Below are 144,179 nucleotides of genomic sequence, written 5' to 3' on the forward strand. Positions count from 1 at the left end.
ACATTAGAAAACCACCCAATTCTTTGGCCAAGCGACTTGCAGGCTGAGCAAGTTAAAAGCTCATGGAAATGTCTGACACAGGCTGAGGCCAAAACAAGGCAAGCGACAGGAGCACACGGCCACGAAGCGGAAGGAAGGGAGAGGCAGAGGTGAGGTGTGAGGGATTTCCCCCTTGCAGTCATGGAACTTCTTAATTTGGCTTACCTTCTCATGGGAACTGCAGTGTTGGTAGCTTGGAGAAATATCATTATGGTTCCTGTAAGGAAAAAAAGAAATGTTATCCTATAGCTGATAATATGTACTGATAACCAGCTGACCATCTCGGAACAATTTTCCAGCAATCTGAAAAATACAAAAAAGGCCTGGATGCATCTCTGATCTAAGCACTTCTATAACATTGACTATATCGCTTTGCAGCAAGTTGATATTCCTGATGTTAAAATAACTCTAGCCACTTGTGGTAAATTGTTGAGCTGATCATCACCAAATAAAGATTCAAGTATTACTAGCTACAGTCTCTAACATACAACAAATTACACCTGTTAAAATAATTTAAGATGACGATTCATATATTGGAAACAGCAGAATATCACTAGAACCTAAATTTCATGCCAAGTAAAGTTACAACAACAAGAAAATTTCTGTTAATCTATGGTTCTACATGAACATCTGTGTCCAGGATGGCCAGAAACTATGAAAGGGATTTGTCAAGACACAAACATTTGAGTCTTTCTCTTCCTTCCCTAGATTATTATTCAGAATAAAATAATTCCATGGGGATTCGAGACCTGGAATAACATTTACCTTTAGAAAGGGAGAGTGACTGCTTATATCCCATTCCTGGTTTCAGCCTTGCTTCCTGAAAACTAGACTGGGCAAATAGCTCATGTTAACAAACCTTAGCACTGTGACAAGGAGCCAGAGTTTACGCAACAAGACTGCCTATACAGAGGCTGGCAAAAGCCAGTTCACCTTTCAGGGAATTAAGGCATTGTTAGTGGAGCGGCGGAAGCATCCAACTTTGAAGAAAAGTGAAAGTATAAACCAATATCGTTGTTATCCCTCTTCTAACCATTCTGCACAACTCATCAGGCCAGCTCCACAGTCGCTGCGCCCTAGGTTAATACAGGCAAGGCAATTGCCCAAAACTGTCATTTTGTAAAATGCTAATGATTGAAATAACAATCCTGCAGGTTCAGGTACACAACTATGGCCATGGAAGGGCTGACAAGCAGACAAGCGGCACATTACAAGGACATGCTTCACGGCAAAACCTTAATTCTGTGAACTTTGTGCCATAAATAGGAAAGATTGCCTCTAAGAAGCATCTGCTTTTACAATTAAGTGCCACCACTGCTAAAGCCAATGGGCAAAATTGGATTGACACAGCGCAGTACAAAACCTGCTACAAGCAACTGAGTGAATAAATACGTATACACACCCCTATGGTTGTTACCGTTGTGAAACATCAGCCTAATTTCTCACCACAGAAATGACAAAACCCGCATTTAGTCTTTCAGTGCTAACTGAATCAACACCATCACAGACTGTGCAACCAGTACTTTAAGCTACGTACCAAAAGGGAGTTAAATTCAGAGTAAACACAGAACAATATATTCGCAGACCTGCACTTTGTTCAGTCATGCCAATCAGCGTGTCTGAACATCCAGACGTTCCTGACAAATTGCTCACAGGTAATCCCCAATTGCCATCCACAGTATTTGAAAGACCATTTGACACAGAAAATGATGTCAAGAAACCAATTTTACAGGTAAAACCCATAGAAATGAATTAAAATCTAGGCATAAATCAACTACCTTGAGTCACTAACTACCCTGATTTGACAACTCTCTGAAATATTTGAACTTGCCAACTCTTCTTTACGAAATAGTTGGAATTTTAGAAATTCAGCCGTAATCTGATCACCTCAGTCTCTGAAAACATAAGAGCCATCAGAAGGAAACAGCTCTCAGTTCAACTTGACAAATATTAGCCAGATTTAATGAAAACAATCAGATAAGATTGCTTTCAGATGTAATGTCTAGTTCCACGCTTGCATTCAGGAACACAGAAAAAGCATAAAAATAATCGTACTGAAAAAAAATTACTAGATTTATGCACAAACTAAGGCTTAGACAACATGCCTAAAGCTTGTCGTCCCAGCATACATCTATGAGGGAAAGAACGTGCACCTCAACTTTACTTGCAACCTGGAAAAAAAAATAAATCGAAAATTTGAAGACAACAGTCACATTTAAGAAGTCTTCCTGAGCCTTTCATATTTTCCAGTGTGAGGAAAAACGGTGCAGCAGGCATGGCGGCGCCGAAGAAAGCGACTTGGCTGCGTGCTCGGTGTCGGAGCTGAAGGAGCGCTGCCTACACTTGTCTGCTGGCTATTTTTGTGCCTGCGTGTGTAGTTCTGCTGGACTAGAGGCTGTAAAATCTGAGAGGTCTTGGATTGCCTTAGTTTTTCTTCACGGTCCGGTGTATTTTCATCTTTGCCATACCCACTGCTAGTCCCAGCCCGGAGTTTGCAGATGCGGAGCCAGCTGCTGTCAAGGAGCCCGGCCTTGAGAAAGTGAGAATTTCTCTCTTGGTTAGGGGAACGTGCAAGAACTCTATGAAACACATTTATATTCAAATCCCATCTTTCTGACTCAATAGCAGGATCTACTCAACTCAATCGAATTGTTTTGCGTTAGTTGGAGACCACAGCCCAGCTGCTTTTGAACAGTCTTGGCTTGTTCAGCTCGTCTATGCTTCTTCACAAAGTCTTTATCTCTTTTAAAGCTTCAGCTATTAACGGATTTAGTTGTTCATTTTGAGGCGGAAATTTTCAAAAGATTCTTAGAGGTTATACTTTTGTTACCAGAAACCAGCAAGACACTTCATATTTCGTTACCCTCAAATCTAAATAATTTCCCTATAGTAAATGCCACGGTGACCATTAACTAGTATTTCTCAAGTAAAAACTAAACAATGGTATTTTATAGTAGTGCAGTGCCATGAATGCAATGTATGAAACATGTCCATTCACCCTCCAAGTTCTTACAGCACACAGCAGTAAAGAAAACAGTAATTTGTGATGTATCATTCCATTTCAGATTTAATTAATTTCCTTATTTACTGACCTATCTTCACCTGAACTCCAGTGCTAAGAGTAAATCGGTCAGATTCTACTGTACGATATGTGAAAGGTAATATTAAAAAAATCCCTTGCTAAAAATAAACTCATTATGCTAGCAGTAAAAGATCAAAAGCGGCTATGTAATTAAAAATTATTAAATTGAGAGTACGTACAAAACAAACTCCGCATTGTGCTTTTAATTAAAAATATTACCCTGTAAATTAAAACTGAAGGCTTAAAAATAGTAATCAAGGTCAAGAGAATTATTGGGTAAAAGGATCTTTGTATAACTTTGAAATTTCTGAGTAATTTTATGATTAAACACAGGAAATTCTATTGGAAAGAAATGAAAAAGGCGCAAAGGGGACCTAGACCATAAAGTGCTAAGCAGATGCGTTATATTTGAAAAAGAATAAGAATGCTCCATTTCAAATTCAGAGCTCTCACCAACGAACTGCCACGAGGCAGGCTAACGGCTGTCCCCAAGAGATTACTCTCAACAGGGGGGGAAAGGTAGGGAAGACCTTAGCAACAACGTCGGCAATTTAACTTGTGACTCTGTCCCCCTGCAGAAAGCTGCCTCCTCACAACAGCAGAAGAGGAGGAAGAAAAACAAGAAAACAAACAAACCCAAACAATTTTCTCCTTGCCCTGCTTTTTTTCTTTTATTTAAAGTCAACAGCAAATTCTTTTTGTTTGCTAAATCCTGTGTTGGAGCTCAGTACAAGTTGTTTAGAGGGGTTTAGAAGCAAGGTATGTGACATTGTCACTGTCAGAACAGTTCCAGCGAGATTGAGACTCTAGGAAATCAGAGGATTTATTTCCCATGGACACTCCAGAAGAGTAGAACTTGTGGTTTCAATTGTTTGAGTATCAAAACTGAAATTAGGAAGCTTTGCCTAGCTGAGGAGGTGGCTGCCTGGGCGAGAGCTCTGAAAGCCACTTGGACAGGGGGAACCGACAAACCGCGCGCATTACTAAACACAGCACGGCTTTAAGGCAAGTTGTCCCCACAGATTTGATACCGCTTTTGGAGCGGGGAGGAGAGGGAGCGAGTTCTCAGTGGATGGCTTTCCTGTTGCGGCTGTGAACACTACACCCTGCTACCGAGATCAGCTCGTCCCGCAAAGACACGACAAAGGAGGCATTAAGTACCTGGTGGATGGATTTCTCCGGGTTCTCCTTATGTGATCGTCCGTAGGGCTTGGGCACGTGGTGATGTTGAGACAGGCAAGTTTTGCAGCTCTGCTTCTTGCCGAGTTGATTTTAGTAGCCGGTGCCTGTATTCTTTCACCTCTACCAGCAGATAAAACCTGATTGTGCGGGAAGACACTGGGCTGACTGCATTAAAAATTAACCGTTAGCGTAACTGTAACTTCAAAAACATATTGATGTAGAAATTAAATACGGAAACACCAAATGGATCGCATCAGACCGTTTTAATAGCATTTCAGTGAAGACTCGTTTGTAAAGCAGAAGAAATAAATCCATGCTCAGGAACGTTGTCTGAAACTGATAGTTGGATTTCTTTCCCTACTGATTACAAACCGGCAGCTGACATTTCTTGTCCTTTTCGTATTCTTGTTAGAACTGTTCTCGTTACCTGGGACTGGCTGGCCAACAGAGGGTGTGTGGAACAGATTGGGACTCTCACAAAACTATGGCTAAAAAACCCCCCACAATTCTCAGCACGGAAACAGTATAGAAAGCAGAATCATCATCTCTATGATTTTCCAAGCCATGCTAAAAACATTTCAACTCAAATACAATACGTAATAACGTCTTTAATAAAGAGACTGCTTTATAAGAGGGCAAACACTTCTCTGAAGGTTTTAACCTTCTGCATGCCAAGAGTCAGCATTAGTCCGAGATCAGAAATCCACTTGTAAATTGGCAACTTCCTTACTTGGCTGTCAATTCTTCCCGGAAACTCTCATCACACGTAGTGGAGAGCAGGTGACACGTTATTTATGCTCAATAATTTTACATGTGCACCATTTTCAGCCTTAACTTTTGAAAAACAGAGATAAATAACACTCAGTTTTCATGTACCCTTTATTTGCTTTCAGTGTAACATTCCATGCTAATTGCAGATGTAATATTCATGAGCGTAAATATAAGAATTAACAACTCTGGGTTGGTTTTCTCCTCTTTTGTTTTTACATGTGAATATTTTGGCTTACAAAATTAACAGCATACAGTAAATAATCCTCCCATACTTTGTACAAACTACATGATTTTGATATACAAGGATTCTGTTTTTATTACAGTGACAATATACAACCATGTCTATTTACAATGCAAAAAGTATATAAACCACATTTTAAACATTCTGCTACTGGCAGCCACTATTGTTTAGGAGGTAGCTTTAATTAACAAAATGAAGCCACATTTCCCATCATGTGTTCTATCAAATAATTTACAATACAAAGATAAAAATTCATTGTATGAACAGTATATACAGTTTAATTCTCAAAACAGCAATCTAGCTTTAAATCGTAATGAGAATGTCTCCAGAGTAACTGGGATGGCAGTGGATTTGCTCTTGATTTAGCCTACACAATTACTTAACCATGCATTCATAACTTTTTATCGATCAGATTTCAAACTAAATATAGATAAATGGATCACTGATTGTACTTAAATCATTTGGGTCTCAGGACTCGAATAGTTTAAAAATAATGCACTGATTGACATGAAAATCAGTGACTCTGCACAGTGTACTTTCAGTAAAATAATTGGCAAAAATGCTTTTCTTTCCTTGCAAAACCGCTTTCAGTTTTCCCTCCATCTGCTAAAATCTCAGTCTATTCGTAGGTATCATTGGGGTGCTGTAACACTCTACAGGCTGCAGAGTATTAGCCAGTCTTTCTGCAAAGGCACGAGCTGCATACACACACCGACAGCGCTGCTAACCCCCCGCCGATGCATCGATGTTCCTGCCAACAGTGTGACCCGACCGCCTAATACTGAAGAACGTCGCTGTGGTTCACCTGAAGTAATACGTCACCACTGGAAAAACTGGTGTTCGACCCTATTATTCCCGACAGCTGTTACTATGCTTATTTCATAGTCTACAGATACAGATTACAAGTGCTTTATTGTAACAAAACCTTTTTTTTTTTTTTTAAAAAATTGAACGTTGGCTTGAAATACAAAACAAACATGGTATTTCCTATATTGCTGTCACAGTCACATATGGGAGAATCAATCCCTTTTTTGGCCCTGCAGTAAAATTCATCCTGAGATTCAATGCTGAATACACTATACAAAGCTAGCAAGAGAGTTTTTTGCTTAATTATAGAAAAGTCACATTTAAAAATAATTTCTTTAATATTAAACAGCTGTCCTTTATATTGTGCTTTGGCAGAAAAAAAAAAAAAAAGAAAAAAATCAACAGAACTTACCTTGCCAACAGCAGAAGCAAAGTACAACTGGAGTACAATGTGGAAACACACCGTTAGCATGTAAAAAACTGTATAAAAAGAAACCACTATTGCGTGGAAAGAGTAAAAATATTGGGTAACGAATTTGGTTTACCAATTATTTACAGCCAGGGCAATTGATTTATTTCTTTAATTGTTTTTAAATGTATGGCTCAAGACGTTACTGCCCACTTCCCTTCTTTACAAATGACACTAAACGATGATTACAAAAGTGCTTCCTGCTCGAAAGGTCAACACAGGCAACAGTCTACGAAGCGTTATACCTCCTTATTAGAAGAGCTGAGGGCAACGAGCCCTTTCAGTCTTTAATTCTCGGTATGTTGTAGGCGTAACGAACCAAAGGGAATCCTCGGCTTTGGTAGAAACACGCACGGCCGCAGGCCTGCACTTGGTCTGAGCTGTCCGAGACGAAGGAGTCGTCCTCGTCCGCGTAGTCGGAGTGGGCTGACTGGGTGCCGCAGTCCGACCAGTAGCCATCCGGCCTTTGGCAAGGCACCACTGCCAGCGCGGGGCAGCTGTGGGACTTTATTAAATGTTTACAGGGCACGGGCTTGGATAGGAGGAGCGATTCGCAACATTCACAGACGGCGATGTTACCCTGCAAATGGGTGTACACGCCACAGTCGTAGTAGAAATCCTGCGTCACGCAGCCCCCTTGAGCGTTGACGGCAATCGCTACCGCTCCGTTCTTCCTGGTCAGATGGTGCCTGAGCAACTTCCAGTCTTCCTTGAACTTCGGGTTGAAGAATACGTATAGAACCGGATTCAGGCAAGCGGGTAACGGGAAAAATATCAAAGTAACAGACTTCATGATTTCAGGGCTGATAGAAATCGCAGTGATCAACGGTGCAAATGAGAAAAACGCAACAGGGCAGAAAAAGATGCAGTTCGTGAAGATTAGCCAAGCGACATGCTTAATCATGCTGGACTGCGAGTTTTCGGAGAGGTCCTCTTTTTCCAAGTTGCAATACAGTTTAGTGTAGATAATAGCCATTAGCAAAAACGCTAACGAATTCAGGAGCACTAAAGTTACTGTGAAGCCTAACGAAGGTGTTTCTCCAGTGGGGAAGGGCAAGCAAAGGGGCGATGCCGAGTACTCCGCTTTATAAAAAAGTGGTAAGCATCCCGCTACCACAGCACACAGGAAAGCAAAAACTGCCGCAATTTGAAATTGTTTTTGGCGATTGCTTTTCCCCTTTTTAATGATCTCCTTCGCAGAGAAGCTCCGTTCAACAGCTGCCAACATCAGGAAAAAAATGGCGCTTTCTGACGAAAAGACTGCAAGAAACCCAGCAACTCTGCAACCACTGCCAGTCTCCCACCATATGCCAAATTCAGCAAATCTTCCCCAAGAGACAGCATCCAAGAAAGTTAAAATACCAGTATAGACTCCCATAAATAAGTTAGAGACAGAAATGAGGCCTATAAACAGTTTGGAAGATGGCAATGGAGTACAGGATGCAAATATTGTTAACATGACAAGCAGGTTGAAGAACAAAGCAACCAAAAAAATAAACCAGACGGTAAGTCGAATCATCCAGCTTCCCAATAAATATTCACAAGGCTTAAAAGCACCTAGAAGAGAAAAAACAAAACAGAAGGACAACCAATTTAGGAAAAAAATCGCGCCTTAATAAGCAAGATTTTCAAAAGGAATTACAAGAGCTCTCCTCATTAGTTCATGAATAGAGCACACAGCTGAACTGCTAAATAGGTCAGCTGAAAGTAAACTATTCTGGTGAAGCTATTTACTAATTAATTATGCCTGAAATAATAATTACTGTGATGAATGGTCACTTGAGAATACTTTGTATAAACAAGCTAGCTAAACAAACTTAATTACCTTTTAGCTACTCAAAATAGCTTTTAGTAGTGCCACCTAAATACTTTTTATTTGCTTTAGATTCCATACTGCAATTAAAAAGTTGGTAAAAAAACAAAACAAAAGCCAATGTTCACAACCAACTCAGAAGGGGGAAGGATTTTTTAGAAGTAACGTGTTCTCTCAAAAAATGTTTCACAAACGTGCCTTCCGGAGTAACTTTTGGTCACAAGGAAACATCTGTAAAACAGCCGACAAATTCAATTTATCAGCTTTAATAGGGACAGGAATTCACTACAGTCCTCTCCCCCACCCTCGTCACTGAAAGGCACTGTAAGCTTGGAAAGTCATATAGGGAAAATGAATCTTTTCTTCTTCTTTTGTCACTTAAAAAAAGCTTTAATAATAAAAAATGTCCAACAAGCAAAACAATATGAGGCAAGACAAGGAAAAAAGGTCACTACTTCTGCTTACCTTTCTAATCCTTCTAATTGCTATTTATTCCGTGGGGAAATCCTACTGATTTTAAGTAACAATTAGAAGAGTTTAACCTCTCCTACATCCCCATTAGGCGCTGCTAATTGTCCGACGCACAATAGCTGGGGATCTCTCCCTGCAGTCGGACGCTCGGGGAGCTGAGGGCAGGGCAGAGCAGAAAGATGCCAAATGGTGCTGCCACCTCGGGCTGGAGCTTCTGAGCCGGATTCAGCCCCGGAGTCCTGGCTCTGGGCGGCTCCTGTCCTCCCTTTAGGCAGGTGAAAGGAAAGTACCGCCCATCCCTAACGCCGGCTGGAACAGCAACTGCGCAGAGCGATTAAATGTCAGTGCAAAAATCTCCCAAGGCCTAAAGCAACTTCCCGAAGTTACCAAACTGACAAGTCAAAAAAAAAGAATCTTTTTGTTTAATGACCAAGCTTCATTTCTGGGCAAGAAATAATAGTGCTAACTGGATTATCAGACCAGTAAAATCAGCAGTAAAAGTCCTTTTTTTTAAGCAGGTATTCCTGAGTAAGACATCCTTGCTGGAATAATTATTTTTATGGTACATTCACATGACAGAGCAATACTAATTAGAAATTACAAATTCTAATTAGAAATAGAAACAATTTCCTACTTAAGAAATTTAAAAACATCAATGCTGTGCTTCCAAAATCAATTTGAAGTCTGTTTTCTAGTAGCTGTAGAGTGAAGCATCTTTAGAAAAACAAAACGCATCACACTGTCCTTCTTCCAAGGTCTAACCATCCTTAGAGTTAAAGGTTACCCTCCTCTCTCGCTAATATTCCCAGCCCAGCAGGGGAAATCCAGGCTCAGAAGGGTGAGTTTTGCAGCTTTCCGTGCTATGCTGCTTGAGTGCCACTGTTCAGCGACCCATTCCTGCCATTAGGCAAAGCGGAAAGTGGATCTACGAGATGAGCAATGATTCAGAACTTACACGGTGGGTGGAGTGTCCTACTTATGACCAGACGACAGCATGGCACAGAAAACAAGTTGGTTTTCACCAGTCCCTCCCATACTAACAAGGCAAATGGTGAACTTGTAAAACAAGCTCCTCACTCCTTTTAGAGCTACAGCATCTCTGGCATGGGCAAAAAGAGAGAACTAAAGGCTTTAAAGATTTAACCCATGTAACACGCCATCTGAATTCTCATTTTGTGAACAGGAGATCAAAAGCAAATAAGCAGCACCGGTCAAACTAATTCGCAGATCACGTACAGTTACATTAATAAAATATTTGACTTTCTGACCACAATTTTTTTTGGCTGTGATCAAGAAATCCTTGTGCCATTCTACATACTAAAGCTGGAGCTAGCCCAAAAGATGAAGACCAAACAAACTGTCATAATGGATGTAAAATATCAGCTTAGGAGAAGAGAATGAAAGAAGACTTGGAAAACCCCTGTTCATCCAGAAGTAACTTCACTGGAAGCATACTGTTCCCCCATCTATGTGGTCCTGTTTGCATAAACAGGAGGGTACAAGATTTATAGAAGGAATCCTCTGGAGAACCCGTGTGAAGGCAAGGAAGTAGGAGGGCACAACAGCAAGCGCTTTAGGAGTTGAGTGAAACTGTGTGTGGAAATTCGCAGTACGAGGCAGATAAAGAGAGGGGCAGCAATGAATGAGAATGCTTGTTTGCAAGATCAAAGACTTTCAACACTCCTGGACTGTTCAAGCCTGAATTGGAGTAGTTCTGGAATGCCAATAAGACTATTCGTTGCACAAATATCTACAGCAGTTTAAGATGCTACTGCCTGCTCCAGCTACTTGTAACAGCCCTCTGCTGTCAATTAATGCGGCCATAGCAGGGCTGGGGAACAGACCACGTGAGTGTTCCTCCTCCTCTCTTCTGCAAAGACGTCAGGCTTAGTTAAAACCATCGGTGACAGCGGTTGGAGTTAAGCTTTTAAAGCACAGGCTGATTTCTCACCAAAACAGATGAGCATTCATACAGTCTGCTCCACAGACATCTCTCTGGCAAGAGTAATGCAGAATTAGGGGACAGTGCATTAAACACAGCAAGCTCCAAATTAAAGTATTACAGCCTTGTATGTTCTGCTTACACTTCCTTCTCCAATATAGCGCCGTGTGTCTACGGCTGAGGCAAATCTTTGTGATTGCTCATCCAAACCAACATTGACATCAAATGAAGCTTCACCCAAGCATTCTAGAATTTAATCTTCTGTGTACAGAATGACTACGAGGAATGAAACGTGTAATTCTGCAGACAGCTATTTGCATAACACCATGCCTGAAGTTCACAATGTGGCTAAAGCATATTGTAAGATTTACCTGTTGCTGGTGTACAGTGAATAATAGTCTGTCCCAGTTCCTCATTTTCCTCATTTCTTAGAGCATCTGCATCAGCTGTTTCCAAGTAAAAATGAAAAACAGGTTAGTTGTAGGAAGAAAAAAAAAGGGAAATGCAGTGAAGCTGCCTAGGATGGAAGCAGTCCTTTGAAAGATTAAAGACCTAAGACTCCACCAACATTCAAGCCTTTAACAAGTGGAGCTGTTCTGATTTGCCACGTGAGGTCGAACGCTCAGTGCAGTCTGAGTTACTACTGCCTGCCCCAGCTACTCACAATGCTTTATAGCAAAGCAGCAACATCTTTCCTCACCGGGGAAAGTTCTGTGGGCCTTGAAGTAGACAGCGGAAGGACAAGCCCTTTCTCAACAGGAAGGTCAAAATACTGAGAGCCATAAAACTTTCGTTCTGGCAGAAAATGACAGAAACAATACTGGCAGTTTAGAATTTATAACAAGAAAAATTTGATTCGTTTTTTTCCCCCTTAAACAGGCAAATGTTACACATATAGAAAGAACACTGCACTGCCTACTAGGAAGCAGCCACTAAGCACTTTCACAGAGGGCTTTTGTATCCCTATAAAGATTTACATTCTTCAAATTTCCTTATTCAAAGACAACATATGCTGTTTATTTGGTCTGGCCTAGCCCAAAATAACACTGCCGGTTTAGTACAATGGAACACTTACCCTTCTCACGATCCATCAAGGCACCTTGATCTTGGTGACTGGAATCTTCAGCGTTAGAGTTTAAATAAGAATCACATCCCCAAAATGCACAGCACTGGTACGCGTATGGCACAGAGAGTGACCTGAAATACAGGCAGAACAACACTGTTACTCGTTTTAACCTGAGTGAAGATTACCATCTATTAAAAATATCTAAGTGGCACACTTCAGTGCTGAAAACTGAAGCCTCTTTTTGCCACAGTTGCTAATAAAAAACTATTTCCAATTGCATCAGCTGTAACCATTTCTGATGAACTTTTGCACTGAGATAAAGGACAGGTGATGCATCCAAGTGTCGTCTGCTGCAAGGAGTATGACGAAAATTCTGTGGTGTTTAGCTCTCTTTACTACTCACTCTAGTCCATATACAAAACAAATTCGGATCAGTGTTTGTGGCATTGCTGTACAAATTCAACTGAAAACTAATTAAGCAAGTTAATTAACGAGCAACTGTTTTCTAAGACAGCTAATTCCCAGATGACCACAATCTTAAAAATGTATCTTTCTTTCTCATTCTTCGTTTTGTGGCCCTGAAATAAGATATTTTTTTTTTTTTGCTATTGTCTTTTTGTACGTTTGACAGAAGTGATGCATACTATTAACCCTGGTAGGGAAGTACAACTGCATAAAGTTTTAAAAAGTCCACATAAACAACGAGATAAGAGCAGACCAGAAACTAATTTTTATGACTCAAGGCTACTGTATCAGCTCTCTGAAGTATTGTTCCTGAATTCTGCTCTTGTAAACATTTAAGAGGAACATCAGTCTAAAGGATCCCACGATGCATTAGGTCTCAAACACAGATCAAAACCTAAAAACCAATCTGCTGTTTCTCCAGGACTGCTGAGGCCTGACATGGCCTTTGCCGGCCTTAGACAAATTAACAGTATCTTCATCTCCATTTTTTCCACGGGACAGTATGGGAAACTATTTCTAACTGCTTCTGGAGGACTGAAATATTAATGTGCAGATAGATCTTTGAAAATGCAAAGCAGTTAATCACTGTCTGATCCACCTCCCACTGAAATCAGCACCAGGTTTCCATTTGAATGATTACTGTTACTCTCATCGTTTGCCTCCAAGAATAAACGGCATATGTATAAAGCGTGGCCATTATGGAATCAGACACCTGCGTGTCTGCTCCCGTTTTCCACGCTCTGAAAGACAGATGTGCTCAGTTCAATAACAAATGGAATCCACCCAAACCACTGCTCCAAAGTCAGATAATATCTGCCTGAAAAGCGGCAGAGGAAAAACACAAAAGGTTCCAAGAAAATCATCTGCAAATGGCTTCTATAGCAGAAGAGTCAGATGGCCTTTCACACATGCCAAGGTTAAGGCCCTACAGGACTCAGCAGATCGTTTGCCATTAGTATTATCTAAACTGTTTTTATTTATTGTCATGTTGCTTGTTACTGTCAAAATAAGCAAGGCCCTCTGTAGTGTTATTTACCAACGTACCGGAGCTTTGCAAAGTTCTTTGCTGCCAAAGCTTCTTTCAGCTCAGAATTGCCTGCAAGTTTAAGCTGGTTCAGTCCACTCAATCCTTCAGTGGGAACTGAAGTGAGTTCGTTGAAACTTAAGTCTCTGAAATGTGAATATTAAGAGAGTGTTACAACAAAGGAAGTTTGAAGATCCTACAGCACACACCTCGTTGGAGCAGGAAGGCTTTTTAAGTCTCACACTAAGGCTGTGGTCTAGCAAACGCCTGTCAGGGCAGCCGGCACTTTCAAGAAGCATGCCCTGCCATCCCTTCAGCCAGTGAAAGGTTTCGTGATCCACACAGATGAAACATACAATGGGCACACACCAGTTTTAAGCGAGAAACATTTACTCGCTCAGCAGTTTGATGGTAGAGAGAGGAGGCTGCTGCACAGAACAGCCTACTTACAGGTTAACAATAGCTCCAACAGTGGTGAAAGCTTCCTTGTGGATCTGACGAATCCGATTTCTACTGAGGTCACTGTAATGAATGCCAAATGAGATTATTTTAGCAGTTTCATCAAAACTTTGTAACAGCCACTGTACTGAGAAAAAAAACCTAAGGTGACAAATAAATTATGCCTTTGTCAGAAAAGCTGAAGAACCCTCCCATTTCCCCTCTCTCCCCAGTCAGCCACGTGCTGCAGCAGCCAAATCCCTTGGTAAGGCAGCTGTATCCTGCTTCACCTCATCCCCAAAATAGAAGCCACCTCCCATTCCTGCCCCCTCTCCCTTCCTTGCTGGCGCTCGCAGCTCAGCCTGCACTCCCAAGGCAGAGGCCGGCTCTGACACCGCCCATTCCCGGGCTGAAGGTGCCAGGACGATCCCCTCGGTGACAACCCCACTTGTGGCAGGGCACAGATGGGGGAAGACAACAAAAGAACAAGCAGAAGGGCATCTGCTTGGCTGGATGTCAAAATACGGATCCAGCTCCTGTTGGACCACCATGACTTATATCGTGACACCTGTCAATTTGTGGATTTTTTTTTTTTTTTTCCCCTGATCATTTCAATGTTCCTATACAATCTTCATATAGCTAGAGATGTAAGGGGAGGGGACAATTTTGGTTACTGGTCTGCTCCTCCTGAGGAAAACAGATAGGATATCTCCGATAAATACTATACAATGGAATAATATAGTAATATCTTTAGAGGCTAGAAAAGCAAAACGGAGAATAGAAAGAAGAGAACTGTCTGCTTCTAGTGTCTCTTGTACATGGTTTGCTTCACCTTAGGATCCATCACACCTGGCCTTTTGCCATCAATCAGATTTGTAACACCAAACCCTGATATCAGATTACATGGGAATCAAAACCATCGTTTTACTCAGTATGAAGCTATGTGCACTTACAGGATACGAAGGGAGGACAGTCCTTGAAAGGTATCCTCTGCGATTTCATGGATTTGATTATGCTGTAAGGAACTGCAAAGTAAAGAAGTAGAAACAGAACTTCATTGGCTAACTGGGCTGACTTCAAACCAAGAGATAGCTCGGTGCCTGCTAATACACAGATTCAGCCTTACCAACGGCAAGACTTCTCGTTTCCCCTTGCAGGCAAACTGTTTAAGTATTTCGCATTAGCCATATTAATACAACCATGAGGCTCTTTCATGGCACCTCTGCTCAATCCCAATTCACAACTCATTTAATTTAGAAGAGACTGTTAAGTGTGGACTGAATTATTTCCAAGCTACAAGTAACAGTTTGTGAACTTTGAAGAGTCACACTGAGGTTTAAAACAAATCTATTTCATTCTGCAGGGAATCTTTGGGCATATTCTAACTCTGGGTGCACTTTCATTTCTCAAAATACAGATTTATGAAATGAAAATATTGGGAAACACTTTAAGAGATAATGGGCAAATAAATTATACTTCCAGTTCACTAGCTCCTTTTACAATGAACTGTGTGTACAGCAAGCCCAAAAATGCCAAGAGTTTAACAGCAAAGGCCTGTGAGAAGTCTATTAGCCCCACTCTCATTAAGCGGAAAGAAGCTTGAGCGCAGTAGAGGTAGGAGGAGAAGTAGGAACATACGCACGCAGAAAAAATGTGCAAAGTCTGGAAATTACCTTTAAGAAGATTTAAAGCAACAAAGTAAGGAAAAGCGAAGATGGGTTTTGAATGTGTCTTACAGGGACTAGAGGAAAAAACATTTTACACAAGCATAGGCTGACGGTTGGAGGGAACTGAAGAAGAGTGGAAGAGATAAAAGGGAGGAAGGAAAACACCTAAGTCCTCACTCCATTTATGTGTATAGCAATACGACTATGAAATGCAGGATTAAGGTGTCCTTCATTCTTTTTTTGTGCCATAGGAACAATTAAACCTTAGCTAACTGAGGAAAACACAAGTGGTGGAATTCTCCGTCCAGCGCACTCCTCACATGAGACGGTCATGTTATCTCTCTCTGTCCTTAATCTTAGAAACTTATGATCAAACATGAAGCAAAAAACTTTCTAGAGACTCGGACTCAGCATACTAAGGAGGTAATAAAGATGAACAACATGTATTTCTACTTACATTTCTTCCAAGGAGTAGCAGCCCTTAAAACTTGGGAGGTCCTTTATATTGTTATAGGACAAGTCCCTTCAAAACAAAAAACAGGAGAAAGGTGCTTAGTTCAACTCTTTTCTACTTGAAACATCTCATCACTTGTAATCATTAAATGGATTGGCAGAAAAATCTCGTTAGTAACATTCTGTGGAAAAACTAAGGGCAGTTTAGAGAAAATCAGGAAGGGAATCACAAGCGTGATCTCTCCACTGCCATCCTAACTAGCCCCACTATGCACTTTCATTATAATATATATACACACACCCAAAGACGTAGAAAGACATAACTGCTATGTCAAGCTTGCAACAGTCGGCAAATAGCAGAAATAAGACTGTCTATATAACTCTGTAAAGTGTTGATTTATTGCCTTGCATCCACTCTATTTGTGTAACCCTTTTAAAGGCTACATTTTTCTCTCCCCCTTTTTGCCTCTGAATTCAGTGAACTATTTTTTTTTAATTACTTTCCTGAAATATTCAACCAGTGATGTAAAGCAAGCAAGCATTAAAAAAAAACACCTTCATCCCAAAACTCTTTATTTGACAAATTTTAACAACTGAAACTAGTGTTCCGTAATTGAAAAGTAATGGATAAGGCGGCCATGCCTTTGTAGTGGCTTCAACAGCTCATGATTTGATTCTATATTCTATTTCTATGTATATTCTATATTCTATTTCACTGCTTTCAGCTCTGCATCTGGATATACGCATACCTCAAAACCATACCATGACCATTGCATGACAGATGGCACGCAATGCAGGAATTTGGTGCAAATTTTGATTTAGTGTGCTGGTACCTCCCTAAAAGCTAGAAAAGTTCAGAATTTTCTGTGAAACTATGCTGTAAAACGGGGACTAGAAACCTCAAATTTCTGTTCAAAAGAAACTGCCATTTCAAAATAAATCCTACCTCATCATTCTTTTTTCCCCAGTTTTTCTTCTATAAAACAGAACATATTTCTCTCTTCCACTTTCCAGCACTTTTTGCTTTTGTTTCAAATTTTCCTGCATGCATCCTTTGTAAACATGGCTTTGCCTCTTCCTTCCCAGTGGTTTCATTTACCAGTTTGGGGGTTTTTTTGCATTTATTTTAACACATGTTTAACGCTCTTTCTGTCAAGCCTTTGTATTACTATCCTCTTCCTCATGCTCATCTCCATTTCTCTTGGTTCCTGATGCTCTCTCCTGTGTTCTTGAACGCAAAAAGTCAAAGCACTATAACTAAACTCTTCCTTAACCTCTGAATGTAGGTGACTATTGTTGTGTTAAGCATGAACGGTGGCAGCGCGAATTTGCAGATGCAAAGACTGTTCTGCAGCACCACCTTCCATAGCTTTATAACATGAGAGAAATACAGCGCTGCCCTAGAAAGGGGACCGACCCTCTTTCAGGAATAAAAGGCATCACATCAATTCTGCCATGAGTCCTGATTTGAAAAATCAAGAAACCAGAATGAGATTTCCAACTCTGATAGAACTATGAGGATGAGCAATTCTAAGCAATACTTCAGCTTCAAATTAGGTTTAAATTTCTTTTAAAACCTTTTGACGCAGATAAAAATAGGAGCACAACGTGTATACTTACAAAGTTCGTAGCACCTTTTGCTCTTGGCATAAATTAACAGGAATACTGTTTATCTTGGTCCCTGTTAGAGTTCTGTGAAAAAAAACAGCATATATAAACGTTTGCATTGTTGATGATAGATGGCATAACAAGCATATTTAAGAGCGGAATAAGGATGACTTCTCAGCTATCAGGGTTCTACATTCACCCACCAACATTTTGTTTTGGTTTGGCTTTTTGAAAGAGGCCAACTTTTCCGGTTTTTAGTTCTGTGAGATGGGGCTTAGTATCAACGGCCTTTACGTAGGCTGTTGCCAGCTTACCCTATTAAAAAAAATAATTAATAGCAGACTTCCAGTACCTAAAGGGGGCCTACAGGAGAGAGGGGGACACTTTATCAGAGAGTGGAGCGATAGGACGAGGGGTAATGGTTTTAAACTGAAAGAGGGGAGATTTAGATTAGATATTAGGAAGAAATTCTTTCCTGTGAGGGTGGTGAGCCCCTGGCCCAGGTTGCCCAGAGAAGCTGTGGCTGCCCCATCCCTGGAGGTGTTCAAGGCCAGGCTGGATGGGGCTTGGAGCAGCCTGGTCTGGTGGGAGGTGTCCCTGCCCAGGGCAGGGGGTTGGAACTGGATGATCTTTAAGGTCCCTTCCAACCCAAACCATTCTATGATTCTATCACAGTAAGGAAAGCTATATAGTTACATTTATTGACAGGAAGAGAACATATAACCAGTTGCTCCCCAGATACTAATCATATTTCAATCACTTCACAAGAGGCAAATCCAAGAAATTATTGGAAATTATTTCTGTAGAAGATACTTACAAACTCTCCAGATTAACGGTTCCTGTCAAATTAGGAAACCACTGCACCATGCTGGCACCCCGAATGACCCTAAAAAAATCCCCACAAAAATTAGCTGTAAACTACTATGCAAACAAATTGTGACATTCAATCCTGCTGTCAGGTAGATATTTTCACTAAGGAGACATTCTAGCATTCTTGTTGCTTTTGTTTAAATTTTACACAGAAATAGTGTGTAAAAGATAAGTCTTTCCACCGCTTCTTGTAGTAGTAATCTGCTTAATAAATTACTCCAACATTAGCAAACAACTGGAATTCATCAAGATGGAAAGAGATGTACGAAAAGGGCATAAACTCAAAGGTAGTTTGTAGTTCAAAGTTTGAAGTCTCACTCCATTTTGCTTACTCGTCACCCCCAGAACTGCTATCTTTCGAGCGCATGCATGCACTAACCTGCAAAACATTCTCACAATGTACATCCCTGTTCAAAAACCACCCAGGACATATTGCAGTTTGTTTAAGTAAGAACCTGAGCATTTGGCCTGAGGTTATGTGTCTTATGCAAGGTAATGAAGATTTGGAAAAAAAAAAAAAAGAAAAAAAAAGTTGTACAGCATATTTACTAGAGCTTCTTAAGAAACTGGATATTCCCAACAATAACAATGTTTATTAGAGCTTATTGCAAAAAAGTTATAAGGCAGTCAGAAAAATTAGTTATTTTGAGTTCTTAGTCACAACGTTTCATATCCATTTATTGTACTACACCGTTGAGAAGATACTTACAGGGAATGCAGGTCTGACAGATTCTGAAATGCTGAGTTCCCCACAAAAGACAAAGGATTATCATACAAATGTCTGGGAAATGAAAAACACGTTTCAATCGTTGCTCTTACACTCACTGTCTGCAAAGACTAAAAATAGATGCATGAAAATCACTTACATCGTTCTTAGAAGGGGGTTTCCTGCAAACGCACCATCAGGAATTATGGAAATGTAGTTACTGTGAAATCCCCTAAAGATATTAGCAAAGAAGAAAACCAACATTTAAAAATATACTGCCAGGAGATTCAACCAATAGTCGTTTTCTTTACACCTACTCAATTCCCAATCCTGCCAAAATTAGGATTGTAGTTAAATAGGAATAAATCTAACTGTAGGAATAACTTTGAAGGTATGATTTCTGTCTACTACACATCAGCTGAACTGAAAATATTTAATTAGAAAGCTATTCTGTCCAAAACACGATCCTGTGCTTTCTCTCTTCTTCCTCCTCTCTTAAGGAGGGGACAGGGAAAACACGTGTGATCAGTGAACGCTTAATTCTGCTACTGGAGGCCAAAACCAGCTCATGATTAAGATCTATGCTAATGGTTCTCCTGAATAAATTGCTTGCTTATATAACTCCAAAATCATTTTCAAGAGGTTCCCTCTCTAGCTGATAATTATTTTTTCCTTTAATTATAGCTTCACTTAGCATAACTTAATCTGATTTAGGTTGCTGCATAATGAGACAAGCATTCTTAAATACAAGAATTTCTTTTCTCTTTTTATTTATGGAAAGGAGAAAGAAAACTGGTAAAAAGGGAGAATAAGTAATACTCACAACTCCTTTAGACTTGGGAGTGCTTTTATGGCTTCAGGGAACTCTACCATGTTATTATAATTTAAATCCCTGGAAGAAACAAAGCAGGAAAATTATAAAATTCTTAACAGTGGTCATGAATTGTCCAAATAGATTTTAAGACAATTCAATGAAAGTAACAAGTTCTCAGAACATCTTTTACTACACCATAGCTTAACTTTAACTTAGATTTAGTCTTCTGATGTTTTACATGCTTTATAACTGGCTAATAACTTCAGTAAGATATTTAATATTATCCAGAGGATTACTCATATTAAATCAAATGACACTTCCTTACAGTGAAGCTCAGTATTTTTCAACACTTCACAGATTTTTCTTCAACACAATTTATGTGGAAAATGGCAAATGTAACCCAAGCAGCTGGAAGCCATTCCTGGCCAAGGAGGCACTCTGGAGGTTGAGAAGTACTGCGGGGCCAGAATCCAGCCACTTCGGACACCCAGGTTTGGGGGGAGCATGAATTGTCAGCGGGGATGACAGACATGGGGTGAGGAGAAGGTGATGCTTCCCTGTTCCTGTCTGAAGGAACATAAGGCTCTTTCAGATAAACTAGTCCATCACCTTAATATTTGCCACTGCTTGAAGGGAACTTAGGTGAATCTCTTGTACGAGAGGCTGGGAACCAGAAGCCGGGCTGGTTTCCACCAGCCGGCAGAGGATGGGTTCATGACCTGCAGGGACGTGTGAGTGACAGTCTCCTTGGCAGGCAGCGGTGCCCATCCAGAAATGGAGGAGCAATGGAGAAACAGCCCGCTGGGGCCCGCTGAGAAACCTCCTACCGTCACACAACAGTTTTGGCAGTATATCTTAAACATGTTTAATCCTACAGTAAATCCGAGAAACCAATATTTGTCCCTTATCACCCACAGGGCCACTCAAACACTTCAGATATATCCACCTGACTGAGTGGAGTGCTATGCAAAGACACACCAGCTAGATCAGGGCTAGGAACATTAGAGCCACATCTTCCACTGTGACATTTCACCCAGGCTAATATTTACCTGCTTCTCAACACAGTTAATTAGTTTTGGTGGAGCACTGCACTGATACTAGCCTTCAGTTCCAAAACCTGAGCTGGACGGTGGTACGTGTTGCGCGGTGCACACATGCCTTATTTGCAATATCTTCACCGTACCAGTAAAGTAACCCTCATTAAACTGGGAATGAGACAAACACTGAACAATATATTACTTTAAGCCACATACTTACAAGGTTTCGAGGTTGTCTAATCCATCAAAACAGTGTTTTCCTATAGTTTTTATTTTATTATTATGAAGATGTCTAAAAAGCAAAAATACAACAAGTATGAAAACAAGTGATAGATTTCACATAAATTAACAAATTAGCAGATATTTCTATGAAATCAAGACAGTTAAATGGTTTCGAAAAAACACTGCATGATGGCGGATTATGCAGAAGAATGTCTTTCACTTCCAGACAGAAATATTTCATCCTCATAAGGCAACAGAATAGATTGCCCACAGTCAAGACAACCCATTTTAAACTACTCACTATCCACAAGTGCGAAAAAAATATGATTTAAACATACAAATGAAACTCATTTTTCACATTCATCCTTGGAGATATTTAAGACTACACAGAAACAGGTCTGTGGCAGATAATATTTTCTTCTTTTAATATCTCTGAAAGCTTTCCCTGGCAACCGTTGGTTTGAAATACTCATTATTAAAATGAGATGTCAGGAAAACATACATCAATCTCACCACCCATGGCCCATTTGATTTTCTGTTTAGGAGAAAGTCTTTAGCAAACCTTCAGAGGGTTGTCTAGTATACACACTATCACCTCGTGTTGGCTGTATAGGCTGTTACTAGACAACTGAGCTGAAAAGTAGCAAAATACCATTTTCAGTGCCATCCTGGACTAATCAAAACTGTAACCGAGGAGAGAATCAGAGCGACCTACGAAATACAGTTACAAATACTCACAGAACAACAAGACTTGAGAGGTTTGTAAATGCGTAGTCGGGAATGTGCGTTATTTTGTTGAGCGCCAGCGTTAACGCCTGCAGAGAGGGGAGGTTGCTGAGCGGATAGATGGGAACTTCTGTCAAACTGTTGTCATCCAACCAAAGGTGACGCAACTGCACCAGACCCTCAAAACTGTCTTCTGGTATGGCAGTAATATGGTTAGCATCTAAACGCCTGCATTGAAACAGAAATAATTCACATAGGAAACTCAGAAACAACAGATAAGTAAAAACATCAATCATCAGTAATCAAGTCCTATTACTCCTGATTATTTTTTTTAAGCTTAAATATACTTTACTGAAATAATACTGGAAAGGCTGAAGGTTTACTGAGTGATACATAAACACCCTTTCAAGGCAAATGAAGAGCTCAGAAAAGAAAGTTTCATAAAAAACCTTCTTCTCACACATTTTTAATAAAACATTTTAACAAATTCATATGCTTATAATCAGCTTACCAAAGTAAACTGGGAGCTATAGGTATCTCCCCCCGCACACAACCCCCAGCTGCTAATGCTGGAACGAGTCTTTAAAATGGTAGCATGATAGCGTATCAAAGTTTGCAGAGGCATTTGCTCATTTGAACTGATTATCCCTATAGCTACGTTATCAATAGCATCGTATACTGCTACATGCTTTGTTTTGTAGTACTGCTATATGCCTTAAGTGACTACTTTAGAAAACAAGACTATCAAAAGGAGCTGATAAACAGTGTCAGAGTTATGAATTATCCCGACAAATAAAACATTTTATCAACTAAACCAGGAATTTCTTTCACTCTTGCACCTATCCTTTCTAACGTACTCCACAACAAAATACAAAATAGCACATCAGCACGGTTGACTACTGTACGTTACTGGATTCGCCATCACACTTTTTCCCCAAATGAACTCCGATTGCAAACATTAGCAGGAGTAACACACGCGGTTACTCCTGTAGACTTAACTATCTTTCATACAGAAAGTCAAACCATGTGCGACAATTAGTTCTGCTACAGTTAGCGGCTCACCTATGCTATGGGGTTTCACTGCTTCTTCAAGTTTCAAAGCATCAAAAAAAAAAAAAAAGAACCCCACACCTGGAAACCTAGAAGGCTAAAATGCACATCCTTAGCGCCGGCTCCAGATGTGAAGCCCTCATGACGGGAGGCGCAGGTGTTACTGTCAGAGTCTCACCCAGAATCCTGATCCATGACAACTGACAAACCCGATACTGCAACTCCTTGTCTGACGGCTTTGGCAGCGACAGCAGAAACTTGTGCAGAACGGCATGTGCTTTTTCCTCATGCAGTATGCTCCGAACCAATTTGGTTTTTTTTAACCTCCTACCCTAGCAGTGCTGTTACTTGGGTAGCATCACGAGCAACCAGGGCAGGCAAAAGGCACAGACGGGGACTGGTTCAGGTCTGTCGATTCTACGCCACGTAACCAGATGTGTCGGGGACAAAAGCAGAAAACCACCCAAGCTTAACCTTGGATTTACAGATGGAAGCCCCAGGAATAGACAGTGGGCAAGGGATGAACGAGAAAGCAGCAGAACATTAATAAAATGCTGTTCTTCATATGGGGATGAGAGGAAAGTTCAGCAGTGATAGCCCAGGAGATGAAAACAAGGGACTGTAACCAATCGGAGGCAACGTAGGGCTGAGAGCAACAGGCAATGTTTGACTGTCCTCTGCCCTAAAGGCTGTCTTCTCTAGGTCAACACACCTGAACCGTGGTGACTTCGCTGCAAACGTGGAAGAAAACACCTTGCATAACTGTTTCAAAGTGACTGGTGTACCAGCCAGGGTACGTACGCTGCTAACTGGGGGGACGAAACACTTATACGCTCCTCCATTAGCATCCATGTTCATTACGGTACAAATCGGCGCAGGTTTTGAGTTCTATTAAGCATTTACTGCGTTTCTAAAGCCATGATCAGACACGCTGTTGAAAGTCTAGCTGGGTTAGTTTAAGACCATTGCCTCCAGCCATCCACCCTGTCCCTCTCTGGGCTGGCAGAGTGGACCAAGCAACTGCACTATGTTTGTCCCCAGGCACAGTCACGACAGCTTAAATTGTAGTGAAAGTGCTTCTGGACCCCAGCACTTAAAGGACGTGCTGAATTCAGAGGGGGAAGAGAAGCTTGATGGAGAATTAATGGACTTAATCTATTTCTGTGAGAGAGAGTTTTGTTGTGATATACATGGTTTAAATACTTCAAACTATTAGGGAAAACAGTCAGCAGCTGAATTTTCGTGTAATAAAGTCAAGAAATGCATCAAATTAAGTTACAAATACACCGATATAAGTGTGAACTTACGGAACTGTCTGCAGTCAAAGGCGCTCTCTGAAGTTGAGTGAGGTGCCATTAGCTCTAAAGCTGTACATCAAAGAGCTAATTCCTATGGTTCGTACACTGGCACCCCCTTAGCATTTGCCCCATGGTCTGACAGGTGTGTACACTACTCTGAATGCTTTTAGACTGCACTGAGACTGGAACATTTCAGAGAAATTAAATGCCTGATGATAATAAAGAAAAAAAAAATATATAAGGGGGGAGGTAAGGAAAAAAGCCTGCGGCTCTGCTTCAGAAAAAAAAAAACCAACCAACTCCCAAACTTGAAATTACCTGTCTTTCTTCTCTCTCCTAAATTCACACACCTCCCTGAAGATCAAAAGAATTATTTTCCAGTGGAATAAACATATCCGAGTCCTCGCTGCAACTAATTTCTCCCTGTCCCCCCCTTTTTTAAGGGCAGCAGCATACTCAAGAGGCAGCCCTTAGTCCTTGCGACTACTTGTCGACGCCGATGTTCGTACTTTCGCTGTGCTCCTCGCTAAATTCCATTTACTCTATCAGGCTTTGGAAAACAAAACCACACAATGAAGCCCCAAGCCCTGCTCCTCTTCTCCCACCGTCAAAGCAGAAGATGACCAGGGGAAGGATGGACGCGCACAACGGGGGAGTTGAGCTCTCAGCCAGGGAGAACAAAGAAGGTCATGGAGGAGATGATGGACCCTTCATCCCCAGCTTGCTTTGCCAAGCCAAGACCTCTGTCCCCCAGCACAGGTGGATCGAGTACCCAAGTACCTGCGTCTTAAACTGATGGCTTTCCACAGCCATCCCAGTCTGTCACATTAATCTTCTCCTGCCCACAGCAGTAAAACTGAGGGGGGAAAGACCACCACCACCGGCCGCTGTCACTGAGCAGGGAGGTTTGGGAGGTGAGAGAGGGCGCTTCTCTGGCTCCCTGTCACTTCTGCACAAATATTTGGCATCGTCCTAACAAATGCAATGTCTGAATAGAGCTAAAAGCAACTAGCAATGCCAGTGTCAAGCAGAAAGACAGGACAACACCCTGTGCTTATTTGTGTGTGTCTCCATTTACATAGTGACTTCCAGCTCTGAGGACCACTGTGCTAGCCCAAGGTCTTCCCAGAGGCCAATGGATCCAGCAATAAAATAGCTGAGAACGAATGGTTTGCCTGGAGTTTTCATTGAGCTGCACTTATATTTTTAAAGGGAAAACATATGATTTACAAATGTTGCACATTGAAGTACAGCATCAAAAGAACCAAAGTGGGTATCATGATTATACAAAAAATTTTATTGGTGCTGGATTTCCGTTATTGCTTGTCACACCCCAAGACGTATTTTTAACTCATTCAGCTATTTCTGTCTCGTCCACATTTTTTGTGTTCCTTCACACCTCTTAGTGTAACCCTGATGTGCCACAGTTATTTTTTTCTTTTATTTCTCTGCCAGTCAAAGCTTATCCACATCATGTTCAGCGCACACAACACAGCTGAAATGCTTCTATTTAATGTAAAATGCACGTAATGGAGTACTTTGTGAAACAACTGAAAAGCCAACCTAAAATACTTGACAACTTCCACAAAATACTACAACTAAGGACCACACCTTTTCTTTAAGATGGGATAAGGCAGTATGCACTAGCTCCAATAACTAGCAGTGTACAAGTACTATTCTTCGCTTGGACTGAACTTTTACAAAGACAGTCCTTTTCCACTAAAGTGTTAAAGATAAGACTATATTCTTTAAATTACAGCTTGCAGCACGTACCTAAATTCCTTAATCTTTCAGAAGCTACTCCAATTCCAGCTTCCCTATAGGCATTGGCTTGTGAGAGACCTTTATGGTTTAGCCTATAAATTCAGAGTTCACTTGCGGAGCTGTCATCTTCACTTTTATTACCTGTCAGGTTCCCTCCTCACACAAACTCCAACACCACGAGGAGAAAGAGCAGGAGGATGATAGAAACCTACATATTCAGCAGCTCTTATATCAGTATTTGACGTATTTTTAAAACAAGTAAAGAACACAGCAACTTAAAGGTCTTCAAACAATTAACTCAGCTTTAAGGAAACTGTAAAACTAATATGAACTCCTACCTCAACTCAAATGAATAAAAGATCCAAAGTCTAACACACACATATAGATGAATTTTTAATATTTATATAGTAATACAAACACACACAAAATTACCATTCTGTCTCCAGTGTATTTCAAATTTTCATAAAGCTTTTCGCTACAAATCTCAGGCCAGACCTGCCAGGAGTAGGCTGATGTACAGAGAGCAGGCACCTGGGAGGTGGCACCTGGTGGAGCACGGCATCCAGCTTTTTTAATACATTAAGGGGGGGGTGACACACTGCACCCTGCACCACACCAAACTGCAGCAGAAACTGCTGTGCCAGACACTGGCACAAAAGCAGGTGCTTGCCAATGAGGAGGACGCTGCAGACCGGTGCTGGGCACAGCGTCTATTTACAGGGTTAAAAAGGCTAAAAGGAAAGGATGCTCATGGCCCGTTTGGGCTGGCAGCAGCACCGCTTAGGGCAGGTGCCCTACAGCCCGCATCCCTCTTGGATAGCACGGGGAGACCTCCAGGACCAAGCTCGCACATCTCCTCTGACTGACCAGTCCCTCCGGTGCCACTTCTCTGGTCGATTCTTTTCCCATCCTCCAAAAGATGCCAGGTGCCGGGCAGTACGGATTCCTCCCCGCCGGGATGGGGGAAGGCAAGGCAGAGCATCCCTCAGCTGCACAGGAAGGGTCACGCCGCAGCCAGGCTGCGAAACCAGGAGCTTTGCGTGATCCCAGCTGGTCCGGAGGGAGCAGGAATGCAATGGGGAGAGCTGGGCAAAAAGCTCAGTAGAGGGAGAAAAAAAATCCTGTGTTTTGCTCTCGTCCTGTAGCCTCTCCAGGAACGTTATGGTCAACTCTTGCTCTCCTGGGACAAACCACCAATCGGATGCCAGCAGCCATCACTGTAGATGCTGCCTCCTCACCTTGCGGATGCAAGATGCACCTCAAAACCATCATCTTCGTAATAATATTCATTATGAATGTACTAATGCCACATGTTTTGTTAACACTATTTGCCTGGGAAGAAGAGACCTTCGCAGATTTGTCTGCAGTTACCATCCCAGCCTCGCTAGCTCTCTATCTGTGGCCGCTCTCTGCCTTCCAGGCTTCAGCAACTGGGAAATTTTAGCAGCCTTATACTAATAGCAGGAATTTAACATTGATGTTAACAAAAGGAAAATGACTCCCAACTCTTGTGTTAAACCACTTCTGCTCAATGGCAATCGTTAGGAGAACTTTGCTCTTTAAAGTGCTCCTTCAAAAACCACAAAGAAATCACTCAAATAACACGGGAGCAGATTTTTAGGTTTTGAAGTTGAGCACTGATAAGCGTGGTACCTCGGAAATTCTGCTACAATGCACCCACCATGTTAACAGAGGTACTTCAAAATACTCAGCACGTTTGCTCACTGTATCAAGCAGCGGCTCTCTGTGCCTTATGTGTCGAGAACATCAATACAAGGATTTGCTTTATTCATGGACAAATTTACAGCAGCCCTCAGAAACTAATGATACATGCCAAAGCTATTTCAGCCACCAGTATATCTGTTTCCTCTATTTAGATGCTTAGGATGGTACCAGTCAGAGCTCATACCAAGTTTGCTGCAAATTACCCATAGAGGATTCAGCTGATCTTTACCCACGTGCTGTGTAACTTCCACCATCCCAGTTAAGATTCTGATCATTCAGTTTCTAAAGAATTTCCTGATTTTTATTTAAACAGTAACAATTCCTTCAGCAAGCCCAGACAGTTTAAAAAAAAAAAAAAAAAGAAAAAGAAAAGAAAAAAGGCTACAAAAGCCCCAGATATTCCTGAAGCTCACAACAAGAAATACTCTTATCTCACTTTCAAGGAAACCAGAACAGCTTCTAAAGGTGAACACGGCATAGAAAAATGAGACTCCTGTCATTCAGCAAGCATGTAAAGTTCACAAAGCAGTATATTTAAACTGCTGCATATTTAAAGATTTTTCAGCACAATCAAACATGCTCAGGAGAGCTCTTATACATTCTTCACCCTAAAAAAATGCAAGGGAGAAAAGCATATTCAGCATATTTAAGCTTGTATTGTTTTTCAGGTTAAAAAGAAAATGTGTGCAAATTTCTTCCTTTGCCATTCTGGTGCGGATAGTTTAATCCTAGAGCTTAACACAGACTCACTTGAGGCCTGATCCCCTTTAACCCTTTAATAACAGCAAAGCAGAGAACTAAAAAACCTCTGAAGACAACCCATTAAAAGTTGATTAGTTGAAAAAGCACCTGCCACTGTTAAAGGTGCATACTACACTTAATACCATATACTACATAAGAGACCATATAATGCTTCTTAACTTCATCTAGTCATTGCTGTTAATGAACATCTCCTACAGCCTCCCAGACAAGATTATCCTTAGATACCCATCCTTTAAAACTCGATAATCCAGAATCACAAAGTCATCAACAGAAGCCATAAAGCACTCTTTAAGAAAAAAGCAGCAGAATTAGAACAGAACTGTGTATTTTTAGATACAAGACAGTGTTTGCATTGTCCTCTCCAAATTCGTGGATCTTTCCCTCTGAAACCTTTCAACGTGCTTATGGTTTATGTTACTAAAATTGTCACCAACGTAAACCACGGTGAAAAGCTGTGCGGTTTCATTACGGTACCAGCAGAATGTTTCTAGATTTGATTTGGGTTTTGGTTTTTTATAGATACAGATGTAACTTGATCTGTATAAGGAATCCTTCCTAAAATAAAAAGAATGTTACAAACACTAGGCTACAGCAAGTATGTGCTACAGCACATTTAAAATGTGTCCTGACTGAAATACGCCTCCCTCCTCTGTCCCCATCTCTCTACTGTATATTTTTACCCTGCAAAACAAGATCCTGCTCATTTTTCCCAATCCCACACTAGGACCCCAGTCTTTCCTGGCTGGGCCAAGCCAATTCCTTCTCCCAGAAAACACAATCCCATTCCAGTTCAGCACGTTCATGCCTCCTGCCTCATCCTGCCTCAAGCCCGCTCCAGCCTTCCGAGATAGGAGAGCAGACGGCAGAACTGGTTGTGATCCCGCAGCGGCAGCTGGGAGCAGACCGGGCTACGGAGCCAGAACTGCTGCTGGGTACCGCAGAGAATCACTGCTGACCACATGCACGAAGGCACCCACCCTGCAGCTCAGGCGAACACCCACACGCGGAGAGAGGCAGGAGTTATCACCGTTGAGCACCACACTGGCATGGTCCCAGGACCCACAGTTTGGGAATCTGGCATAACAGTGTAGCTCCAGCGCTTTGAACTACTGCTGCAGAAGGCTCTAATATTCCCTGCATGTGTGCACATGTGCAGGGACAATACCTCGGCGATGCCTGAACTACGATTATGATAAATTGTCTCTGATACATCAGTAGCTATTGACAGGCTTTCAGAAATGACTCCTGGATTTGATGGCGAACACCCACCACAATTTTTTGAGTTTAAAATAAGTGGAACACAGATCTCCTTTCTAAAGCATCTCAAAGTCTTTGTTTAAATAACATAGTTCCAGTATTCGTCACACACTGAGCAACCCTAAAGTTTGAATTTAGAAATTAGAATTAGAAATCAGAGCAACCCTAGAAATTAGAATGGTTTGGGTTAGAAGAGACCTTAAAGATCATCCAGTTCCAACCCCCTGCCATGGCCAGGGACACCTCCCACCAGACCAGGCTGCTCCAAGCCCCATCCAGCCTGGCCTTGGACACCTCCAGGGATGGGGCAGCCACAGCTTCTCTGGGCAACCTGTTCCAGTGCCTCACCACTCTCACAGGAAAGAATTTCTTCCTAATATCTAATCTAAATCTCCCCTCTTTCAGTTTAAAACCATTACCCCTCGTCCTATCGCTCCACTCCCTGATAAAGAGTCCCTCCCCGGGGACTAAAGTTGCTGTAGTTGCTGTAGTTTACAGAACCATTTTACAAATCTCTGCATTCTGGGTCAAAGCTCAGAATAAGCAGTGTTACCAAAATCAGTCATCGCAGTTAAATATGCTAAAGCACTAAAGAAATGACCCTCTGAAGTGGTTTCCCTGGTCCTTTCAGGCTCTGCGCACACTGCGGGAGCAGCGCGTCGCTGAGCCTCCTCTGGCTCTCCGTACCACCCTTGGATCGCCCATAAACCTCACCTACACCACTTCCAGATCTGAAGTACAACGTACGCCACTTCACTGCCTTGTGACAACAAAAATACACTGCTGATGCTTTGCAGTAATTGAAATGCATCAAGACTATTGTTTACATTTGTGAAGCTCCTTATTTCTCAGGCTTTTCTGCTATCAAAAGCCAGGGGCACAAGCCAGGCAACTAGTGCCTTCTGTCTCGTAGCGCTGTCCCACGGCCCCACATATCACAGCATCTTGCAATGCGAGAATACATCCTGCCAGATAAACTTCTTTGGGGTGCTAGACAGCGAGTTTCCACTCAGTAAAACTCCTTTATTTTGCTAAATTTCACCTCCATAAATAAGGACTCTATTCTAACTCTTTCGGAGGCCAGAGCTGGGAAAATATCCAATGTAAATAGAAAATAAAGAGCTGTCGTTTAGTATCTGAACCAGGCTGGCTGCTCGCCAGCTATAATATAAACATTAGAGATCATGAAGCTCCTGTAACCATCTTCTTTATTTCCACCCAGGTATGTTTACTGGGCTTGTTAATACATACAGTGTGGCAACCGCCTTCCTACGCAGCTAGAAATTGGAGCACATTAAGAGAGAAACTGGAGAGTTCTACAGGAGCTGGAAACCAAATGATTATCAATATACTATAAAGTTTTATGAGCAAGTAATTTGTGTCTTCACCAAGAAAAAATCCCCCTAAAGCCTACTTCAGAGCAAACTGGGAAACTGCCAGAAGAGAGTCAGTTAAGTGATGTTTAAACTTGCAGGTTTTGGATGGAGAGTATGTATTAAAAAGGCAGAAGCAGGTTTTCTAACATATATTCTGCAAAGAGTTATTTGTTTTAGAAGAAGGTCAGAGCAGCTCAGGAGCTTTAAATCCATTTTTGACACAAATTCCTTTGGGGAAAAAAAAAATAATCACTTTCCCCCCTTTTTTTTAAAAAAAAAATAAATTAATAAAGCAACATGCTGACACTTAGGTTTCCATGCTCACACACAAAATTCATAGGACCAGTCCTACATTCCTTTGCCAGAAGGTGCTCCCTACGTTAGTAGGGAATATACATAAATACGCTGTAATTTCATGAGCGATGCAATAAACTGGAAGTTTTCCTGAAATTTGTTAAGATGACAGAAATGCATTCTGATGAAGTAAACACACCGCACACGTAAAATGCTTTACATTTCTGACTACATTTGTCTCAAAAAACATTTTCTTCTCAAATTGATGCCAATTCTAACAAATTATGGTGACCTCGCGATGCAGACAGCACCCTTCTCAGGGGCAGAGGGGGGGCAACCCAAAGCCTGATCCACATCAGCGGATTGTCCTGAGCTTCTGGCACCGACGACTTCCACACTGGATTTGCCACCCCCTCCCATATTTCTAACAGCTATTCTGAAGTCTCAATCTGGTTTTCCTCCAAAAAAGAAGTAACAAGTAGCTTGCTACTTATTAATCAGTTTCCTCCTTTTTCACCTTCCTAAAATTGATACAATTTATCATTTGCCTATGAACAATGAAGCTCCCAGAAAGGGAAAACTCACCACACTTTAATTTGTTACTATTACATTTTAATTACAATGATCTTATGGCAAGTGATTACAGTTGTTACATTATACAATATTACATAATTATTCTATGATTTTTTTTTTCATCAATTAAAGTGTCTTTTTAAATGGCTCAACATCATCTTCTTTCCAATAGTATTAAAAATATAGGAATTTAAAAGAGAGAGATGCTAGTTTAATTTATACATTCATTATTTTTCCCTTAGTTTTGTCCTTTCCCTTTTGCACATAAAATTACCATCAAACCGGCAACTGGAGATTTAGTATTTTAAACTTTAATTAGAGAACAAACATTACTGTAAATAAGTAGAGGAAAAAAAAAAGCACGTTCATCGAAAACAAAATAGATGATTTGTAGACAACGAAAGTATTTACTGCAGTAGTTTATTTTTTGGCATCACAGAAATGCTGGAAGCCAGGAAGAAGTTTTGTTTTGTTTTTTTAAATAATTACTAAAGGGTTATTCACATCATGTAATTTGAAGGATTTTTATTACACTGCACGGTTATTTGCACTAAGCAGACTGCAGCCCTCGGACGAGGTGCTCTCTCTTCCACACACACACACACACTGAAAACAAGGGGGAAACATGGATATTAAATTTGGAAAGTGGAAACCTGCGTCTGTCCTACTCTTGGATCCAAGAACTTGGGAAAGTCAGCGCCAAGCATGGCATGAGAACTCGCTGCTCTCTGCTGCTGGGAGCCGGGTGCTTCCCGCGCTGGCTGGAGATGCCAGCTGGTGAGCAGCCCAGCAGAAGCAGGACCGGGGCTGTACTGGGAGGTGCCACGTCCCCGCGCTGCAGAGCCTCCCGCTCCCAAACCGCCTTAATCCGCAGCCAATCTCATTCTGCCCCGTGCTGCCGTGCTGCTCGCTCCAGATGGAAAAGGCGGGAATACTTGAGTGACTGCGAGAAGGCAGTGGCCAAGATCCAAGTTTAGGGAATGCAGAAAGCACCTTTGCAGAAGTTGCGCAATAAGTTTGCAAAGCTATTTGGCAAAACTGATTAATTTTTTTTTTAAATTTTGTTTTTTTGCAAAATTATTCCATAACCTGATGCAACACTGAAAGAAACAGGAGCTTAGGCCAGAAACCTGATTTTGGGCACAGAAGGAATAAATACATCGTCTGTGCTCTTGCTCTGCAGGTAAGCTGAAAGGAGGAAAAATTTTGAAGCCCTTCCCCCCACCGCCTCCTCATCACAGCGATAAGCATCTACCACCTAGAGAGCTGTAACTAAGTATTAAGGGCTGATTAAGATGCTTTATAAAACATAATAAGCCATGAGATAGTATAAGCACATGTGAAATATCTTATGAGCAACTAGCAGTAATGGCTGAGGTGTTCATAACTGTCTGTCCGATTTCAACACCTTCCAGTAAAACCAATACTATACATGTCTCAAGCAACACTCCTTCCCAGAAACCCCTTTTCCTCCTCCGGATACAAAAGACACGGGCATGATTCATTTTTGCACAACATTTTAAAATTGCTTCAACACCTTAGGACATGCAAGAAGGATGATAAATGTTTTAACTCCACCACCACTGCGTTTATACAGCAACCTTGTACCTGGGTTTGGGTTTTGAAAGAGTCTGGATTTGGGTCACCCCACCAGAGATGACAAATAAAATTCTTTACGAACTTTACTTGGGAAACTTTGCTCCAGCTGCAATTGCAGTATCAGAAAGTCTAGGTATGTTATTACACATACAGGATTATACTTCAAAACTGTACTGAACAAAGCAAACGTACCAAGTGACTGAAAGTGAAACTTGGAGAACAATACAAGAAGAAAAGCAAAGTAAGAAAACTTACAAGGACTGTAAACCGCTTAATCCTCTGATGGCCTCATTAGGTACAGTCTTCAGCTGATTGTTCTGTAGGGTTCTGTAAAAATCCACCGTGTTAGTAAAGAAGAATTTGACATTAAACTTTATGAGCAGTAGAGGTGACAAAAGAGACCATGGTCCTGTTACGGTTTCAAAGATTTCTAGAGTGTCCATAAAAACAGGTAGAATTATCAAGACCAGATACCCAAAGGCAACAATGAAAAGAAAACGGTCTATTTCAGTTTTATTTACAACTTATTCATTAACTACATTAACTGGCAGAGAACAAGCCTCTGACATAATACTCTGAAAATCCCCTGGGAACTCACTGAAGAGGTTGAGCAACTGACACTAGTACAAATTTGCTGCAACGCATGGTATTTTATTATTTTCTTGTGAAATGATCCTATACGTGCTACAAAAGACACAAACCTCTGATTTTTCTTAAAGCCGCATCAATACACAATGCATTAACAATCTAATTTACAAAGTGTGCTCACAACAAAGCACCTCTGGGCACAACGTTAAAAAGACACAGAAGGAAACTAGAGCCAAGCTGAATTAACCTATACTGGGGTTTTTTTAAGGACTTCTCTTATAGGTCAAGATCTTATCGCATGATGAGTTCTTCTATAAAGAGAACGTAAGTAACTGAGATCTCACACATCATAAAACATTACTAGATTTTGGTGCATACTGGGGTAAAAAGCAAGTGAACAAGGAAGTTTACTGTTAATTAATATCCAAGTCTCAAATTTTTCCAAGAACTGCTAGAATTTCAGGCACCCAGTATTGAGTATCCTGGTAGAGATACCTTCAAAAGCCTTGACACTCTGCATTCAATTTACAAAACACCATATTAAGTAGTATTGCAGACGGGCAGCTTCCTCATCTGTACCCTGCTTATGCTGTTTGTTTATGTTTCTTTCTTTAAAAACTCAGGGTCCTTTTCCTCTAGGTTTTTTAAATACCTGTTTAATTAACTATCTATTATCCTACTAGCAACTGAAAATATTTACATCAGCATAAATGCTACGATTTCTGGATCCAGGTTTTTAAAACACCACACAACAGAAAGCTCTTTTTATTCTTAGCTGTGGGAAAACAGTTGAAATGAATATTCTTATTTCGGAAAAGAAAACAGGATATGGAAAACAGGGCATATAAGTCTAACTTCTTTTTATTAAAACTTTTTTTTTTTTTTAATAGCAAGTAATTTTCATCTAAAGAAGCATCAAACTATGACAGTTATTTCTATCACCGGCACGGTTGATTCCAAGGTCAAATAGTGTTTTTACATGTCTGAGTAGTAGTGCTACCTGATGATGTCAGGACACCTGACGGAGTAAGGCGAGGGGGCGGAGAACAACAAAAAGCTTTACGTGTCCTTTTTAGAAATTTTCCTTCTTAGGACTCTTCTGCTACAAGATATACTTCAGAAGCAAGTAAGCGTTCTAGTTAAACACAGTAATTACATTTTCGTCAAATTCACCAAGTGCTCATCATCACCACTTACAACAAGCATTATATAACAAAATAATAATGTAGGAGAGCTGTGATTTTTTTTTTGGGGGGGGGGGGGCAGCAGAGAAAGGGGGGAAAAAAAAAAATATTAATCCAGCCTACCAGTAAACAGGCTGGCTGTGCACTAAGAAAGCATACAGCTAGCTATGAAGTTCTAAAACCCGATTACTTACAGAACTTTGAGTTCTTTCAACCCAGACAAGGCCTTTGGATGGATAAAAGAAAGGTCATTGCCAGCCAGTCGCCTGGAAAAAAATTGCAATAATAATTTCAGTCACAACATACAGTACTTCTACAACCATGTAACAAGGAAAGCCAGTGATACATCAAATCTTGCAAGCAATTATGCATTTTGTATTTGATTATGCTATATTCATGATCTTCCAAGTTTGCAACAGTTATTTTAGTCATTGTACATTTTTAATGGCTCAGCCTCATGGACATACTTTTGCAAACACCCAAACCGCCCCCCCCCACCCCAGGATGATAAAGAATCTTCTTATGGCACTAGGTTCGAAAAGTGCATTTACCAACTTTTAATACAATCCTCTGGCTTTCAGCATTCCTCTGCTGAAACATATGCTCTGGTAGCCATGTGTTTTTAATCTATACAGCAGTTTCTAAAGAAACTATGCAGTTAAGTAAAAATAGCTAGATGCTGGCACGAGGCAGGGAAAAGTTTCTATGAGAATCCCAAACATGAAGAGGATATTCGCAAGCAGGCGGTATGTTCACAGTGCTGACAATTGACAGGACGCCTGCTGACATTACCAAAACGTAATCTTGGGAATATTTCATCCTTTTGGTTAGCTATTTGGACAAACTTTTCAGGAAAGAAAACTGTTCTGGAGGATGGAGAAAGGGAACAAGATCCTCAGCCATACTTCCTCAAAATGTGGCTGGTTTCAAACTTGGACTGCTAGACGCTAACAAAGTAAATTGTGAAAACCACCATGATATTAAAAGTAATAAATACAGGAGACACTGCAGAACACAAAGCAGGAAAGCAGAAACAGCAGCCAAAACAGCTGCTTTCAAATAGCTCATTCCCCCCTTCCCCCGCTCCTTCTTCCTTCAACCTTTTCCCCTCTATCCTGACCAGCAGACCCTGTGTGGTCCAACCTTTGTTGAGCTGCTAGCAGTTGTGACACGAGGTATTTTATTAAGGGTAAAAGACAGTAACGCAGAACACCTGGTAACCCACAGCTGCCAAAAGATGCCATCATTTCAGCCAAAGTATTTGCTTTCAGACCCGGTTTCATAGCCAAGCGAAGCAAAAGCAACGTTGGAGAAGGTTGTACAATGAAATCAGCTGGTGGAAATACTATGCACAATCAGTACATGTTAATAATTAAAGACCAGCCAATGCGCTTTAGCAAAAGTTGCAGAATATCAAAACCCACCTCTGCTGTTTCAGGGCACTGTGAAGCAAGCCGGCCACACTAAGGGGAAAATATCACTTCAAAGAGGCAAACGAAGGAAATGACAAGAGCATCATCTAAAGCATCAGCTTGCCAGAACATAGCAACATTATTACGTTTTTATCTTAGTCTACATAAAAGAGATTACCCAAAGCATTTGATGCCTACATAAATCTGCTCACAACAGAATTAATGACTTAATAAAATGCTGCCTGACAGAGAGGAGGCTAGTTATGTTTATCAAATCCACTTGTCAAAGTAGATGGCTTTATTTACAAACGAAGGGAGAAGAGAACAGCTTCTCACGAACAGGAAGGTGACAGCAGCAGCAAATACTACTTGATTTTAGAAAACTGTGTTACTATCGTTTGCTGAAGCAGACCTTGGCATTTACTCCTTGTATTCTCACACACACCCCAATCGCCATAGCTATGGCTCTGACACCATTACAAGAACGCTTAATCTCAGCTGTTTCTGTCTTAAAAAAAAAAAAGACACCTCCTGACTGCTGAAAAAAATTTGTCTGTGAGGTTTGTGTATAACCAAACAGCTCTGAAACTAGAAGAAAAATGAAAGTAATCAATGTGTGCTTATCCTTGAAATCGCCTGTCTGCAAACAACCTCAGGATTTCGGAGCCGTGACATGATTTTTCAAATACTTCAAATTTTTAACATGAATGAAAAATTCCAGATGGCAACCAAACACTCCCCTAAAATTCATTTTCTTGTCAGTATCTGCCCAAATCAACTGTATTAACTTTATCTGAGGGGATGTGGAGGGATGTTTGTAATATTTCATGGCTCTCTTTTTAACAATTTCCTAAGAAGTTCACCGTAAACAAAGAAATATCAATGAAACATGCCGGGTTCTCTACACGAGAGAGCCAGTGATCTGCAGAACATATGTTTATTTTAAGGAGCGTTCAAAACATTGAAATAGAAATCCTTAAATCACGCAAAATTTAACTGAGGCTATAGCACTGAATTATTTTGGCACTCTGGTTGATGTTGATAACCGACCACACGCTTCGGGAAGCGGCAGCCACGTTAAACGTGTGGCTCTGCCGAGGCTCCCCAGGAATCAGGCTGGTGTGCAGCTCCTCATGCATCTGCTGGAACTTCTCCCTTCCCCCTCCAAAGAGGCTGGGGATTATGATTTGTTTTAAAAAAGCTAAACTAAATCCAGTTGGATCGCCTCCCCCAGCCTCACCAAGTGTCACTAACACAACCCTACGGAGCCCTGGAAACAAAATACAGCTGAGCCAGAGCATGGTTTGCGTGACTTCAAATAGCAAGACTTCGCCTACCTCAAGGCAACTCCTGTTTATTCAGCCTTTTTGCAACCAACCAACAGGGGGGAAAAAAAAAAAACGTCAACCTGCAATCCATTACATTTCCGCTTCTCCTCCATCTGGCAGCCTTCCAGGAAACAGGATACAACCAGCCAAGTGTGCAAAGGCTTTACTAATCAGTTTGCCAAATAGACATTTATCATTCACGTCCTAGCCTTGGGGAGCGTGGCTGCTCCTTAGGAGGTTTCAACTGCGGCTCTCCAGCAGGCAGAGACCAACGTATCGCACGCCGCTCCCAACACGCTTCCCTCTGCTGCAGCATGCAGCGGCGGGGAGGATGGAAAGGTTTCTCTTTACATAATCAGGTTCATTTTAAAGAGAGAAATGAAGAATTAATAGTATATAATGTAGCGCATGTGCAGCATATAAACTAAGTCACCACTGAAATCGTCCAGTTGGATTTTCACATACATTCCTTCCAGCATGTCTCAAAAATAGTTGTACTCAGATTTTCAAATCATAGAATGGTTCGGGTTAGAAGGGACCTTAAAGATCATCCAGTTCCAACCCCCCTGCCCTGGGCAGGGACACCTCCCACCAGACCAGGCTGCTCAAAGTCCCGTCCAGCCTGGCCTTGAACACCTCCAGGGATGGGGCAGCCACAGCTTCTCTGGGCAACCTGAGCCAGTGTCTCACCACCCTCACAGTGAAGAATTTCTTCCTAATAGATATAATGTTTAAAACAGTTAAATATTTAAAAGGCACCTCTGTTTCTCTTTCTCACAGAGTAAATAGGCTAAAGAAAATCCCAGCTTTACCAAGCCCCACACTCCAAACCCTAGCCCAACAGAAAGGAAGCAACCTTTATCTCCTCGCAGCAAGACTCACTAACCTGCTTGGGACCAACCCTGGAAACTTCTCTATGGTGGGACAACTTCACATTGCAACAAAGCGGCACCTGAAACAGCCCTACATTTTCTCTATCAAAAGCAAAGTACCCATCCTTCCCTTCATCTGGAGCGGAAAGAGTCTCAGAGACCTGGTCTCAAAGGCCACAAAAACTTGATTTGCCATCTTTTACTTCTCAAGGCACACAGACACAGCAGCAGGCATCATCTGCAGCGGGGTGTAAACGTGTATCACACCGAAGTGTTTTCCTGTAACTCAATCACAGCTCCCCTAGTTTGGAAACTCTGCCCAGGACTGCAGGGATTCTGAATTAGCCCAGACAAGTTACACCATGGAGGCTTCTGCAGTAGAATCACAGTGGTCATGTGTGACCACATTAGTACCTTTCTTCTAGGTTGGCAATGTCCTTGTAACTGCTTGGTACTGAAAATTGTAGTCCTTTATTTTTACTTTAAAAAAAAAATAAAAATCAAGTGTTTCAATGGGACAAAATTCCTGCAAATTTGGACAAATTCAAATAGACAAAATCAATTTCAGCATAGGAGCATCACAGAGTAGGACATATGGAGGACAAAATACTTCTGCTGTCCTGTCATATATAGGTGAGCAATACCCTCTAATCATTGTTCTAAGTGACACAGTAAACGACCTCCAGATGTAGTAGACACCTTGTTGTTATTACAGAAATCAGGATACAATCTGGCTGGGGAATAATCTTCCACGGTATCTCCTTCCCAGAGTACACCGCAAGCACAGTTTCTTGCACTGAAACTCTTCTGAAAGCAGCAAAGACTGTTTTCTCTCTTTTGGGAAATTAAAACTTTGCAATTATGAGTCTGGCAAACCGGCTGCATGTTAAACCGAGCCAAGTTAATCACTGGTGTCACTCCAAAATCAGAGAGGATGTCCCAAGGATACATTTTTGTCTGTAACAATTAAAACCATCACTCTCGTTTTGACAGGATGCAATACAAACTTGTTAGAAATCTCTCTGCTTGTCTTGCACCCCAGATGGTGGTGAACCTCAGGTTACTTGAACAAAGAATTAGGTCTCCTCCTGTCCTTCTGAAGATCTAATGCACATACACAAGGTGTTTTTTCTGTGGTTTGGGGTTTTTTTTTCCCCCCTTTTGGTGGTATTCTGGGATCCTCCTAACCTTATCTGTCCAGCTTGTCTCTGATAACAATACATTGGCTACTTTTTCCATGGATCAACTCTAGTCTTGCTTCCTCACTGAAAATTCAAATAGTGACAGAGACTGCAATCACCTGATTTATTATTTTTATTTCTACATTAGCTGCTTTCTGATAAGACCCAAGACTCCCCATTCAAGGTCCAGTCAAGGCTAAACTTCCACATCCCTTACGGACCATCCACCACTGCCCCTCTGCCCACTCAACACCTCCTTTTAGCTCTCCAACTTTTACCTACCTATTTTCATCCCAGTGGAAAATATTCCATTGCTTCCCCACTTGCACTATTGCAATTACTTTACTTATTTGCTGTTTTACATCAAACTATTCTGCCATCCTTACATGCCTGTCCCTAACATCAAGTTTTTCAGCATTCTTTGTGCTTCCCACACACAAAATAAATTTTACTTCTTGTTCTCCTGCAACAGAAATAACCTTTGAAAATGCCTTATAGACAACACTTGCTGGGTATCATGGATTAAATTTTCTCAAACCTAAGAAAAGAGCTTCAGGTTCCACTTATTCCAGAAAAGCAGCCACTTTGGAATGGAACTGAATTGCCTTAACAGATGATAAGTAGTTATGTGCTACAATTTATTCATTGGGGTTTGAAGCCTTAAACAAGAGGTACAACCATTTGTAGGAAAATACCTGGGGCTCGGCAGAGGTCCCCTGCCTGGGAAGGGCACACGCCTGTGCAGACAGCCCCTACCCAAGCTAGGCAGCTGCAGAAGGGGATGGCGGGCTGGTAAATGGGAGCCATATCACCAGCCTAAGCTTCACTTTGCTTATCTGCAATTAGCAAACGGCCCCTTTGGGACTTTTGTCAGCTGCAGCCTGCTGCAGGGCTGTGGAGCCAATCAATAACCCACAGATTGCTCCCAATTCTTCCACGCCAATTTAACATAACTAAATGGATACTTTATTCTGCTAATGGAAAACGCATTTGTCCCCTTCTCCTTTACTTGCAGTAGTTTATTATACAACCTCAACTGCTATTTATAAAATCATGAGTACATAAGCCAAGACACATCAGGACTGAAAAAGGAAGCCTGTAACTACAACCAGCACTGAAACTGCACCAGCTCCGTCCAGCTGAGTAGGCACTTCTCAGCCCCAGACTTCCCTTTCTGGCAGTTACAGCCTTCTCAAAGTTACACCGAACTTCAAGGTAATAGCTTGTTTTCAAAATGCATTCCCAGTCTAAAGATTTTTAATGTCTAAGTAAACTCAGCTGATTGACTGATTGAAGTCTAAAGCCTGTCCGTAAATTCCACTGTTGAATTGTCAGCAAGAGTCACCAGCACCCACTGCAAGACAAAATACGACTCTATGATATTGCTTTTCACGGGCTACGAAAGGATATTTATAATTATATTTTTTCTTGTTACCAGAAAAATAAATTATGATTGATTTTGAAGGAAGCAAGCATTCCCATCCACGCAAAATACCTTTTATCATTCAATTTGCAAGCAGTATCTGAACTGGGGCAAGACCTCCTTGAAGCAGAGCCCACAGGCTACAACACACATGCACCAAAAGAAACACATATAACCTGAAACAATTATTATACAATATGAGCTGTTAAAGCAAGCTGTCTTTGTAGTCCCAAATACTATTCTCCAGCAAAAAACAGAAGTTTGCACAAATTTTCTAACACGGACATGTCTTAAAAATAAGCAACAACACCATGTTGTCTTGAAAATTGGTAACACCCAGTCTACAGCACATTCAAGGCCAGGCTTGATGAGGCTCTGAGCAACCTGATCTAGTTGAAAATGTCCCTGCTTACTGCAGGGGGGTTGGACTAGATGACCTTTAAAGGTCCCTTCCAACCCAAACATTCTATGATTCTACAGCAGTAATGACAAGTTGTTGCAGTAAGCAACTTTGGTTCCTCTCACCTCCATAGCAGAAAGCAGAATACATTCTATAAAATGCACTTTCTTCTCCCTAACTGCCTTTGCACATTTTGCACTGTGTGGTGATAACTTTCCTTTGCTCTACCATAGGTAAACCTTTTCCTTGATAGCTTTCTCAAGGCACTCCGGTGACTCTGCATATGCTGATCCAGGTTCTATCACTCTGGATTTCCATTTCCCTCTAATTTCTCGCTGCAGACGCCATCGTGTTTACTCAAGAAAGAGATAACTCAGACAAATGTTCCATGCTCCTCACCGTGATGCCCAAACTTAAATAATTCAGTGGCAGAGTAGGGGAAGGCGGGTGCTTTTCGGGGTTTTATTTCTTCTTCCTCAAAAAGCCACATCTAACATTAACTCCTCCTTTTCGCTGTGGATGCTGAGACCAGCGGCACTTGGCTGTGCTATGGGAATGACCTCCATAGCGGTGGGCTGGCTGCTGAGAAAGCAGCGGGGCGGGAAACTGTGGTTGACAGCTGCAGTTCAGAGGATCTGTGGATTTGATACCAACTTCATCAAGGGCCAGCGCAGAGCACGCAAGGGAGACGGGCTCTCTGCTGCCCATGAGGATCAGCAGATGGGCTGCTACACTGAACTGACAGGAGCTCTTCCAGCATCAGCACGCGCCTTCCTAGCTATAAATACATTTCACTCACCTCGTCTGTAAAGCAGAGACACAGAGATGAAAGCAAGCAAGCTCGGTTTTGATCAAGTGGGATGCGACCATTGAATTAACTATAGATTTGTGCTTTTGGTAGAGTGCGCTATTTGGATGCTCAGAAGGTTTCCAAGATAATGAAATATATTGATGGTTAGACATGAGAGGGTGAAAAAATGAGATAGTAAACCCTCAAAGTTGCTTCGATCTGTCCATACAGCCTGTCTCTTGCCCTAGCACTTATTTGGCTTTACAGGCATGGGAACTTTTGAATGACCATGCGTCTAGCAAGTGACACTGCAACATGTGGAACTGGCTTAAATCTATGTATATTGGGCAATTAAACCTCTGTTACCAGTTTTCTAACTACTTCAGATAGATACTGGGTAAATGCAAGACCAAGGTTTTGTAGAATCTCCAGAATGAATGGAGTCCATTCCCTTAGAAAAGTGACAATAATTTTCAATATGATTCTTTGTTTCAGATTCAGATCAACTGTTAACTTTCCCCCAGCTGAAAAAAAGGCAAGTATTTTATCAGAATCATCTAAAATTTTACTTTTATATAGGAAGGGCAGGAAAAGAACTTTACGTGAGTACAGGTTCTCCTATGCCAGGAAAAATCTGCCAAAGCTAATTAGGCAAGAACACCTCAGTACTCACAAAAAAAAAAAATATACCAAAATACAACCACCCAAGAGGAGGGAAGGAAAGGAGGTAAAAGAATGATTTAATTCCTCACCATGTATTTTTATGGTAACATACAGAGTCATACCGAGACACTACGATGACAGAATGCACTCAGACCAGCCAATTACTTTCTTAGAATACAGGGATAATGCGTTCACCTCCAACACACAGGATTTGTTTTTTCTGCTTTTCCCTCTGAATATTTAAGGCTTTTATGACTCCTCTTAAGGCTTGAGCCTGGAACTGGCTGCCCGCTCGCTTGCGCATGCATGTCTCTTGTCTCATGCTCCAATTTCTGAAACTGAAAAGAGGAGGTGGACGGCACAGTACAAGGACGGTTCGGGGGACTCTACCTGGAGAGACCCAGCCTGAGAGCTTCTGAGGCTCTCCAGAAGCTCAGACCTCCAGAAGTTTCTTATCTGGTTTATACGTTCAGACAGCCCCAACCTGGCAGCTCAGGCAGCATAATAAATTCAGGCTCGTAAGACGGGTCTCAAAGCACAACACCGCGAAGTTCAGCCTCCAGGCCATTTAGCTAAGCCAGCTTCTGTGTGCATACGCATGCGAAAATAATGCTGAACACAAACTCGAAGACAACAGATAAGGAAAAAACGTTTTGTTTCCCTCTAAAAGTACTTGCAGGAGAATAACCAGTCTTGGGATTCTAATACACAACCACACCAGCTTTTAAAATTAACATGTAGAAACAGAAACTGGAAAGAAACTTCCTCATCTTCTAAAAACACTGGAATTTACTCAACCTACTAGCTAGCATCTGTCCCCACAAACAGGAAAAATATGCAATTGTTAAGCACAGCGAGAACCTTCTAAGCTACAGAAATATTATTCTTGTATCAGCAGGATTGAAACTCATCCAGAATCAAACTGATTTAGGACTCGCATAGATAAGAAAACATTAATTAAACACGGGTTGGCCAACATGTTTTTAAACATCATTTAGCATCTAGTGCAGACCAAGTAGGTGATGTTTAAAAATATCTTAGCTGACTGTGGTTAATTCTACTTGGGAGTCTTTGCCTAAAGGTTTGTCTTGACTAGAATTTGAAGGTGCAAGTTACAACACGCTGATGCACTTTCTAAAGCTCCAGCGCACACAAGGCAGCAAATGTTTCTAATGTATGCTAGCTGGTCAAGTCGAAGCTTAGGCTCTTAACTTGCTACCACACGTGAAACCTACACCTTGCATTTTCTTCATTAGAACTTTACCTCTTGGAATTCGAGCTGGAGCAACTGAGGAAATTACCTCCTCCAGCTGTTCAAATATTCGGAGCTGGCAGATGGATGAAGAGCACTCATCAGCTTCCAACCCAACATCAGCCGGCTATTTTTGAAATACCAACAGAGGACTTCTACACTGGCTGCCTTTATAACAAAGCAGCTGAAGAGAGCTCTCGGCTCGTTCCTCAGTCTCTGCTGGTAGGGGCTGAATGAACAGATATGGGGTGATAACATCTCCAAACATACCAGCTAGTTTCACAAGGGGATGTCTAACCACAGCCCCAGTTACCAGGTGTCAGCTAACACAAGGCATCAGGACGACTTTTCTCATGAAGATTCACCCTTAACTTTTCTACTTGAAACAAGCTCTCCATCTCCAGCTTCTTGGGACTACTCATGTTTATGAAAGGGAGAGGAATTGCACCACCTCGTCCACGTTTGCACACTACCTTGAAAATACTACTTTAAAAAAAACCTAGCACTGAAGGACAAAAAGCCTCCTTCCACCAAACGCTCCACAGCCAGGTGAGGAAAGACACTGCATCCCAAACTAACAGCTCAGCCTTGGTGGCCTTGGCAGAACTCCAGCACATGCCTTATTCATAAAACCCAAGTAATAAAAAAGACAGACACTCCCCCTCCCTCCCCAAGGATACTACAGCTTGGTGCTGATGCAGAAATTAGAAGGAAGGGGACCATCTAAATTACACACTGAAATAGATACTACAAAAGCAAGCAGCTGTGACATTTCAGCCAGGTGGTCATCTTCAGCTGCAGTCAAGAGGAAAAATAACTCTAGACATTTCCCTTGCAGATACTTCCTGATTACAACCTTATGGCAAAACCACCTCATTTTCACTGCCAGTATGCATTTTAATTAATCCTTATGTTCCTAAAATACATTTTGTCAATTAAAAGCCATGTTCAGAGACTCCGGCTGAGAAGGGGGGAGAGGGGTTTGAGATGTTTAAGCAAGATATCTCAGTGCTGTAGTCAGCATGAATATGATTAAATAGTCACAAAAATTCTCAGTTATACTGTTTCTTTTCCTAAAAAATTACAGTTGCACACGTGCTGCCTCTCGCTCACTGCTTATTCATCTCTCAAAAAGCAGATTAGCATTGTCTTTCAGCAAAGAGAAACCTTTTATTGATCTAAACCTTCCTTTTATCACCTTATTCCCCTAAATCAATTTCACCAGCTATTGAATAAAAAAACTTAGTAAGGTTTGCCCTTTACTGATAAAAAAAAATAAATAAATGAGGGTAGTGTCCCAGAAGAGAGACTGTTTCATATCAAATATGAACAAAAACCAGAAATACAACAGACCATGGCACCAGCCCTCATCGGGAAGGTAATTGAGCACACCTGTCTCTTGGTGCCTTCAGGAGTGATTATTCTCCTTGCAGGTCTTCAATTACGGGGTCTTCAAAACCCCAACAGTCGAGAGCATCCTCCCCAACCCTTGCTAGAGAAGGTCAGAGCCCTGCCCGGAGGCAGACTGGTTGGGAGGCGACCGGTGTTCCCCTTCAGACAACCACATGCTTGTGTCACAGGTGACCTACAGACAGAGAGCAGGACAACTTGCTGTCCTCTGCCCCACTGCCGTCTCTCGCATTGACCAGACAGCCAAAACCTTATCCTTACCTTACCTTAACCTAAACCTTACCCATCAGTGCAGGGCATATAAGACAATAACATTTTAAAACGTTAAGAGTGGAAATCAAAACAAGTTTAAAAGGTCGTTAAGTCGAGGAGACTTCTGCTTTGCTCAAGTGGTTCGAGTTTCTGAAGCCAGACCAGAAAACTCACCAAGAATAAAAGTCATTTTGATTTGCCTTTCCTTGATGACAGCGCGCCTTTTTAATTGATCCAGCAGATCATTCACAAGTATAGCAAATGGAAATCATACAGTTAAAATCCTTCAGACTACTTTAGATAACTTTAAATATCGGAAGGAACTGCAACCATTTAGAAGAGCACCAACACATAACACAGCCTGACTGTTCTAGTTAAAAGCTCACACTGGAAAATGGTTTCTGCTTTCTAAAAACACTGCATTATCTAACTATTTCCCTCTTCTAGCTTTCTATAAATACTTTAAGGTGTGGTTAGAAAACTGTAGCCAAGTTCTTCAAGGATTTTTAGTTTCCATATCAAGTTCAGGGCTGCAGCATATTTACGTTAACATTTGCTGGAGAATACACTTCATTAACTGCTGTGGCAAAACCCTTGGTGGTCTGCTCCTCACCGACTCTGACCATTGCCGTTTCAATCATTTGCAAATTACTTCCAGATAGGTATCAGTTGCACGGAGATGGAGAATTTTTATAACATTTATAAATAGTGCAAGAATCCTACAGACATACGATAGGTGTGCTATGCAGTGACATGCATGACGAGGCTGTGAAGAGGGGCACGGGGAGACATAACCCGATGGGCAGATTCTGCCCACGGACAAGCTGGAATCCCTTTGCTTCTACCTGGCGAGTAATACTCAGGTAGGACACTACCTCAAAGGTACAAAAAAAATCAGATTATACCCGCAGATTTCACACTCTGCAGGTAAGTCAGTTGCCCCACACAGCCATTTAGTGTCATTTCAGATGTCCTCCTCCACCTGGCCCCAGCTGCCATCAGTCTCCCGGCTGCGCCAGACCTGCCAGTCTTATGCAGGTGTCCCGGACAACCCAGCACATCTGAAAACGGCACGGGATGCATACATTGAAGCACCCAGGTTGCTCCCCCTTCTGTGACGTAGAAGGCCACTTCTAATCAAGCAGCCACCTTTTACAAGTCTGGTACACTGCTTCTTTCACTTTTATTCATTAGTGTTCATTTTAGGATTTGGAAAACGATCCTCTGAAGTCTCTCCAGAATAGCAAATAATTCATTGCATTAAGGAAATGACAACCCCCACTTTAAATGGCTCCTACTGCATTTTTTTTAATCCCATCCTCTTCAAACGTGGACTGCGTAAGACTCAGTTGCCTACATAATACATCTAATTGCCTGCCATTTACATTCAATTAAGTTCTGTGATACTATTTTGCAATATTTATTAACTAACTCTGTCAGGGGCTAATCTCCAGAAGCATTCAAGCATGGTATAAAGAGCAAGGGGTCTGGGGCTGTCTCTTGGATGAAGAGCTACTAGAGTCCGTGGTGGTGCGGGTACTTATTGCATTCCCACTAGTTTGTGGGGTCTTTCATTCTTGGGAGAAGTTCTAGATAGAAAAGTCACTTTAAGCACAGATTTCAACACCACTTTGCTTTAATTCTGTCTCTTTTTCTTTGGCATAGAGACTCACGCCCAGGTTTCTGTGCTGAAAAAGCAACTTTGCTAGTGCCCAGCAGTCAGAATTTGGATCTGTTCAACTATAAATAAAAGCCAGGAAGAAAAGTTTGAAAATCATCTTAAGAGTGGAGAGGGAAAATTGTGGTTGTAGAGTGGGAAGTACAACAGCTTGGTTTTTTCTGTCCACAACCAGCAAAAATAAAGACAGAAAAATTTCTGTACCCTGTCCCATAGAGAAAACAGAATGGCCAGAACGAAGCAAAAACATGCCATGTCTGGTGCCGGTCATTTCTACTGAAATGCTTTTGTTTGAATGTACAATGAGATTGCTTTTGTTTGAATCTACTTTATTATATTCCCTCTAGGAAGAATATGAACTGAAGCAAGGGAACCTGCAGTTGACTTGTGTGTGGATGACCATAACCAGATCTTTAAAGAAAAGGAAGAAACCTTCCTCATTTCACTGCTGGTGGGCATGGCCAGAGCCTCTGCAAATAGGTTTCAAATTCAAAGCAGGCTGCTGCTGCGAAATATTACTAACAATCCACAAGTCTTGGTTAATGCTCTTCAACTGAGAAGTACGGTACACAGACACAGTCTAGTTATTGCTCTGCTGTAAGTAGAAAACGGTCATTTTCCTGTCTTTCAGCATCCGTGATAGCTGTTGAATTGGAGAGAGTTTTTAATCTTCCTGGAGATTCTCCTACCTCTGCAGCTGCAGGAGGTAACTCAAACATAAAATGAAAATTGTAATTTTTTTTTCTATTGTACTAAGCAATTATGATCGATTTGAATATGTCCAAACATTTGGCAAGTATTGTTTTTACTGCAAAGCTGGTTTTTGGTTTGTCTGTGTTTTTTCCATAAGTTGCTTTAACATACCAAGTAAGCATGCTAGGAATAATTTAAAGCTTCTGGGTGTTCACATGTAATTCTGAGCTTAACGCTAGCCTATTTTTTTGCAAACTGAAATGCTGGAATTTAGGGGGACAATAAAGGTATATGTAACAAATGGCTCTTAGGCAATAAACGCAATAGATGATGGCTGAAGGCTCTGCCTTTTCTCTTTACCTCCTGACACACCCCAGGGTTTATGGAAGTTACACAATATGCACACCCACCAGTTAGGTTTTATTGCTTAATTACTTATAGGGGGAAAAAAAAAAAAAAAAAAAAAAAAAATGAAGTCTCCCACAGTCATCTGAAGTTGGGAAAACAGAATTGTTTGGGTTTTTTTTCAGCTTCCAATACGAATTTGACTATAAAGAGTTTGGAAAAAAAAAAAGGACTACAAATATAGTCTAATAAAACATTGTCATGGTTTAGGCAAGACAAACATACAGACATACAGCGGCATGTATTATAAAGCACATAGGGAACACTGTTTAGTATATATTCTGAGCCAAGGAAGCCTTCCCAGGCTTTGAATTATTTATTTATATATTTTTTAAATTGACTACTCATGCCATAGAACCTTTCTTAAATTTTGTCAATTACACACATGCACCATCTGAAATCCTGGTAAATCTATTTTCCTTCACAAGGTATTCTCAACTATATTGCAAATGTAAGCAATACAGTCAGAGGGAATAAACCAGAACCTGTTAAGCATGAAATAAGATATCACACACAATTCATCTGACATAAATAAGCTCAACCGTGCTTCGCAATTGTACAGACCTGAGTCAAAACTACTTAAGAACCAGGGAAAATGGAGTTATTTAAGTGTATTAGTAATGGTAACTGCTACATTATCAGGACATAAGAGAGACCAAAACTGTAAGCAGAGGTAGAACACCTTACTAGACCAACCAGTGTAGCTGGGGTGCAAGGAGGAAAAACAGCTTTCAGAAACGCGAGTCTTTCTTCAGAAGCAAGTGACCAGCTCTTACCAATTTCTCAATATCTTCTTTCCAGTGAGTTGTGGTGCTTGTATTGGTTATAGCAGATAACCAGAGTCAAAAGATTCTGGGCTTTATCTGCAGTTTTGCTATGGGGGTTAATTTATCCTGTTGCCCTCTACAAATGGCTTTCATTCTTTCCTTCAGTTTCCCCATCTGTGAAGTCGGAAGAATTCTTCCCTACTTCATGAGAGTTTGTCTCTTTGGGGAAATGCACTGTTTTTGCCCTAAGCTGCATTTATTGAAAAAAAAAAAAAAAATCTCCCAACACAGAGTTCATAGTTCCAGCCTAGCCAAAGTCACAAATAAGGACAGCCCTACTGCGTATTTTAAATGCTCTTTGAGACAAGAAATGCTACTTTGACACCAAAAATGCAAGAGAAGCAAAACAAATTGCTGTGGTTTTGTCTTATCTATTCCTTATTACTGGAAGTTCTCAACGCTCTCTGACAAAGGTTGAACCATTACCCTCTCTTCATAGATAAGGAAACTAAGGCAAGCAGAAGTCACTTGTCACATAATAGTACTTACTAAAGTAGTAATTGAAAGTCAAAGCCTTCTCCCTGTTTATTGACTCTGAAACACAACCTAATTCAGGGCTATGCTGCGAAGGGGTGCTTCAACTTTGCAAAGACATCTCAGTTAAGACTTCAGTTCAGCAAAACACCGGGGGTCAAACAATGAGCCTTAGTGCAGCCTGAGGATTCAGAAGACCAAATATACCTAAGAAAAACCTAAAATAAAGAGCTAACAAGGCAGCGGGACAGGAGGGAGATGGGAACTGGAGAAAGAATTTTTGCCAGAGAAACTAAGAACAAGCAGCCCTGTACCACAGAACTTCAGTCTCTGAGGCAGGTCAGGATGGGCTTGCAAGTGCTGCATCTGCAGCCTACGGGGGCAATGGGAGCAAGCTGCTCTGTAAACGAAACAACATATATTTTATGGAACTTACGCAACAGCTATACTGCAGCTCCTTTGGAAACAATGGTAATTACACACCTCTTGTGTTATCTTTGGATAACACTGTAATTAGTATGTGTCATCACTCTAGCAATGATTAAAATAATTACTGTAAAAAGTCCCTTGTAAGTAGCATTTACTGTTCCGGTTTCCAAACATGTACAGGACTATTTTTTTTTAAAGTATAATTGCTTTCTCTGTTCGTAACTCAACACTGTTTCCCCACCCACCTTCCACTTTACACAGCCATCTGATGGTGTAGCAGAACTTCAATGTGTGTGAAATACTTACAGCTCTTCCAAGTAGGGGAAGTTCTTGAACGCATCCTCTGGTAGCCTTGTGATGTTGTTCATGCTGATATCTCTGGAGAAGAAAAAATATAGATTTATCAGTAAACAGTAAGGGATTTTTACACTCTAGGAAGAAGAGAAGAAGAAGGCCTAATCAGATGGTGTAACAGAAAAAATATCCTAGCACCACACAGTAACACACCATTCTAGAAATTTGCATGCTAAACTTTCAATGCATTTGAGAATCCAGTCGCAGCAAAGACCTATATAATGGAAAGCTGATAAAAAAGTTTTCTGACACCTCTACACCAAAAAAATTACTGTGAAACTACAGGGTATGCATGTATGGAATAGGCTCTACAGTACTGTTATCCCCAGTGCTGATTTTTGCCATCTCACACATGCATACAATTTTAACACAGATGATTAATACCACTCTAAAACCACAGCATATGAAAAAATTAAAAAAAAAAAATAAAAAAAGGTTGTGACCACCCACCACGCAAATTTTCATCCCACAGTGTCTTTAAAAAAAAAAAAAGAAAAAAGAAATACATGCATTGGGACTTAATAAAGAGCTTCTGGCAAACGTGGCTTCTGGAACAACTGACAAGAATAGCAGAAACATGTCCTAGCTCTACCACAGCCTTTCCCCCCCAAAAAACCTATAGAAGTCCTGGAGGTAATAGTTTTAAGCAGATTTCATTCTCAGTCCGTGAGCAGAGACAGGCCGGCAGCAAGTGCTTACATGATAGGTATGCAGACCTGTTCAGCGTTTTTCTTTCTGAAGGAGCAGTAAGTGGCAACGTGGTGCCATCACCTCGGCTCACACCTACATAACCATCACAGATAATCCAGTCCTAAAGCAAGTTATTACTCAACGTGAGTAAAAGTAGCATGAAAACAATTCAGTTTGATAATTAAATTAATAACTGCCTAACAATTCGTGACATAACCCAAGTTCTTACTTTTTACTTGGTTACTGCCTTTTTTTTTTTAAAAAAAAAAGTAGTTTAATATGAACAAGTAATTCAGTGAGACTCGTTAGTAGAGCCCTCCCAGCTTCCTTCTGCTTGCTGTCTTCCACACATTGTTCTCTAGCACCTATGGGCCACCTCCATGTGTATTTTGGATAAAAAGCAAACAAACAAAACCAAACCACGCCTTCCATCACACTGACAGTCAACAAGTACCTCTGAAGCTCCTGCATGAAGATCTGAAGGGCTGATGACTGCATGCAGGACAGCAGATTTTGCTTGCCACCTAAAAAGCTCGATCTCGGAATAAAGTACCAGCCCTTGGCTACTGCCGAGGCAGACTTTTTTAGCCCATCCAGAGCCACCACTATTTTTCAAACATCTGCTTCAACTGGAATTATCACTTCTTCTAATGAGGCAGAGAAAGGTCAATTTAGACTCTTCCAGCTATACTGAAAGGGCACAAATCCCTGAAGAACTATTTTGTAGCAGCAAAACCAACCCCCTTGAGAAATTAAAAAGTTTCACATTCAGGATATCTTCCATGGCTCCCACCCATGCCAGGGCTCAGTGCTGACCTTAGAAGGTGCAGAGTCAGGCCCTTAAGGGGAGCAAGGAGCATGTGGAGGGGTTGGTGATGCTTCTGAGGAAATAGTGTCTCAGGACATTTGTGCCTTCTTCCATGCTGTTACGAACTGAATGCCATGTCAGTACCATATAACCTACCAAAAACGTTGCAGCAGCTAATTAAACCACTTTTTGCAAAGAGTGACCACGTTATTCCTCCAGTTGCGAGACCATAATGTCTAACGCAGCTCATTAAAAAATGTTTCCTTATTTATACTGACAACAGAATGCATTATATAAAAAAAACACCATAGTTATTGGGGAAAAGAAAAAAAAAAACAAAAACTTTTTTCCCCTGCGGCAGCTGACAATGTCACTGATGTCAGTGAATTTCTGTTGAGATTAAGAAGTAACTGGTGACTGGTTTGCTGCCCCTGACCGAGCAGCACAGGCCACCACTGACGTGAACATTGCATTCCTACATTAAGTCTAGGTACAACCGTTTCTTTAAACTAAATGTTTATTATACAGTAGGCCAAAACTTCATTCCTCATATCCCAGTGCAAACCAAGAGAGTTATTCCTCAGCAGCTGTTAAGAGTACACTAACGTTAACTCAAGAGCAATGGAGATGAAAATAAGGTTCAGCACATACAAAACAAACGCAATTGTGAGAGAAGACCAAGAAAACCCACTGTGGCACAACAGACTCCTTCACTAAGCTCCAGAAGGAGCCAAACCGGAGATGATTTATTTCCAAACTCCACAGCCCGCCTGCTTTAAGAGGTGCTTTGTGTCTCAGCAGCAGCTTGGCTACCGTGAGATACTGCAGTTGCTGCGGGGGACATTTTTCTTCTTGTGCAGGAAAGTAAATAAAAGTATCAGATACGCGGATGGTCAGCTGTCTGCTCCACAGGACACTGCAACTTTCATTCTCCCTACTACCCGCATACATTTTTCAAATTGTCATGAATACACGTGTTTCACACATCCAGGCTAGTCCCCTCCTTTCCAGAGGACTACACATCCCCTTCCAGTACCAACTGGGAGGCGTTTATGAATAGGGCAGAAGGGTAGGAAGGGAGTGGAGACCCTACAAGAGTAACCTGTGCAAGAAAATCACAACTCTCTCAAAAGACTGTCCAGGTGATATAAAACCCCATTATCGTATATACCATATTAAATGGTAGTAGTGAAAATAAGTCAACAGTACATATCACCAGAAAGCACTTTATGAATGGCTATCCATTGCTTTGTCAAGGATTTGGACTGCAATCACATTTGTTGCACGACGTGATAGCTCTTTAGGACAGGAAAAAGTAAGAAGTCACATCCATCTGAAAGCAACGGTCCTGAAGTTTCCAGAGCTATAAACACATGATTTTCAGAAGTGTCATACGCAACCCTAAATGAAGGCAATGGAAACCATGCAGACACGCAGCATGGCTGACATCCAAATCCTACATAATTTCAGCTTTCCCCAGGATCTGAAATTAGCGAAGAATGTTTTTTGCCTGTAGCTCCAAGTGTTAGCATCTACAATTTTAATATGGGGAGTAGACTCTTGGGATGTAAGCACAAAACAGAACGCCTACACTATTAATGAAGATTTGAGATGCAGCATCAATGTCCATGAATTCTACTTATACTTATTTTCAGTGAAATTGCATTTTTAACAAAAACAGGCACAAAGACACATTGCAATTCTGTCTTTAGCGTTACCATGTGAATCTTCAGGGACTGTAAAAAGATGGAATTGCTACAAAGTTTCTGTATTTGCCTTCATTCCATGGGATAGTAACTCCTACTCAATAAATAAGCCAATCTTTATAGCACTGATTCACAGACTTTGGGGAAATCAAGCCACCAACTTTCAAAGTTTCTCAATGATCAGAATACAAGTTTTAAATCTATTTCTGTTTAATTAAAAACATTACGTAAAAGCAGTTTTGCTGCAGAAATCACAAACTGATTGCCAATGCCTCACCAATCAACAGACTTGGGTAGATCACACTTTAAAAAATTGCTAGAAAAAATTTTATCTTTCAACGTAGGAGATGAGAGAAGGTGAAGACGCACTAATCTCACCTGAAGTGCGCTATTAGCAAAAAAGCAACCAATGTAGAAGGGGAAAACCACAAGGAACTGCAGAAGCAAAAATCAGACACTTGTGTTTCTATATATATCTATATACATAAAACATATATACACAAAAATTTTTTTTTCTTTTCTTTTCACTCTACAGAATATCAGTCAAAGAATGCGTTCATGGGCACTATCTGCTAGTAATAAAATATTAGGTAGTTCATGACCTTCAATGCAAGAATTTACAAACAGTATTTGCAAGCACCCATATCGCTAAAATTAGATGACTTAACTACTCTCTGAAAAGTTTGCTTAGTTAATTTGGAAGATACCTAATAATACATGGTTTATAGAAGAATTACAACAAAAGTAGACTACCACCATATATTATGACAAAATACTGGCAATTATTCCCCCCAACCCCACTGGTCTGAAACAAAAATAGCTCTTGCCAAGTCTCTGATGCTTTTAGTTTTAGAAAATACTCGTTTTACTATTCCTAAAATTTCAAAAAACAAATCAGTTTATGCAGAATCATGGAGGTTGTCCATGTAATAAAGATAAAATATTAGTACAGGCCTCAGATATGTCAAAGAATTCTCCATGGAGAAGCTGTCCTACTTCACCTGTTCCTCCGCCTCTGCTAGAAAGACCTCAGGCCTATGAGCCCAGCACTGATTTAAGGTCTTACTATATAAAATAAAGTTCTAAGAATGAACAAAGTGAAAACCTATTAGTACTTTCCCAACCTCTAGCAGTGCCCATGCGAATGATGCTATCGCACAACAGAAGGATCACGTCAGCTGTTGCCTAATGCCTCACCTGAGCAGGACTACGCTGAAGGACCCATTCTGGATGGGATTGTTACATCCAGGCACAAGTCCCCTAAAAACAGCACACCAGCAGAAGTCTTTTGATTGCCACCAACTCTCCCCCCGTCCAAAAGAAAACACAACAAAAAAAAAAAAAAAGAGCACAAGACCCCCACACTTGCACTGAATTTTACTGGTACACTGAAGTTCAGACTCTGTATCCAAAAGGCTTATTTTAAATTTCTCATTCTTTCATCGCTTTGCAGTAGGATCTCAGCAGGATCAGCCCCAGCAACCTACAGCTCTTGTCTTGAAATTAAACTCAGCCCCACGCTTATATTTGGGACATTTTCCCCGGGAAACGCAAAACGGACACAACAGCTTTAAGAGGGAAAAGACGAGGACGGCGATGCCCTGGTTTCCCACCGTAAATTCATTAGGAAAAGGAAGGAGAAGCCAGGGGCAGACCTGCACCTTTCAGCAGTTAGCCATTAACCGGGCTTATCTGTACGAAGCAGCCAGGCTAAATCTTCAGTCGCTCGCCAACTTTAACTGAGGCAGGTCAGGGCGTGATCGGGCAAGGAGCTGGCATCGAAACTCAAATGATGAGCAGCCGAAGGTGGTAAACTCTTTAGCAAGAGGAGGCTGCATCTCGGGGATAACGTGAATCACAGCCTTAGAGTTACAATTAGTTTCGCCATTTCAGGTAGGAGAGATATAACGCCAGAATATAAACATAACCATGCTCCTCATACAGCACTACCGCTGCTGTGGGTTTGAACGATAAAATAAGGCTCTCATGCTCCATCTGAAGTTTTGCCCCTTTTCCAGGAAGGTTCTACAGAAAAGAAAAGAAAAAAGAAAAAAGAAAAACAAAACCCCAAAAACCAACTAAAACAACTAAAACAAGTAGCTTGAAGAAACCTACTAAAGTGTTATTTCGCCATCCCCGGTACTGCAGAGACTGATTTTTACAGGCCAAGTGTGAAAAATCAAGCCACGGTACTCCAGTAGTCATTTGCTGTCTTCAGCCTGCTACAGTAGATCCCTTCAGGTTATTCTGACAACTACTTTAATCTTCATTGCCAACTTAGTTTAACAAAATCCCTTGCTTTTACCCAACACAGAAACATGTGTCTTTGAAAACACTTGTGCATATACTAACCAGCAAGGACACTAAAAGCTATGAAAGCCTCCCTCTCTTGAAAATAGGCATCCAATGAGTTAAATTAACTGCAGAGAGGAAAGCACCTTTGCTGGACACAGTAAAAACACACAGCACCACATCTCTCTGCATAAAGCAGGAGATTTAAACTACTCTTAAAGTAGCTAGTAGTGGAGATTTCCAAAACTTGAACTAGGCAGCATAATGCACATAATTTTTTTTATTATACTCCTTCTGTGCAAGAATTCCAGTTCCTGATAGAAAGTTCTGGTTGTTGCCTTTTTTTTTTTTTAAGGATTCCTTATTCTACCACTAACCAAAGTCAAACTTCCCCAGGCTCCAGGATGAGCAGAAATACTTCTTATCTTGAATGGCAACTTACTAATTTTCTCACATTTTAAAAAAAGAAACTCTTCTTATCTTCAGACAATGGCTTAAGCCACAGCTTTCATCAGTGGTATCACGCAGAAGAGAATTAGATAAAATGCACAGTATGTCATAGCATCTCCTGCAGGGCACGTATCGCTTTCTCTCTCATTTTAAAGCACTGCCTCTACCATAATGTAGCCTGACCCTTGTCAGATTTATCCTAAATGTCTTTCTTACCAATTGCCAGAGAGGGGTTCTGGCTGGAAAGGACAGCTGACTAGAGATGACAGAAATGAAGGAGGGGGACAATAATTCTTGCACGAGAAGAAAAGCTGCAACAGCAAAGAGGGACCACAAAATGGGAAACACAGGCTTCCTGGAGAGGGCTACAGAAAGGACAGGCAAAAATGATAAATAAATTAGCTCAAGATATAGGCAGCGAATAAAAGCCAACAACTCACAGTAACTGATAGGCATTGAAACGGAAAATGATGCCAGTCTCTCTGGTCTGAGGGACACTTAGCTGCAACAGCCTTTTATTTTTGTTTTGACAACACCTACTGTTCTTCACTGCATCTCCCCAGCCAAAAGGTGTGCACATTTTAAGCAAAGAAACCTTCCTTGCTACCCAGCTCTGGTGTGCTGGCATGTCTCCTGGAACCCAGAGGGGATGCCAGTGCTGCGCTTCTATCCTGTACTGCAGCTTCAGCTATCAGCACTTGGATCTGCACCAAACTGGGGGCACACGCACCTTCCCACCGCATTCCGGCACTGCGTCCAAAAGCACGCTAAGGACCTAAACTACTCCACTTTGGGGAAAAAAGACCTTAAGCTGGAAAAATATGAACTATCTAGCTACAGAAAAGGAAAATTAGATCTCAGCCAAAGCCAAACAAGATTGGCTGCTTAAAAAATACAATCAAAATACTCCCCTGTGCTCCCCTGCACTTCATTCATAGCTAACTTCTTTTTGGCTCTCCACCTAACTTCTATCTTTTGTGAAGTTTAGAAGGTAAGGGGGAGAGGGAAGGAGAGAGAGAGACAGAGAGGGAGAGGAGTGTTTGTTGAAGGAAAGAAGATCATGTTTCAACAAGGCACCTTTAAAATCCTATAAAATACTCCCTCTGAGCAAGCTTAACCTGTTTGCTGATAGATAATAGCATGTAATACTGTAGGCTCCATTCAGTCTTTTCCAAGGTCTGGGCCCTCTGCCACTGAGTTATTTAATTATAACACTTACAAAATGATTTAGGCAGAGCTATCTATATTTGAATAAAGCCCTCCTACCTACTTTTACCAAACCATTAGGTAAAAGGTCTTAATCTTATGTAAAATTCCCCAGGTAGTAACCCTGATCCAGCTTCAGTAGTACTAGGAAAAGCTGTTAATATTTTTAGAAGCCACGTTAAATAAGCCAGGTTATTGCAAATGCAAGTCAACATGACGCTGGAAAATAGTAACAGGTAGCCACCCATTACCCCTGGGACCATTGATACGTGGATAATGGCCCGATTATGTTAACACTGGTGAAGATCAACAAGACAAAGCAAAAGATATTTTTTTAGTATACCAGACAAACCATTCTTTGCCGATTAACCAAAACAAAGGGACAGAAGTATATGTAGCTGTATGGTGATGGTCAGCGCTTCCAATTCAGTCCAGGTCACGCCTGCACTAACCAGGAGAACTGCCCAGTCTCACGGCAGCAGGGAGAGGAGAACTCGGGGAAACTCAAGGATAGACCAATCTAAGTTGTACTGTGGTGCTACGGCCTCGAAGAAACACATTCAGTGCTGAACTCCTTGTAGGAACACGCTCACATGATGAAAACCAACGTAATTTTCAACCAAATCACACACCTCGGCAGCCAGTCCCAGGGGAGACGAGGAGCTGAATTACATCCCTGGTTTAGACCTACTTCCCCATTCAGCCAGTTCCTTCAGGAGGAACACAAAACCACTGAAGGGATTGAGTAAATGAGTTTGCATTCATATTGTCCCATGTCTTAATCATATTCAGTATGTAATGGAAGCTTAGAAAGTCTAGAGAATCAGCGAGGAACTTCTAATTAAAGTCACACAATTAAAAAGAAACAAGTTTGACTTTTTTTGTTGTTTTACTGTATCTTCCTGATAACAAGAAGCAAACAATTCTCTTCCAGAAGCACCACTTCACAACTAGTGCTTTGAACGGTAATTGCCTGCACTGTGAATCCAATGAGTGCAGCTAAAATTCAAGGATATAAGTTAAATGCCAACACACCAACCCCAACAGCTAGAAATCACAAACAGGAGGCAAACAAACATCAGGCAAAGGAAAGATGATGTTTACAGAGGAGCCTACACTTGGAAAGTGTTTGAGCTTGCAATGGTGTCTGAGTTTAAAAAAAAAAAAGTTGAAGTAATACGCCAAGTAATTAATTTCTTGCCTTTTATATACTACCTACATCTGCTACGACAAGGTTTGACTACCTCTGCCTATGTCATTAGCTAACATTTATACGGTGATAGCACACCGATGCCCCATTATGTTATATTGGTATCGCATTTAAAATTTACATTCTCCCAATTTCCGAGAAGGTCTGCACAACTACCACTGCCCATCTCCCAGTGGGAAAGGCCCAGCTTGAGGACACCTCTGGGTATGCCAACAGCCAGGACTCCATGGGAGTAACTATCCCATATCCTCCAATCCTTGCTGCCACTCCCCAACACATGTTTCTCCTTCTGATCTTCATCTACCATTCCTTTTAACATGGACAAAGTTGCTAATGATAGAACAAAATGCAAGGTTTGAAACCAATTTTTGCATTAATGTAGATTTTTCTCCTTGTGATTCCATCTCTCCCAGACAATCTTAAGTATGGTCCTACTGCCTCCAACACGACCACAGAGACCTCCAACACTTCAAAAGCACAGAAACCTGTTCTGTATTCACAGCCTGTTGCGCAGTCACAAAATGCCTATCAGCCATGCCATTTTTTTTCATTTCCGAGCACGTTTCCTTTTCCACTTCTTCTAGGAAACATTCTTGTAAGAAAAGGAAATATCCAAATACTTAAAGCCTTAGTCAACATCTGCTGTGACTGGCTAAATAAGACACAGGCTGCATTCCCACCCAGCAAATACAACTTGCCATTTCCTAAGTACCCATGCTATCTCTCTAATGAGCACCACGTCTTATCATCTGTTGTTTGTACTGCAACAAGAAGCTAAGGGCCCCTAGTTCAACATGTCAACGTGATTGGCGCTGTACAAATACACAGTTGGAGACACTCCTCACCTAGAGGGTTTGCTGCTCAAATGGACAAGACAAACAGCATGGGAGGGAAAGCAGGCAGGCAGAGGTGGAGGAACCTGCCCAAAGTCACCAGGGAGCCTGGAACCCGTCCAGCTGCCCAATGCTGCTCTCATGTGCTACATCCAGCTACTACCCACCATGTCCCTTTCAAAACCAAGGAATTACTTTTATTCCCCCCCCCGCCTTTTTTTTTTTTTTTAAGTAGGGAAACAGGAGACTGTTCTGACAGTTTCTCATTTGCTAGATGTGTATGTTCACCCCATTTGGTAGCAGCAGAAAGAAATTATGCTCCAACAGCTACGCAAGTGTCACATATGCAATGTTTCCATCGATTTTTCTGTGGCTCAAACTGACTGGAACGTTTGTGTGGCCACTCATGTGGTGATGAAGCACTTAACCTGGAAACAACCAAACTTCAGACTACCCACCAACCCTGGCTATTAGAGGGGACTTAGATATTGAGAAGTTTTAGGCAATAGGGGTACATGGAGTCCTTTTTCAGTACAAATACGAAAAAAAGCATGTAAATTCTGTTGATTCCAGTAAGCTTTTAGCATTTTGATGAAGCAGTACCTACAGCATTTTCACTGACAGCTGCAGGAAGGCTGAAAAATTTCAGGCAGGTCTGTTCCTGCAAAAGGAGTAACATCCCCCTTTCCCCCCACTATATTTGTAAGTTATTTCTCCTGCCTCCTCCTTCCCATGTCACATCAACCTGGTTTGGGGTTGGTTTTTTTTTTTTTTCTTCCAACACGATGTCTTAGCTTTCTTTCAGACACAGTAACTAGCTCTAATGTACCCTATTCATGTGCCAATCAAGCCATCATCAAGATCTTAGAGAGAACAATACTTGTATGCAAAGACCCATTTTGAACTGGTATTTGAGTCACTGCAGGCCAGCCATTAAGCAATCACACATACGGTTAATGGCCTATGTTGACACATGGTGGGGAATTAACCCAGAAAAAAATTCCACTGCATTATTATGAAAGAGATCGTACCCCGGAATTGGAATATAGCGCAAGTTAACATGCTCTTGGGTTAAATTTTAAGAGCGACACGTTTGGTGCGGATTACGGGCTGAAGGATGGGCTTATTGTAAACTGGAAGAGGAAACAAAATGTCTTTCATTGCGAGAGTATTTCCCTCACATAGTTACAAGATTATTCATAGTAGGGAGTAAAATTATGCATTATTCATGGTTTTATAATTATTTACTCTCCGGACTACCGTAACACCAGGGAATTGTGTACAGAAAAAAAAAAAATCAGGCCCTGAGTGTGACCGGCATATTAGTCAAGTAGTCTGAGGGCAAGCCTGTGCCGAGTTACTCCTACACCTATGGGTAACCTACATAAACGGCGAATAACCAACGAAGTCCACGGACAAAACTGCGTGGGCACTCAGATCATCCATGTCCCCAGCCTGTAACCAGCCTCCCGCGCCCTGCTACCACCCAAACTCCTGGCAGGGAAACTCTCTGCATGGTTACACGACAGCTACCCTCTGACTTGAAAGTGTTTTAAAATCATTTGTAAAAAGTAACATAGTCATCCAAGAATCTTGGATGATCAACATTGGAAAAGTCATTGTAAGTATTTGGTGATAATCCCCTCGGATCCGCAGCCACTTGAGGTACCGCAGACTACAGGGGGACTTCAGGAGAGCAGCAGTGCAGTTAAAATCTGTACGGACCAACATTTTTCAAAGGACCATCTTTGCCAGGCAGACTCACCATGCGCTGCAACTAGCAGCACAGTTGTTGAGGGGGATCAAATCTAAGCAGTGTAATTATTTTATGCCAATTGCACATATTCGGCACTTGATCCAGTTTGTCTCCTGTCTCCAGGCAGTATGGCTGGGGCTACAGGTCGTAAACCTGGTGGTGGAGCCTTTGGGTGCAAGTGTTCAAAATGCTGTCCTGCTGTTAGCAACACTTCTGTGTTTCACTGACATGTCTTCCGGATATGGGAAACTACAAGGAATACTTTAATGCCTCTATCTCATTTAACGACAGTCCTGGTAAACTGGGTGGAATAACACGTCTCCAGGTAAGGGGCTTGAACCTGGGAGCATCTTAGCCCAAACACATGCCTCTAAATCATTCATTACAACCATCATTTTTGGCAAGACTTGAGATTATTTGTAAAAGCCAGTAAATGTAAGCAGAAAGGTGGGATTTTTTTCAATCCACAGGTCTTCACACATGAAGGGAAAAGGAGAACGCAGCAACAGGTTACATGCTGAAGGCTTCAACCTACTACATCCTCCAGGGTGGAGATGCACAATGTGTTTTCCTTCTGATGAAGAAAATTGGCTTATATTCCCATCGTTTTCCACGTCCACAGTGGGACTCTTTATAGGCAGCATACTGGAATCAGATCATTATAATAAACTGGATTTAAACAAAAGTATTCCTGCTTTTTGCTGGGTTTTTTTTTTTGTTGTGGTTGTTTTTTTAAAACATCAGATGAGGTTAACAGTCCTGTATATAGCACAGCCTCACAGAGAGCTGTATCGGCACAATTATGGGGCAGCAAACTGAAAGGGTAGTAGAAATAAGAAAGGTACTGAAGGGGACAGTAAGGGGACAGTGGGAACTTTGCACCAAAAGGAAGTGTAACATGTAGCTACACCTTCAATGAAATCAACACCAGATTCCCTAAAGGAGTTTTACAGAAAGGTATCTGTCATGTTGTAAGTAAATAAAGTTTAACACTATGTTTGCAACCAAGTTAAAATAGGGCAGAATTGCCAGTTGCAACAATTGTCCTCACCATTGCGGAGTCATATTGAACCATCAACCACCAAGGCAACTATGTCATTTTTAAATTACTCTTGATTTTTCTTTAACGAGTTAAGTCAGCCCCAGGATAGAGTCATATCCGACTTTTAATTTAAAGCACACATTGCTAAACCTGACACAGACACTTCACGCATGACCAAGCCAAGGTTTTGTTCATTACTATTGAGGAAGTTCTCAAGCATTTTTTCCTTATCAAAAACTTCTGTGAACAAGCACTGCAGAAACACTATGAACATCATCAAACTATGTAATCAAACCAGTTTAATGAGATCTGGGTTCCCCCTCCCCAGTCTCGGGCCCTTGCTGCATACCCACAAACAACTACAAGGCACGTTTCGTTTCATTTAACAGCTTCAAGGGCAATTCCATAAAACTTAAACCGCCTCAAGAGGAGCGTAGGGAGCCACGCTCACCCTTTGGACTCCAAGGACACCACATCTCACCCCACCTAGCAACACAGTATTTACTACAACAAACGTTTCACACCAAAAGCTCTCCATTACAACCCCGGACACAGATCTGCCGAGGTTCAGTTCCTTGCCCCAGCACAGACTCATTTTGTGGGTTTGGACAGGTTGCTTCCCCTTCCCAAAGCCCAGGTTCAAAGGAGAATAATCTCTTCTGCATCTCTGAGAGGAAGGGGGAGGATAAAGCTACCAGTGCTTCTGAGCTGTCCAGACAGAGCCCGGCACTTAAATCTGTTTACTCGGATAGAAAAGCAGTGCTACACACATATAAAAGCCTTCTGTTGCATTTTCACTCTGTGTTTTTGCTCTGTTGCAAAAAGAACACAAACAGCTACAAATCCAGTTTCATAAAAATGCCAACTTTAGTAACTCTAAGTACTTTGAATTTTATTCATTTTCTTCTGGTTTATTTTGGTCTCCTAGTCTGTCCCACCCAATGTTTAGAAAGCAACCTGAGCCTCAAAACTCTGGGTAAGCCCTACATTTTTAGAGGCTAAAAGCAAAAATGCAAAACAAAAATCAGTGTGTGAACACAGACACTGATATGATGAAGCCAGAAGGCAAAATGTAAACATCCCAATCAGTCCAAACAGCTATATACAACAGCTTTAGCATTTAAGAATTTTTTTTCACTTACATACAACATGTTAACTTGGATGTAACTGAAAATTATTTCAGGGGGGAAAAAAAAAAATCTTTTTTCTGCAATACAGCACTATAATTATCTATATACTGTGGGAAAACTAAAAGAACACAGTACAGCTTTCTAGTGTCAAAATAGATTTCATGGCAGCACCTGGAATGGCCTTTATAGAACCAAACATGCTTTTACATAGCAATTTTCAAGGGATCTTAAAGTAGCCGAAGAAGCCCAAGCAATTTTGATAAGATGTAAAACTTAGGTTTTGGAAATTCTTGATCATCAATTATTGCACAGTACTTTAACAGAAGTGTAACTTCCACTTTAAGACATTTGAAGGAATAAAGTCTGCCTGAAGTCTTCTGAAGTTTCTCACACGGCAGGGTTCACACGTGCTAAAACATAACTGTTGTGTTTCCCGAGTGAAACAGTACCTTCAACAAAAGGCAATGCCAGGGCTGCTGCCTATTGACAGGACATGTAGCTAAATGCAAGAACCCAAACAGCCACACCAGCTTCGTACGAGCTTCCCATCCTTTCGGGTTATACTGGTTTCAGCTACATTCCTCTTTTGATTTATTTGAGACGCATGGCCAAGTCCCTTACACACATGAAGACACAGGTTGAGCACATCCACCTTACCTTCCAGTGAACCTTAGACACGAATCGAAATGAAAGCTGCACAAAATGTCTGCCAGGACAATCTTACAGAAGAGCTACGGGGTGCAGCTTGTACTTCAACAGTACAGGACCGAACAAGGGACGTCAAGGAAGTATTCCAAACCAATTTTGTTTCTTCTTCTATAATGAAAGTGTTAGGTATTATCTCGTTCTTATCTGACTTATCACAGAGCTAATTATTTCATTTCAAGAAGCAAAACTTGACGTATGCTTTGCCTTGTGAAAAATCACAACTCCTCCCTTGGTGGTCAAAGTTGTGTAGCTTTTATTCTTCCTCCCCAACCTGCACTTGCTGTCATCTTAAAGCAACATGATACGCATCAAAGTTCAGGATCTACAGTGACAGCAGCATCCGTGGTGTGCACGTACGTAACAGTGGGTCTTCTCCCACAAAGTCTGCAGTAAAAAACTAGCTGGTATGATGAGAAAAAAAGAAAAAAAAAGTCATTACTCTATTGCTTTCCAAATTTGGCCACCAATTGGCCCTCTCTCCTAGAAGACAAAGAGACTAGTCCTGCTTCTGCAAGTAGCCCTGGGACTAAGCCTTCTCCCACAACCTCCCACCAGGCAGAGCAGGGTCTCACACCCAGACACCTCCCTTTGCTGGAACATCAGATTGCGGGATGTTGCTTTCCTGAGAGCCGGGCTGCTCGCTCACTCCGATGGTCCCCGCACCCAGGAGATGGTCACCCTTGTCACTGCACAGCCATCACTGCCAGAGTTGCGTGGACAACTTCACAGCACTGCGCACGTACGCATCTCATATGCTCTTGGGAACTTGGCAGAGGTACGGCCCTACCACTGACACTGGCCAACAGATGACAAGTGCCCGCAGAGCCGCATCCACAGATGGTTTGAGAGCCTCCAGCAAGGCTGCCTGCACCACACTAAGCTCAAGGGGCAGGCACGGCCAACTTCAGTCAATGCGGGTTGGCAATATAGTGGAAACTGGCAGGAGCAGTCACATCTGCAAGTAACAAGCCACCCAGTAAAGAAATCTGTTAAGGAAAATAATCAGTCTGGATGAAGAGATGGCAACTGAAAGCACAAAAACTCCTCTTTATGCACCAAGAGATGAAGGAGGAGTGTCCTCATAGCGCTTCCACCTCCGAAGGTCGGAGGACAAAAGGACAGACTCTCCTTTTACCTGGAGCAGAAAGCCACATAAGATGAGGAACACCGCCTTTTTCTTTTTTTTTTTTTTTCCATACTACTATTATGAACTATGTCTAAATGCAGATTTTAGATGGCTACACAGAGAGGCCACCACAAGGAACCTCCCATAACCACTGTCAGGCCTCCTGAGCAGCTCACATGCTGATAAGTCTTTCAGTGGAACAAACAGATGGATGAACTCTGCCTGAGACATGGGTCCTTACTCAAAACCTGCCCCAAACTGGAGGGGACTTCTCCAGAATCAAAACAGTCGGTGAACCTGGTTCTTCATCAACTGAGTCTTTTCACACATTTAAACTACAACTAAAGGCTCAAACAAAGAAAATTTGGGGAGAAAGGAATAAGTTTTGGATTTTAAAAGCAAGAGTTATGGGAAAAGACTTTATTATGTACCAACTGACAGACATGGGAGAAGGGGTGACAAGTTTCAGGCACAGAGACACTTTCTGATGTCCCTAACAGCACGCAGACATTTATTTTGCTGTTTATTTTGCTGTTGCAAGGCTTCCTGCGAACCTGCGAGGTTGCCCCTCTGTCACTACAGCAGACAAAGCAGCCAGCACAGTCTGAGCTGGCAGCCATAAGAGGGTTAATGCACACTGCACACCAATTAGAAAAACCCTATAGTTAAAATTAACTGCAATTGCAAAGAAAAAAAAAATAAGAGGAGAAAAAGAAAACCAAAAAAACCTCACTCTCACACACCCAGAGAAAAAGCCAAGTATGCTGTTAGCGTGGGGAATCCAGCTCTTTACACATTCCCATTCCACACCAGCATATTCACAGTAGTTTTCAATAAACATCTACACAAGTCACTGGAGGGGGGGGGGGGGGCGAGGGAAATAAAAAAATAATCTGTTTTCTTTCATACAATTCCACAAAAATAACTGTCATCACAACCATCCTTGTGGCAGAAAAGTCCATATTTGCCTGCAGTGAAATCCGTCTGCAGCTGCCCTGTGGAAAAGACAGCCAATAATTGGCTTCTTTCACCTCTGTTAACCACGAACAAAAGTGTCATTCAGCTCCCAAATGGACAGAAGGCACCAATGGATGGTCAGCTCGCTGAGCCAATGGGCTGGAATAACAATAACCCTGTAGCATTTTCTTTTTCCTTTTGTTTAGTCTTTCAAAGCCCTTAATTAAGACCCTCACAAAGCACCCCTACAGGCTTCTTTCAATGAGGCATTACACGCCTGTTTTCTTGTATTTAAGGAAGAAAAGTAACAGGGATTTCTGAAACACATTAAGCAGTACACACAATTTCCATGTATTCACAACTGAAATACTGTTACATTTTAGCTTTTAAATATTATCGTCAATAAAAAGAAGTTCACCCTTACTGTGCCCGCTCTTTGCTGTACACCCCTTGCTCCGTCAAGAATAAATAAATAAATACAGGCGGTCATAAATCTGGCATAACCGCAGCAGCTCGCCCAAATCCATGGCGAGCCGGCAGCTCCCAAAGTGAAGGCAAGTGGAACAAGGCATGTTGATGAAACATCCCTGGGCATCCTGGAGCAGGCAGCTGAGAAAGGACGGGGTAAGGCAGGGGACTAATTTGTTGAGACTGCACATGACGCACTGGCATTGTCTGGAAATCAGCGCTTGTGGAGGCTAAGATACATACCCTGCTGGGTTTAGTGGCCTTGCGTACAATTAAATATCTGCTTGCATTTAATATACGCGAAGGTAATCTGTACTCCATTATTTACGACCAAACTGATGTAATACCGATGTTTGTGTACTAAACGGGACATTTGAGGACTACCTCTGCTTTTCAGCAGCGTAGACATTCTCTGTTTAACAGAAATGCTGTAGAAACTTGGAATATTTGAGCAAACAGGAGCAGCTCTTTGCTTGAAGGGCTTCTCCCCCAGCCACAAATAGGGAACAAAAGAGTTTTTAAGGAAGTGCCATTGCAATATCATCCTCGTAGGTGCAGTAACCTAGTCATCTAGTCGTTCCCCACTGCAAACCAGCCTGGGGGGCAGGCTGTGGGGTGATGGGTGCAGGGGTGAGAGGGAGGCACCTGGTACATCCACCACCCAACAAAGCCAACACCCAGCCAGCGAGGGTCCAGCCCTCCCCATGGCCTTGTGAATGCCCTCATCCCGTGAACGGCAGCGTACGGGCAGCTCCCTCCCAGGAGACCGGCCCGGCAATAGAAGGTGCAGCCAAAAGCTACCAAAATCACTAGTGGAAGGTATTTTTCACGTCAAAGAACCACAGGCTGAAGCTCTGGTAACCTCCAAAATGCCCTCTCCCCTGCAAGAAACCGGGAATAGCCTTTTTATGACTGACAGAAACCCCACACAACACGGAGAGAACAGAACAAAGACGTTTTTATTACTAACACCAATCTGAGCAAACACAAAAAGCAATGGTTTAAAACCCTCCTCTCTACACTACCTACGTATCCAGCAGGCATTCCTTAACAAGCACCCCTTGCTATAAAGCCTACATGCATCCAGGCAAAATGCTACTGGGTATAAATCAGCTTAGAGCTTTTATTATTAATTTTTTAAAAAATACACCAGAGAGCTAGCTGCTCGTATTTGTATTCACATAGTCAAGGAATTAACTTGCCTTTCAGGAATGGTAATTTGACAGCAGTAATCAGTGATTTTGTTTTTCAAAAAAAAAAAAAAATCAGACTGCCTATTTAGGCAAAAAATATTCAAAAAAAAATCAAACTGCCTATACACCAAAATCTCTTCTAGTCTACCTGAGACCACTGAACTAAGGCCCCCACAAATAATACATGACTACTACCACCTGTCCTATATGGTGTTCCTGTTTCCTCCCGCTGTAAGAAAATACGATGTAACTGTACTAAAAGTAAAAAAAAAAAAAAAAAAAAAAGACGATAACATCTGCATGACTTGGTTCTGAAGGCCTAACTCCAAGGCCACATTTTTGGAAAGCCCGTTCACAAGCCTTTATCAGAACATGTTATATCACTGACCTTGACAGAGCTTCAACATCGATCAAGCAGGAGTTTGCTCTCAAGTTCTGTTATATTATTGACAATTTCTGTGATTATTTACCACAGCAGTTTAGAAGGGACTCCTCTCCAACAGCAAAGAGCAAGAAAAATAATTTAAACTCTGAAAACAAGCATGCAATATCACCCTAAGTGCATCCAATGCAATATCACCCTAAGTGCATCCAATGCATCAACTACAATACAAATTCACATTGTGCTGATAAAAAAAAATATCTCACAACAGTGGGAAAACAACAAATAAAAAAAAAACACCCAAAGCCTAAACAACCTCCCCCAAAAACCGTCTGGACAGAGGCAATCTCCAGCACGACTTTGCTGGTTAGGAACTGCATCCCAAACTGGATAGTTGTGCTAACCAAATTTAGTGGTACAGCTCTGGACTTCGGAATTCTGCCCTAACATGAATAAAAATAATAATACTTACCATTGGTGAACTAAGAATACAAACCAATAAAAAGTTAGCATGTTTTCTAATTTTTAAGGAAAATATATACAAGCAAATGAAACCTTTTACAGAAACCCTCAGCCAAAAAAACCTGACATCCATTGCTTGCCATTATAAATAAAAGAGGTCAAAGAAGCACTTATTACTAGTAATTTTCTTGAAAAGGTTAAATTCTCTCTTCAGTTTAACGCTGTTCTCAGTATTTACATGACTACACCTATTTAAAACTGAGTAGATTTTAATCACTAAACTGTCAAGAAAAAAACAGCATACTTAATGCAAACAGAACATTACAAGTATTTACATGAAAAACAAAGACCTACCACATTAACTATCCAGCCCACACTCTTAGCAACAGAGATTAAGGCTTGTCAAGTTTAATCATGTACATAGGATCAATTTTTTATATAAACACATCTAATGCATGTGATGGAAAAGCAAGCTACTCAAAAAAGGCAATCAAGTAATCCGCCTGTATTTCTAGCCTGCTTGTAGACAGAAATAGCACATGCATCTTTCCAGCAATATGCATTTTACAGATGAACTCCAAGAAGAAAATTGGGCTTGTGAACCCTTGTCTCCTTGGCTACCTCCACAGGACAAACATGGGCACATTTTTACTTCATCATAGCTATCCTGTACGCAAGGAAATACAGTCTAGCTCTTACCTAAAGGCCACCGGTCAATATACATTCATTTTTAATGTATAAACCTATGTTGCAGTGAAGACAACTATAATGCATGCAAGGTGGACAAAGAATACCCCCTCCCAAGCTCCATTAATAACAAGATCTGGTTTTTCTTGTTCTGGCTTGTTTCAAAGAAGTCCGGTTTCTTCTGCCTTGAAAGACTATGGGTTTTACTGAATCAGTAAACTGGGGCCAGTAAAACTTGCCGCGCAGCTCAAAACCTGCCCCTAATAAGGACACCTCAGTGCTCCTGACACTCTGTTTTCCTCATAACCAATTTCTTCATTTACTACCATCAACACAGCAATTTTTCCAATCTATCACAAGCAAAATTGTGAAGATACTATTAAAAAGGAAAGAAAATTAACTCCCTGGAAGTTGAGAGGGTGAAAAGGTTTTTACTGAAACCAGCAAATCATTTAAGCTACCAGAAATGAAGCAGAGCTCTGCAATTATGTCAGATCCCACAATAAATACCAACACATCTTATATTCACTACCAAACCTGAAAAGTATAAAGCAGGTGTAGTAATTTATTTTAACTTTTAGTTGAGGGACAAGTAATCCTGCAACAGATCAGAGATTAGAGCTATAAGAGACTACCTTAAAAGGCAAGAAAATATTCAAAACATGATCACTTCTTGTCTGTGTTTAAACAAACATCAGGATATAACGAAGAAGGCAGTGTAACTTAAAAATATACAGAACTTTGTCATGTTCAAAACAGTTTATTTTTTCCACATATCTAAATACAGTCGATTTTACAAATATATTTACTTCCTGTGCAATTAATAGTAGAGTTAAATAATTATTTCATCTTTATAAGAGCACTAAATATTCAGAGGTCCAAGACAAAGGGAACCTTTTGCTACTTTTCATTATATTTACCACAAAATAGTTACATTATTGTAAGGACTATTTACAGTAAACACGGTAGGGAAGGAAGCATCCCCATCCTTTTGACATATCAAATTGTACTTTGTATAGCATACAGATTAATATAAGTTGCAAGAGACAAAGCTTTGAGAACTAATTCTGCACCACCCATTCCAAGAAACAGATCAGTCATCCTTCCTCCAACTACCACCGAGTTAAAATAAAAAAGATTTTAACAAAGAATTTATGCACGTTATTCCTTTTGGTCTTTACTATTCTTATTGTCCTTTCTTTCCTCCATACTATGTATTATGGAGAACAGCATGAGGAGCAATCAGAAGGATACAATCCTGAGAAATTTCCACAAGATTAAATATGTATTTCTTTGCTATCACAGGAGCAATCAGTCTGGCAGCATTGCATCACATCCATCTCATGAGGAGTCATTCTCTTTTGACATTTAAGTAGTGTATGACTAAACAACAGCTGCCAGTAGAAAGTGATGGTTGAATTAATGGATGTTATTTGCTAACGTAAATGTACTTTCCTTTTTACCTGTATCACCCCACTACAGTATCAAAGTGCGGTGTAAACTGGTGCTTTTCTGCTGAACTCGTACCGCCTTTAGTTAAGGGAGAAGTGCTTAGAGCTTGCTAATTCGGTACATCTAGTAGTCGAGTTTCAGCAAACTGAAGCTTAACATGCTACGTAAAAGGTATAAATTATGTTTCCAAGACAGCTCCGGGCACTGCCTTGTTTGGAGTTGCTTACCGAGCAACTACATTTCTCCAAACAAACTAATGTGCAGAAGGGTAAAGGGCAGTGAAGGTAATTATTGGAAGGAAATCTCTCCCTAGGCCAGAAAAGAATAATTAAGCTTGTGCATGTTACATCACATAGGGGAAGTGAACACTGAAGTAATCGAGTGTAAGCGATAGCAAGACCTACCTACAATCTTCTTGAAAGGAAATTAAGGCGGGGGTAACCTAAAGCAGGATTGTTTAGGCAACACGAAGACAGTATCCCCTAACTTCATTTACAGTTCTTTATATAAATGCACACATTTCCCCTACGCACATCTCCCCCCAGAGCAGAGAAAACATTCTGTAACCCAGTAATTAAATGAGTGTGCTGAAACCTAAAGCAGTTAAACTGCATTCTGCAAGCCTGGATCCAACATAGCTTACTTATTGGTCATTAATCTCTCCGCAGATAATATCTTCTTAACAGTTAAAAATGCTTAAAATATGACCAAGGTTTTCAGTATTTAAGATGCCTCTCATGCTTCGGCCGCCACAGTGTTTTGGAAATTGCCTTGTCTAAAGGAGTGCAACATATGGGAATAAGCGTGATGAGTTTCTGGTCTAGTCCTTCCTCAAAAGCCTTGGGCTGTTGTGTGAAAACTTGGTGAAAATCATTTGCACAACCCTGAAAAGCTGGTGAAGGAAAGCTGTAACAGAATCTCCTCCTTGAGTTGCATATCTGGGGAAAAGAGCCCAAGACCTCGGCAATGCACTGCTGCTGCCGACAAGATGGCAGCAGAACAGGGGTTGTTTCCATTTTTAATCGCACAGACTCTTGGTTGTTATTTGCAGAAGGTTCTTGGATGATTTGCCTATATTCTCTGCAAATAAACTGCGTGCTAACTGCTTTTAAAATATTAAGCAAGTACAGAGCAATACTCTGTATTTCTGGTGTCCTATACACTTCAGAGAGATGTAAACCAAAAAGAGACTTCTCCATAAGGACAGGTTAAGTAGCAATCCCATGTAAGGCCATGCTTGTGTGTTTGAGCTCCGAAAGGACAGAATCAAGATGTGTAACGCAGACAGACCTTAAGGCTTTCCCAATAAATCTGCACGTATGAATTGTTAAGATATCTGCCACCAACCTCAAGAGCAGCATCTGCTAAGCACTGTTCCGCTGTAAGAACCCTTCTGCCTCCTTTACTAAACTTTAAAACTTTATTAACCTGTCTCTTAATCCTTTTGGCAAAGTCCTTAGATTAATTTTCAAAACTGGATATCTCTACATACCAACAGATTTCCATCTACGTACAACAGAGCTAAACAGAACGGTATCTGGGCAAGGTTCCTCAACACTGGCATACACAAGGCTTGCACCGCAATGCAAACACATGGGCAGGGCGCAAATCCTGCAGCAGGGTGCTACTACTCAATGGCTTTTCCTTCTTTAAATCAGAGATGCAAAGGACTTTTGTAATAGTGAAAATGGTCACACGTAAAAATACCTCTGCATTTTCACTGCTGATTCACACTGTGATTCACCTGTTCTCTTAAAATCAGAAGCTGCTTTTCAATTTACCATAGTACTTCAAGAAGGGTCCCAATAATTAAAACTCAGCACACGGGATGAATGACTGTAGGCACTACACACTTCTTGTCCTTTGCCTCTCTAACAGCACAACGCAACTAATGTATTGTCTTTTGAAAGAAGTGGGAGTTTTTGAAAAAATACACATATATCATGCGCAGAATCCTCAGTTTCCCCAGTACCTCCAAGGTGTGAAAAACCAAGCAGGGACTGGTCATGCAGGAGCTATCAGTGAAACTTCTATGTTCAACTATTGCCTGTTGAAGAAAAGAACTCCAGAACAGGGATAACTCCTCAGTGATGCTGTCAGCCCTGAATGCTGCAATACACACACAGGGCAGGGAAAACAGGCACAAGCTCGTATTTTAAGAAGCCAGCTAAAGTTCAGAATAGTACGTGTTGCTTGTTTAGCCATTCAACAGATCCATCTCATTGTAGGGAGTCCATACCCATTTTTGCCATGACCAGCATTTACTACTCCAAAATGGTAGAAAAAAAAAATCAAAGTCCAACTGTACTCTCAACAAATGAGGGGGACTCCAGTCAGCGTAACATGGTTTTCTCAGATGTAGCCAAACAGATACATGTACAAATGTTTGCCAATTTGCACGGTCTTCTATAAAACAGTCCCAAACCAGTAGGACAATGGGAACCTACAGCAGTATGTGTACTCTGTTGGATGGTACAGGCATGATGTAGAAGTCCTTAGTGGTCAAGTACACATCTCACAGTCACCAGGAAAGAAAGCACATGAACTAAACATTGCCCTTCCATTTGTGGGATATTTATAGCTACGTATTCTCCACGGGCACAACTGAAGTTCATGACTTCACATTGCCATGGTACGGCAGAATTTCTCAACTTGGTGATTACTTGCACATTACATTCCTTCTGGTTTGAAGCATTTGTTTCTATTATATTTATTATGGTAACAAAGCTTACATGGGCAAAAAATTATTAGTCTGGCATGGACTTTAAGACAGCAAGCAGTCAAGGATCAAACTGTACAGAGCTCCCCGAGCCCTCCCAAATTCCTTGCACAGAAGAGCCCGGAGGGCCTCAGCAGCTCCACACAAACTGGGAGTGAGGAGCAAGCCCCAAGCCATGTCTCCTGCCGGGCACTGGCAGGACAGAGATGAAACAGAAGCTGTCTATTCCCATTGAAGGCGCCAAAGGACAAACTGGTGGGCAGAGCAGTTTGCACAGCAAAGTGGCCTACAATATCAATCTGACCCTTTTGTAGCAAAATAAATTGGACCAGACACCAAATTCACTGACTCCAATTCACTGAAAAATGGCGTTAAGAAGGAATATTTTTTATGTTTATGTTATTATTCCACTATTCTCCATTCCTGAAGGCATTGAACCAACTAAGACCAGATGATGCATTTTACCTGAAGGAAAAGGGGAATATATTTGGCAAGATAAAATCCAGGGTATTCGGAAATAAGCATCAATCCAATGTATGTTACAGAATTTCTCCCATCGACGCAGTTAGTTATTAGGGCAAAAAAAGTTATCTTATATGAGTGGAGAGACAATGACAGCGGAAGCAGTCCTACTCTTAAGTAGGATTTCTGATATATTACTGTTTAAACAATAGCCATCTCTCTTGAACACGCTATAGATTTATTTTACCGGCATTATTACTTAGGAGAGTAGAGAAAGATTTTTTTAATTTTTTTAAGGAGAAAAAACTGGCCTTCCTGCACAATTGCAGAGGCTCCTGCTGAAGCAATAAGTGACTGACTTTTAATATCCTCAAACCAAATAAAAATCCTGCTTAAAACTCCTAAACATGAAGATACTGTACATTTTTGTCCTGGAAACTAGAGATCTGTCTTTGCAGGAAGCAGGTTAAAAAAAAAGAACAGGCAAAAAAATAGCTGAAATTTTTGAAAACGAAGTGTCAAGCAAGAGCAAGTCAATTCTGAATAAATGATTAATTGAGCTGGATATCGAAGAGATTTAATCCCTCCACTAAACACTTAGCACAGAACCAGAAGATTTGCCCTTGGAAAAGACACTTTCTACACCTAGCAAGACTCACACTACTTCTGTAAAATATTAACAGTTTGGTCAATATTAGCACATACAATTTTTTTTTCTTTTTTTTTTTTTTTTTCCCCTCTAAACCCAAGTGCTAAAACCAACAGCAGTAAAAAAGTACCAAAAGGCTGAAGCCTGTCCAGGTCCAAACCACCAGCAGCTACGTCCTCAGAGCAGAGCCCCTCACACAGGACTATATCCTTTTCTCTCCCCAGCTCAGCTTTCCCCCCCTAATTCCATGAGGGCCACCGAGACCCCAAGATAACACCCAGAGGGAGCACAGCAGGGTGAGGATTTAGTGCTCAACTGAGAAGCCACTTGAGTGAAACTGCAACTAAAAGAGATGAACAAAGAGTTTGCTGCTGGCAGCAACTTTGCAAAATATCCTTCAAGAACATGTAAATCTGGGCCTAACTGCATGAATCTTTTAAACACCACAGTGTCCCTTCAGTATGTTCAAGGGCTCCTAATTTGCACGAGCAGCTCAGAGAACTGCTGAGAGAGCTACAAGCACATTTCCCAGCCTGGGCAAGGCTTCCCCTAGCTAAAAACCCAACCCATTTCTAGGGCTTTCAACCATAGCACCTGAAAAAGAAGATGGCTCCTTCACAGCTTTTACGTGCAAGAACTGAGTGAAGGCCAGATCCACCAGTCCTGACAAGCGAAGAACACCAAGCAGGCTTCCACACAGAAAGACCCACTGCCCCAAAGAGAGAGGCCTGAACAGCAGAGTCACAGGTTTCAGAGTCCCTTCACTTCTCCAGATGAGACAGCTATACCCGCAACTGTTCTGGATCAGAATTTAGAAAAATAGCAAGGAAACTTCTGAAGTAAGAGTTATTTCTGAAAACATATGAAACGGAATTTCAAGAAGAACAGCCACGACACCCCTTAGATGAAATTTTAGCAACAAAGAAAGGATCGAAGCTAGACACCACCAAGTCCTTTTAACGGGCATGGAGCAGCAAGCTTCCCCAAATGTCCTCTCCTGACTCGCACCATCTTCTCCTCCAAGGTGGTGCTGCAACAGGAGAAAACCATCCCTGCTTTCCTGCCATAACCCCAAAGTCCTGAGTGCAGGAAAAACAAACCCTCACTTTACAAGTTAACATACTGTGATGTCCTGTTTGGATGACAGGGAACATTTGGTCTGATTTCATGCTCTGAAAGTCATGGGCGTAGGGGGAGACAGACCCCCAAGGCACGTTCCTGGGGGACCCTCGCATCTGCGCTCACATCTTCTACACCTACTGAACACCAAATACCAACCACCACAGTGCCCCAATGGTTGAGAAAAAAACATCGCTTAGTATCACGAGGAACAAAACATGACCACGGTGAACTCCACCGCATGGTCACACTATTAATATTGCAATGACAAAATGGCTTTGCTCTACAGCTGGGGTTCTGGTCCCACGGCAAAAGACAGCACCACGTAAAGTACAACACCTTCAGCAAGAACATTTTGGTGGCTCACAGCAAACCTTATGGCTAGCTTACTGATCTACCACCAAGTTTGAAGGCCCCAGCCCTCTGCCCTCACAGCCCCGTACACCGCTTGCAAAGAGAGGAATGAAATATTCCATATGTTTCCTTTGTCCGCGACATGCCTATTGAAAGCACAGCCACGCCGCTCTCCCCGCTGGGGCACTGGGTCAGGCCATTCATCTGTAACCATGCAGATGTCAAGAAGGTAATGGGAAAACTCCCAAACAAAAACACATTTTTCACAGAACGAGGTTGTAAAATACACAACTGCAGCACTATTAAGCTAAATTAAACAGGTTTAGGCCTCCCCTGCATACCTCTGAAATTGCACATCCATTTATGACTCATTGCTAATTGCGTACCATTTAAAAGTCCAAACACATTTGCTCAAAAATTTTAGGGTGAAAAAAGTCCTTTTAAGTCCCTAGCATTCCTCCAGGATTGGCTGGGGAGAGAAAAGGAGGAGGTACACAGCTTAAAAAAAAAAAAAAAAAAAGTCTTTATATTTCAGTAAGAAAATGCTCAACTGAGAGCTGCAAAGACAGCTGTTTACTCTCCGAGGGCCTGACTTCTCAGGGTGCTCTCAACAACTTCACCTGACTTTGGATTTTTCTTCATCATCTCTTCCTCAAGATAAAGAATTAGCACTTGCTAGTCTTTTGATTAGCAAAAAGATCTTTTTTTCTGCCCCAAAGACAGCACCTTCTGCATAACTTCCATCCCCTCCTACAGACCATGTTGATGGTCTGAGGCTCCTCCCTCATTTTTGATTGCATTAATTTGTACATAAAAATGTTAATTTGCATTACATTTTTAATGCAAAGCTTACAGGAATTACTTACTATATTTTAAAAAAAGTGATAGAGGTATTAAGCTTTGTAATAGTTTTCCTACCCCTAAAGAAAAGAATTAACTTTAATATTTTCTTAACTTTAAATACCAAAAAAAACTTCAGACTCAAAAATTACTTCAATTATATCTTCACTGTGCCAAAATCTTGAGGTTGAGTTGTCAAAAAAATCACCAACCACTGCCTGAATTACCTAGAGGTAACAAAGTTATGACAAGATTTTTAACTATATGTGTATTTATCAGTATTCGATTTGAACAACATCAACAAAACAACCCAAACATTGATTCACACTGAGCATCAAATTTCAACAACAGACCTTACATGTTTTAGAGTTCTCTCACATTATACCAACGAACATCTGGCTACCTCTAAAACTGCTATCACTTGAGAAACACAAGAAGCTTTCTTCAATAGTGAAAAATGTATTGCTCTTACCTTCCACATACTCGTTTCAGGTTCCCTTACTGAATTGTATTTGTCAAATAGAAGTGCAAAAAGCACATAAGGGAAGGCCCTAAAGAATTCATTTTCACTTCTGCCATGCTATGAAGACTGTTCTTCCTTTGAGAAGACATTGAATTAAACAAAATGTATTGAATAATATGCTTTTTAATAAGTTCAAAAAAATGAATGTAAAAAGCTTAGCCAACAGTTTTACTGACTCCAAAACATACTCTATGACTGAAACAGGCCACTTAAGAAAAATATGACTTCCCTATAACTCGGTAAGTATTAACAGAAAATATAAAAAACACACCAGGAAAGCGAAGCTGGCAAAAATTCATTATGTGATATTCTTGCCTCCCAAAAACACATACATCCCTCACAGACGTCACGCTCCAGTCTAGCAGGGAATATATGTCGATATCACCTGTTCAAAAATAGCTATCCGCATTTTTTAAAAACATGTTTTCATATTGACTGACATTATGTATAATGCCATTAGTCAGCTGTTACATATTCAAATTCAACAATGGTTTTCAGACACCTACTTTAAAGTTTTATTTTTGAGATCACTACAGTCCTTCTGTTATTTTGTAAAAGATGTATATCATTAATAATGCAAGTTGACTGGCTGTATGCAGAATGTGCTTTCAAATTCAGGGTGAAGCTGAAACACAGATTTCTTTTCCCCTAATCTTTCAGCGACAGCAATATGTTTCTGGGAAGTGGAAAGTTCTGACCTTGTCACAATCCTGTAACAGTTAAATCATTCAACAGTAAAATAAAATGCATTCTGCTATTTCAGCTATGTATTTTAAAATAAATTACATACGATTTGAAAATATTGGAAACTTTCAACTTCAGTGAAACTCACTGACAGCTGCAGTAACTCAGCACTTTAAAAAAAAAAAAAAAAGGCAAAAAGGTCAACTGTTTTGCCAGGTAGATCACATGCCGTTTCTGCATGATTTAATTACGCTTTCCAGGCACCCATACATCTAATGCTAGCTGTTTCCGATGTGGCCATACCAGCTTTATCTGGAACACAAAACTGAATAAATCTGGGCCCGATTCTTAAACAAAGGCTTTCAAACACGTTTATAGAGAGGACAGTATTTATATAGTAACACCAAGATCTTCCTCTCTGTGTAAGCTGCTGTGACACCCATTGCTGCACGCAACTCCACATCAACTGAGCCGTCTGCCCAACTATCAGCAGAGGAAATACCAACAGCTACCTCCATGTTCCCAAGAGGGTTGTGCAGGGCAAGCTGGCGGTGGGAGAGCATTAAAAAACAACGTCACATGACCAGAAATCTCTCTTCAGACCAAAGTTTGAGAACATCTTATCAGAAAACTGCAGCGGCAGTTTTCATACCTGAAAGGCAGGTATGAAAAACTACAGAAGAATATTTCCCCATAGCAAAATCCTCGGTCAGTGCAGAAGATGGCCAGGGACCTCTAGCCCATGAAATGCTCTGATAAATCTGTTAGCAGAGGTCTCGTAACATTTAAATCTCTGTTGCCTCAATTTACAGGTTTCTTCAAATAGAGACAGCTTCTTCTCTTATCCTCTCCTGTGTACCCTCTCCCACCTTTGTCTCCTATTTCTGGGATCATACTGATCTCTCTAATTCCTCCTCAAGCTATTTTTGCCTTTCTGCTTCTTCCGTAAAGAACCCCAAAACCACAACTTGGCAGCACAGAGCTGCTGCCTGAAACACATTCATCCCTTAATAGAATAACTGCTGGCCATGAAGTCCCAGGCGGCCGCGCTGAAGCTAACCAGCCCCATCCATTTCACTCCCTTGCTTGTTTGCAAAACAAGGAGCAGGCAAACCTGAGTTGTTGGCAAATCCTCCAGAACATAAACACATCACCAGCTCCTGCCCGTTCCCAACACGAGGACCACCTTTAGGAACAAACTTTTAGGAAAAGCGTAAGGGTGGCCAAGAGGAGGGAAGGGAGAGGAGGGTCTCTTGACATTCGGAGAAGCTCCCGGAGCCCCGCAGCTCCCATGCTCTCTAAAATGAGATATGGGTGCTCAGCCCTTCTGAAATCTAGGCCAGTAATTTTCTCTGGGTAAATAAGAGCTTGTGTTCTGCAAAAATTGCTGGCTTAGATGTACAATACAAAACAAATAAAGATCCTTGCGGAGGAGGTTTCTTTGGGTTTTGTTTTGTTTTTCAGTCCTTATATTACAGCTTCCATATTTTCCATCTCAAGCAGATAGTTACTAGTAAATTCCTCTCAAGAGCTGAAAAGGTAATTATTTACTAGCATAAACTTGCTTACACTAAAGTCCAACTTTTTTTCCATGCTGCACACTTATCTTAGTATATATTCCCCAAAGTCACACTCATGAGCCTCAGCCAGTAAGCATCAAATAAGAAATGACATATTGCTGATACAAATGAGCTCAATGTACAAAATAAATGCCAAATACCTGACAAATTAAGTGCTATGGCAGAGCACTGGGGTTTTAGAGGGGAGTAATAAAAGGAAAAGAGGAAAACACCAAATTTGCTGCCAACAGAGAACATAAAAAGGGTAAAAAATATTTCACAAACTTTGAAACAACAACTTCACTTTTCTGGGCGCTACCTAAGAGTGTCTACTTTTTTACAAGACCAACAGACAAATCAGCCAGTTTTAAATGAATCAGAAGAATTCCAATCCTTGGGTGAAAGAAACTGGAGAGACTGCCACTGGAGACACTGGGCTCTGGTCCAGTCACCAGGTGCTGGATGCTGCACCAGCAAACTCAAACCCCTCTCCTGCCCATGGGATTTCATAGGCCTGTACAAACGTAACAACATTTCTGCCAACTAACAGGAATATTCACATTAAAATAACATGACCGTGTCTTTCCAAAAGAAGTATGGAAAGCATGCTTTTAAAAAGACAGAATAAGCCTTTTAGTACTTGCCATCACATCACCAGCATGCGGCATAGGCAAGTGAAAACCTAAACGGTGTAACTGTAAAACCTTCAAACCTCTAATTAGATAAGGCTTTTCTATCTCAGGAGGACTGCAATTATGCTACATTTTCCAGACTCAAGGTCACATCTGGACATCTTTACTCTTCACCATAACAACTCTGCTAGACAGCATTCACAAAACCGCAGCCAGGTCCTTATTGTGCTTATCTGACCATAACGGGATGCTAAGTACCTGCATGTTCGTACCAGACATGTTAGAAGATGGCACCTCACATCTACCTACTGCATTTCATCACCATTCTACAAAAAATAAAAGTGCCAGACGAAAAGGAAAAAATAAAACGTGCAAACTCTACTGAATCCAAACAGAACCGTATCATTTTGCTGTTTGTACATAAACGGATCAAGACAACTCAAACGTGAGATGGTGTAGGTGCTTCCGGATAGCCTGCATACTGAAGAGAAGATAATCAACTCTCTGCATCTGCTGAAGCAACCTGTGGTATGAAACAAGTAAAAAAAACGATCGTCTCAACTGCCACATCTTGATCTTATAAAGTTAGCGACATGCTAGCTGCCACATCTTGATCTTATAAAGCTAGAACACAGCACACAGAAAGACAGCCAGTATCAGGTTAAACGAGTAATAAAAAACAAAAGACCAAGATGACTGTTTCATCCTGAAGGTCTATCCTTTAGGGCAGCCGGGACTCGCAAACCCTCCTTTCACAATTCAAAGAAAGTAAAATTAAAGCAAGGGACCCTGCCATTCCCTGAAAATACAAGCAAGAAGCACTAGAAGGAAAATTGTCTGTAATGTTTTTATATTTCAAGTGCCCGAAATATAATAGCAGGCACTGAAAAGGGACTATATTCCTCATGGTTGTCAGGCAAGCCCCTAAAAGAGCCAGGCTCATGCAAGACCTCTCCGAAGTCATTAGCCAGAATTATCTGCTTTTCATCTCCTCCACAAGACTCACACAAGTATTAAAGCCCCAAAACTGGAATTTTAGTTCTCAAACTGACACCCATGAGAAGCACAAGTACAAGTATGCCCTACCGTAACTTTCTTCCATTAACATGGACATTTTCTAGCACATGGCACATGAAATATCATAGCAAGGATCAGGAGCGCACTGCACTGATTAAAAAATCCAAACAAACAACATTTTCACATTCTTGCATAGGCATCTCAACTTGCTAGACGACAGTTATTTTGCAACAAAGCAAAATCACAACCTTCATAAACAGAAAAACAGGCAGCTGGTAATTAAAAGTTACATAAACACCTACCTAAATTATACAGAACAAATGGCCGCCCACAGTAAAAGTATCGAGTAATTATCCCTGGTCATGTCCTCCTGACTCCCTCTGCGTTCCTTCCCATCCATCCCATCTCCTCCCCTCCTGCCCCTCAGAGAGTCTGGCTCTAGTGCTGCCACCTCTCCTCCCAGCACTTGTCTATCTCCCAAAAATCTCTTCATCAAGACGACTGCGGTTGGGACGACATACTCACCTTTCTTTATTCAAATTCCACCTCTCAAAGCACGCCGATGACTCAAAAGTAATGAGCAGATACTCTGTCTTTCCACGCTGCTCGGTCTGATGCAACCACCCACACGTGACCACACGGTGCGAGGGGGTAACCATAGAACCCCCCTGCTATGAGCCCAGTCCTTCTCCTCCTGCACCACAGTGTCACATTTAGCCAGGTATGAATGCAGTGGAGTGTCTATTCAATGCGCGTTCCACAAAAAAACAAACCCACAACTGCTCTGTTTGGAGGTGCTTCCTAACCACCACAGCAAGCAAGGAATGAGCAGTGGATCAGTCAAGAGCTGAAGACAGATAAGGAAAAAGGGGAATCTGAGGCTCTAGAGAAATCCCTGCCTGACCATTTGTGGCAGCCCAAGAAACATGGCTGTATTTTAAATAAATACAGCCTTGGAATAAACCTTGGAAGTTATGTTAAATTATTAAAATTAATGCAAAGAAATTAAGGCTGCAGGAAAACAGAAGTAGTAAGAATTAAATACCAACCCCCTTCCATGGTTCTCAACCACCCTGAAACTCACTCACTGCCAGCTTTGGTTAATTGTGAGCAACTTTCTTTCAGTTGCTCTCTCCTGGCCAAAGTAAAAACGTAGGCACAACTTTGCTTTAGTATCGCAAAACATCATCGCTTGTAACACTTTTTCAGCCATCTCTACACTACAAACTCTCTGCTGCTACGGCTATAATCAAAAAAAGCCCCATAGCAATGCTAAGGGGATTTCCTGGCATCATTATGCTGCCTGACACGAATCATAGAAAAGCTTTCCTCTCTTCACGTAGCTAAGACACTTTGCCATGACACAAACATGTCAGCTAGGAGGTGTGATTTTATTTTATTTATTTATTTTTTCCCCCTCAACACAAGCCAACTCAGCTTCTCTGGCAAAACTATAGACTGCCCAGCCCAAGCAGGTCAGAAATGACTTTTCTATTGCCTACGAAACTGTGTTCTACATACCCTAAACTTCCAGTGGCCTCACTACAACAGAGACTATTCAGGCACAGAAGTGCCAAGAGTCACCCATTTTTTTCCTTCTGTAAATAAGGAAACAGGAACTAAACACAAATGGGGACCAAGGGTATCCTTCACTGCCACACAACGAGACAGCGAAAACATTCTGCTCCAGTTTAAAGAACGCAAAACCAAACCAGCAGTGACACAAACGCATCTCAAAACACGCTGAAGCACGTGCGGGTCGGGTCTCCTCTCACTTTTGCCGTAAGCGTTAAATTGGTTTCTGGAAATTTACCTGCATAGCAAGGAGGAACTTACAAACTGAAACTCTTTGGCAACCTTATCTCTAATGGGTGTTGGCTATGACGACTTGTACCCATTAGACAACATGGGTTGTTGTCTAATGCCATGTTGTAGACACACGGGGATGTACCATTCCCATTTTACAAGACAGACAGACAAGGTAGTAGCCATAAAACCTCGGGCTTAAATGCAGCTTTTACCAGATAGGCTTCAAGTACTTTATGAAATGGGGTAACTTCCTTGTGGAGGAAAGTGAAGACAGTTTACCAGCAAGTCCAAGTCTTCCCAACGGCAGCTCCTGACTCCCTACCCCAAACGCTCACAAAACATTGTTTCTGCCACAGAAAAACCACCACGAAGTCAGCTCCCACTAACATCGTACAAGCAGAAAAAGGAAAAAAAATATTTATGTGCAGTTAACAACTTTTGCCACTTGTCAAGTACTACACAAGCAAAAGGCCCAATAATCTCTCTCCACCCAGCTTGAACAATTAAAAGAAAAAAAAAGTCCAAACAGGTAGGAGAAACTGGAAACCTGCTCAGTAAACAAAACCTCCAGTAACTAAGAATCAGACTCCCTTTGCATATTAAGTAAGTGTAGGCAAACAAAGAGGAAAAAAAAAAAAAGAAGTGATATTTTCAAAGGCATACACTACTACTGTATTTTGACAATGCAGCAGTTCAGGACCGATCTGAAACCACGCGCTGTAATTTGCTGTAGTGTGCTCTGTACTATGTGTCGTAAAGGCAGCGAAGCTTTAGTAATAGCAGACCTGACCACTGGCCCATACAAGACCTCACTCCAGCCTGTGAAATCTGTGCCGAGAAGTGGGGCAAGACTGACAGGTTTTATTGTGAAACTTAACAGGTTTGTGGATTAGCAAAACTACCATATTGAAAGCTGCAAATCCCTCTCCGGTCGTGTCTCTAAGGAAGAGAGTTGTTCAGTCCTCAATTAAAATTTTATTATTAAAGTTACCCAAACTCAACACAAGATCCACCAGTTTGCGCCTAGTTTACAATACCATAGCACACGGGGGAAAATGTTTTAAGAGTTTACATTTTTGTCCATCCACAAGCAGAACCTGACCAAGCTCCTGAGTCTTATGCTGTGTTTTTCAAAGTTCAGCTGTGTGTGCCATACTGAGAGATTCTGTAAAAGCAAAGTCATCCTCAGTTAACTGGATTTAGACATGCTGCAGACTGAAAACGCCTTCACTTTTGGGCGAAGACGAGCTGGCCTGGGAGATGGTTTTCTGAAGAAAACTGAAGAGAAAGGCGCCTCGGTGCGAGGACATCGCACACATGTACGGGCAGCGCTGTGTGTCCCCACCCCTGGACGGCAACCCAGGGGCGACCCGGACACCCCAAACCTCGCCCCCACAGGACCCCCCAGCAGCTCCCCCCGCCTCACTCCCCGCCCTTTTAAACCCCCGAGACCGATCCCCTGGGGTTTTCAGAAGGCTTTGCCCAGCCGGGCCCCCACGGGGCTCCGAGGAGCCGGCGGCCAGGTGCCGCCTCAGGCCGCCCTCACCTGCCCCGCCGGGGCCGGGCCCTGCGTGCGGCCCGCCGGGCCCCGCCGCTGCCCGCAGGCCGCTCCCCCCCGCCGCGGGCCGGCGCCGGGGGGGGCTGTATGACACCCGCCGAAGCGGCAACAAACACATAAACAGGCAATTACTGAGGGTTTTTTCCTCAGAAAGGGGGACAAAGCACCCGCCCCCACCGCTACCTGCCCGCCCCGGCCCTACTCACAGGGCGTGCGTGAAGGCGCTGAGTCCCGGGGGCACGGCGGCCAGCCCCCGCCCGGAGCAGTCCACGCCGCGGTCGCCGTCGCAGCTGCAGGAGGCCGGGCAAGGCGGGGGGGACGCTCCGCCGCTGGGCCCGGCCCAGCTCCCCAGGCCCCAGGCGACGAGGCCGAGCAGAGCGAGGCACCGCATCGCCGGCCCCCGCCGACCGCCGGCCGGCCTCCCCCGGCTCGGCCTGCCGCTCTCCGCCGGCGCCCTCCGCGCACAACCCCTACTCCACCGGGCTGGCGGAAAAATATATTAAAAAAAATAATAATAATAACAAGAAGAAAAAAATAAAAATAACAAGGCGCCTCCGGCCGGCGCGGCGCGGCCCTGGGGCTGCCTCAGCGGCGCGCCGGGGAAGCCAGCCCTCCGCCGCCCGCCCGCCCCATCCAACGCCCGTCGTCGCCGCCGCCGCTCATCTCAGCCCCGCAGGTACGGCGCGGGGGCGGCCATGGCCGGCTGGCCCGCGCCGCTGTCCGGCGGGTGGCGGTGCCCCGGGGAGCGCGGCCCCGGCCCCTGCGGCTGCCTGCGGCGGGGGCTGCCCGCGGCGCCCGCCCCTCCCGGCCCTCGGTGGCTGCGAGCCGCGGCGGCGGCGGCTGCTCTGCTCCCAGCGCCGAGGTGCGTATGCTAATGAGGCGGCCGCCCCCGCGCTCCGATTGGCGCGCAGAGGGCGCGGGGCGGGGCAATATGCAAAGCACAGAGCGGGCGCGGCCAATGGGCGCTGGGGGGCGGGGCTGACGGGTGGAAGGGGGAGGTGGCACCGCCCCGCGCTCCCGCCGCGCCAGCGGGGCCGCTCCGCGGGGACCCCCGGGGGACACCATGGGACCCCCCGGTCCCTCGTTGAGGCGGCCGTCGGGGCGCCCTTGGTTACAGAACCGTGACTCAGCGACCGGAGGAGCCTTGGGGCGGGGAGATGGGGGCCGGCTGGCGGCGTGAAGGAGGGCCCCGCCACACCCGGTCCCCGTGTCCCCCTGCTGCAGCCCGACCTCTGCCGCGGCCGCACCCGGGCCCGCTCCCAGACCCCCGCCCCGCACCGCAGCCGCCAAGCAGCGGTATGAAGTAACCCTCGGGCCTGCAGCGAGGGGTGGCAAAGGCAGCAGCCGGCTCCTGTGCCCCCGGCGGGGTCCGGTACAAGAGGGTCCCAACCGGCCTCGCCCGTCCATCTCCTGGAGCGGGAGGTCAGAGACATAAAGCATTTCACTCTCCCGTTACCAAAGCGACTGCACCACAAACTCTTCTCAAAAACGATTTGCTTTAAAAAACTGTTTCCCTGCCCCACAAAATGGTATCTGGCTTTTATAAAACCCCCGCATGGTAACCAAACTTGTGCCAGTAGTGGGTCTGTGTCCTCTTTTCCTTACTGCCTTAAGACAATAATAAACAAAACTGAACACCCATCTATCCTTGAGGTTAGGACCCTCCGTCGTCATGTGTGTGCTGCTATTCTCTTTAACCAATTTTGGGGTTTTTTTACATGCTTTCTTTTGGACTCTTCTAAGGTGCAGCTACCACCAGGAATGAGCCTGCTACGTGTTCAGCTCTGCTCACCTACGCACCATGCTCCGTGCAATAACCATATCTTACTGGGAATGCCACGGCAGCACTCCTGTAACACCAGTTGGGACCTCTCACTGTTGGCTCCCTCTTGCCCAGACCCCATAACGGGCTCTGAGCAGAGGGACCTGGCTGAATCGAGCCCTGTGAAGGTGCCAGAGCCTGCCCTGATGGCAAACACTCGCACCGTCTACTTTACATGTCTCGTTTGGATGCTCTGAACCCGCCTGGGGAGCTGCCTGCCCGGCTCCGCCGCCAGCACAGCCCCCAGCTGCAGCCGGAATCGCACCGGGGGATGAGCCTGCTCAGCCCTAACTAAAACAGCAGAGACCCAGAGAGCCACCTGCAAGATCGGAGCTTTCCTAAGCCCTTCTGCTGCCACGCTGGTCGGTAGGTAGGTATTGTTCTGCTCATTTCGTGGGTGGATGGTGGAGGAGCACAGAACCAGGTAAGTGACTGACGACCTGCCTCCGCGGCAGCAGGGGGATGGGATGGGATGGGATGGGATGGGATGGGATGGGATGGGATGGACCACACAGAGCTCTGCTGACTTCCCCGAAGGCAAGAGCGGATTTGCAATGGTGATTGACCCTTCAGCCCAACGCAAGAGCAACCGTGCAAGCGTTTCACACGACGTGGTGGTGCTGACTTCACATTGCTACAGTCAAATCCGAAAAATCCCAAATAGCCACACACGTATGGCGAGCCAGACGCATCGGGGATGAGGAATACTTGTTCCCAGCAGACATCCAGTGAAAAGGCAGCATTCACAGCAACCCTGGCCCAGGACCGGAGCTCCAATGCACGTGCCAGGAGCGTCAGGAGCTGAGGTGCCCATACCTTACACTGTACCTTACCAAGGGCCACCCTCACCCACAGGGACATCGCAGGGGACACTCTTCATGCCAGGCTGAAGTCTGGGCTAATCACGCCTTCCTTGTGCTGACTGAGGTGGGGGCAAAGAAGAAAACTCTTAGCCCAAAATAGGCCATTTGGTGAAATTTAAAAAATCAGGAATGTAAATAGCGGAGAACCGAAGATTTAAAATCATCTGTGCTCAAAAAGGCAGAGCACCCACTGAGGATACAGATCTAGAAATACAGACCTTCCAGCATCCTCCTCCACCTCCTACGTTTCTCCCCGTCATTTTTTTCAACTGTTAACTCCCTTCTAAAAAAGTTAACACTATTTTACCCAATTACTAAAAATATTATTCTCTTCCATAGTGGGTATCCTGTTCCTGGTGCACTGATTTTGTTTGAACATCGTAATTCATCACTGCAAAAAGAAGGTCATTTTAATAACTTGCTGTGTGCTTCGCCTATACCTTGCGAGCAGTACAAAGTTCTCAACAAAGCTGAATTTGCCGACATACAATAAAGCTTTGCCATAGGTATATAGACACATATGGTTCTCTCTTGTCCTTCTCCCTAGTTGAGCTTGGAATGGGAAACACATCAAGTCAAAACCATGTTGTTCGAACAACTATTGGGGCCAAAGACACTGCACATTCACATCAGACTCTGCACCGCGCTCAGGGACAGCGATGGAGGAGCAGGAACCACCACAGCAAAGGAAAAAAGTTAAAAATAATTATTTTCTGGACATACTTCTACAAAACAGACCCAAGCCAATCCAGACAAGAAAAAGCATTCTTTTCATCCCAACTGGCAAAGAAAAATAGCAAAGTGCTTATATTCAACTCTGCAAATAGTCTCACTTCACTAACCAAAAATAAAGGGAGCAGAAGTGGCCCCCGCTGCCTGCACGGCGTTCGGAAGACGGATATTAGCGCGGAGCATACTTTGTACTGCGGTACTGGCCACTTGCAACACCCGCAGGACTTCTCTTCTGGAAAAAAAGGACGAAAGATTTCTAGCGAAAGCAGAAAAGCAGCACTTTTTTCCTCATCCTTTGAAGCCCCGGAATAGTTTAGCTTTTCCTGTCAATCCTTGCCTGATTTCAATCTTTCAATTTCTTTTCCCAGCATCTCTTCAGGTGTTTTTTTCCTTAGTGGAGCTATCTCAAGTCTCCGTCTTCTAAACTCCTGTCCTAGGAGCCATCCACATTGTCCTTTCCGTTCAGGTGATATTGCTTTGCTGTTTCCAGTTAGGCTGTAACTTGTTCTGGCAAAGTAACTTCAATCCTTTCCTCATTTTTTCAACCTCTCCGTCTCCCTCACTAGCACTGTCGGAGCGTTGCTCGCTCCTCCATCAACAGCCCACGCTTCTCCCTCTCTCTTCTTATGCAGCTGCCCTGTTTGCAGGCATTTACTGGTTTTATTTTCCTTTATAAGGAGACCCCTAACGTTTATTGCAAAGCTGCTTTATTTATGTAATACAGATCTACAAGCTCAGGTATTTTTAAGCTGAAAAAAATAATGGGTACCTTTTATCAAATGATGTATTTAACTAAAAATTGTACCCATGGACTTTAAAATCATCATGGTTAAAAGATCTAGTCCAAAACAATCCTCAACGCCACAAATTCCAAGAAGCATCCTTCAAAATACAGCATAAGGCAGAGATCAGCTCATTTAAGAGAAAAAAAGAAAAAAAAAAACATAAAGGAGAGAAAGATCCCGAGGTGTGCTTTAAACCAGATGAAAGAGATAAGGATTTAAGAACCAAGTCAATTAAAAAAATAAAATAAAATGAAAGATTTGCTTCAGTTGAACTGTGAGGAAACTACGTTCTGCTCTTCTTCTGGGAAACTGGAAAGCGCCATAAACCGGTCTGTCTCTGCATAAGACCTTCAGGATTTCAAGCCCAATGTATAGGCAGGTGTTTGTGAAACTTCGGTCAGGTGTTTGTTGAAAAGCTTGAAAGACGTAGGGAAAAATTAAAAAAAACAAAACCACCAAACAAAACCGTGGACATTGGATTTTTTTTCTGCCGTTGCCACAAAACTGCCTAGCAGCACTGCAAAGAGAGGAATTCATTTGGATTTGATGGGAGTTGGATGTGAAAGAGCATGCAGATAAAGACTGGAAGCACAGACACAAAAATACATACGACCCGAGGTTCGGCCGGAGGAGTTCCTCCTGGAGGCGGGAGCTGCGCCAGGGGAGGATGGCAGGTGAACGAGAACGTCAGGCTCGCAGTCACGATGAAGAATTTGTCTTGCTTTAAGAGACGATTAGACGTTATAAAGCAGGTGGCTCACCAGCTAGTGGACCAGCAACCTCATCCTCAGATTCTTCTTCTCCGACATCGCTTTTGCCAACGGAAGCCACGAAAGCAGCGCTGATTTAAGATGGATTTGTGCGAACGGTTAATGCTAATATTGGTCCGAAGGGGGTGAGGGAGAGGGAAGCAGGGACCCACACGCTGTTGGACCTGCATTGTGAGCTGCTCCATCCCCCCATTCCAGTCCCGTATTGCTGAGAAATTAATTAACACACTGCTTCCAGTTCCAAGGAAGTTAAGGGTATGCCGGAGAACATCACATGGAGCTGCTGCGAGTAGAAAAAGAACAAAGTCTGGAATATCTGCACTGACAAAGCGAGTTCTCTTAAAAATTAAAGCATACTCCTTTCCAATAAGGAGGCCGAAACTTTTACTCAATTGAAGTAGAACTGAAAATTGCTTCAGGAAACAAAGCGTCAAATGAGAGAGAGAGTTCAGAGTTTTGCCAAGAAAATGAAGGTAACCTTGATATAGCAGAAACGCAGGAACAATTTAAGACTTCAGAAAAATGATTGGAATGACAAAAAAATTGAGAATTATTTTGGTAGGGCCAAAACCTTGCTCAGGAAATGGCTTTGTCAATACCCACTTTACACCTCTGTAACACGAGACAAACTAATGAAGACAAGCAAGACGGCTAAGATCCGCAGTTTGAAAACAGCACACGGAGAGTCAAGGAAAGAAATACACAACTTAAATATTGAATATAAACAAGAGAGAAAATTAATTTTAAAAATGAAATATTACCTTTATACATAAATAATACTTAACTTCCAACGGTACAGTGCCTCTACCACTACTTCGAGATTGCCCTGCATAGTTCAGAGCGGGATGCGTTTTGCAGCCTGGCCTGATGAATTTGTCCTTGCTCGGTTATCCCAAAAGCTGCCTCCGGAATCCAGTGAGCTGGGCTGTGACTAGAAAAGGGACGTTACCCCATAAAGACAAGAGCATAACATCAGACAGTTTATTCCAACACTTTCAATAGAGCAAAGCTCTATCAAATAGAGCAAAGCTAAAAGAGAAGACAGCCCAAAGAGTTGGGGGGGGTTATTGTTGTTTTTTGGTTTGGTTTGGGGTTTTTTTTTAGCCTAGAAGTGTCAGCTCCTCCGCCGTCTAGAATTGGCCCTGGAGATTCTTCAGTGCTAAGTGTTCCTTTTTAAATAAAAGGGAGACCAGTTCTCACCATAATGTCATGGCATCCTAACGTAACAAATTAATTTTATCTTAGCCACCTCTAACCAAATGATCAGCTGAAAATAGGTAATTACACAGGAACGAAAAAGTGATTTAGGGCAAAATAACTAGGACGTAAGGTAAGCTTTTAGCCCAATATTCATGTCAATCTGTACCCCAGCTCGAATACCCTGGTGGGGCAGACACTGCTCACCTCTCCTCTCCGTCCGACCACTGGTCTCCTCTCCCATGCGCTGGTTGAGATTTGAGCATCGCTGAGATTTGTGTGCACTTTGCTGTAACGTAGTTTCTGAGTCACGCTGAGCTAATGGACCCTCACTCATTTTAAAGAGGTGGGAACGATGTGTGCTAAAGTGCAGGTTGTTCCTAGTCTCAAAGGTTAATTTTTTTCTATAAAACATCCATTACAAGCATGGTGCGATCAAGATTTTCCACGGGCATTCTAGCACGAAATACTTTTAACGTTAAAATAAATCAGGCGATAGCCAAAGTGAAATCAGCCCATGACCAGGCGGTTTATACGTGACAAGCAAATACTTTGCAGGGAAGGGGGTTACAAAGAAGGACACGGAATTCGGTGAAGACAGAGCCACTGAGCTGAATAGAGAAACAACCTGCGAGAAGAAAAACCTAATAGCTCAAAGCCAAGCGTTGCCGCTAATTTAATTGCTGAAAAGGCAACGTCCATATCCACTGGTAAGTATTTTAAGCATTTGGGTATATTTCATGATACGTGGCCAACTGAGAAGTGGCGAGAGGAGCGCTCCAGGTGAGAAGGCAGGGGCAGGCAGGGGCAGGCAGGGATCGCAGCCAGCCCCGGCAGCAGCTCTCCGGCAGCATCTAGCGGGAGAGACCCCTTTTCTCGACATCCTCCATAGAAAATAACGAAAAAATGTACTTTTAAAGTCCCGCAGCCTGTTTTTAACTTTTTTCATGAGCCACTGAAGCGAAAACCAGTATAAAATTTAAGGCAAGACATTACACTAGGAATTAAAAAGCCTAAACAAAGCAGTGCTTTAAGGGTGAAATCTGCCTTTGCAGAGGACCAGCTTAAGGATTATGTAGCTTTAAATCCTACTTAAACCCTATTTTGGAGAACTATAATGGAGCCCAAGTAATGTAAAGGAGTAAACTTAACTTCGATGATAAATTATTCCCAGAACACGCCTGTGCTCCTCAGGTGTTTTGCAAAATATTATTAAAGCTCCTGCATTAGAGTGAATAAAGTCCTTTTCTTTCAGTTCGTTATCAAAGAAAACTCCATCTGATACATTACATATCGTCACCACAGAATAACTCTAATGCTCCGGAAAAAAAAAATGCACATGGAGAAATGGTCTTATAAGGGAACAATTACGTATGTAACATAACCATTTGCTAATCAACAATTTCCATTACCAAAAATCCCACAGTGCTAACAAATTGAATGGTTTATATTTAAGTCACAGGCATAGTCAGAATATCCCTGATGAAGACCGAGGGGGCTACACTCCCCATAGGTTTCAAGTTGAATTTTCTATTAGTATAAATTAACCCAACGACGTTCCCAGATGCAACGTATTGATGTAAATCATGTTGCGCACAGGCCAGATCCCTTATTTTGGCATGTTCCCTGCAATGACTAGCTCACCGCAGGAGACTGATTTCTTCCTGGAGCCTTGAGGATGAACAGAAGCGTTGGGATTCTTTTTGTTACAGCATGTGATTGCTCATCGGCTATCTAATGCCGTGTCTGTATTGCTCTTTGTCTCCCACTCAAACGCTGCAGCAGAAGAAAAGATTTCATTTTTATTCATGTTTTGTAGCGGTATAAACATTACTAATCTGCAGGTGCCTGAGTTTCTGCGGGATTGGCTTCAGATTGTCCTTTTGAAAAGCTTTTACAGTTACAAGGCAATGGAGTCAACAGGCTTTGGCAGAGCCCTGATGACCAGAGTGAGGGAGGAACCCCGGCCTTACCTGGAGTAGTTTGTGTCTTGGGGGGAGGAAGGGAAGCGAACTGCTAAGTAACCAAGATTTATCATCGAGTTGAGCTATCAGGGACTACGCTATCTTCAAAAATTTGGGGCATAAGTGTACACTAGTAATTTTGGGCCTTTTTTATCCTATTTTATCCGATTGAAGGACTGAGACACACTGACACTGATGCTCTCCAAGGGACGGATGATCTCAAAGGTCCTTTCCAACCATGAAGATTCTATGATTCTATGATTTTCAAAGATACTCTTGGTGGAGGGGAGCAAACGTACCAGCCACGGATGGGTCGCTACTTGGGACATACATCCATTGGCCACCATACCAAGACTGACCTAACAACATGATATTAACGCCTAGTACGCCAGACAGGACTTGGAAATTAATACGAAAACTTAGAAGACACCTAGGACAAAGCAACTAAACCTATTTGGCAATCGCTAATAGACAACAAAAACCTCAAAGACACAATCATCATTTTTCATAAGTAACTGCAATCCTGAATAATCGTGATCCTTTTTTTTTAACTTACCTAGTTGCATTCTGCTTGTCTAATTAGAATTACTCTTGCTATTTCATTTGAAAACATCCTCACGTTTACCTAAAATTGTCGCCGTACGTGGTTATGCTGCAGTGTGACCCACGTCTAGCGCCGGCAGCAGCTCAGACACATTATACACCTTTAATACTTTGGCAAAACAGCAACACCGAGAAATACAATTTCTTCGGGACTCCACATTTATCATGGGGATGACGGAAAAACAGCATGGCTAGTGCAGGCTCTCGGCTGCAGCAAATTACAGTCAGGAGCCTGCCCAAAAAAGAGCAAGTTTTAATACATACACCAGGGGAGGTAGCTGCGTCTCAAGCTGTCTGCTCGTGCCGAGGGACAGGCTCACTTTTGTGCTCCTCAGAATATAAAAATAATAATAAAAAAAATATCGCCCCAAATGAAATCGCAGAGGAAACTGCAAAAAGTCTTATTTTCTACTGTTTCCCCCCCACACACACTTCTCAGAAACACTTATCATACAACACCGGCCACAAAACCTACAATTTCTTAGCAATAGATCGAGGCTCTCTGGAGCCAAACTATTTGTTCTGTGTTTGTACACTGCAAAACACAATAGGATCCCGATTCCAACCCGGGACTTCTAGGCGCTGCTGCAATGCCAGCGATCCAATAAATCACTAACTTTTGCCTTTTACTTACAGGCACTTGAAGTAGGTGAAAGGGCCGGTGACTTATTTCCCCGCTGTTAGCCAGCCAGTCTCCAGCACAGATTAGATTTTATTCAGACAATGCTACTGTACCGCTGGGGCAGGGAAGCGGAGCTGCGATTAGATAAGGAGCAGGTACAGGTGGTTTTACTTACCTCTGCAAGTACACAACTCTGTAAAAGCCTCGCGCTGTTCTGGAAAACGACTTTTTGGTGACGGTGGTGGGGTATTTGGGGTTTTTTCCCCCCCTTCTATAGATCTATTTTCTAGATAGCCAAGGAGAAATCAGAAAGAAACATGGAAGAATGTACGCCTGAGTGCCTAAAACAGATGGTATGATGGAAAAAACATTCCAGTAACTTCATACAGAAACCTGGGTCACTCTTAGATAGCCGTGTTTGCCTTCTATGCTATCAAATCAGATCAACCAGCCAGGAAAATATACTATTTTAAAAACACCGGTGAAAAGAGGGGGGAGAAATTTACTTTAAAGGGAGAAAATGACTATTTAAATATCACCATGGCTCAACAGGACACATCATTTCGATGCAAGGTTTTATAGGACTGAACACGAACACCCAGCAATATTGGAATATATCCATATTACTCCAGCTTTTATATTAACAGAAGACTCTATATAGGCAAGATTTATCAATACATTATGCTATATAATTAAAGAGATACAAAGGTCATATATCCTCACATAGCATAAATCCTCGATCTGAGGATTGTTCAGTCTGGAATGAATAGATCCAGTTTCCAAAGTCTTGCAATGTGTGACAAGGCTCCTTCGTTTTTCTTTGAGGAGTGGGGAAGAAATAATTAGCATGTGCCTGAGGTGGAAGACTTTATTTAAACCGTTTTAAGCCTTTGTTACCAATAAAATACCCAATTTACTTCAAAAAAAAAAAACCACCAAACCAAAAAAACCCCCCACAAACAAAAAACCCCCCAACAAAACCCAACGAACAAAGGTGAGGGATGCAAAAAGTTTCTTCTACTTTTCCTGATTTTGTCACTCCAGACCCAAGATGGGTCTGTAAAACAACAGAAATTGTAGCACATCAATACTTCAAATTCAACGCTAACTTCATTTTTAAAGGCTACCCTGGGACATCTGGTGCTGTTTTCTTCATTTGTGTGGGGGGGGTTTTTTGTGTTTTGGGTTTTGTTTTTTTTTTTTACATGATTAGAACTAGCTACCAACTTTATCCTGAGGCACACTTTTGAATTTCAGCTGTCTTTTGTTGAGCGTGCCGTCTTAGCCTCAGACTCCCCAGGCAAAGGACAACTCCCCTAATAAAAGCCAGGACTGCTTTTCTCCAGAACCAGCTTCTAATCAGGATTTTACAAGCCAAAGGCTCACAGAACCCCACACTGCTCCGCATCCCGGGCTTCCCGGTAATTCCAATCACCAATGCAATTCCCGTGAGCGTGCACTTTGCTTTTGAGTTCGCTTAAGGCAATGGAATTTGACCCAAAACCCCTGAACACAATCCCTTGGTCTCTGCTGGCTCACTGGACTGAAACAGCTCCGTAGTACGCGGTCAACAACCAGCAAACGCCAGCAGAAGCAAGGACTCATCGTTGAGGACAAGAGGGTGACAGGAGCACCGAGTTTCATCACCTTATGCCAATATGCGGGCAGCCTCAGATACGCAGAAGTTTTGCTTTTTCAAACCAGCATTTTTGGTTTTAAATTAAGACAAAACCACGTTTTCGCATCCAGCGGCAGCCTCCAGAAGAAATGATCAGAAGAGAAGAAAATAATTTTGCAGCAAACCCCTGAAGTTGCTTCTTTCATTTAGTTTATAAGTAATTTTGGTTCTCTCCCTCCATGACTGTTTAAGGTGGGATACGAGCTTGGACAAAATACTTTTCTGGATATTTCCTGCTCCATCACAGCTGAAATCGGAAGTCAGAAACAAAGTACCTTCCACCAACTTTTTCAGTTGTTTTAAAATCAGTGAAGCCCGTAATTGCAATGAAAAACATGAAGTAGATAATCTACTGGTTTTTTAAGTTATGAAATTACATTTACGTCTCTCAGTCTTTGGTTCAGTGTCATGCTGAAATTTACAGTTTATCTCCATAAAATCTGAACCACGTTTAGCCGAACGGAGATAGTTCGTGCATAAGTCAGATCATGGAAATTATTTGATTTTAAAATAAAATTGAAAGTGTGTTTTGATTTCCAGTTCACGTGTTATCAATCCTCTACACATCAAATAAAAATATTCATGTAAGTATTTTTGCGTATATTCTGCATATATGTCCATATATTACCTACATTTAAAAAAAAAAAAAAAAGCCTTTTTACATTGAGAACTGAAGCATTTTCTCCCACCTTTATCTCAGTTCCTAACTCCAGGCACATTTTTCTGAGGAGCTGATAACCTTACAAGGTCTTTAAAGAAGGAATTACAGAAATTCAACATCCCGCTACTTGAGATACTTGCTTCAAACCATTCAAAGATAGTATCTGACTCAGAACAATGCCCATAATGTAAGTTTATGCAGCTGAGACCTGGGAGGTCTCAAAACCGCAGAGGGTTCAAGGTATTATACATACTTTATGGCATGCTGATTTTCATCTCCAACAAATCACAAAACATTAGGATAGAAAAGGGAAGATCCATAAGCAACCAGGAGGACAAACTAGTAACAGATTCAAAGTTTTTCTCTTTGGACAGCCACACGCGTGCAGGGTGTTTATGTTATGCCCTAGAGATTATAAACACCCAATTACCGCAATCTGTGAACAGCACTCAAAATGGAAAGTTGGAAAAAAGACCCACGCAAACACAATGCACGTGAAATTTAACTTTTATTGTTGTGTTGATAAAACCCAAAGATCCCTCACAGCAGCAACAGATGCAGAAGTTACCTGCAGAAAGGATACCTCTCTTCTTAATCTGTTTGCAAACCCAAGTACGCCAAGTGTGGAGCGACTGCATATTGACACAGTACAGGCACTGCTCAGTAGTAACAGAGATCAAGTTTCTTGGCATATTTCAATCCCATCCTTCCCTTAATATCGTAGGGTTTTCATAGAATTAAAGTAGTTAATGAGCTGCCTGTTTATTGGATTATTTTTTTTTTGTTGTAGAATTTTAAAACTTTTTATTAAATTCTACACATAGAATTTATATGCACAGATATACCTCCCCACGTTTTGTAGTAGTTGGCAAGCCGTACCCAAATGCTACAGTTCAGAATGAAATTGCTACTGCATTTAGCAGCTCTAGCTGCACTAGAGTAAATATTTCTGTAGAGTAACAAAACACACCTCTTTGTTCAGTAACACAAGGGATACAGGTTTTAAAATGCACATTCCTATCTTGTATCCATACCTTTCTTTAATATATATATTTATATATAGCTCTAAACCAAATCTCTACTATTTTACAATTAAATTAAAACACATCCACAATTGGTATAACTAGTGATTTTGGTCTCAATACTTTAAACATTAGTTGTTCCACAAAAATATACAATTCAACGACATGGTTGCATCAGTCACATGAGGCCTTTTGAAAGAGGCCTATGACACAATCAACCATGCAATTCAGTGCTCAGTGTCATCTGATAAATATTTATACTGCATTTTCCAGCTATCAGTATCTTCAAAAATCCAAATTTCTCTTTGCAGGCTTACCATGCTTACATACATGCAGAAAGCAGTCACATTTCTCACTTGCCTGGAGCAATCACATTATTTTTCTTTTCCAATAGATCAACTGACAAAGCACAAACTTCATGCTGCCATTTTTAGGTCGCTAACCTTTTCCTTTCTTTCACATACTGAATTATTTCACAATGGACCGTACTGCTCCATGTGAAAAGACTAGGGATTAGCCACATAGTAAGAACTGCACTTTTCAGTTTAAGCCTCTAAGAATCAAATTACTAACAGTCAATTAGGATGCACTCATAGCTGCCGTACAAGTGAACAGACACCCAGTAGACAATCAAGTTAATTCTAGATACATAACCAAAGGTGAAGCTTTAAAACAAAACAAAACAAAAAAAGAACCCCAAACCTAAACTACACAAGCAGAGCCTCAAACCTGGTAGATTCCAGGAATTGGACCTCTGTCCAGAAAAAGTTTCTTCAAAACGGCACACAAAACCCGTGCCACCGTCAACTACGCTTGAAATAAGACATTAATCTCTTATACCTGGAGAGTTCCTTATTACCACCACAGCACCATTCCATGTAAAGTTTTACAGCAATGGTGATGTAGCACTTCCCTGGCAGAAAAAAGAATCCCCCAAGTCAGGAGCAGTCAGTAATAAAACCCCAGACGAGTTCACGTGTCAGGGTAACCTGGCATAGAAGCCTCAAAACATTTTACTCTTATAAAAGTAATAATAATTTAGGTACTAACTATTCCAAGACCATCAGTCTGTAGATAAGACTACAACAGAACACACTAAAAACACAAGAGAGGTATGACAATTAAGATGAATGTTTCTTTTAAACAGCAGAAAGTCAGGGAAACATCTGGAATTCTTTTGCACTGCATTAATATATCTTCTGTTTTTGAATATAAAAATACATCTAGAGAGTCAATCCAGAACTGCACACACAATTGCATTTTTCCCCTTAACTGCTTCAAAATTAGTACAAAATAATATAAGTTACAGGAATGATTGTTTCAAATCTGTAAATGTCAGCTATTACAAAATCATTATATGAGAACACCAACTGTAAATTATTTACAGGCGAGGTAATACTATTTCCAGAGTAACGAATTACAATTTAGCAGAAGTGTAAAAATAATGTACTCACCAAAACATTACAAAATCTGGTATCATTATCAGCTACACAGTAGATCATGATTAGGTTTTGTAGTTGATATACAACATATTCTTAAGAAAAGTGCCAAAATACTGCTACATAAGAATCTTTTTTTCAAAAATCATTCAGCAAAAAAACCTGCAGATTCTATGTTAAGTAATGCCAAAAGAAAAGAGGAAAAAAGGGATGCCGATTGTACATCTTATTAAACGCCCTTGAAAAAAAAATCTCTAAATTCACTTTCATGCTTAAGGGTCTGATATCAAAGAGACCTATTAAAAAAATCAATAGAAATATCAACATATATGCTTTTATATATGCTTTTTCGGGGTATCTTAGGCCATTTTAGAAGTACACATTCCTCTTAAACTGTGAAACACATGGGGACTGAAAACATTCTAAAAACAGCTGAACTGCCGAGGGCTGCTGTGATCAGTGGCACAAAGTCCAGCTGGACGCCAGTCACTACTGATGCACCCCAGCGGTCCGTACTGGGGTCCATACTCTTTAACATTTTCATTAATAACATGGGCGACGGGACAGAGCACACTCCCAGCGAGCCATTCAAAGGGACCTCAGCAGGCTGGAGAAACGGGCAAAGAATCATCTCAGGAAGTTCAGCGAAGGAAAGTGCAAAGTCCTACATCTGGGGAGGAATAACCCCAAGCACCAGTACAGGCTGGGGGGACAACCAGCTGCAAAGCAGCCTTGCAGAGAACGATCCCAAGCTGCCTGCGAGCCACCACGTGCCCTTGCGGCAAAGAAGCCCAGCAGCCTCCTGGTCTGCATTAGGAAGAGCAGTAAGTTGAGGGAGGGGATTCTTCCCCTCTGCTCAGCCCTCGTGAGACACAACTCAAGTGCTGGGTCCAGTTTTGGGCTCCCCAGTTCAATATGTACAAGATTGAGTCCAGAGAAGGGCCACAAAGGTCGTTAAAGTGATTGGAGCACCTGACAGACAAGGAGGAGCTGAGAGAACTGGGATTGTCTAGCCCGGAGAAGAGAAGGCTCAGGGGTGATCTTACCAACATGTGTAAATGCTGGATAGAGAGAAGTGAAAAAAAGCCACAACCTTCTCAGGAGCATCCAGTGACCGGACAAGAGGCAATGGGCACAAATAGAAATACAGGAATCTCCACTTAAACATAAGAATGGACCTTTGTAGTGTGAGGGAGATCAAAACACTAGAACAGGTTGCCCAGAGGTCTTCTGGAGTCTCCACCTTTGGAGATGGTTAAAAACCCAGCTTGTCACAGTCCTGAGCAACCTGCTCTAGCTAACCCTCCTCTGAGCAGGGGGGTTAGACGAGATGATCTCCAGGAGTCCCTCCAAACTCAATCATTCTGTGATTCTATGAAAAGGACAGGGTCTTTTGTAGCCCAGGCACTGGATCAACTGAGTCACAAAGCAAACTATAAAAATGTAAATGGAATATATTTCTCTTTAAGTTATTGCATACAATGTTAATTTTGCTGCCTGCGTTTTGCTGATCTCATTTTTTCAAATCTTGACTCCATTTCTTCCAGGACCTTTGGTGTATATCGCACAACTAATTTAACTTTTCCTTGAGCGGCCTTCAGCAGTTCCACTGCTTTTTCATGGTGTTCGCCTTCGACGCTCTGCAAAGCATAAACCATGAAGTACAGGATTAGTAAAGACACACACTGAAAACAGATATTTTTCATTTTTTTAACAACGTCTATGTAATGAAATATTGAAGTATTTATTCTAGTTTGAAGACCACACAAGGACAATGTCACCCAAGTTCAGGATTTACTCTTCAGCAAATCAGTAAAGAGGAGACGATAAATATACTAATTAGTATTAACAAAGGAGTAGTGCAAAACTTTTGGTTAGGTTTACGCTGAACAATTAAATTCTGTATTCACATACAGTAAGCACAACAAGAATAACATTAGGCAATTATGAAATTATACTTAAAAATCAGTAACTTCAGGAGGACACTTATTTAAAACTCAAGATTGTTTTTCTTTTTTTTGGCATGCATTCTAAATTCAGCTTTCACCCTCAATTTGCCTAATAACTTGCCACAGACCCCTGCAAGATAGCTGCCTTCTTGACCTTATCCTGTGTTATGACAAGGCAAACCAGTGCATACTGGGCACCTGCACCACAGCAGCTAACATGCAGTGTGCCGCTTATCTCAGTGCTCCCCACGTCTCTCACTAAATGCAAGGTATTCAAGTTAATTTCCTCTAAACTGATTAAGAATAGCCTAACCCAACTCAGTAAGAACAGAATAAAAATACTTTCCTAAAACAACTCTAAGAATTTATTAGGGTTATATTAGACTCATCTAATAACACATTTTAAGCAACAGTCCTCAACAACTGCATCCAAACATACATTCCTGGACAACATATATTTTATCAGCAAAACTTATTTCTCCCAAACTTATTAAACACAATGATGGGACTACCCCAAGCCTACCTCCCACTGGTGCTATTAGAAGCTAGAAGGCAGGTGATGTACCTGTTGATTGGAGGGTTTCCCCGTTACTATAAAGTTACTTACAGAAAGAAAGACAACAGTTAAAAAAACCCAAGTTATTTCTCTTCTATCAGACTTAGACAACACATATATTTGAATATGTTCCTTTTTTGTTATTCAAGTGGATGTGTAGGCTGTTCTGTTTAAAACTGGTAGTAAAAGGTTTGTAAAGTTCTACGTTTAATTATATCAAAACACCTACAATTCTGCGGTACACTCCAGATCTCCCAGCTGAAAAAAAATAAAGTGGTTTTATGGCACATTCACTGCAGTCTTGGCAGTGGCTTTTTTTTTTTCTTAAATAATTAGAAGTTACAAGAAAATGCCTGTCATGTATTAAGATGACATGATTCCATCTGTAAACATCAGAAGATGATTCTTCTGAGACCACATTAGCATTCTCAACAGTACTTTATGCATTCACTCACTATATTCTTACAATGGCTATATGTATTTATACGTGTGCATGCACACACGCACACACAGAGCCATTGTTAGCTGTACCAGCTGTTTGATGACCAAGTTCAGTTTTGGGTGGAGCCGTGGTTTTGTTTTCTTTAAGAGGGTCTGTGGGTGAGGAAGGCCTCATCTGAAGACAGTTCTACACCTGTCCCTCAATGCTTCAAAATAACAGGAAGGCTAGGCCAAGGACAGTTGCGTCACTATGGCCATGACTTCTCTTGTGACTCCTGAAAAGGACAGCTGGACTGCCAGGTAATAGTCAGGAGCTAAGTATATCAGAGATTTGTGCTAGCAGGGCCTTCCCAGAGTACAGACACCCAGTAAGTCCCAATTCCTTTCATGTGTGAAAAAAAACCCCTTGGGCTAAAGGGCATAAGATTTAGTTCGACCCTCAGTCTTAAAATAAAATTGAGTTTGCAGATGTAATGGTGAAAACATTAATTTTAAGCTAGCATACAGCTTCTCTGTAAATAAAAGCAATGGTTTGAGAGATATTTACGTGCATTTGACTAACAGCTGCCATAAGTCAAAGCCTGTCCATAGCCTCCTCTTTCCAGTCACCCTGTGTTTTGCTTTTTGCATTCTAACTCTTCAGAAGAGGATACTTATTAAAAATAAATATCCACAACAGCACTTTAGACATATACTCCTTAAAATATGCTAGAAAGCCTCTATTTATGAAGCTTAGTACGCTTAAGTGGAAGGAAAAAAAATTAACAACTGAAGATAATAACACCTCGTAGAGCCGTCTTATTACCACTTCCATTATGCAGTAGCATTTTCATTGGGATAATAAGAATCTGGTCAGTCTAACGCAACATAGCATAATTTACTACTTACCTTAGAAGGTGCAGGAAACTATATTAATTAAAATCTGCATTGTGAAACTTTGATGAAGGAGGAAGCCATAGTGGCAGTTACTATTCCACAAAACAATACTTTGACTAAATTTATACAACCCCTCAGAATCTGAATTACTGACATAAATAGTATCGTTCCCAGATGAGATAGATAATCAAAGCATAATCCTAGATCTCTCAGTGCACACAACTCTACAGAAACCTAGGCAAGTTGCTCTTGCAAGGACAAAACCAAACTATTTTGCCAAGATTAAAAGAGGACATCGAGCTTGTGCCATGTATATTCTCTGTGTGCCCCCAAGTGGAAACAAGTAGTTATTGCTACATAAAGTGAAAACCAATTCCTACCACTCCGTTTACAGAAAGCAGCTGGTCTCCACGCTTCAGGCCTCCATGTCGATCAGCTATACCGCCAGGGATAATTCGAGAGATATAGATTGGAGAGTTTTGTTCTTTGCCTCCCATAATGTTGAATCCAAGACCTTCTTCAGTTTTGGGTAGTTCAACCACTCTGGGATGGGAATGACCTTCACTAGCAGCAAATGCAGCTACAGTGGCCTGTAAGAAACAAGATTTTCCTATTTATAAGAAATTAAATATAGACACCTTAGCTAGACACAGTGAGCAGGCTGAAAAAGTATTTTTATCTCTGAGACCTTAAATATGAAGACAAATGAGATTAATTTCCTAGATACCAACACTAGTATGAAAAATTTACAACTCCCAGAATAAAATTAAAACAGAAAAACTTAAAAATAACAAGTCTTTTGTTACACCTTTTAATAACCCATTAAGCTTATCCATTTTATCAGACTTCCAGATAATATCCGTCTGAATTTTAAATAATCTTCTTCTGCTTCTAAAGTAACAAACTACTGCATTTTACACAAGTTATAGTTTGGCTTTTACCTTTGCTGTTGCATTAGCTCTAACTTCTGGGCTACTGCTGATATCCACAGTTTCATATACGTGTTCATACACCTTTAGAGACAAAACAGTTTAAGTATGGGGAAAACAGGTACTTTTCTGCTTACATAATATAACAAAATATCAGATACAACTCAAAAACGTGTAAACTAAAAACTACATACCTCTAATAAGAAGTTACTCCCTGATTCGCTACAAGGTGTCAAGTGACAAATCTACCACCCTATGAAGAAACAACTCTCTTGACATCTTTATTACTCAGTTAATCCATGCATATCCAGGTTTCAACCTAAATCTTCCCTCCTTCTACAGCATTCAGACATCACCATGAAATGCTTAGGGCTAGCCTAACACACCTGACTGGAGACACGGATGACTATCTTCTCATGTTTGATTCAAGCTGGAACTCTTCAATAAGGACACATGCAAAAATCACTTAGAGGATAGCTCTTCAAATCTCTCCTGACAACCCATCCCTGCCTGCAAAACCCCAAATTTTTCTTCAACTGATGCAACTAATTGAATATATTAAGAAAAATAAAAGTATTGAAAACATAGAGACAAGTAAGAATACTAACGCTAAGATAGTGCTTACTCTGAGGGCTAAGCCACATCCTCCTATCTACCTGGCAATTATTTGGACTTGCTAAGAAATAAACACACTGTCCTTGATAGGATGAAAACATTAAGATGACACCTGTGTCTACAAACAGATGTTTTAACTCATTCCAGGTGTTATCATCAGTGGTAGCATCAACAGCAAAAGAAAGGCAGATTAAATCACCTAAAAATCTCCAGAAGAGAATCTGTAACGTGGTGCAAGGCAATGTGTATTTGGCTTACAAGAAACAGAGGCAATTGATACTTTGTCCATTTTTACATTCATAGAACCATAGAATGTTGGAAGGGACCTTTAAAGGTCATCTAATCCAACCCCCCTGCAGTAAGCAGGGACATCTTCTAGGCTCAGAGCCTCATCCAGCCTGGCCTTGAATGTCTCCAGGGATGGGGCATCCACCACCTCTCCGGGCAACCTGGGCCAGTGTCTCACCACCCTCATTGTAAAGAACTTCATCCCAATGTCTAATCTAAACCTGCCCTGCTCTAGTTTAAACCATTGCCCCTCATCCTATCGCTACATGCCCTCGCAAACCGCCCCTCCCCAGCTTTCTTATAGGCTCCCTTCAGGTACTGGAAGGCCACTATAAGGTCTCCCTGGAGCCTTCTCTTCTCCAGGCCGAAAAACCCCAACTCTCTCAGCCTGTCTTCACACGAGAGGTGCTCCAGCCCACTGATCATCTTCATGGCCCTCCTCTGGACCCGCTCCAACAGGTCCACATCCTTCTTGTGCTGAGGATCTTGTGCTAGCAGACAGTAAAGACAGACTCTCAAAATAACCTCTAAAAAGTTATTTGCTCCTGAGCCATTATTTAATACACCTATGCTATTCCAAATTATTTTCTTTTGAACTTTAAAAGTGAGCCTTGTTTTATTAAGGTATTTATTGTTGTAAATCAAATTCAGCTTTTAGAAAGAAAATCAGATTATTGCACTGAGCACAAAAAGGAAAAAGTAAAACGTACTGTTTTTTCACTCAAGACAACTGCTTACGTCAAGTTAACTTACCTCCCTTACAGCATTACAGAATTCACTTTGAAGGACCCTTTGCAATGCCTGCAGCTTTTGTGGTGGCACTTCTCCACTTCTCTGCAATTTTTCCAGCAACTCAATTGCTCTGCAGATGTCTACAGAAAAATAAAGCACTATTAATGAGGAATGATTAAGAAAATTCAAGTGGTGATTTGTTGTTTGTTTTTTTTTTAACTTAAGTTAATGGAGCAGCATGTGTGCACTTGTATACACCTTAAAACTATGTATTAGTTTCCTTTCTCCCATAAAACTATGTATCTACAAAATGTTACAATAAAACACTGTACTTTCAGACAATTTAAGTCAACCACAGCAACCCAACCCTGTAAAATATCTGGAGGTATCACTGCCATATGCATTTTACAAAGACAATGTGATTTTTCCTTGAAGTTTAAATCAGACTGAAGTATTTAATAGGTATATACAGTATCATCGTTTCATATGCTTACTTCATAATTTACCTACTGCACAGATAACATTTTGTTAAAACCACCTAGAATATTGTCAAATATATTATCTAACATTCCTTTTAAATTAAAAAAATCAGTTCAACAAGAGTACATTCAATATTTCCCCTACAACAGGGCTGAGAACTATCTGGTCTATTCCCTCCCGCCTCCCCCAAAGTGCTTAGAAAAACAACCAAATTCCTTTTGATGTTCTCAGTTGAGAGAGAATATCTCTGTAGTCTAGAACCCTCAACCCCAAACCTCTTCGTTCGTTCCTAGAAATTTGTTCCTAAGAACTCGCGTTGTGCATATAAATGCAGATGCTGCTTTGTGAAACTGAACTCCCTGTGAAAGATTTGATTCCCGACCAGTGCAGCTCAAGACAGGCATCAAACGCTATGTGACATGCTCCTGGCAGCTCTACAAGAGCAAAATACATTCATATCCCTCACTTGTATTTCCAAAGTGTTACATTAGTGATGACTCTGAATCACGCAAGTCCTGGAACAGAAGTAGAACAGTCTCTCAGAAAAGCAGATAGAAAGGATTACCTTCATTATCACAAAGGCAAAGAAGCAGTGATTAATCTACTATATAAATAAGGCACAGTATTATTTTAGAAAAGGATGAAGTCTGGGACACTGCTATATCCCAAATGCATTACTTCCTTTTTTCTGTAATTAACCTTTAGGCAATCATTTTTCATGTGGATTCACGTCTACTCAATGGTGTGACGTCAGCACAGATGATGTGCAATAGCCACAAACTTTTCCTGAAGGCTGAGTGTAAAGAGAGAGAATTTACGTAACAGTGGGGTGTTTACAGAGATTTTACAGAAGACAGTGGGGTGTATGTTCTGAAATTGAGGTGAAGTGCACCGTCAGGAGACAACCAACTGCGATGTTCTGTCCACTCCTGTGAATTATCAGATGTATCTTACTGACTACTACACTGAGATTGGGTGGCATGGTCAATTAAACAAGGTACGAATTAACCTCACAGACTGGTCATCCACAGACTGGAAACAAATCCTTCATGGAAAAACATCCAACTATTACCGCTACAGCCACAAGACACAAATTGTTTCAGATGAGAGTTAAGGTTTCTATGTGCCATGAGAACTTGGCAGGTTTTGGCAAGCATTTCCAAGCTTTACAAGCATCAGTTATCTAACGCAAAGAAATATCAAAACCTAAATTTCAAAACCTATTACTAATCCCAAGTCTACAATGAACTCATTTCACACAGGCATGCATATTTGCTATTTGTACCACTAAAAAATGAAAACAATGCTTCTCAAGCTTTTAATTTCCTAACACTCATTTTGTATTTCATTTAACTTACAAAATAGCTGGTGAAAATAAAGATTCTAGATGTGATTGTTTATTAATCTTTAAATCTTTTTATGATGCAAAATCACCAACATCCTTAGTAATCCTTGTGTTTAGCAATAGCAGAACACAATATCTTAATTTCATGAAGTCTTGCACTGAACAGCCTGAAGTAGAATGATCAACAAATGGTAATAGCAGCACTTCCAATCCTGCAACACTCCATATCCTCATGATAAAAGTCTAGTAAGTCTGTAAATTACATTACAGCTCTCATTTAAATATTTGCAGATGTTTGCAAACAAACGGCTATTTCATGCACATAAACAATACAGTTCTAGGCAGTCATTCTCAAGCCTGTGGTCCATGAACCTCATTAAGCTGTAGGGTGCATGAACTCGTTGTCTAACAGGTTGATTAGGATACTGCAGGAAATTCTGAAGGGTGATAGCAATCTACTGATCCAAGAAGTAGCTGCAGAAATCAAGACTCCAGAATTCCATTTGCTAATTTCTCCTTTTTTTTTTTTTTTTTTGACTTCCATGTTTCACCAATAAACTAGATATATTTCCTACCTGGATCTCCTAACAGGCTAAATGCTTAACTACATAGCATTTTATACCCTAAGGTAAAATTGGTTAGTTTGGGAACTGGCTATGTCTTTCATAAAGCGCAGAGCAAGAGCACAGAATCAGCTTGTCAAAAAGTGACTGGGATATGGTGAACTGGACTCCTTTTAGGTGAAACTAAAGCAGAAGATGCACTTTAATTAAAAAGGGCTTGAAGACCAAAGGCCAACCTGCTGCTGTAAAGCAAAAGCCCAAAGCAGACAAACACAGCATGAAAGCTGGGTCCTCAGCACTCTACAGATCCCCTTTTATCACACTGTACCTCTTGCTCAGGTAGACAGAATCACAGAATCATAGAATGGTTTGGGTTGGAAGGGACCTTAAAGACCACCTAGTTCCCCTGCCATGGGCAGGGGCACCTTCCACCAGACCAGGTTGCTCAAAGCCCCATCCAGCCTAGCAGTGGAACCCACTGTAAATCAGATTCAGCTTTTAGAAAGAAAATCAGATTATTGCACAAACAAAACAACTTTTTCCCCAACAGTTGTTTTGTTTTATCCTGTTGACAGGATCCCATTACACCAGCCTGAACATGAAATTAGCGTAACTTTCTCCTACTGAACTGCATTAGGCAACGTTAGTCAAAAGCTGAAGATTCAATCTCTCCCAGCAATACTGCTCCGGAAACGAACTAGTTTAGCTGGGAACAAGTGGTAAAACAGACTTTCTCTTCAAGAAAAGATTGCTAACTACTCTGTTGATGTAATTGGCTTTCTCCTGAACTACTGCTTGGGATACGATCAGCTGAAAGCTGTCTTCGACTACGGTTCGGCCAACTGTTCAGCACCAGAGACTGAAATGAACACTACAGAATTGTTTCAGGATGGATTTCAACAAGGATCGATGTAGAAATAACTCCAGAAGTAGGTGATTAAAAACACCCATAAAACTCATTGTAAAACGGAATACACACATAACTAAGAAATAGATTTTCTTTTAACCTTTTCATCCCTTTTGTATCAGTTGCCTGTTCTTCACAAATAACTTTTTGTGATGATGGGATACTACATTGAAGTCCTAAAAAAAGAGACACATTGAAACTAAAAGAACGAGGAAAAAAAAGCCAGCAAGATGCCACCACTCCAAGCATATGTGTGAACAAAACACAGAAAAAGGGAATCTGCTGTGTCCTCATAGATACTCCTGATTAACCACCTCCGCTGCTTATGTTCAAATAGTCTGGATTCCTAAGGTGTATGCAGAGTTATCACACATCACCACTGAACCATAACAATAACTTCAAAATGTTAAATATTGCTTTATCCCTGCCCTCTGGTGAATGTGGGGGGTGGTGCTTGCAACACAGCTTGGAGGAAAGAACAGACAGGGAGAATTTTCAATTGCCCTCATTGTAAGCATATGGTAACCATTTTACATCAGCTCATTTTCTACACTATTCTCTCTTTTCTTATGCTACATGCCAACGTTAGTGATGTTCACTTTCAAGCTGATGATGATTCATAATCAGGTTATCTGCAGTTAACCCCACACAATTAACAGAGGTTATTCATGTCTGTAAATAAAGCTCTTGCTTTTGTAGGTCTGTTATACTGTGCTCCCTTCTTCTTCTTTTCTTAAAAAGACCAATATACCAGAAGACTAAATAGCTCCTTTGTTCCACTGATCCCTAAGTAACTCTGCAGATTTGTTTGTTTTCAGGCATAGAGCATAGTGGCAGGATAAAGAGGTAGAGGAGGATGCTGCCTGAGGTTTAACGCCGCAGACCTACCAAGAGTAACTAATCCACTGTGAAAGCAGCTGCCCTAATTAACAAGCTCTGTAAATGGGGAGGGTAGATGAGCTGCAGAGTGGGAAGCAAAGTCCTTACATAAGTCACTATTTACAGGCCTTCTCTCACACATCAGAAGTGGAATGGGAAGGAGGGTTAGGCAAACAGAAAAACTTAGTTCTGTGGTAGGTAACATGTGATAGTACTAAACACACTAAAGTGGATGTATACAGTGTGTTACACATCTACAAAAAAGCATCTAGCTCTGTGAGCAAAGGTGGTGGTCCCCACAGGACGGCAGTGGGAAAACAGTCAATTCATCCAATCAACTACACTCCACTTAATTGCCTTCCTTCCAAGAACAGGACTTCTCATAGTCAGTATTCTTTTCTCATTTAAATTCCATTTTCCCCATCCCAGTTTTCCTAATGTATATGATTGGTTTATTAGTCCGTATTTGTTACACAACCATGTGTTCACTGAGCTACTGCGGACTTTGCACAGTTCTGAAGAACCACCCTGAAAGAAATCTATCACAGTTTCTTAAAAGCCCTGGATAAAAGACACAAATGTACCACAGAAAAAATACCCAAGTAGGTTTTTTATTTTTTTCCGTTTCCTCCTAATTCTAGTTACACACTGCACAGTATTAACAACACAAAAATCAGTGTGAAAACATAAAAGTGAGAGGGTAACAGAGTTGAGCAGAACCATCAACAAGTGTACAGGGACCCCTGCCTCTGTCTGTTGTCTTCTGCCCAGCAGGTCAAGGGAAGTGATTCTGACCCTCCATTCTGCTATCATGAGACCCCCTCCTGCAGTGCTGCATCTAGCTCTGGGGCCCTCAACATAAGAAGGACATGGATGTGTTGGAGCGGGTCCAGAGGAGGCCACAGAGACCATCAGAGGGCTGGAGCACCTCTCCTATGAACACAGGCTGAGAGAGCTGAGTTTGTTCAGGTTGGAGAAGAGAAGGCTCCAGCGAGAACTTACAGCAGCCTTCCAGTACCTAAAGGGGGCCTACAAGAAAGATGGGGAGGGACTTCTTTTATCAGGGAGTGTATCGATAGGACAAGGGGTAATGGTTTTAAACTGAAAGAAGGAAGGCTTAGATTAGCTATTAGGAAAAAATTCTTTACTGGAAGGGTGGTGACACAGTGGCCCAGGTTGCCCAGAGAAGCTGTGGATGCCCCTTCCCTGGAGCTATTCAAGGCCAGGCTGGATGGGGCTTTGACTGACCTGGTCTAGTGGGAGGTGTCCCTGCCCATGGCAGGGGAGTTGGAAGTGGATGATCTTTAAGGTTCCTTACAACCCAAACCATTCTATAAGTCTGTAAAAACCGAGTATATTATTGTTGCTAAGACACAACCTAACAGATTGAACTTAAAAGCTAAGGATTCAGCTGTGTTCAAGAGTCTGTCTTCCCAAGAGAGAAAGAGAAACAAGGAGTTAGCAGGCTGCGTTCAGAGCTCGCAGAAGTGTCGACACCAGCGACGGCACAGCAGACACATCCACATAAGGGCTAGGGGGAGCGCACCCGCGGAAACCCAGCCACAAGCCGGAACGCGAGAAAAACCTTCGGGGGCCGCATGAAGAAAAGCCGAAGAAGAACCAAGTCCCACCAACAAGCTGAAAAAAACCAGAACCGGAGAAAAACATTTTCCAAGCAGCTACCGCACGGCTGCTCTCCAGCTGTCCCTAGGGCAGAGGAGCCGCTCGGGGTCGGAGGTGGCCGGATCGCCACCACCGCACGCTCTCGCCCCCTCCGCGGCACGGCGAGGCGCCGCTCCCTGAGGCCTCAGGCCGGGTGACGGGGAAGGCCGCTCCGAGGACTCGGGCCGGACCCCCGGTAACGCGCCGCAGGGCCGGGCTGGGCCAGCAGCTCCACCGCCCGAGCGGCAGAAAAAAAGCGGCGAGGAGCACCCGTCCCCCAGCTGCCGCTGCGCTCACCTCGCTCCAGCCGCACCGGCTCCCCCAGCGCCGCCATCTTCTCCTCGCCGCGGCCCGCACGGGAAGTGACGCAGCGCTGCCGGAAGGGCCGCGCGCGGGGCGGGGCTGGCCCTGACAGGGGTGAGATGGCGGGCGCGGTGGCCACAGAGGGTTTGGGTACGGTAGCAGCCGGCGGCTTCCGTGTGAGTGGCGTGGGGGCCATCGCAGCGTTTACCTCATGTGGGGCAGCGGGTCCCTGCAGAGGCCGGCAGCAGCCTGCCCGCCCGCCGGTGCCGTGGGACAGGCTCCTCTTGGCTGTGTATTCCCCAGAGGCCAGCCAAAATTATGGCAGGTTCACTGGAAAATGCCCTCTTTTTTTTTTTTTCTTTTTTTTTCTTCTCTTTTTTTTTTCTTCCTTCCCTACCCCTTAACATTCTTTACACTCTAAAAACACCGCACAGGGAGTGCGTATCTTTCTGTGCACCCCGAGTCCCCCTGTAGATGGAATATGTATATATAAATGTTGTTCTGCCTGTGTGAAATGCGAAGCACGTGCTTTACGTGTCTTGCTTGACATCCATTTAATCTGTGTATGGGCCTAATGCATTGCATTTACCTTCTGTATTAAATCAATGTAAGTGCAACATTCTCTGAGTTTTTTCTGGAAAAGAGTAGGCGGCTACTTCAGGTTATGTATTTTTATACTCTTAATTTATTCTAAGGCTATAACTCTTCATGTTTGGCTTTGATTTTGTCTGCATTTTGTATTTTTTGCTTTGAAAGAGAATAGTTCTCAACAGGGCTCCAAGTGTCTGCTAATGTGACAGTGATGTACTCCCTCCGTTCTGTGATTCATTTTAATGTCAGTTCCTCTCAGTTTGAAGGATGCTGCATGTGCGTTTCAATGAAAAGGTCATATGAATGGAATTTTGCAGGTGAATAAAATTAAATCCTCACAGACTAGTTTCCACCGAGAAAAAGCGTTTTAGCAGATGGAACCGTAGAATGTTTCTGGAATAAAATCCAGATGTTTCTATCGCAGTGATGCAGGAACTGCCATTCTGTTAGAAGTGATTGAAATTTTAAATAGCCTGCTCTGACTTTGGACAGATGAGCCTATGAAGAAAAATGAGTGTTCAGCAATATTTCATAAATCTTAAGATTTTTCCAAAAGACGTGTGATAAGAATACGTGTTTAAACATACTTCAGTAAGGTCTAAACATTCAGAAGTTAAAGCGGCTGCTTTAACTTTCCTGTAGACCCAGTGAACTGGACAATGACATTACGAGAATAAGAAAATCTGAAAAGCAAATTTCTTGTAGTGCTTCCACTGCCTACTTCATAGCACTGTCCAGCTTAAACCCTATCGCTCCATGAATTTGCACTCATTTATACCTGCAGAAAAAAAAGCACACCACCACAACATCATTTGGGTTCTAATTTGTGATCTGTGAAGAACGTTGATAATGTAATAGCTACTTGCTTTGGTTTGTTCTTTGTTTCCAAAAGGGAATTTTCTCTGATTATCTTTTACTTGAGAAAGCTAGGCCTTTTTTACAGCAGGTATTCTGTGGATAGCAGGAAAACTAGCGGGGTTACAATCTTACGAAATAATGGAAAAGAAGCAGTTGAAGGGGCCACTTACCCTCTTTGGTGTTTGCTTTTTTGTAACACCTATGGAACTCGACCAACTGGAAAATACCCGAGAAAAAGAAAACTTTGGTATAAAATTTGACATGGCTGTCCATTTTAATAAAAAAGCTAAAAGTTGGCATGTACGGCTTTTCTGTGTCCTCCAGAAGAACGAAAGAGTGACAGGCTTCATATGCCACTGGAAGAAGTGGGATGTCAGTGCAGGATCACAACAGAGAGAAGAAAAATAAGGCTAAAGATTATGTAGAAAAAGAAAAAGCATACATACCCATTTGCTTTTTCCTTTCTGAGGTAACATTTAGGCACACTGCTGTATTGTTGCAGGACTGCCAGATTTTTGCAGTAGTGTCTTAAGTTACAAAGCCAGGCGTTGCTATGTCAGAGGTATTTTAGTGCATTTTTTTTGGGTCTTAAAATACAAGAAAATGTATTTGAATTAAAGTAATAGCCACTGTGTAAGTCAGACGTCTAATCCCATCCCATCAGAAAGGAAGGAACTCCTGAGTCTAGAGCATGCTGTGTTTTTCTAAAGAAAAATTGAAAGCAGAGGTATATACTATAATATACTATAATACTGGCAGATTCAGTATTAGCATGACAAACTGTTTGTGCCATCCTAGTCCGGAAATCCCTATCCCAGTAAGCGTTTGGAGGAAAACAGGTCCCAGAAGCGATTCCCAAAGATTGGGGGGTGCCCCTCCTGAATGACTAGGTAAATGTATTTGCGCCGTAGTGGGTAAGAAGCATGAAAGATCTAAAGCATTAAACTTCAATTGATGTATTTTGCTAACTATAATGAAATTATTAGTTTAGACCCATTTGTCTGTGTCACTCAAGCTTGTGGCATTTTTACCAGAGTTACTTTACTTATTTCTTCGTTGATGAATTAGCCTAGGTGGTACCAGCTGCACTTTAATGCCACATGAAATGTTGGTGCCGCGTGCTGTCATATATGTCAGTAGGGCTTCTGGGAACGAGCACATCCTGCAGGTTTTTGTGTGTGCGGTGACACTCTAGCTTTATTTTTGAAGGATTATCAATAGTGAAGTGATATAGCCTATGTCTTTATTGGAAAATAGTTGCATTACCAATCCAAGAGAAAATGGAAATCAGTCTCTAGTGTAAGCTAACCTAAAATGAAAGGACAGTTTGTTTTAGGTGAGAGGTCTTGGTGTGTAAGAAGTTAATCCATAACCGAGTAAGACGATGAGCTTTCTTTATACATTAACTAGTAAGGTCTTAATATTGTTATGATAGCGTCTTAACAGGCAGCCAGACACGGGGCTCTTTTATTCTAGACATTAGACACAGGTGGAGGGAATGCAAATACGACAGGATGTATTCTGTGATCAGCTGGGCAAAATGCAGGAAGAAGAGTGGTTCAAGAAACTTTGTTCATTTTTTGGTTGGGCTACTGCTGGGGTGCAACGTTTGGGTTCAAGCTTCACATGAAAAAGAGACACTGTTTACAGCTGTGGAAGCAGTCATTCTTACGAACTTCTCTCACGGGGACTTTTTTTTTTTACAGGAATAGCTAGAGTTGGTTTAGCGTAAATACTTTGTTACTGGATGTGCTAAACCCAAAAAGTGATCAGAAGAGTAAGAAAATGCACACGGGTTGTGGCTAGTTTTATCTCCGTACAATTCTTTTGGTGTGTAAACTTATGTCTCGGTTCTACTCTCCCTGTGTGTTTATAGGTGTTCTTGTGTTATCAGGACCAGTCCACAGTGGTCTTGTAGCTAGGTAGTAGTTTCTTTCACATCCAGCTGGCATGAATTTAGTCACAAGGAGGGACTATAAGATCCTTTAGATGCTATAGAAAACATTGGAACATGGTTTCCTAAAATTTCATAGTCCCAATAACATCTTTAGAAGTGTGACAGTGATAATTAGTGCATTATTTTAAAGCACAGATATTACAAACCACACACCCACAGAATTTATTCATGTATGTGTTTTCACGTGCACATGGCCAAGAATGATCTCAAGGTGGTTTTAACATTATTAGGCAAATGTTAAGCCCCAACTGAAAGGAATTTTACCTAAATAATTGCCTAGCTAATTGCAGTAGAAGTTATGTATTCGTCCAGGTCCCTTTAAAGGGGAAATGTTAATCATGCAACACAGTACACCAATTTGGATTAAAAAAAAGGCTAAAATAGGTATCAGGACACGATATATGGTTATAAAAATTGCAGAGGAATCTCTGGTGTCCACAAAGAGCAACGTCTGCCTTGGAAACCTGAAAGGCCAAATTAACCATGACAGGACTTTTATTTATGATTCAGGGCAGAGAAGAGAGTGCAAATTCAATTTTTAGGTTATTAAGACATCCCTTTGCCTCAGGACTACCATGTTGGTAGAATTTTATTGCTTTAATACTGCTGAATTTAATCACTTTAAATCTTTGACAGTTGCATTAGTATCTGCAATTTCAGCAATACTTTGATTCATTGGCCCAGTCCGGAGCGAGTTTCATGGTCTGTCACACACTGTGATTGATTATTGTCCCTGTCAAAGTCCAGGCTTTTATACCTATTGAAGAACTTGGTACCTTTTTTGGATGTGCACATACTAGCAATTTTTTCAGCCTTCATATGACAGAAGCGATTTTTGCTTTGTTACATGTTACAGAATATGCATTTTGATTAAGCTCTCACACACCGGTTGATGAGCATGTAGAAAGGGTCCTGCGTTTTGGTATGTGCCACCTAGTCTCCATGTCAATTATTCTTTCCACATGAAATTTGACTATGTGAATTCTCTCTGAAATGTTCTAGTCACTCCCGGTTGATGTGGGAACATGTAGCAGGCATATAGAAAGCTCTGCCTGTTAGTTTTTTTGGAAGTCTTGTCATTATCATCCCCCGGCCTTTTCTATAGACGAAAATGCTGCTTACTGGTGACAGGGCTGACAGAGGAAGCAAAGTCAAACTGGAAGGCCAGTGATGCATCTAAATACTAATTGCAATTAATACTCAGAAATAATTAAAGGCATCTGCTTTTCTTTCAGAGGAAAATACTTGGTCTTGCAAATGCTGCTTTTTGATAAATCGTATAATATCTATGAAAGACCTCATACAGATGACACGGACTCACCTTACCGCACGCGCTCCGTAGTACAGCTTCGCAGGAACCCCTTCAACATCGCGCTTTAAAGGGTAGCAAACTTCTGTTTACAAAATGGAACAGTATTATTATATATTAATGGTATTATAGTAACTTATTATTATATATTAATGGTATTATTATATACTATAGTATTCTATACAGAACCAAAACCTCCTCTCAAACACTAATTTGACAGAATTTACCACTGCCAATATGCAAGTGATCATAATACAATAATTACGCTGTCACGGTTCTCACCTATAAGAACGTTTTCCTCGGTACACTATTTCAGCCATTCAGGGAATGAAATTGTGTTAACTGGTGAATTTCAGAAGCAACGCAGGATGTTTCTTTTCACCCGGAATGGGACAGGGATGTTTTTGAAAAGAATGCGATTAAGTTGTGTCTTTCTGAACAGTCGCAGAGGTAAGATTGCATTAGCAACATTTGCCTGCCTTTCAAGTGCTTTGCTTAATGTCCTTTTAAAGTAGCTTACAAGACAAAGTGGTGGGCAAACGGATGGCAACATTAAAAGAAAAATCTCATTTTACTTTACTTTACTTACTCATTTTACTTTACTTTATTTGACCCCTTCAAGGTTTGAGTTTGCTTTAAAAAAGAACTAGTGCTGCACTAAAGCTACCCAAAAGAGATTTGGCAGAACAGCTTTTTGATAGAAGGATATAAACATGCTGAGTCTCCCTCGGCTTTCCTCACTGGAAGCAACCTGTGGCCTCGGCCTCTGGGATGGGTGGTCAGAAGAAGAAACTCTGCCTTTGCAGTATGTTCTTCTTCCCACTTCAATTCCGCAGGGCTTTCTGAGTAGGAAAGGCGTGGAAGTTGCAAATTCAGTGCGTGTCCTGCACAAATACAGGCGTGAGTTAGCAGTGAACTCCAAACATCGGCTTTTAGTGAATTTAGACTCCACTGAAAGGGAGTAATTTGTAACGTAAGAGTGTTTCCTCCTAAAATATAATACAAATATCCACAAAGCCTTTCATAAAGAGACAAGGAAAACTTTCCAGATCTCGATTACTACACACACACAAAATATTTACAAAAATAATCGTAGAGAAATATTTTTACTACATAATAGACAACCACTGGCTCTATGTAATGGTTTCAGTGTTTTGTAACGCAGAGTAGACTTTATGTTAGCCAGACTTAATATATTGTTTCTACAGTACGTATGAGAGATTCTCCTCTTTACAGAAGAAAATAACCGAGCAGGAACCAGAACTCAGAGTTACATAAAATCTTACATTGTATGTCTTCGTCAGGCAGCACCAAGTTTGCTGTGTCACATCTTTTGAGAATAGCTATCCCGAGCAGATGAACTGTTACGATCAGCAAGGGTCACGCTGCAGAATAAGCATCTGTGCTGTTCAGGACCTTGTGAATGTTTGGACTGGAGTTTAATTTCACCTTTTGGCTTTTTTCCCTGCATTGTGGTAATTTCTCGGCTGTCTCAGGCTGCGTTTGAGTCTTTCTCTGACCCCAGTGTTCCTTGGCTAGTCCTTCTGCAACAAACCCTTTCTCTGTGTACCTTCAGATGAGCTATCTCAGAAGAAATCTCACTGGGATCAGAAGAATCTAGGGAAAGCACTGGTTTGACTCCTAAAATCTGAAATTGTTCTGTTTAATGACTTAAGCAGAGCTTAAATGTGTGCCATTGACATAAGTGAGAGTTGGACTAAGCCCCAGAAGACCATTCAAGTCCAGGAAGGTGGTTCTCGCTCTCCTCTGGTGCAAGTGAGGAAATTTGAATACAATTAAGGTATACATTTAGGAGCAGATGGACTTGGCTGTAATGATGGGTAACACATTTCTGGCTTTCTAAAGCGTCTTTTTTTTTTCCTCCAGTGTTTTTGGCCAAAAATGGTTTGTAAATACCATTTCTCAAAGGTCTGATTGTAACAAGACGGATGCAAACTGCTAACGTAACATTAAAGCAAAATTACTGTCGAACTGTTTATGCTTACAAAAACGCATCCACCATTTAGGGTCCCCGTCAGATCCTCCGCCTTCACATAACGAGGCCCTCTCGCACAGAAAGGAACGTAAGTTTCAAAGACATTGTGGTTTTAGTAGCATCACTGAAGTTTAACAAGCTCCGGAAGGGTTCTGCTGCACATCCCTGCACTTTTAAAACTCGGGAGAAAAGCATTTCAAGCGAATGTGTAAAATTTTCTTTTTTAAATATTTGAGTAACAGAAAAGCAACGTTACCTTCCCGTAGCGCAACCCTGCTGTCTCTCAGCCTCTGGCTCACGGGTGTCTTTTAGCTGCAGCGACAACCCCAGGAGTTTTGCTGTTAATTGCGATAGCGGTAGGGCCGGACCGCTCCGAACAGCTAACAGTTAGGGATGCTGCCTCTTTGGGTGTACCGCGTAGCATATACCGTTAATATATTTTTCTCCACCTCAATAAGGATTTTCAGAGCTTACTTCCTCTATGTTGAAAAATACACCGTGATTGTTTCCCAAAATGGAGTCTTTGGCTAGACTTTTCTCTCCTCGTCAAAGGTGCCAACCTGATAGTGCCGGAGGTAGATTAATTTTGTTTTGTTAAAACATCTAATCTTGTCATCTTTATGAAGCCTGTGCGTTTGATTAATATTAAATAGACTACATTAGTGGTATCTAACCGGTACGGCCTGTACAAATGTAATACAATCTCCTTCCATACTATTTTATCACATTACTCTGGTTTCTAATCTTGCAAATATTCTCAAGAGGAATTACTCACATTCATAAAGTAACCTCATATTCTTTAATGTTTGCAGGCTTGGGCCCCAGGTTACAATACCATTTATATTAAAATTGTTTAGGGGCTGCTAATTATTCCAGATTCTGCATTTAGGATTATGTTTTGAAGGGAAAAATACGTCTTATTTGTCTGATTTTATTTTTTTCCTGTTTCTTTCTGATCTGTTTTGTAGTTACACATATGGGAAGGATGATGCACATGGGAAAATACTTGGTAGTTTGGTGCTAAAAGTGTCCTCTGTGCTCAAAGAATAAAGGATTGCAACTGATTTGACATTTTAAAATTTTTTTTGGCTAAAAAAATGGAAGAAGGAACTCAGTTCGTAATATGATTTGTCAAGCTACATTTTAGTGATCAGCACAGAATGAAATTTGAAACACATTTATTTGTTTGCATTTGCACATTTTAGAAACATGGGGGTTTAGTTTTCTTAAAGTGTGCTTCCTTGTGTTTCACATTTCATCTGAAGGACTGAAATTAAATTTGTGTAGGAAGCCAATAAAAGGGGTTTATGAGTACGTGCAACTGCTACTCATTTGCAGCCTATGACAAAATGAATTTCCATGGCAGCTTGTAAATTCGTGAAATTTAGAACTTCAGGTAATACCAAAAGCAAATAAACGATGGAAGAAGCTAAGTCTGGCTGCAATACACTGAGATTTGGCCATTTAAGCACTTCTGAAACATTTTGACATGTGTTTATGCACCTTTGAGCATAAATACTTTAATCAGAGCAGTGCATTCGTGTTTATAGACTGGGATTGTGTTCCCTAGGTCCAGTTTGTTCTGTGGTTTCGGTGATACAAGCCCCGTAGGCTTTAGCCTTGCAATTCAGTGAAAATACTTCTGCATGACATCCCTGGCCTGCTGTGGAACACCCCTTTGAAGAGTCCCAGCATGAAAAAAGCTTCAAAATCAGATTCTAATACCAGAAATTGAGACGCAAGTTCCTGTAACAGCAAGGAAAATAGGTTCCTCCAACCTCTAAAAAAAAACAAACCCCAAAAAACCCCAAACAACTCTACTGTCTCTTGCTCCCATCAAATACATTAAAACCAGTGATTTGTAACAGATGGGGAGAAAGACTGCTCGGATGATTAGGGGAAGGGAGACGCAACTTACAAGGAGGGGTGAGGAGAAGGGAGGATTCCTTTCTTTGAGTATATTGGGGAATATATGCTGGGAATGGTGGGAGGACAACAGAGAGAGATGACAACAAGTAGATATAGATTATCCAGTAGCAAAGTTAGGAATTATCAACCAGCTCCCTGCCATTAAAGAAACCTGATTCTGAAGAAGCTTTGCAACTGAAACAGGCAAAAAACCCTGCGAAAACATAAAGCTGTTCTAGCAGCTTTCCAACAACCAAGAACTATCTTCACCTGCAAGTAGTTCAGCTTTACTACATCAAAAAATATGGCAGAGCAGGAATGGAAACACCCATCAAGGCAGAGACCTCTGCAAGGGAACGGACACGAGGTCATTCAGTCTTACTCTTTTCATCAAATAGGAAAGATTTTTACACTCTGTTGTATGTTTACCTGATCCTAGCTGTAACACTCGACAGAGTACAATGCAACCGTCTATGGCAAATTACATGACTACTGCAATCGTCTGACAATTCTTATTTCTCCATATAGTCCTACCAATATAAGCCAATATGACATAAATACCCTTTTAAAAGTAGTCTTTCAACACTCTCTTAGTTCATCTTGAAACACGAGTACATTGAAATTAGTATTTTATGTTCTTCAGAAAGATCTATGTGGATTTATCTTTCAGACTTGTCGTGTTCTCTGGTTTTGGCTCACTTAGGAAGTAAACTTTATGAAAATATCTAAAAAGTCTTTGTATACTGAGTAAATACACTTAAAAAATCAGGAGGCAAGTAGTAGTAAAACGCATTCATTTAAAAACACAAAGGAAAATTAAAAAAAAAATTAAAAAAATTAGCAGATGAACTGATCTGGAACCCTGAATAGATGTCGGACCTGAAGATGTCCCTAAGATTGTGTTAGTACACGCACATATAGAAACCCTGAACACACATATAGAAACCCTGATGGGATCCAGGCTTTATCCCCCTACTTGGGTGTTGTGAGTTTTATGGTGACAAGTCTGGGGCCCCTAATATAAAAATAAAAATAATAAAAAAATAAAAATAAATACAAACCCCCCATGTCTCAGCTATGCAGGGAGGACTATAAGGAGCTTTCCTCTCTTTCCTGTGCTCCTAGTAATTTATGGAGTTTCAAAAGGAGTACAGCCAGCTCCCGTCCTCTGGAGTGCGAACACGCCGCCTCTTCTCCACACCCTGCCATTTCTGCTTAGCAAGAAATAAAAAAGGATTTTGTGCTGAGACACACAAGAAAACCAGAGACCGCTAAAATTTGAGGCCATCTGAGCTTGTCCGATTGCCGCTAGTATTCCTCCACAGCTAAAAGAACGGCATCATTAAAGGTAACGCGTGCTATTTAAGGACAGCATAGATTTTAGAACGCAAGGTGTTTTTAGATTACAATGTTCAGCTGAAGACAATATGTATCACTCACTTTGTCTTGTTTTATAATACAACCTAGTCACAACCTGGCCAGTGAACCATCTTGTCAAATTGGCAAGCATCTTTTAATTCAGGCATATTTCATTTATCCATTGAGTCTTCCTCTGTTTTCCAGGTGGGAATCTCATAAAGACAGAAGCTTGCTTCCTGTTTACGTTATGCTTGTCAGAAAGTGCTCACGGGGACTCCAGTGGGGTGGATGTGAGAAGTCCCGCTTTTCTGCAGGTTGCTTGCAGTGCCCAAAGAGACCTCTCTCAAAAGCACTTCTCCTCCCGAGGAGAACTCCTCAGGAGAAGTTTAATTAGAAAGATTTCAGCACTGTTCAGTAGCATTGTGCTTCGGATTTTGGCTTAGATATGTTGCTCCTACGGAAATTCTGGCTTAGAAAAAAAGGAAAAGGCGAGTTAGCTGAAAGAGGAAAGAAATTTTAATATTAAGCATAATCATAATGGTGAGATTTATTGTTTTGTCTTTGTTCTCATAGAGAAAAATCACACTTTTTAAAGTGAGCGCATACTTTTATCATTAAAACTCACCACATGTTAAAACTTACAGAGAGCTTTAACGCAGTGAAATGTCCCATCTCTGCAAGCGTAATGACCCTCCAAATCATCATCCTAAGTATGTTATTCTGTGATGTCCTCGGAGTGAAAGAGTGTTTGTATGCATTCACAACACAAGTTTGTCATGGAGTGGATGATGGATAAATCTGAGAGGGATAAGCATCCATCAGCGGCTGGATTTACCTTCCTTCTAGCATGGGGTAAGGCAGTATGGAGCCTGGCTCAGCTCCAAAATACCCAATGAGAGACTTTATCTTGTTTTGTGTCTTATTGTCCCCAAAACAACCGGGACAAATCCCTTCTGCTCAGAAAACTGTGAAGAACATCCTACCAGAGCCAAAGTCTGAGCTACTCCTCCTCCTCACTGAGAAAATGCGCTGGTCGCTGAGAACCACAAGAAGTCCCAGTCCAAGCTACCGCCCACAAGTCTGGGCACTATTATGCAGATTTCTATTAGCCATGCTTTTATTAAAAATTACATAAGATGTTTCAAACATCAAGAGAAGGATTAAAAGGTTTACGGTGCTTCAAGTGTAAAGGATTTTCTAGAAGAGGAAAAACCAGAAAAACCGGACTCTGTCGGTGGCACTCCAGCAAGAGCCTGATGGGTTTAGAAGTGAATGCGAAGGAGCAGGCTTGGTGGGAGACATTGGTATTTAATTTAAATAACAACAACCAACCAAACAAAGGCTTGGCACTTGATTTCATTTGCATCGAGATGAAACCAAGAGGCTTAAAATTTTTCATGATAAGCCAGAATGAGAGAAAGAAACTCCAGAATATCCGGGAAATTTGTGGCTAGGAAGTTCCCTAGGGGATGCGAGGGCAAATCAGGGAGTCAAACTCACATGTGCCACGTCTGAAGTCAGCGCACTAGCCACAGGGCTAGTGTAGTTTCTAAGGCTTTTCTACCATCCATTCCCTTTCTGTAATTTGGCCCTGCTCTTTAAACATTCACTTTTGTTGCAGTGAAGATCAAAACCAACTAGGAGAATCACAGATTTCATTCTTTTTTTTTTTTTTGGTGAAAATAGCAGAGTAATTTGCAGTCTTTGGCTCAATGTGTATTGATGTATGTATGCAAGATGAAATAGCTCCATTCAAAGACAGAGGTAAGTATATAGTCATTTACAGAAATCATGTAAATATCTATAGCCCTCAGCTAGTACTAGTTCCAAATTAGGATCCCAAGCTACCATTTTCCAGGTGAATAAAGTACTCACGAGAATATTGCCTGGTCTGGAACTGCTCCATCATTTCCTTTCTTTCTCCTCCTCCTTGTTTTGACTAGAAATTCTTGCTGGAGCCCAGCAACTTAATTCAGCGGTAAACACATTTCTGAAGAGCCTACTCCAAATTTGGTCAATAACACGCTTATTCTTTTCTTATTTACATAAAAAGGTTGATCTGCCATTTCTAGACTATTTCCAAACTATTTCTCTTTCAAAGGAAAAAGATAGGACGAGGGGCAATGGTTTTAAATTAGAGCAGGGCAGGTTTAGATTAGACATTAGGAAGAAGTTCTTTACAATGAGGGTGGTGAGACACTGGCCCAGGTTGCCCAGAGAGGTGGAGGAGGCCCCATCCCTGGAGACGTTCAAGGCCAGGCTGGATGAGGCTCTGAGCAACCTGATCTAGTTGAAGATGTCCCTGCTTACTGCAGGGGGGTTGGACTGGATGGCCTTTAAACGTCCCTTCCAACCCAACACATTCTATGATTCTATGAAAAATAAATTCAGTAAGCCAGTGAGTTAAAACAGACCATCTGCGTGAGAAGGTACAAACCCAAAGCAGACAGAGAGAAGCAAAGAAAGAACTTGAGTTTTTTATGGGGTACTGGTAAAAAGCCAATGGGTTAAATTGTGCTGAAAAGACCAAGCCACTGTAAGAAATTGTCAGGTGTTGATCACTATGAGCTTAAAAAAGTGATTTTTTACAGGTAAGAAAGGAGCAGTGTGCTGAGCTTGCTGAGAAAGCCCAGCAGAAAGACCCAGAGCCCTCTTCCTTCACACTGCACACTGGTGCTTGGTCAGGGGAGGTGGTGACCCCTTGGTCATTTTGGCGTCACTTCTCGTTGCCATTTACGCAGTAGCGTGTTCGTGGGGAAGCAGCAGCACAACTGTATTCTCTCTATTTCTGTTGATGACGTTTCTTCAAGGGCGTGCTTTCCCAAATCTTTGAAACTGGGAGCGGTGCACCTGGAGTGGCGTCGCTCGTGGGTTCAGGTGAGGCAAGATGCCGTCGCACACGGGCGTTCCCCAGGAGCGGGGCACCTTTTAACTCCATTCATAATATTTTAAGGGCTTGGAGATGCTGCTGCGGCCTAATGTCAATAGGCTGTGTTTTCTTTTCAGAGAGGGTTTTCATAATCCAATTGCACTTAAATTTAGAGCAACAGTTGAAGTCCCTCAAATAAAGCTTGTATTCAGATGGACACGTCATGGCTGTTTTCTCCCCACGTGGCATTTCACACTGAGCACAGCCAGGTCCAATTTCTTCCACAGCCCAGAGCCTGGCTGTGTGAGGTTGAATAAATCTGTACTAAAATTGTCTCCAACTTATTTTCAGAAGCCTTCTTGGTGCTTTTCTCCACATAAGCCTGACAGTGAGCAAGTCTGACACTTGCAGTTTCTCAGAATATGCTTTTTTCCCCTCCAAGTCTCTTTGCTCCCTGGCTTCTGTGGCAACTAAGGACTCTCTTCTGTTCCTACCGTCTAGAACATTATGCTATTCCAAAACCACAAGTAAGAAATATTAGCTAAAACTCTGACTATTTCTGTCCACGGGAGTAAAAAGTCAGGATCTGGTGATGCATATTTGTGTAATGAAATAAACTCTGAAGTAATTCTGGCTGCTATAATTTAGGATTTATGCAACAGCTTCATAGGAGGTTCTTTAAGCACAGGTTAATTACCACATGCCTTCAGCATTTAATGTTTTCTGATGAGGACATCCTCTGTTCATGCCTGAATATGTTAGTGTTTCAGAAAGGAATATAAAAAAATAAAACAGGTAGCTGAAGTTATACTCAAGATTGAGCTGAAATTTAGCAATAAAAAAATCCATTATCAGGTTTGAAAAACCAAATAATTGTCACATTGGTGGAAATCAGGGTGGTATTAATTTTTTTACTTGATAGAAGGTATGTCTTTATAAGAAAGTACAGTAAAAAATAAAATCAGGATTTGTTGGAATAGCCAGCTGCATTTCTAGCTCTGTGTTAAGATAAACTTTTCTAGTCCTTTCCTGTTACCTGGAAATGCTGAGGGGCATTTAGCCATTTTGGCTTTGGGGAGCTCTCCTCTCTTACCTCCGTGCCCTGCGCCAGAGCGCAACTGTGGCCACAGATGCCAGGCGAGGACTCCCGCTGGCCTCCATATGGCTACCTGATGTGGCCTCCCCAAAGAGTCTGAAATCCTTGTTTGTCTTGCCCCGCGTTGCTTAATACCCAGTGACTAAGCACCATCCCCTGCCACCCCGGCATATTTTCTCTCTTATTTTATACCTTGTGAAACCTCCACTAATTTTGTTCCGTGAGGTGGGGAATGAGCCTGCCCCGCATCGTTACGCAGGATCTTATCAGGGAACTCTCACAGCCCCGGGAAAAGTTTAGCTCTCACACCTGGCATTTCAGTAAAGGCTCAGTTCTGGGAAAAGATGGTTACAGAGTCACAGACTGGCAGGGGTTGGAAGGGACCCTCTGGAGATCATCTAGTCCAACCCCCTGCCAGAGCAGGGTCACCTAGAGCAGGTGGCACAGGAACGCATCCAGGCGGGTTTGGAATGTCTCCAGAGACGGAGACTCCACCACCTCTCTGGGCAGCCTGTGCCAGGGCTCTGCCACCCTCAAAGGAAAGTTCCTCCTCATGTTGAGCTGGAACTTCCCATGTTCATGTTAAGTATTTACAAGTGTTGATAAGATCCCCCCTCAGCCGTCTTTTTTCCAGACTAAAAAGACTCAAATCCCTCAGCCTTTCTTCATAAGAGAGGTGTTCCAGTCCCCTAGTTATCTTGGTAGCCCTTTGCTGCACCCTCCCCAGCAGTTCCCTGGCCTTCTTGAACCGGGGAGCCCAGAACTGGACATGCTCCTGCACTACTTTCGCCTCGGCTCTTGCCTTCCTACAGCAGCTTCCCAGTGATAAAAACCCACCAGGAACCACACCACGTAACACCAGTTACACGGCGGAGACGCAGAAATTGCCCCGGCTGTCCGCGTAATGAAAGTAACATTTATGCGAGCAACCACACAGGATCCAGGAAATCGAGATAATTGGAGGGAAAGCACCGAGGAATAGCGACTGGGCAAGTAACGAGCAGCTGCTCGACGAGAGGCACCGAAGAAGCGATGGGGCCGTGCCGGAGTGGGCTGGGAACCTCCCCGGGGCCAGACAGCCGAGGCAGGTGGTGGTGTATTCCCGCTCCCTGGGATGAAGAGAACCAGATGATACACCCTCAGCACTGCGCCTTGACAGCCCTGCGCCTCAACGCTGCTTTTCAGAGCCCGGGTACGGTTTGAATAGTCATTAACACGAAGCAGGCATCCATCTTGCACTGGCAAAGAGACAGACCGCCCTGATTTATGGCTCTACAGGACGCGGCCGTACTAACTCTGGGTTTAAAATAAGCAGATTGAATTGCTTAAAAGGAAAGAGCATAAACACTTATTGGATTTTCCTGAGGTGGTTAAGGTTTTTAGCTTGGAAGCCGTCTACGTTTATTTTTCCTGTTACGTTCCAGCAGCCAAGGGCTTCACCTGTATTTTATGCAAGGCACAGCTGTAGGATTTGCACCTCAGAGGATGCTTCACGGAAAGCATCGATACGGTATAATAAATGCCATTTAACCTAGCAGTCATCAGAAGCAACAAACTTCTTCCAGTACCAAAGATGCCGTGCCATGGCCAGAAAAGGGAGAATCGTCTACGAAAATGAGTCCATAAGCAGAGTGACGTTCCTCCTGCATGGCCATGGGTCACAGCATGACCCAGCTGAGCATGGAGGGGCAATAAACACTTCAACTCTAAAATCTGGAGGAAGCCAACTGTCCTGGAGGAAGCCCTGAGCTGTTGGAGTGGATGGTGGTGGTGAAGGGCTTTTCCCATGGGATAAGTCCTTGCTATGGTAAATGTGGACCTAAGGTAGCAAACCACAGACACCAGGCAAACAATGGCTATTTCTCATGTGGTGCAAATCTGAATAATAAGTTAACTGTTTTCTGTTAAATTAACTGACCAGGCCCCACTCCTGACGCCCTCCGACCATCTCTCAGAAGTAGAATTCAGTTTCCTCGAGGACAGGTTCAAGAGGGATACTGGAGGAACAGCAGCAGCACCTCAACCACAGGGCAGTAGATTTTAGGCGCTAAAAATATTAAATGCAAGCATGTTCAGAGAAGACAACTTTGGGTTTTGCTCATGGGTGTAAAAAGTTTAATACCACCTTTTGAGAAGATCGCCATAGCTGAAACTGATGTTACTGCCTTTGGAAAACACAAAGATATAGCCGTATGCAAATTGTACGCACATTATAAGCACACCCATGACTGCAGACACACTTTCTAAGGATTTGACCAGCCAGCAGAACAAAATCCAGAGCTGCGTTCAACATACCAGCCTGACTAAAGGCAACAGATTAAGAAGTTTTGGCACAGTAAGAAACATTGCTGAGACATTATATATGCAGCACATATATAGGGCAAGTCAAACAGGAGAACCTGTATCCAAAGAGGAAAAAATCATTCTGTAACAACGTAGGAACATATTTCTTCGCAACAGATATTTCCAAGATACATCCTCATTCCCCCAAGCCAGCCTCACCGGAGGATGTAACAGATAAAAATGAGTGATTGAGTCTATCAGAGCTATTGCGTTTCTCATGTAATAATGTCACACGGTAGGGTCCACTGGCAGTAATAAATATAACAGCTGAAGTAACTCAGATCAAATCCATACCACAACCACAACAACCACAGCTGAAGGCTTCACCACCGTCGCACAAAGTGAAACTAGATGTTTTGGGAAAGGCTTCCAGGCCCCTGTGACACGACAGGGCTAAGACACTTACTTAGTTTAGATTACGCTCTTCTTATACATGTTTGAAATTTTGTATCATTTAAATTTTTAACACTGAACGTTTCTGTTTGGTTAAAGGAGGGTAAACTGTACCTATGGGACAGTTGCTTGAGCCAAAGGTATCATGATTAGTGGAGAGAACCTTGGCTTTAGTGATTTTTCTTGAACTGTCCCAGAAGGATTTGTTCATCCAAGCAGTAGGTAGAAGATCCTGTTTCACACGCCTTAGCCAAACTATAGCTAAAAAGGGACATGCAAAATATCCATAAGCCAAAGAATAACCTCTACCAACAAGAACAAGAGATATAATCTGAGCATGAATGAAGTTAGACCAAAAATGAAGGGGGGGGAAGAAAAAGGTTTCTAACCCAAAAAGAGGAACAAAGATGTGAGAAAGTTTCTTGACAGGAATGAGGATGAAGAGTGGGAGAATGGAAGCAGAAACGCCTTTTTATTTAAAGAAGGAGCCCAGTGGATGGACAGGCAGGACTACATGTTATGATTGCTTCTCGGCCCTGGGGGGCTGTACACAGCTCCGGCTGCTGCTTCTGATTTTGTGTCTGGCGTTTCCACTTTACAAAGAACAGGAAATGAAAAATCCTGTTTTATCTCAGTTCTGAGGTCGATGTTGCTACTATAAACTTACTCTGTTAGCATGGGTTGGCTGTTCTCAGTATGTATGCAGATCTGGTCTCAAACAGCTATAGCAGAACTGGGGGAAAAAAAGTCAAAAAGGGGCAATGAGCATGACCACATACTAAAAACTTCTTATGAGGAACCAGTTGGTAGGCTAAGACTCTTCCACCTGGAGAGATGGTAACTGAGGAGATAAGCCAAAGGCTCCAAGTCACAGGAGCGGAGCTGTGTCAAGCATTCACGACACATCTTCCACTACGAGCACCCGGAAGAATCGGAGGGATCCGGGAGGATCCAGAGCTCAAAAAGCCACACAGACATGGTCCTTTGCAGAATGGCCCTGGCATTCCCTGCCCAAGGATGCAACGTCTGTGGGGCCAACAGGAGCCTCAGCAAGTATCAGCTCAAGAAGTTCCCTCCCCTGCAAAAAGCCATTTTCAGGGAAACCATTAGGGGAAGGATGATATTCACTTGCTGTGTTCTTATTTCTCCGTAGCCTGCTCATGCCACCGCTGGAGACAGGCTATTGGGCTGCAGGGACCTTCAGCCTGGCTGCCCTTATGTTGCCTTCCAACTTTGTTTATGAGATTGTGGAGGAGGAATCAAAAGCTGCTTCTGAAGTGAAGTAAGATGGATGGAGAAAGCACGGATAGATTTGTTTTCCTTGGAGGGCAGCCATACGTAAGTAGTATAATTAGTCCTGGAAATGAGGAGTGTGACTTAGCTATGCTCCCAGCCACCTTCTCCTCGGTTCAGGCTTTGACACCTTTCCAGGGAAACAGCCTGAAGTCATGGGAAATTTTCCGATTCTTCACCTTCTGCAGAGAATCACTGACAGCACTCCGCTTGGTCTAAGTGCACTTCAGATTCTCTTGAAATAGTTTATTTGTAATTAACTTTTTTTGGCAGGGAACGAGAACAGATCTGTTGACAGTCAGAAGTGGTCGTAAGGCTTTAATATTTTCAGGCTGGATTGGAACAGCTCAGAGAAATGCTGGGTAAAAACGGAACTCCTGACAGTAATTGCGTGTTCTAGGCAAGACGTAGACCACCGCAATATGGCAAATGTGAGAGCAGACAACACAAAAAAGAGAAGGAAGGATCTGGACGTCTTTTCCTCCTCACACCTTCCCATGAATTCATAATTAAACATGACTGCATCATTCTGCAAAGAGAAAGTTTTATATCATCTGCCTGAATTCTTTACCCCAAATTTATTAAAAGTTCATAAAAATCTGGCACAAGGAATGGATCACCTGAGTGCATCATCTTCATTCCTTACCCAGCATACAGGGTAGGCTGTTGCCCAATATTCAAAATTAATGCTATAAATAATTCCAGTGATGTGTTACTAAGAACGGTAAGATTTTAATTGCTTCCCGGCAGTTTTAGATTACACTTCACCCTGCACCACATCTGTGCTCTACAGATGTTTGAGCCCAGAGCTCTCTTCCAGCGGCTAAAGAGTTTGGCAGCCTTTGCGAAACAGTTGGGGTGGTAAAACTCAGAACGTGTTTATAAGAGCCTGGCATTTGACGGGTATGATATTTTTCATATTAAGGAAGGATATATATGACAGTAGTCACAGCGCCTTTTCAGCAACCTATTTTTAAGGATCAAAACCTACTTCTGTCACCTACTCTCACGCTAGGACTGCTGCTGTGGTGAAATCTATGAATAATCCACTACTCGCGGCATCAGGTTTTGTTAGTGGAGGGGAGGGAAGGCAATGCGTCTACTCTTCTTCTTTCGGTCCTTCTCAAGTAGATCTCCACGGCATAGCGGTCATAAACAAGTAGGGATTTGGCTCAAAGGTTAATGCTCCGTTTGCTTTGTTTTACATGATTTTGAAGAATTTACTCTATTTTTGCTAAGGCAGCCGAGCGCATAAGACACATGAAACTGCCGGGAAGCTGGGAGACAAGTAGGACTGGCAAGATTAGTGCTGAGGATTTAATTCATTGTTTGAGTAGTTTTTGAGGTATATTCAGCTGTATAACTCTCTCCCATTGTTTTGAAATAAATTAAAACATTTGTAGAATTATCTGTCTTACCAACACTTGTGCATCGACATGGCTCGCTGCTATAGCTGTTATGATTTTCCCCTGGGAGGAGCTAGCTTGATAGCTTGCTAGTTTGAGTTAAATGACTTAAATGATAAGTGGCATTTTGTTCTCATTACGCTAAGAAAAGTCAATCAATATAAAGCACATCAATGCATTAATGTAAAAGCAGAAACCAAAGAAAACTGATATTAAATGGAAATTTAGAATCCATTATATTGAACACTACAACTCAATTTCCTGAACTAGAGTTGACAAACCACCAGTAAATGTCCAGCAGGGAATAGTTCTGCACTGATTATACTGACTAGATGATTTAATAGGTCTTTTTTCCTCTCTAATACCTATGAACGTATGAAAATCAATGGCAGCCCACTTAGTGAAAGTACCTTCCCTCTTTCGCTCCAGACGCACGGTTCCAGCTACCTACGCAAAGCGATGCTAACAGAGAAGCCGGCTGTGCATTCCCTCTGGGAGGAGGGGTAAGCCCCATACAGAATTCCTAGGCCAAAATCCTGAAGGATTTCACTTCCAACTCCGGCAAAACCCCTCCTCCTTTCCCCTGGCGGATCTGCGGTCAAAGCCTTGCTCCGGGAGAGGAGGGCGCCAGTCCCCAGACGTGAAATCTGGGAGCAGAGGGGGCTGCGCCCAGCCTCCCTTCCCCTCCCATGGATGCTTTTGGCACCACCGGTCCCCACAAACCTGTGGAGAGAGGATGGGACAGCTGGGACCAGGCACTGACTTGTCCCCTGTGAGGGATTGTCCTCCGTTGAAGAACCTCGATAAAAACTAACTGAGGAATACGCCAAACAGCCTGGCTATGTGGGTTCATCCAGGTTGGTCTTCTCTGAATCACATTGTCCCACGGGCCGCGGAAAGTTTGCGCCTGAGGAGTGGAAGCAGCCACCTCCTCTGTATTGCCAAGGTTTTATTGTACTTTTCATTTTCTGAGCTGTCATTTCATTTAATTTCCAGTAGATGCTACTCTACTCTAGATGCTCGCTGGAGCCAGTAATCGCTCCTTCCCTGAATGCCAGACCTTTACCGCAACGTTTCTTTGTGTATTTTCAGAATACAGGAAAACAGTCTTTAGCCATCAAAATTTGATCAATGGTACGAAACTGATTAATTAACAAGCGGAAAAGGAAAGAGCAGGGCTACGAACCGTACCCCGTGCTACGCCTACCCAATGAAGCCCACAGTAAAAGGCTAATACAGGACCGGATTCAATAATTTAAAGACGTTTTGGTAAACGGTGGCAAGAATATGTGAAATCACTTTGTACATCGGCAGTGCTGGTAAAAAGCATGCACGGGAATATGAGGAACAATGAAATCTCGCTGTTCAGTTGTGAAATAAGGGAAAATGGAATAAAACATCCTTTCTGAAAGAATCTCGATGAATATAAACATACACATTTGGCCACAAATCGTTTCATGCTCCAATTTACAGTATTGAATGTTATTTGCATAGCTTATTTTTGACCAATTTTGACATATTCCTCTGCTTTTCTCAAAAAATAAAGCATGTGGTGGAATCCTTTTCATTAAAGAATAAGTCATAGGTACCCTTGCAAAGTCTTTTGGGGCGAAGGACATGGTTTAGCTAAAAAAACCTATATATATATAGGCGTTTTTATATAATATATAATTTTTATATAATATATATTTTTATATAATATATATATATTATTTCTCTGCCATTTTAAGCTATATGTCCCCTGCATGCTCAATGCTGCGGAGACAAAAGCCAGCCATTAGTAAGTCTGGAAAAAAAAATATTCTCCTCATCTGAGCTGGGCCGTGATGGAAAGAAAAGGTAAGTTCCTTGCCCAAATTTGTATGCGTGTTATTTGTAGTCACGCTTTTTTTTTTTTTTTTTTTTTTTTTTTTTTTTTTTTTTTACATGCTCGTACTGGAAGTACTGGGAGGATAAAACCCGGTGCCAGGTGTCCCACATAAAGCAATTGTTCCACGTGAAAGGAGGGAGGACGCTTAATTTCCACGAGAGCCTTGTACCGATATCACCCCCGCCCCCCCCCGCCCCGGCCCCCAGTAGGACAAGGACCAGCAGCACCTGCTTGCCGACATCCCCATTCGAACCCCTCGCCCTCCTCGCTGCCTCCCAGCGGCGCGGGCCCTAAAACTCTTTCTCCTGCCCCTGCTCCGCAGAAGAGAGACCCACGCACACTGACTAATAAAATGACACCCAGAAATTCCGTGAAATGACCAAAAAGGTAAAAAAAAAGAAAATGAGGAAGCGTTGCTTCAGACCATAATTAATGAAATCTACTATGAATATTAATGAATGACGCCGAGCAAAGTTTTACCAATGTCGCGTATTTCTATAGCGACTCATCTACAAAAGCCTTCGCCTCTTCCCCCCCCGCCCCCCCCCCGATACTTTCAGTAAATTTTAAAATAAGTGGCAGCATTAACTTAATCTTTTATTTAGCTAATAGGAAAAGGTTGCATTAGAGCTTTCCTGGAATAAATGTAAGTGTACTTTAAACCGAAGGCATAATGGCAATTCCTCATTCAGCTGGGAGCTACACTAAATACAGCTTTGTCAAATCTTGGGCTTTTATTGCAAGTGTCACATTATCCGACCTTTTTCTTAAAGCTCTAGTTACCAGAATCACGTTGTTATGTGAAAATCTCAGCTTTTATTAGGGGAATAAAGGTTTCCAGCCCTGATGGCTGGAAAGAAAATGTCAATTCCAAAGGCTCCTAAAGCAAACGAGAGGTACCTGAGCACCTACTGGTAAAAAAATAATAATAATAGAGCTTCTGCTCTACAGTTTGGGCATCTATAACCACATGCGTTACAGATGGCGTGACTGTGTGGGAAAACATGCTGCTGTACACAGAACGGGGGAAAACAGTTCATTTATCCCTCCTTTACCTGAGCAGCCAACCTTTGGGGTGCCCGTCTCCAGGTATCACTACATAGCTAGGCTTTAACACCATTCGATAGCGCGGAAGAGCTCCAACTCTATTGAGCTGGGATTCATTTAACTGCAACAGTCTTATTTGTGCGTCTGATAGCCTTCTAATCCCAACGCTTCAGGCAAGGCTGTAACCTTGCTAGAAGACGCCGGCATCCCTCCTTGCCCTCATCACCACCTGGCTGAGCCCTGGTCCTCCCCCACCCCGCTCCCAGGAGAGTTGGTTTCTCAGTTGAACTTCAGCTGCTTGAAAGGTAACGGCAACAGCGATCGCTGCGGGGGCAAGCTTTGCAAATAGGATAGCGTTGCTTTGCATAAGATAGCCTTTGTTGATAATTTTGCCTGGGAACCTTAATTTGGCATCGGGAGGAAGATGACTACAAAAGCATCCCTGGCAGCAGAGCGTACGCAGGTCGGGCACCATGTGTCACGCCACGCGCCATCTGAGTTACACTCGCACGGTCCTGCGCGGTGCAGAAGTTACGTGATGGAGCAGAGCCACCCCAGCCACCCCAGCCACCTGCTGGTCCTTCCTGGTGCCTCTGCCCACCCCTGGGTGGCACGCTCCCCGGCCGATCGCCACGGCGACGTCAAGTGGGGCAAATACACGGGGAGTGGAAGAAAGGAAGGTGGATGGCTACTGGGGTACCAGCAGGTCCCCAGGCAGTGCCACCCTTACCCCATCCCCCGCGGCGGTGGCCCCAGAGGGCTCAGCCGCGTCCAGGCTGCCTGCACTGCCTTCACCTGCCGCCGGCCACCTCCGCACCCAAACCCAGGCCCTGCCCTTGAAAACGCCATGTTTCCTCATTGCGAGGCAGAGAAGGGAGACATGAGGGTTTCCTCATTTTCTTTCAAACTGAAGATGATGGGTCAATTTGGAAAAGAAAGGGGACGTGGCGATTCTGCCATTAGTTCGCTGCGAGATCTTGAGCGAATCCCTGAAACGCTCTGTGCCGAGTTTACCCGACCGTAAAACACCCGTGGACCCCGCAGCGGTATGCTGAAAATAACTGCAATTCAAGATTCTCCAGGATAAATTGCTCAAAGAGGGAAGAGCCTTATGATTTATTGACGATTTCTTCAGCATTTAGTGTTTTTCCACAGGAAAGACAGAGGATGCCGTGGTTGCGATCTTTTTCCCTTCCATGCAAATGGTAACCTAGGCGATATGCAAACACATCTGCTTAAATCAAAGCAGAGTTTTACTCCTCACCCTGCTCGGGCACAAATAACGGCAGCAATTAGGGAGGTTCAGAAATACCATTCAAGAACAGGGAGCCAAATATGAGAGGCACACAACTGCTTATTTAAATAAGATAAGAATAGTAAAGAAAAGTAATCTCTCTTAAAAGGCCAGCTAATCCATTAAGAAAAACAAAGAAGCACTTATTATTATTTGTTCCATTTTCATGAAAACGTTTTTAGCGCCGAAGCAATACTTACTCATTCACCTTCTGCGGTGTCTGCAAGACGTTAATTCCCAGGTGATAAATGAGAAACTGAACAAGACTTTTCCAGAAAAATGGAAGATATCAGACTTACGCCTCAGGTAGGCTATAATTAAGCCAACAATTACAGTATGCGCTATCTAAAACCCACAGGATTCATTTTTCTGCTTTACAGCTGGACGTGGCATAAACACCGTCCTTTGTACAACATCTCTGCCCATGGTTTTAACTGACTGCTGCATTGATTGGGTGCGTGCGGATGGCTGGGGCTTTTCTCTGAAAAAGTTTTTGATATCCCAGCACAGCACTGACGAAAGCATCAAGCACTCGTGGCTTACGGGAGTAACGTTCCCGTTGTTACCCTACACTACCCCGATGTTTGGGTGGTTTTTTTTTTGGTTTTTTTTTTTTTTTTTTATTTTACACCCTCAGCATCCCCATCGCTGAGCCAGCTGCCCCGTGATGCCCAACGATGGGTTGGTTTGGAGGAGATGGATGGGACTGGAGCTCTGGTACCCCATGTGTCCTGTTCTCAATTGGGGTACGGAATGGGGTGACCTGACTAAGCAGCTCCGGAGCTGGGTAAAAAGAAACCGCAAAGCCGGCAGCGCAGGTGGCCGGCACATTGGGAACCCCAAATTCGGGTTTCTGGGTAAGGCAGGTTACTGGGCGTCTGAAGATCAGAAACGTTGAGTCGTTTATAGCTCTAACAGGAGTATTTTTCTTTTCAAAGCTCCAGTTTCCGTACGTACCTTGGACTGTCAGGAGCGGCGTGAGGCGAACGCTGTTGCACAAGTGTGTGTTACGGCTCGCGTTCAAAGCCGGAGTGTAGGTGGGGAGAGACCGGTTACACATCTCTAGCAGGAACCCTAACGGATGTTGTAACAGCCACACAGAGAAAACATCTGCTCATTAGCCGAGCTGCTCCGTTTCAGGCACCGAGAGCGCGCAAGCACGAACAAGCCCCGAGCGGAGGCTGCTCACGTCTCAATCCCCATGTCGAGCTCGCGGCCCCTGCGTGGGGCTGCCCCGGTCCCCCCCTTCCCTCCAGCCCCTCGCTCACCTGCCGCGCTCAGCGGCATCCCCAGGCCTGCAGCTCCATGCCGTATTTTGAAGGTTGGGGTTTTTTTCCCCCCTGGCTGACTGCATTGCCCTGTTTCTTTTCCTCCTTCCTGCACGCACACTCACACAGCCACCAGCGTTTTCCCCCGGGTTTAGTTTCGCTGACTTTTCTTTCCAGTTGCTCCGTTTAGTCACCTCCACATGCCGCATCTCAGACTCTTCTCCCCAAGGCCATGAGAAGGCAGGAAGGCGACTTCCCATCCACTTCCCAGGCTGCAGAAATCCTCCAAGCTACTCCTTCCTGGGACAAATCCTATCCCCTCTGCCAGAAATGGCTTTGTCCCATTTTTTTTTCCTTCCCGGGAAGCAGTTAACAGGTCTTACTCCCTTGGTGAAGCACAGACCTATGCAGCCACCCCCCAGCATGTCCTGCAAGCTGTCCCACAGCTGCTTCATCCATCCACAGGCTCTCCAGAAGTCTCTCTTAGACTTCTCTTGGGGATGGAGAGTGGCTTTGCCCAGAGATAGCCCATCCCTTGGGCCACGTTTGTGCGGTGGCCCTGGCCATGGAGGAAGCTTGTCCTCACCCTGGACTCTCCCCCAAGTGAGGAGTTCGAGAAACAACAAGAGGGAAGCGGGGCCAAGGGGATGATACCAATGATGGTGCAACCATGAAGCAGCGCTAGCTAATTATCCACGGGTGTTTTCAGACGGGTAGTACCGGCTCCTGGTGTTTTTCCCAGTCCCTGATTACCCAGAAAGTGCTGGATCCTGGCCGAGCTGGAGCCGGCCAAACACCAAGCGCAAGAGCTGGTTTGCGGTGCCTGGCTCCACGCAGGGGAGCGATGCATCCAGAGACCTCATGGGGAGATGTCACAACATTTGTTTGCCAGGCCAAAAGGAGAAAGAAAAAAAAAAAAAAAAAAAAAAAAAAAAAAAAAGTCTGGAGCCCATATTTTCCATCATTTCAAGCCTGAAGTGTACTTGAGGAGTCTGAAGTCTTTGACAGAGTTTTATACTTGCAGAGGGGGATTTTATTTTGAACATCCTTTAAATACTCCACGGGTGGGAGTATTTCCAGTTTTGGAATGGTGCGTGTATTGTGATAAATAAAATCAGCCTACAAAGTGGACCTTTGCATCGGCAATCAATACAGCATATATCTGCACTAGTGACTCACGCAGTCTGTCATGGGTTTTGTTTAGTTATTTAATGTAGAGGTATATTTATATTACACAATATTTATACTGTAGATATTTTGACATCGATGAACAGATATTTCGCAATACGTATTTATAGAAAGGATAGAGTTTTGCGTCCAGTGACGTGCCGAAGTCTTTGTAAATACGTTTTTTTTAAAACTAAAAAAAGTTTTTTGGCATCATATATTGCTTATCCCAAAAGAAAGAAAATTGTAGGTCCGAAGCACAGTGGTAGTAGTTGGTACCAGTTGAAAGAAACACTTTTCCTAATCACATCAACGTTTAGTCAAATCCTGTTATATTTCCTGACCCAAATGGTGTCACTGGCCCCAGTCATTCTGCCGGGTACACTCAGGTCTATAACGGATCTATTAAGGAATAGCAGTAAGTTTGCCCCCCTGCAGACCAAGCTGGCCCCTGAAGAGGGATGAGCGTGCCTGCTGAGTCAGGAGAGGAGCCAGGCTTTTATCTCTGCAGCTCAAACGGTGTATTTTGAATATAAATTCTTGCAACTCTGCAGTTCCTGCTCACAGCAAGAAAGGCTTTTCTCTCTCTCTTCCCCCTGGCCTTTTTTTTTTTTTTTTAAATATACATGTTCGACAGAGTCCATTTCCACGTCCACAGGCAGGCACCACAGCACCAGTTGTCTGAACTGGTAGGAGGCTCTCCCTGTAGGGAAGCCAAGCTGCAAGTGGCTTCGAAACATGTGGTAGCCACTAGAAAGGGAAAAGTTTTCCAAAATCTCATTCCGATTTCCACCCCCCACCACCACCCCGAGACTTCAGAAGGACGGACAATTAAAAATTCCCTGATGACAGAGATTTGCCAGCTTACGCGGCGCTCCATGGGAAATACAACTTCCCGCTGGCTGCTCCCAGTGCCTCCGAGCGACGCTATTTTTCAGCCCTCATCCTTTGAGCTGCCATCAGTGCCTAGCCTTTTGGACTGGATGCCAAACCTCTCCCACAGCCATTTGGCTGGCAGGTGCCAAAGGCCCCCCTTCCCTGCCACCCTCTCTGCCCGGTGCCTGCCTGGCTGCCTCCTCACGAGCCCCAGACCCAGACCCTCGGTCCCAACAGCAGATCAAGGGGACAAACGTGCCCAAAGAAGGGATCCTACAAAGCCAGACATGCAGCAGCCACCCCGTCCCGCAGCATGGGGGTTGCTGTGCTGCTGAGGATGCAGCACCTTGGGGGAGCGGCCTTTCACAGAATGGTAGGGGTTGGAAGGGACCTCTGGAGATCATCCAGTCCAACCCCCTGCCAGAGCAGGGTCACCCAGAGCAGGTAGCACAAGAACACATCCAGGTGGGTTTTGAACGTCTCCAGAGTTGGAGACTCCACCACCTCTCTGGGCAGCCTGTGCCAGGGCTCTGCCACCCTCACAGTAAAGAGGTTCCTCCTCATGTTGAGATGGAACTTCCTATGTTCAAGTCCTCTCGGTGCACAAAGGTGGGATCGGAGACAGAAAGTTCAAAATTCATGGTGGGATGGGCATTTATGGGGGTCGTGGCATTTGGGGTAGGCTGGGATGAGGCTCGGCGAGGTCCACAGGTCACCCATGCCAGCCTGACACACAGCAGGTGCCACCCCAGCGCCCAGCTGTGGGATGCTGGTGGAGCTCTGCATCCATATGGCTCACAGAGGCTTCCCGTGCACGTTCTCAGGACATGGCTCTTCAGGGCATGCTCTAGTGCCCAAGATTATTGTTTGTGGTGGGGTGTTGTGTGTGGGGTTGTGGGTGTGGAGTTTAGTAGGTGGGTGTTGGTGTGGTTTTTTTTTTTTTTTTTTTTGTGGTTGGACTCGATGATCTCAGAGGTCCCTTCCAACCACTAAGATTCTGTGATTCTCTGGGCTCAGGACACCTTGCCTGGGTTTGATTCGAGACGATTAAAGAAAAGTCAGTATTAAAAGTCTCTCCGCATGAAGGCAGATCTGCGGCAGCCGTTGAGCAGCATGGGCTCCAGGGGGAAGAGGACCCCTGTGGGGTTTGGCAGGGTGCAGCTCCCGGCACAGCCGGGATGGGAGCCCTCGCCTGCCACAGTGGGTCTGGGTCACTCATCCTCCTCCTCTCCCGGGAGCCAGGCTGTGGCTCTCCTCCAGCCCAAAACCATAGAATCATAGAATCATTTAGGTTGGAAAAGACCCTTGGGATCATCGAGTCCAACCACCAACTCCACTCTACAAAGTTCTCCCTTACACCATATCCCTTAACACCACATCTAAACAAGTCTTAAACACATCCAGGGATGGTGACTCCACCACCTCCCTGGGCAGCCTATTCCAGTGTCTGACCACTCTTTCTGTGAAGAATTTTTTCCTAATGTCCAGCCTAAACGTACCCTGCTGGAGCTTGAACCCATTCCCTCTTGTTCTATCACTAATTACCTGTGAGAAGAGACCAGCACCAACCTCTCTACAGTGTCCTTTCAAGTAGTTGTAGAGAGCGATGAGGTCTCCCCTCAGCCTCCTCTTCCTCAAACTAAACAGTCCCAGCTCATTTTCAGTAAGTTTTGGGGCTCCCCAAGCTGTGGGTTGGGAGGGGACCGCAGGGCACTCCATGCCTGCATGGTGGTGGCGTGCCCATAGCATGGGCGCGTGCCACGCATTGCCTGTCCATCAGGTGCTGCCAGGTAAAGGCAGCACCCAACAGGATCGTAACTGCACTTGTATGCCAGATGCTGAAAAAACACCAATTACCGCACCTACTGCAAAGCAAACAGTGCACCAGCTCGGAAATAATTACACTGCTCCAATGCTGACCCATCGCAAAACACTGCAGGACCCTAAAGGCAAGCCCTCAATGGGGCTTGGGAGCCCTCAAGCTCTAGGGCCCCCCAACATAAGAAGGACATGGACCTGTTGGAGCGAGTTCGGAAGAGACCACGAAGATGATCAGAGGGCTGGAGCACCTCTGCTACGAAGACGGGCTGAGAAAGTTGGGGTGGTTCAGCCTGGAGAAGAGAAGGCTCCAGGCAGACCATACAGCCCCTTCCAGTACCTAAAGGGGAGCGACTCTATAGGAGAGCTGGGGAGCGACTCTATAGGAGAGCTGGGGAGCAGAGTGATAGGACAAGGGGTAATGGTTTTAAACTGAAAGAGGGCAGATTTAGATGAGATATTAGGAAGAAATTCTTTCCTGTGAGGGTGGTGAGACACTGGCCCAGGTTGCCCAGAGAAGCTGTGGCTGCCCCATCCCTGGAGGGGTTCATGGCCAGGCTGGATGGGGCTTGGAGCAACCTGGTCTGGTGGGAGGTGTCCCTGCCCAGGGCAGGGGGGTTGGAATTAGATGACCTTTAAGGTCCCTTCCAACCTGAACCATTCTATGATTCTATGATTCTAAGTGTCTTCTTACTGAGACCCAAGGATGCTTAGGGACAGACACAGCAAAACCCCCTCCTGGGTAACGACTGAAACCTCTGGGTATGATCTATAGCACATGAAGAAGCAGAAATAGATGGCAGCCACAGCCCTGAACCAGAGCAGAGGGCCTGCACTCTGTCTGGTGGGGGATTGAAACTGCTGGGTGGAACAAGCTCATTTGCTTCAAAGCAAAGCGGGAATTCCTGGCCGGCTGCACAGCTGTGGGACATCTGCCCGCACACGGGCACGGGGCTCTGCAGCTAGCAACCTGCTAAAAAAAAAAAAAAAATATATAATCGGCAACATCCAGACCAACAACAGCAACAAAAAAAGGCAAAACTCAATGGGAAAGCAGAGCCGGGGAGCGCGAGTGTGCCTGAGGCCATGTGTCAAGTCTGTGGCACCACCGAGACACGACGGGTTTCTCATCCTTGCTCGATCCCCTAGGCTAGCTGTATCTCAAATACACGTACGTAAATCTGAAACAGACCGCTGGCCTGCATTTAATTTACCAGAAAGCCGAACTCACACAATTTAGGAGCATAAAGACCAGAGTGGCAGGAAGAAGTTACACATGTGGTTGTTGTCAGGCCCCCAGGAGAAGGCTCGTGCCCTTGGAGCAGCCTCTCAGACCAGGCGAGCTGCCACTCACTCCTTCTCTGGGGTCAGTGGTCACCAGGGCTGGAAGCCACGCAGGGACACGCCGTGGTGGCGTCCTGGTCCTCCTGCCAGCGCCGCCTGCCACAGCAGCTTTTCCCACATCCCTCTGCAAGCGCAGAGACGCATTTCTGAGAAAACCCACCCCAAATGAGACCACTGGTCTGGCCACCCTCATGCTTGACCTCCAGTGGTGGCCAACAGCTGATGGCCGTGGTAGAAATGGGGCAATTTCATAGCAATTGCCTCCCAGAATACCCCTCCACCAATCTTCATCCCAGGGACCTCCCGAGCTAAAACTGATTCTGTGCAGAATGACTTTTGCCAGGTTTATTCTCTATTGATTTATTGAGTCGCTCTTCAATCCTCCCTCTAAATTCAGTAGACACTGTCCTTTTCAACGGCAGAATTAGGCTCTGTGATTAAGGAGAAATTGTCCTATTTAAAGGAGAGAAAAATGAGAGCTCCAAGGAGGGAGATTTGCAGAGGTTCCCGGGCTTACAGCTTTGTTCTGAAATGCTCCAACGCATCACTGCGTAGGTGGTCATTTCAGCAGTCTGGCACCAAACTGTAAATTATACCGTAGTTATAGCCCTGCATAATACCTGACACATACTTTATTAGAGATGTTGCACCAATTCTTAGAAACTGTAGATATCTACTGCGTTATGAAGCACGTAACAGAGAATTGCGGTCCTAAAGGGGAATTTATGATGTGACCGTTGAGTAGGTAATGGATTGCAGGCGCCGAAAAATCATCTCAGGCTACAGGAAAATGCTTTATTTCAGAATCTCTTCATACTAACTTCCTGCCTTGAAAGTTCAAGCAAGGCTTTAGATCGTCAGCCCATCCACTGTATTATTTTCAGTGACAGGCAGGGCTAATTAGCTTGTATAGCTATTGTTTGTGCTACTTTATCCTCATTATTTCTTTGACTTGCCATGCGGGCAACAATTATAAAGCCGTAAGGACATGCAGAGTTATGCCTGGAATCTCTGGTTTAATTTAGGGGAGGCAGAGACAAGAAGAGCGCTGCTACTGCTAACCGCGGATGCCTACCTGACAGATTTATGAAGGGGTTTCATGTGCTCGTCTGCCTTTCCCCGTGTCCCACACTGTGCAGGCTGAATTTAACAGCCAGCAAAGGGGGTCCTGTGGTCCCCGTGCTCGCTGGGCTTCCCGCAGTAAAATACCCGGCTATCGAGGCCTCAGCTCGTTACAGTCACACGAAGATTTTTAGCTTATTGGGAAGCTAAAGATAACGTATATTCCAAGGGCACATTCAAACCTACGCTTTCCCTCCCATAGCCTCTTCCGAGCGTTTGCCCTGGTTTCTCCTCGGAAGACAAAGCTGCTGTTTAGCACTTCAGGTGACAAATTTCCATTTCGCCAGACAGCTCGTTCGCAACGAGACTGCTCACAACAGGAACGTGGCTTATTCCTCCTGAAGCGCTGCGGGGAGACTACCCCTTGTCAGAATTTAAGCACGGGGTCATCTACGCGGTGGAATAACGCAAACTCCTGTCTTATACCGACTACGCCCCTACTCAAAGGCTGCGTAGCAGGGCAAGGAGAGGCGGCTGCAGGCTGCCGTGCCCTGGTTCCCGAGCCGAGGGTCCCCTTTGGTTTCCGAAGCCGCATCCCCGTGGCCTCTCTCCTGCCGTGACAGCTCTCCGGCAGAGCCCCGCGCGGCTCGGGGCTACGTACCG

The 144,179-nt window shown here is 42.5% G+C and overlaps 2 protein-coding genes across 2 annotated transcripts; both read right to left on the reverse strand.

The window, feature by feature from the left end:
• Positions 1 to 5,168: 5,168 nt before the first annotated feature.
• LGR4 (leucine rich repeat containing G protein-coupled receptor 4) lies at positions 5,169 to 86,537 on the reverse strand. Its single transcript, XM_054199945.1, has 18 exons — positions 85,916 to 86,537; positions 51,179 to 51,250; positions 35,578 to 35,649; positions 33,867 to 33,938; positions 21,926 to 22,141; positions 21,186 to 21,257; positions 19,938 to 20,006; positions 19,275 to 19,346; positions 19,118 to 19,189; positions 18,356 to 18,424; positions 17,551 to 17,622; positions 15,935 to 16,000; positions 14,764 to 14,835; positions 13,823 to 13,894; positions 13,393 to 13,518; positions 11,893 to 12,014; positions 11,189 to 11,263; positions 5,169 to 8,148 (listed from the first exon to the last, which is right to left on the reverse strand). The coding sequence occupies exons 1-18, from the start codon at positions 86,098 to 86,100 to the stop codon at positions 6,872 to 6,874; spliced, it is 2,853 nt and encodes a 950-aa protein (XP_054055920.1). The 5' UTR covers positions 86,101 to 86,537; the 3' UTR covers positions 5,169 to 6,871.
• An 11,360-nt stretch (positions 86,538 to 97,897) lies between these two features.
• On the reverse strand, positions 97,898 to 112,469 carry LIN7C (lin-7 homolog C, crumbs cell polarity complex component). The gene is made up of 5 exons (XM_054199951.1): positions 112,387 to 112,469; positions 106,275 to 106,393; positions 104,631 to 104,702; positions 104,070 to 104,279; positions 97,898 to 101,507 (listed from the first exon to the last, which is right to left on the reverse strand). The coding sequence occupies exons 1-5, from the start codon at positions 112,421 to 112,423 to the stop codon at positions 101,352 to 101,354; spliced, it is 594 nt and encodes a 197-aa protein (XP_054055926.1). The 5' UTR covers positions 112,424 to 112,469; the 3' UTR covers positions 97,898 to 101,351.
• Between the last annotated feature and the right edge of the window lie 31,710 nt (positions 112,470 to 144,179).

Source organism: Rissa tridactyla, chromosome 4, assembly GCF_028500815.1.
Source record: "Rissa tridactyla isolate bRisTri1 chromosome 4, bRisTri1.patW.cur.20221130, whole genome shotgun sequence".
In the NCBI taxonomy this organism is placed as follows: Eukaryota; Metazoa; Chordata; class Aves; order Charadriiformes; family Laridae; genus Rissa; species Rissa tridactyla.

Coding starts and splice junctions, on each gene's coding strand:
- LGR4 (XM_054199945.1), bottom strand. CDS start 86,100: ATGCGGTGCCTCGCTCTGCTCGGCCTCGTCGCCTGGGGCCTGGGGAGC. Junction 33,939..35,577: donor TTGAAAGAACTCAAAGTTCT/GTAAGTAATCGG, acceptor GGATTTTTACAG/AACCCTACAGAACAATCAGC. Junction 19,347..19,937: donor CTCCCAAGTCTAAAGGAGTT/GTGAGTATTACT, acceptor TAATATCTTTAG/GGGATTTCACAGTAACTACA.
- LIN7C (XM_054199951.1), bottom strand. CDS start 112,423: ATGGCGGCGCTGGGGGAGCCGGTGCGGCTGGAGCGAG. Junction 106,394..112,386: donor GCCGGTGCGGCTGGAGCGAG/GTGAGCGCAGCG, acceptor ATTTTTCTGTAG/ACATCTGCAGAGCAATTGAG. Junction 104,280..104,630: donor GAGCTAATGCAACAGCAAAG/GTAAAAGCCAAA, acceptor TGTTTCTTACAG/GCCACTGTAGCTGCATTTGC.